The 144,179-nt window shown below is 36.7% G+C and overlaps 8 protein-coding genes across 16 annotated transcripts in view; 4 read left to right on the plus strand and 4 right to left on the minus strand.

Moving 5' to 3' along the window:
• The first annotated feature begins 2,332 nt into the window (after positions 1 to 2,332).
• LOC105034993 (BTB/POZ and TAZ domain-containing protein 3) lies at positions 2,333 to 10,022 on the plus strand. Its single transcript, XM_010910392.3, is given in 7 exon segments — positions 2,333 to 2,515; positions 5,336 to 5,747; positions 6,724 to 6,781; positions 6,784 to 6,853; positions 8,068 to 8,374; positions 9,102 to 9,415; positions 9,532 to 10,022. Coding segments are annotated over 6 exon segments (1,221 nt in total). The 5' UTR covers positions 2,333 to 2,515; positions 5,336 to 5,405; the 3' UTR covers positions 9,662 to 10,022.
• Positions 10,023 to 12,496: 2,474 nt separating this feature from the next.
• Positions 12,497 to 39,073, plus strand: LOC105035012 (sister chromatid cohesion 1 protein 4). 5 transcript variants are annotated; one of them, XM_073260806.1, is made up of 18 exons: positions 12,773 to 13,031; positions 26,661 to 26,762; positions 26,858 to 27,116; positions 27,263 to 27,360; positions 27,462 to 27,511; positions 28,287 to 28,348; positions 28,935 to 29,716; positions 29,825 to 29,944; positions 30,034 to 30,474; positions 30,614 to 30,758; positions 31,617 to 31,753; positions 32,610 to 33,212; positions 33,293 to 33,435; positions 33,547 to 33,768; positions 34,075 to 34,108; positions 36,775 to 36,886; positions 36,987 to 37,116; positions 38,738 to 39,073. In XM_073260806.1, the coding sequence occupies exons 1-18, from the start codon at positions 12,908 to 12,910 to the stop codon at positions 38,834 to 38,836; spliced, it is 3,663 nt and encodes a 1,220-aa protein (XP_073116907.1). In that variant the 5' UTR covers positions 12,773 to 12,907; the 3' UTR covers positions 38,837 to 39,073. The 5 variants fall into 5 exon arrangements, with proteins under 5 accessions (XP_010908712.2, XP_073116784.1, XP_010908705.2 ...); XM_073260734.1 differs by having other exon boundaries at positions 28,935 to 29,944; XM_010910410.4 differs by lacking the exon at positions 26,661 to 26,762 and having other exon boundaries at positions 12,497 to 13,031; positions 28,935 to 29,944.
• Positions 39,074 to 42,928: 3,855 nt separating this feature from the next.
• On the plus strand, positions 42,929 to 55,892 carry LOC105035033 (acyl-coenzyme A thioesterase 2, chloroplastic). Its single transcript, XM_010910425.4, has 5 exons — positions 42,929 to 44,042; positions 54,334 to 54,511; positions 54,593 to 55,074; positions 55,355 to 55,483; positions 55,607 to 55,892. Exons 1-5 carry the CDS (start codon positions 43,020 to 43,022, stop codon positions 55,748 to 55,750), a joined length of 1,956 nt encoding a protein of 651 aa, XP_010908727.2. The 5' UTR covers positions 42,929 to 43,019; the 3' UTR covers positions 55,751 to 55,892.
• Positions 55,893 to 59,287: 3,395 nt separating this feature from the next.
• LOC105035041 (formin-like protein 1) lies at positions 59,288 to 66,578 on the minus strand. The gene is given in 5 exon segments (XM_010910433.4): positions 59,288 to 60,613; positions 62,366 to 62,610; positions 64,192 to 64,391; positions 64,494 to 64,843; positions 64,846 to 66,578. Coding segments are annotated over 5 exon segments (2,862 nt in total). The 5' UTR covers positions 66,097 to 66,578; the 3' UTR covers positions 59,288 to 59,797.
• A 19,957-nt stretch (positions 66,579 to 86,535) lies between these two features.
• Positions 86,536 to 108,417, minus strand: LOC105035046 (beta-glucosidase 4). 2 transcript variants are annotated; one of them, XM_010910442.3, is made up of 13 exons: positions 108,166 to 108,414; positions 104,592 to 104,658; positions 104,430 to 104,488; positions 101,413 to 101,488; positions 98,908 to 98,982; positions 98,751 to 98,838; positions 95,259 to 95,484; positions 94,713 to 94,828; positions 92,459 to 92,670; positions 90,634 to 90,668; positions 90,331 to 90,433; positions 88,288 to 88,396; positions 86,536 to 86,912 (listed from the first exon to the last, which is right to left on the minus strand). In XM_010910442.3, the coding sequence occupies exons 1-13, from the start codon at positions 108,265 to 108,267 to the stop codon at positions 86,714 to 86,716; spliced, it is 1,467 nt and encodes a 488-aa protein (XP_010908744.2). In that variant the 5' UTR covers positions 108,268 to 108,414; the 3' UTR covers positions 86,536 to 86,713. The 2 variants fall into 2 exon arrangements, with proteins under 2 accessions (XP_010908744.2, XP_010908751.2); XM_010910449.3 differs by lacking the exons at positions 90,331 to 90,433; positions 90,634 to 90,668 and having other exon boundaries at positions 108,166 to 108,417.
• Positions 108,418 to 120,440: 12,023 nt separating this feature from the next.
• LOC105035062 (ribonuclease 2) lies at positions 120,441 to 129,824 on the plus strand. The gene is made up of 9 exons (XM_010910461.2): positions 120,441 to 120,672; positions 123,133 to 123,161; positions 125,042 to 125,115; positions 125,237 to 125,338; positions 125,446 to 125,449; positions 126,434 to 126,525; positions 127,308 to 127,469; positions 129,185 to 129,284; positions 129,435 to 129,824. Exons 1-9 carry the CDS (start codon positions 120,482 to 120,484, stop codon positions 129,479 to 129,481), a joined length of 801 nt encoding a protein of 266 aa, XP_010908763.2. The 5' UTR covers positions 120,441 to 120,481; the 3' UTR covers positions 129,482 to 129,824.
• A 912-nt stretch (positions 129,825 to 130,736) lies between these two features.
• LOC105035071 (thioredoxin-like fold domain-containing protein MRL7 homolog, chloroplastic) lies at positions 130,737 to 134,137 on the minus strand. 4 transcript variants are annotated; one of them, XM_073261022.1, is made up of 5 exons: positions 133,322 to 134,136; positions 132,088 to 132,136; positions 131,748 to 131,859; positions 131,548 to 131,667; positions 130,737 to 131,321 (listed from the first exon to the last, which is right to left on the minus strand). In XM_073261022.1, the coding sequence occupies exons 1-4, from the start codon at positions 134,086 to 134,088 to the stop codon at positions 131,564 to 131,566; spliced, it is 1,032 nt and encodes a 343-aa protein (XP_073117123.1). In that variant the 5' UTR covers positions 134,089 to 134,136; the 3' UTR covers positions 130,737 to 131,321; positions 131,548 to 131,563. The 4 variants fall into 4 exon arrangements, 2 of the variants coding, with proteins under 2 accessions (XP_073117123.1, XP_073117087.1); XM_073260986.1 differs by having other exon boundaries at positions 132,052 to 132,136; positions 133,322 to 134,134; XR_003799629.2 differs by having other exon boundaries at positions 131,548 to 131,859; positions 133,322 to 134,137.
• Positions 134,138 to 134,799: 662 nt separating this feature from the next.
• LOC105035082 (uncharacterized) overlaps positions 134,800 to 144,179 on the minus strand; it is an 11,626-nt gene continuing 2,246 nt past the window's right edge. The window contains 7 exon segments of the mRNA XM_010910490.4: positions 134,800 to 135,149; positions 137,757 to 137,931; positions 137,934 to 138,024; positions 140,169 to 140,233; positions 140,514 to 140,730; positions 141,459 to 141,540; positions 144,114 to 144,179. The exon segment at positions 144,114 to 144,179 is cut by the window's right edge and continues 94 nt beyond it. Coding sequence (XP_010908792.2) covers positions 137,771 to 137,931; positions 137,934 to 138,024; positions 140,169 to 140,233; positions 140,514 to 140,730; positions 141,459 to 141,540; positions 144,114 to 144,179 — 682 coding nt within the window. The 3' untranslated portion in view covers positions 134,800 to 135,149; positions 137,757 to 137,770.

Here is a 144,179-nt window from a genome sequence, read left to right on the forward strand (position 1 = left end):
AATGAATAATTAGGTAAGATCTTTGGGTCCCATTAAAAGAATCACTGACTGTATAAAAGCCATAAAATAAGCATGGCGAAATCCTCTTCTCAAGACACTACACTTGTTAACCAAGGCAAAGTTTTGGTCTACCATGTAATGTGTCTTTGTTGTACTCAACCAAGGCATCTAAGTTTTCTAGGTGGAGTCAGGTTGCTGCATTTGCTTATGCGGCCAGACATGATGGCGTTTGGCACCATAATTCCGTTCAGACGTTTGGCTTTTCTCAATAGCTTTGGTAGCCAACAGCCATGCACAGAAAGTTGCTATCTGTACTGCCAAGTCCCCAAACCATGAAGTCATAATTCAGGAAACATTTTTTCTTGGAGGAGCAGTATTGTTGGTGTGACTCAAAAATCTCACTAGTTCCACCTTCCCATCTTTCGATCGCTTTATAAACCCCCTAAGAAAAACGCATCAGTTTAGCAACATCTTCAAGTATTTGAGCTACCTACAATCAAATTGACTATTTAATTTCATCACTCCACCAACATTGACCAAGGTATAAAGGTTTCTGATGCATGTGTCAAATATTTTAGTGCTGGATTACTATTTTGTCCATTTGGGAAGTTGTTCATTCTAGATGCTCTCTCTCTCTCTCTCTCTCTTCCCTAAGGAGCTACGCAGCTTATTTACCATGACTTTAATATGTCCCATAGAAATTTGAAGGTTAAATGTGCCTTGGAGTCAAGGTAGAGGACATTCTGAGCATGATCAGCCTCCCCATTAGCCACATACCTACCAAGTTTAGTTCCCCTCTATTTAGGATTAAACTGGAGAGGTCCATTTCCCAATCCCCAGCTTCTATGCAGTGAGGAACAACTAGTGATTGAGTGGTAACTTGGTAGCCCTGTTCAATCACTAGTCATTCTGCAAGACACAGAGGGCTAGTGATTATGTATCAGATCTCTCTAGTTCAATGTGAAACTTGATAGATTTCCAACTCTCATCTATCAAAAGTGGTCGTCAATTTCCAGATGACCTCAATGATTTCTGGGAGCATCCAGTGTTTCTCTTATCATATTGAGTGAAGTGGATCTTCTAAGCTTAAAAAATGACCTTAGAGTCTTACTTTCTCAATAATTGCTCTTTAGATGATACCTCCATGCCATGTCCCTGTTTGCAAGTAATTGGCATGGCGTACAATGCAGAGACCTTAGCATACACCAACCTGATATTTGTACTGGATTGATGCCACACTATCTTTTCTGTATTAGAATTGGTTTATTCTAAGCAAATTTTCATCGTTAAATTTCATTGATTTATATTCTTAATTTCTTAAAAAATATATTGCTATTGAGTTTTATTGGAGAAACTCTTAAAAAAACTGCATATTCTGGAAAAAAGAGAATGCACTGGAAGGCAAAATGTAGACTTGTAAAGTATCAAGCTTAGATGATAACAAGTGTCACCATATAAATGTTTTTGAGGGAAAAACATCAGTATAATACAGCACTGATTTTGCTAAATTATGATCACAACTAACTATATATATATACACATCCTCTTTTTATAATAGTTGCACTCATTTAATGCCTCTCCCTCCTTGTGTCCCACCATGGCATACAAATCACTAATTTATATCCAAATCTAATTCCAAAGTTTAATTTCTTACAAAATCTCAAAAATTAGCTAAATATTTCCGTTAAAAAAATGATGATTTGTTATCAAAAAACCCTTCTTGCCTAGATGAGCAACTCACCTTGAGGGCATGCCTCTTTATCACATGATTTCCAAACTCATAGATGCAATGCTCTAAACCAAGAGGTCTGTCGACTTGATTTCCATATCTCATTTTAGTAAACAAAACAAATCCATATTAAAAAAAAAAAAAAAAAAGCCCAGCATTAGCATACCATATATTAGGTATTTAGCAGTTAACCACCTTCTAATTATAAGAAGTTAGCTTAAGCGAGCAGCAGGAATGCTAGAGAGCAATAATTTACCAACAATATTGGACGCACAAAATTTAGGGATCGACTGACATCATAATCACAATTCACAATGTTGGTGGCCCCCACTAAACTTCCCTTCAAAACTGGACAAGGAACTTTCACTAGCGTGGGGCTTGGTTTCATTGGGGGCCCACACGTATGGTGGGATGCGGTGGGCACAGCTTGTGTCATTCTCTCGCAGGCAGATCCCGGACCCGGTTCCTTCCGTCCCACGACCGATCGCCCGTGCCGTGGCTTTATCTCCTTACGTGTCGCTCTCCGATTCCTTCGTCTGCTCTTCAGTACACGTGAAGGTCGGCCGTTTCCCACCCGGCCGCCCGCTTGTCTTCTACTGCCATTTTCTCCACCGCTTACTTTATGGCAAAAAACCGAAGCCTGAGCTCCCCTGCTCTCTTCGTCTCTCTCTGGTTCTTGTTTTTTTTTCCTCCTCTTCTTTTTTTTCTTGCTTCTCCCTTTCGCGTCAATAGAATCTTCTACCGCAACGAGTTCTGGCAAGGAAAATATTCTCGCATATGATCGAGGTAAGTCGGTTTTGATGGGAAGGATCGAGGTTTTGATACGATTTTAGAGGTTTTTGTTAGAGGTGTTGACTTTTTTGCTGGTTTGAACTGGAAGAAGCTTATTGTTGCAGGATTTGAGTGATCATGGAGACAAAAGTTGCTTTTATTTTTGACGTATAGATTGCTATTTGTTGCATATCTTGTTCAATTTTGCTATTCGAGAGAGATCTGAGATGATATGGTCTTGTATATGATCTTCCGATCATTGAGGTCTTGTGATTTTGATAGATGTGGATAGAAAGACCTTTGTTGAATCCTTATTATATTTAAATGCCTGTAAGTTTTCTTATGTATATCATGGTTGGTTCTGATTTCTGGTTGCTTATATTAATGTATGTAGGATTCGAAAGAATTATAAACTCTTGCGCATGTTTAGATTTCTTTTACCCCTAAAAAATTCATATCTATGGTAGCTATCGATATGAAAGCTACCTTAGCATAAATAAGCCGTGGTTACGTTTTTTTTACAATATTTATGATTTTTGAAACCAAGGAAATGATTGTTTTGGTAGCGCCCATAGATACTTTCAGTACAAGGGACAAGTAACGAGCTCGTCATGGAGAGATTGGGACGTTATTTTGGGCAACAGGCTTTGAGCTAGAGTCATAGTTTTAAATAACAGCGTTGTGAATGTTATAAGGGCCGTTATAAGAGTTTCGGCCAATTCCATTACGTTATTAAAATAAATAATATGGAAAAATATAAAAGTTATCATTTCATTATTTCCTGTTACGATGGACCTTTATAACACCAATAACGGCTGTTATTTTTCCTTGTACTTTTCTAATAAAATAATATTTATTTCAAATTTAATTTTTGTTAAAAATTCCCTCCAATGTTTATTGTGCGTCCAAAAGGTATGTTGTTTATCTAATAACAAACAAAGGAAAAGATAACACTTCAATATCTGCACTTGGAAACTCATAATGTCTAAGAACATAGTTTTTCTCTCAGGAAATTTCTCCTTTTTAACTCTCATTATTAGCAGCAAACATGAGAAGAATTCTTTGGTATGACTTTTCAAAAATTTTGAATTAAGAAAACAAAGAAATTTGATGAACTAATTAGTGATTTTCCATTTGTTGTTTTCTTGTTTGCAAGTAACACTCCGATTTTCTTGTATAATGTTTATAAAGGGAAAGATTCATGGAGATCTTGTTGTTTCATGCTTCAGCAAGTCATGTTGATTTATTCTGCAAAGAAGCATGAAATTTTATTGATCAAAGTTATTGCACCCTAGTCCCGCAACTGAATTTTAGGTCTACCAACAATAAATGCTTTATGATTGATGGGTTTCTTATTAAAAAAACTTCTAAGGTTTATGAACAATATTTTTTTTCTCTATGAAAAACATCTCAAAAAAAAAATCTATATACAAAACTTCACCATCTAGTTGCAAATTTGTGTAGCACCCATTCTACATGAATATATGATTATAAATCTTGATTCTTGATATTAAAAATCAAACAAACTGAAATCATCAACCTAGAGAATTCAAGTAGTGTGAAGCATGATATTCCATACTAATCCGAACCAGCCGGTACACCTGGTACCATACCGTACCGATAGAGAACCGACACAGTTCAAGCCATTTTTCGGTACATGGCCCGAACTAGACCGTACCGGTCGGTTCGGTAGGTACGGTCCCAAACCGCGCAAAACTAGACAGTTCGGTGCAGTACGGATCCAGTTCGATATGGTTCGTGGGTTTTTTTTTTTTTTAGTGGTGGTGGGTGAAAATTTTTTGATTTTTTTAATATTGGTATGGATTGATACAGTACAGTACATACCGTATCGAGCAGGAATCGATACAGATCTCGGTACCGGTTCCTGAAACCTATACTTGTGCTACAAAATCAGCATGAAAGAGAAAGTAAGCAGAGGAAAAGAACAAGCTACAGAATATACATGGTCCACTCATAATGGGGCTACACATGCAGTCGAGCCGAGGAGGATTTTTTTCATTTTAAAAACAATACACATATGGAATTTTATGTCTGAAAACCAAGTAATACTGGTCAAAGAGCCTGTCCTTTACTCCAGCAACAAATCTCGATAGTTGTTGCCTGGCATAGAAGCCTTTAGTATATAGTTAAATACTTAATCCCTATTAGAAGCTTTTATTGCAAGCTATTCCCTTCCTCTATGATATTGAAAATGGTTGTTTTGTTGTATATCATATAAGTAATGAAAAATGGATGTATAGAAATCATTCATTCTGCCACTTTTTACAAGTGAGCTGATGAATTTGATGGTAATTAAGAAAAACAAAAACTGCTCAGCTTGGGTTCAGCTGCCTGGATGCTATTTTGCCATTTCTTCCTTCCTAAAGCTAGGTCTTTAAAGTATAAATTTAGCTGTGTCTATATAATCTTCACATTCTTCATTGGTTTTTGTTTGGTCTCTGGTATTAATTTCTTAGAGTGTTGACTATCTGCGGCAGGCATTTGAATGCAAGCAAATATTTTTTGTTATTTTTATCAAATATATGTCATAAGATCTACACATATTTGTCTAAAAGCAAGATATTAAATTCGAGTGAAGAAAATCCTTTTACATTAGAAAAAGAGTGGCATTTCTGAACATGCACAGATAATAAAGGCATTCTCTTGACATGTTTTGCCATCTCTCAAGACTTTGATAAAATTGAAGGAAATCATATTATTAATGCAGATACTGTTTACTCTGATTCAGAAACTTGTATGTCAGCTTTTTTGTGAGAATTATAATATTTTAATTATTATTTTTCTATAAATAAAAGTACCCTTTTCTGGTTTCAGATTGCTTAAGATAGATTACATAATATCGTTCTGTGTTTCGTTGCCGCAAAGATTTGAGAAAAAGTGGTTGATGGCATGCCTTGAGCTGGATTCTCCACAACTTTTTTCAAATTGCCTATCATATGATGGTCCCTTCAACCTGCATCTAGACGGAAGCATTTCTGCTGAACTTTTAGCTGTGTCGGATGCTTGCACATCTTCTCAATCCCATTGTAGTAACATCCCGAAGCCACCTCCACTCCCAGGAGCATCCTATAGCAGAAACAAATTCTACAAAAAACTACAGGGTTACAGTTATGTTCCTGATGAAACGAAGCATGCATGGGACAGACTTTTTTATGATGGATATGAAGCTGACGTCCGTGTTCTTACAGATGACAAGGGCATAATTTTGGCACACTCAAGTGTTCTTGTAAGTATGTCGCAATCCTTGACATCAGTCATGTGCATGGTATGCCCTACTTCTTGATATCAGTGCACTGTGCATCACATGATTGTAGGCAATGGAATAATTGGGAATTTTATTGGAGCTGATATATGGCCATACAATGTCTTGGAAATGGCCAATCCTTTCTAACAAAGTCCTATATTGTCTTTTGATATTAGTTTTGAGTAAATATTTGTCCACATAATTTGTAGGTTACAAACCAATGTAGCCATCTAAAGAAGTCCTTCTTGTTATGAGATCTATAAAATTTCTACTGGAGATTGCTGAGGTAGTGCAACCTACATGTTCCAAATAGGTTAATGATTGTTCTGATGTTATGTGAAACATGGAAATTGCCTGTAAACTTGTAATTAGTAGCAGATAGTTCAAAGTATAAAGAGTGATGCATATGTTTTCTGTCATGTGTCCTTGGCATCTATAAAATGCTTTTAAAGATTGAATTTAGCAGGTGAGCTATCTCATGATTAAGGACCAATCAAAATATTGTCTTCAAAATTCTTGAAGTTTTTCTATTCTTTTCTGATGATTGGACTTTTACTAATTTCTGTTCCAGTGGTCTAGATATCTGCAAAGATTTCCAACATAGAAACCCACTCAAAGAGGCTATGATATTGTACATGGAAGTGATGTCATAAGCTAATTTGCTGAGTTTTTGTTAGTCCCTTTCTTTTATTTTGTTTTTATTTTTTTGTTTGGGTTGGAATCTGGGTATCTTCAACATTCCTCCAATAGCGCATATGCCAAAATGAGCTGAAGATACATGAACATCATTTATTCTTTTTTCCCTTTTCTATCCATTTTTGAAAAGGAAAAAAAGATCTTATAAAGGCTTGAATTATCCTTTGACTTACCTAGTGCACTTAATTCTCTGTAGTCTTGGAGCCCAACATCTACCAACGGATTTTCACTGAAGAATAAAATTTGGTATGTCTCTGAACAGGGTATTACATCTCCTGTGCTGAGGAATATGTTAGAACTAGCAAGAGAAAAAGAGGGATTCGATGTATTAAAATTCCTGGTGTGCCTTCAGAAGCTGCCCGTGCATTTATCCGATTTCTTTACTCTTCATGGTATGCCTGCATTTCCTCTTTTCTTTGCTGCAGTTTCTTGGAAACTTTTAAGTTACCAATAAGGTTTATGGTTTAATATTCACTGGTTCCATGGTCATCTGGAAGGCTTCGCGTAAATTTAAATCATGCATCGACAAAACTGAACATTGGGCATGGAAAAGCTGATATGACTCTATACAAGCACTATCTCTACCATTTTATGAGAGAAGCCTTGATGACTGGACTCTCTACTTTGCGTTGAGTTGCCCTAATGTAGCCTGACTTTTAGAGTGCCAACGCCACAAGTCTTCATAGATTTGCTATTTCAAAAGATCCCCACCTTTGCTCCATGTTTGGTAACTTAGACTTTCTGAAAATTTAATAAGAAAGACCTGTGCCCAGGTCTCCATGTTTCCTCTTTTCCCCCTCTTATTCATATGCATTACAGGTGTCCTTTGCTAGTAAAATTTAATGGACAATGAAATACTTGCTAAACATGTTTACATCCTGCCAAGGAATTCATTCACGTGAGAATTGGTTTTTCTAAGAGTTGTTTAATCCATGTGCACGAAGCTAGAGTCTTGGATATGAAGTTGCATAAGTTGATTTGACTTGAGGAAATAGGTAAGATAGCGTTGATGTATGATAGCATTAGTACATGGAGAACACAGACCAACATATCATGCATCATGCTCTAAAATTCATTTAGATAATCTTGCCTATAAATTGTGTACATGGCATCTTGTGTTGTTGCCAACAGTCCATGGGAGATGCAGGGGTTAGAAGTTTTAAATCCGAGATTCCAATTCAGCAATCCATGTTTTTGGTCCATCAGAAAATAGTCTGTTATTAAAGCCCACAGACTTCTCAACACTTGCAAAGGGCAGATGCAGAGCCCACCTAATTTTATTAGTATGTTGTCTAGACTCAACTAGAGGCAGCTAGTACCCAATTTCTAGTGACTTACCAACTCAGTTGTTTGGCATGTTCAAAGCTCAGAAACTTCTTACCTGGGATTCTTTCACTGAATATTTATCAAGCCATCACCCATTCAAGGCATGGACAACGGACTCATTTATTTGTTATGGTTGTGCAATTTGTTATGGTGATAAAAACATGATCTAATTGAATTGGCATTAGACACTAGGACTCAATTGGGTGATTTGTTGGGTAAGAGTTTATAAAAAGTTATATAGTTGAAGATGTATTGATCTTTCTTTCAGTTTCCAATGCAGCTATGAACCGGATGCAGTGAAGAAATTTGTTCTTCACTTGCTTGTCATGTCACACACATTTTCAGTCCCTTCACTGAAAAGGGCTTGCATCAAAGAACTGGAAACAACATTGCTGACCTTGGAGAATGTGGTTGATGTGCTTCAGTTAGCCAGACAGTGTGATGCACCGCGCCTTTCCCTTTTATGTACTCATTTGATCATTAAAGAGTTCAAGACCATCTCAGTGTCAGACGGGTGGAAAGTAATGAAGCAAGCCAACCCCTGTCTCGAGCAGGAGCTTCTCGAGACTCTGGTGGAGGCAGATTCTGTAAGTTCAGTTCTTCTCGGGTTACAACTTGCAAGGTTCTATTACAACTATTTATCTAATGTTTGCTTACTTTTCAGACATGTTATGTGAAATTTGCAGTAGCACTGAGTTTTATTTTCTATTGCAAACCATAATTATTTTTCCTATTGCATGTATCACTAGAAACACCCTTTTGTTGATTTGGTATGTACCACAATGCAGAACTACAGTAGCCCAATCCTTGTAAATTTGCTGCAGAGAGCTGTTTGAAACTCAGGATTTTCTACATAACTGAACAATGTGGGTAATGTAACATGCTTGTTCAATACATGCGTCCATACTTATTACCATTTGTGACTTTTCTGATTAACTAACTTTTACCTTTTTTTTCATCTTGTTTTTTTTTCCTTCCTTTTTTTCTTTTTTCTTTTAAAAAAAGCAGCCTACAATTCAAACCCTCAAGAGTACCTAAATTGGCTGTGTGTTCAAGATGCTTTATGATCTACAAATATTAATCTGCTAACATATTTGTGTTCCTTCTTTTTTTGCTCCCAAAATTTTGGAACTAATTATATTCTGTGAGAGGGAATGAGTGATAGGTACAATCCTAAATTTGCATATCTGCATCTATGGACACATGTTAAGAGGCAATAACTTACATCATCTATCCCTTATTCCTCGTTCTAATTTTTATTGTTGTACATGTAGTCATTGGACCTGATCGACATCAGTCTTGGCACTGATGCAGAAAAAGCAGGAAAGGGCAAAAAAGATGGAAGAAAGAAAGGTGTACATGCAGCTGTTTGAAGCAATGGAAGCTCTTTTGCACATCTGCAGAGATGGGTGTCGGTCCATTGGTCCTTGTGACAAGATGCTCAAAGACAACCAAGCTGCTTGCAACTTCTCAGCTTGCAAGGGACTGGAGTTACTGGTCCGCCATTTCTCAGTTTGCAAGACTCGTGTCCCAGGTGGTTGTGCACATTGCAAACGGATGTGGCAGCTTCTTGAGCTTCATTCCTGCATGTGTTCTGAAACACACTCTTGCAAGGTCCCCTTGTGCAGGTTTGTCATTCATTAGCTTGCTTTGATAACAAATTGGCATCAACTAGATGCTCTTTGCTGCAAGTTTAATGCTTTCTTCCTGTGATTTTGAAGACTTTCACCTTCCACTGTTGCAGGCATTTCAAGGATAAGATGCAGCACATAAGCAAGAAGGAAGAACTGAAATGGAACCTGTTGGTCAGCAAAGTGATGGCAGCGAAAGGAACTATCAGCTCCATCTCTGCCCGGAGAAACTTGGTAATATAAAACTCCATTGTGAGCAACAGAGGGGATCAGAAGTGTATCTTAACGAATAAGTGCTATGAGTACCGTCCATGTATCTATGTTAAAATAAGCATTGCCTGTACTCATCTAGGTTGCCAAAGCTTGTTGCACCGTGACGGTGCCACCGTATGTAAAGAAATTATATCACGACCTATGCAGAACTTGAGAGTAAATTTCAGTGCTAAATTATCATATGTCATTCTATCCATCTTTTCCCTGGGGTGGTCATGCATGGATCTTGTATTCTGGTGACTGTAACAATATGGTGGAATTGAACAAAATTTTGTATCACTGTACATTTTGTGCCTTCTCCTATAAATAATATGAACTCATGTTCTTTGGATGTGTCATGGTCTTATTAATTCTATTGGTGAAGAGAATTGGGCATCTCTTAATTTGATAGTGGTTGCATGAATTTTGTAGCTTGAGGATTGAGTTGGGAGAGAACAGATTAGGGTTATCACGACCATGGTTATGAATCGCTTTTGTGCTGGCTTCAAATCAATGATTGTTTGGCTTGAACCTATAGGTTGTTTCATCCATGCTCATCAAAGTCTTTCTCGATTGAGAATGTTCCATTTTCCTAGACAGGTAACCCCAGAGAATATCAATTGGTGAGCAAAAATGAGGTAACAACATCCTGCTACTCTGCATTTTGAGTTTCTACAATTGGCTCAAATTTACTGTCTGGTTTCATATTTTTAGATATTTAGCATTCAGTCTAAAGAAACACAAACATTCCGGCTGGTGTTTGTAGGATGATAGATCAACAAAAGCATGTGTGGAAGTCATGGGAGTGGCAAGAACGGCCAGTAGAGGAGTGTAAGAAGGCAGCGAGGGATCTTAAGCGGACCCCTTTTGAATGCAAGCATGTGAGCCTTCCTCTGAACTCCTAGGCTTGGTTCTTTGAACAAGCGTCCTTCGATGGGATAACTGCAGGTGAGGCCCAAACAACTAGACGGGTTGGTGCCATGGCAAATGATGAAGGTTGGGTAGAGGATTTATTTTGGTCCAATTCGTATGGATCGAAAATATAAATCGGGGGGAAGCACTAGTGCACAATCAATTTGGGTCAAATTAAGTTGACCATCTTTTTTTTTTTTTTTTAAGATCCTACAATCAAAAGTAGATCAGAAGACCCGACTTGCAGCTCCCATTTAGGGGAAATTAAACTTTATACCGCATACACCAATATGATCATGCACAACATGGATCATGATATCTTCTTTTTACGGCTCTATTCTCTACATTCATCTTAATAATTGATCCCAGAAAAAAATATGATGGTTGATAGTGTATGGTTATACAATAATATAGTATATTATATAATTTTTTTATTTTAAAATTTAATTAGAGTTTGAGATATTCATAATAAAAAAATATTTTAAAAATTAATTTTTACTAGTTGATATTATTAAAATTGTTGTGGGAATCAAAACTCATTATCTATGCAAAGAAACTTGTGCACCCGGCGTGTAGTTCAGTAGTATCGCCCGTGGTTATGGCTCGGGTGCAGGGTGGAGGGCAGTGCGAAATTTTTTTTTTTTCCGGCCTTTGTCTGAGCCAACCACCATCGGCCGCACCACCGCGGTGCACAAAGAGTCTCTCTATCTATGCATTTCACTAGCCATCCAAAAAAAAAAACTCAAAAGTATTCTGTATTTATGTGGGTCTGGATTCAACCCCGTCTTAGCCGTCTATGATTTTGTATGGGTACGTGAATTAAGGCTTATTGACTTGTTGTCCAAACCAATCCGCCGGAATTACCGGCTATGCATGGGGAGATCAAAAAGTATCGGGAATCCATTCTTAACACCTAAAAAAATTTAAAACAATGGTGTCGAGCTTGCGTGGGAAAAATACCAGAAAAGGAAACCCACCACCATTCCCGTCATTAGTAGTAGTTGCCATTGCCCGCGATTACACTGACACTTTGACTCTTCTTGTTCTTTCTCTCTTTTTTTTTTTATTTTGGCTCCCATCCTCTCGTTTTCAGAGCAGAAAATACGAGTCTTAAATCACTCCCTGACGCACTGTTCTAATCTCATTTATCATCAGGAAAAGACAAACAAAAAGGAAAATTAGGCAACAACAAAGAAGGGGAACGGAGCCAGGTAAGACACCATCAATAAGTAACTTGAAGCCAGGTAGGACACCATCAATAATCAGCTTGAAGCCAGGTGAGACACCATCTATAGGTTCTAGTTACTTAAAGAAGTATAGATCATATGTCACCAAAAAAGAAAAAAAAAGTATAGATCATATTTAATTTGAATATCTTAATTATTAATTTTGAACTTGGTGTCATCATTTTGTCTTTCTTCCTTTCATCTGATGGTTCCCAGCTATGCCATCCAGAGACTCACTCCCTGTTCGTACTCCATTTAACTCACCCGGCGTTCCAGTTTGTCACCCAGTTGCCATTTTACTCAAGTACGAGGGTATTCTTGGAACCAAACGAAATCCTTCACACGTTTACCTATCGTGGCATCGTCATATTGTATCCAAACGTTATCCTAAGGTTTTATTTTCTAAATTGACAAAACTATCCCCACTACCGAACAAAATCTAACACAGCACGAGAGATTTTACCATCCCACATCGCGGTATCGCGGAGCCCCAAAATTGGACGGTGGCCATTAGATCTCCACGGCATGAGAGCAACGTGATGAGAAACGAACGGTTGGATGTGGGTGAGACAGAATGGAGGGCCGACCTGAAAGTCGAAAATATGTACTTCTTTTTTCCCCTCAAAAAAAAAATCTCGCCTTTTTTCTTTTTTCTAATTCTCTTTGTTCCTCTTTCTCCCCCACTCCCGTCTTCCCCTCGAGTTCAATTCTTCCGACCTCGAGCTGTACGGATCTCTCGTTTCATCATTCGAATTCCACCATTTTAGGGTGTATAGGCGGTTCTAAATCGAGATTAGGGTTTCGGGCGTCTGGAATTTCGGTGGGTTCTCCGGCCGCCGCCGCCGCCTCTCGATGGGATCTGGTTTTCTGGAGCTGGCGCTTGATTCTGTCAGTGGAGTTGTTGAAAGGCGGCATTTTTGGTAGCCTGGGCGCTGAGTGAGTTGGGCTTGGAAAGTTTGGATCTTGGGTCTTGTTTCAGTGGGAAATTTGGAAGTTAGGGTTTTGGGGTGGTTGATTTGGGGCAAGTTTTGGTGGAGGAGGGGTGTCAGGGGTTTGGATGGGCTTCTAGGGTTTTCGGTGGTGCTGAGAAAGGAGTAAGATGTTCTACTCGCAGTTTATTTTGGCCAAGAAAGGGCCACTTGGAACGATATGGATCGCAGCTCACCTGGAGCGGAAGCTGAGAAAGAATCAGGTCGCGGATACTGATATTGGTGTCTCAGTAGGTTGGTATCCTGTAATTCATCAGCTATTCTAACCTTCTCCTTCTTCGCCTTCTTGTTTGTTGTGTTCGTCGTTTTCTTGCCCTGTTACAGTTTATTCGCAGAGTAACCCCCATTGTCATATATCCCACATGAGCTTAGTATGCTAAAGCTTTGATTAAATGCATTTCTTTTTAGCATCTGCTTTCAAAATGCCAGTCTTTTGGAATTGTAAATTTGATGTACCTGCGGCTTAGATGTGTCAAACTTTTAATTTGATCACTGTGCTCAGGTGTGTCAAATTTTCAATTTGATCACAGCAGCATTTTTGGTTTTTGGCTATAATACGATTTGACCATGCTTTCCCCATAGAGTTTGGTTCTAGTGATTCAATGAATTTAACTATTGGTGTAAAATTTTCTCCATATTTAATATTATGTAAATTTTTTCTTTTCCATCTATCCATCATAGGACTATAGCTGAGCGAAAGTTTTTACAATTGCATCTGTTGCTATCCATGTCTGATTTATGAAGCTCTACCACTTGTACTTAATGTTCTGTACACAGGGCTTCCTCCAATCCTCTTTACCTTTCCTTCTGAGCCTCTCACTCCGAGGTTCGCTGAACTGGTACTGGATAGCATACCAGCTAGCGATTGGTTTAGCATGGCATGGTTTTGTACCATGCTGTTCTGGGGTGTAGCAACAAAGGAAGAGCTGGAAGGGGGGGGGGGGTGTGTGCGCGCTTGGAAGCCCTAATCAAAACAGGATCCTCTATTTCATTTTGATTAGGGCTTTTGAGCCTGGAGAGCTCTCTCTCAACTTCCCTCCCCTCCTCTTCCTCCCCCGCTCGCTCCCTCACATCCTCCCTCTCCCTCCGATTGAGGCCATGAACTAATAACTGACCAGTCTGGTTTGGTCCGATTCAAACCAAGGCCATGAACTAATAACTGACCAGTCTGGTTTGGTACACCTCAAACCAACCGGTTCGGCACAGTTCAGTGAACGTTATTTCACTCCCTTTCTCCTCTTCACACAATGATTGATTGCGACCCTCTTCCTTAAAGTAATCATATTAAAATTTTCTGCACACTATCAGAAGGTTCTCCATCAATTTATCTCCGATTGGATTTCCTATTAGTTCCTTGTTCTCTCTAATTTTGTTTGTCCTAGTTTTAGGATCTTTTTGTTTATTTTGATTGGTGAGGATGGGGCATGATGGGGTCTTTTTTTTTTTTTTTTTGGTGGGAGAGGGGGGGGGGGTAGGTTATTGTACTGAGCTGAGTAAATAGGAGGAGTCTTTAGGTGAATGACTGGAGTTAGGGTTTATTGTATATATTAATATCTTTCAATCAATTGACTTCAAATTGCTTCAAACATCTAATAAGCATTATCACACTGATGTTATTTGAATTTGGAAAGGTTAATTTGTTTTACATATTCATAATTTGAGACTGCTTATTTATTGGTTCACCCAAAAGTATGATTATGTGACTAAGAACTGATTGTTCATTTTGTTTTAAAGAAGGCTTTGCATATGTAAAGTATATTAATATTGTGTTGTATGATAAATATCTTACTGTATGTTAACCTTTATCAAAGCAAACTCCTAAGGGGATAAAAGACATAATACCAAAATGTCTCGAAAATGAGACATAGATACTGTTTGACTTGATAAACCTGAACTGGATTAATCCAAACCTTTGTATTTCACATTGTTTATTAAAATCTTTATGAGTCTTGCCTTGTCTCTTAGTTTGAGGTGAGGCTGTTCAAACATGCCTAGGGGCTTTGGGGTGATGCTATGTACATTGAGACTTGAACATCACATGGAGAAGCCCATGTGAGATGATGACTTGCACATTAATTGATTTCTTTCATGTACATATTATTATTTATTATTTCCATTTCTTGTGGAATGAGATAGAGATCCTTTTTTAATTTTTTAATTGATATTCTTTGTGGCATAAACATTTAAACCATGGTTGTGAGATATGATGTGTGGTGGATCATGCATTCTAAGCTTTACATGAAAATCTTGGCAATTTTGAACTAAAGTAGGCCAATTTTTTTTTTTTTTTTTGTATGTTATCTTCAAGATTTTAACAATTAGAGTAATGTGCAAAAAGTCATGTAGTGGGCCAGTGCAAGCATGATATCATGTTCCAAGTGTTACTTTATCACATGATCTTCTTATTTTTCAAACATTCCTTTTAATATATAAAGCAAACCTTGAGAGTTTTTGTCTTATGCTTTGAGATGGACATCAAATCTTCTGGAGCCTATATGCATCATCTGAGGTTTCCACCTGTTACATATTTCATTTAAGTGATTAGAAAGGAACTTTTTTCCCAAAATCAGAACTATTAGTCATCAATTTAAGGAGAAAATTGCCTAAGCTCAATATGATGTAGGATAGACTACAATATTGAGACCGAATAAAGATTCGATCCACAAAAGTAGTTTTTTGTCTGTTGTGAGTTGTGATTGTAAATTACCGTCTTCCTTTTTTCGAAGTAATAAAAAGCATTCAAAAAGTGAAAAAAGTTTAGCACATTTATGAATCAATACCGAGATTATAGTAATATTGAAGTGGTCAAAGTCCTTAAATTAGTAAGTTTGAATTGAACACTTCAAATTTGTTCAAAATTTTTGAATTTTTTTTTTCTGTTTGAGCTAATGAATGATCAATAGTTACGGTAAACTATCAATTAATTTATAGATTTATAAATATGTTAATGATGCCACACAATGATCTGATGGTGGTTGGTAAAAACAATAAATAATGTTTTCTAAAATAAGAGTCTGCTTCAATTAAATTTGAAAGGTTGCTATTTTATTGTGCTTCTGCTATGTGCATTGGATGTCATATAGGAATTGTGGCCACAGATGGCTGTAAGTTGCTTACATTTCAGTAGCATAGGTGCGGAGTAGAAGTTCTGATTTGCAAAGCATGATAGCCTAATTCTGATTATCGGAACCCAACCGGTAGGCCTTGTGCCAAGTGTCGATATGGTATATCTTTTGGAAATTGGTTCCCTGTTGGTACGGCATGTCCCATATTAGATAGTATGGTCTGGTACCTAAAGCATTTGCTTCTGCATGTTTCATGATTATGCCCATGAATGCATCATTCTATCATTTAAGCACACATGTTTTTGTTAAATTTTTGAAAAATAAAAATATAAAGTAATAAAACTTTGTTTTATTTGTTTAGCCTTGATATTAGTGTATGCCATTGCTAGAGATATGTTCTTGTCACAAGTTTTGATATTGTTTCATTTAGTAAGGTTTTTGATCATTTCTATCAGCAAATATGCTTTATGCTATGGTACCTAGACTCTCTATTTTTAAGCTATGTAGGAGTGTCAACGCTTTTAAATACTTGGACATGGCATAACATGATGTGGCTAGATACTTCACTTTGAAGTGTCCTGTTAATATCATCCAAAAATGTTGGACATTTAACATATCTTTTTTCCCAGTGGAATGTAGGGGAACTCTTAGTTTTAAGTGCTGGATACCTTCAATTTGAATATAAAGTTTTCAAGGTTTTGTAGGCACTCCAAGCAAAGTGTCTTTATGCTATTATATAAAGTTTTCAAAATTTTATGGACACTTTAAACAAAGTATTATTATATTTTTTATATAAAGTTATAAGAATTAAAATTATAGTTTAAAATGCCATGGTTAATTATTGTGTTAAAGTATCTCAACACATCTTAAGTGACTTTAAAGGTACCTAGTGAATAAATATACAACTTGCAAAATCATGGATATTCATTTATTTGCTTGTTAGATAGCATCTACAACTCTCCTTCCCCTTTCTCTGTTTCTTTTTTTTTTTTTTTTTGGTGAATAAGCATCAAATGATACAAACACATGTTTGTACGACACACACACACACACACACACACACACACACGTATATAACATAGTATATAACATATATATATATATGTCTATACACGTGTATATATGCATACATAAATGCATGAATATGCATATGATTTATATGTGTACATCTGTTCTGTCCCCATGCCTAGATTTTTTAAGGCTACCATGTCTAGCATTGGAAGACACAAATAGGTGTCTAGGTCAAGGTCCATATTGGTTGGTGCTGTACTGGTTGATATCTTACCATGCTGACACTTAGTACGCCGAGCCTTACCGTACCATATGGTGTACCGACATCGTAACAGGATGGTACTGAGACAGTGAACCTTGGTGTAGGTAACATTGCCTTGTGTCTTTTTTTTTTTCTTATGGATACAAACATATAGATGCAGCTTTACATTGATCACATGAATCTTTGACGATATTACACATCCTAAAAAGGCAATTTTCTCACTAGGAGGATTTCACAGATGTGCTAATATAATTCCATACATTTGTGATATTGTTATGTTATTCTAAACGTGAAAAACTATCCTGCAAGCACAAACTGAATAACCAAAGACAAATAACTCGTTGTTGCCCATCATGCCCTAAATTAGAAGCCATGCTAAAGAACCTGGGAACTACGAGAACATGATTGGGGTGTTCTAGATGCTAAAAAGCAGGGAAAATTAAGACTAAGAAGAGGGACGTATCCTATGTTAATAGGCATCCAATTGTTTAGGAACTTTCTTTGTGCTCCTAGGATGGTGAGCCACTTCTTTATGGTGTATCTGAAGCTAGTGAACTGGTCTGTACATCTGTGGGCTTGCTTGAGTTTATGCTTGAGTTATGGATGTGAGAAGACTAATGTGATCTTTTTTAGTGCAACATCAGCCCTAACTCTCTGTTTGGTATAAAGAATGGATTGAATGAAGGATGGATGGAGGAGGAAGGATGGATGGATTTTCTATAGATCCTCTCATATATTTGGTGAGATATAGAAGGATGGACGGAAATGATTTCCTCCTTTGTTTGGTATAGGAAAAATGAGGAGAAGAATAGATGATATTTTTATAATATTTTTACTAAACTATTCTTTGATAAAAATATTATTATTATCCATTTATAATACTTATTTATACTAAAAAAGTAAACAACGTATAAACTTATAATCTTTATAATCTATAATTATATAAAAAAATTATATAAATATTAATTTAATACATGATTTTATAGATTAATTATTAATGAATTAATTATATAAATAAATAATTAATTTATAATTTAGTTAATTAATATTATACAAATAGTTAATGAAAATAGTAAATATAAATACAGAAATAGAAGATAATCTAATTATTTAATTATAATTATGAAAAGTATATACTAAAATTAAAATAATGACTCATAAAATTTAATAGTATAAATAAAAATATATATAAATAATATGAATAAAAAAGTGAAGAAGTATTATAGTTTTATCAAAAAAATTAATGAGGGGTGATTTTGTCAATGCAAAAGTCCATCCTTCAATGCTTCATCCATCCTTCATCCTTCCAATTTGGGAGGATGCAAATTGGTGGACCAGGGTGGATGGGCAATGCCTTCTTTTTCATCCATTCGTCCTATTATTTATTGAACCAAATGGTGGATGGAGGTCATCTATCCTTCCAATTTCATCCATAAATTTTCTAATGACTCCAACAAAACATAAGGTAATTTTCACCGTAAGAAACGAAGATCAGGTAAGGAGGAGACAATAGATTATGTTAAACTGGGAGAGCTACATTGTTGATTTAAACTAAAGCTAAAGATAATATTTTTAAAGGGGAACTAATGCATGGGTACACTTGATGGTGATGCCCATCACTTTTTAAAGTAATTAGTGACTTCTCCAAAATAGAAGCCCATTAACTAAAACAACTAATTAAATACTTCGATGGTTGTCTTTTGGATTCATTTAACAATGGGAGTGGCATAGGGGAATCTTAAAGTGACCTGATACTAGGGATTCAAGAGATATTTCAAAAAAGGAAACTCTTTACCATTGGCATATATGTTAATTTAACAACATATAATCTCCCTTTTGTGCATCGCACATGAGGGGGCTTTTGCTCTTATCTATTATTTCAATTCTTTGCTTTATTACTACTGGTTTTTATTCTCAAATATATTTTCTATTTTTTCTCTTTCTTTTGGGGAGGGCTGAAAATGGGTTGGATATTATATGATCAAATCTGTTTCTGTATCTAGTTCGGATCAGATTTGAATAGAGATCCTTATATCCGATAGAATGCTAATATGGATCCGGATATATACTTACAATTTTGCTGGATATCCGATATGGATATGGATATTAAGTTATTTTTCAGATTTGGATTTGAATATAGATATTAAGGTTTTTTTGGATCCAGATGCAGATAGGGATTTTAAGGTTTGTGATAGCATTGACTTTTAATATATAGTTATGGTTTATTAAATTTATTCAAAACTTAGTCACATTATAAAACATGGTCCTTTCAAATATATGTGATATTCATATTTTAATAATTATTTTTATAAAAAAATCAATGCTTTTTTTTTTTGATAGGGTGAAAGACTCATAGAACACGGGTATGAATACAATCCAAAATGTTAGAAAAAAATGTCCCTTGGAATGAAGGCAAAACAGAAGCATCAGTCCAGATGGTCCCTCCTGAGTGCTGGGCAACATGGCTAGCTACCTAGTTGGTAGCACTGTTCGCCTCTCGGTATATTTGTTTAATGTCGACAGTGTTGCATCCTCTTAGGAGCCTCCAACTGTCACGGATGAGAGGGTGTTGAGCCGCTCCACTAGTTTGGCTCCACATCCAGCCTACCACTGTGGTAGAATTCTCCTCAATCATCAATCAATTGGCCCTTAGGACCCCTTGCATGCGTGATGCCCCCCAGGCCTCCCGCAGCTCTGCTCTAGGCACGGTGGTCTCAAAAAGATGGGTCCCACTAGCCACAATCAATCTAGAATCTGGATCTCGGATCATGAACCTGGCTCTGCCATTGCTTCCAATAACACTACCGTCGAAGTTGACCTTTAGAAATCTGGGGGATGGGGGCTCCCAAGTGAGAAAACTCATCGAGACACTACATGAGCGTGAGGGGGGTCCTAGATGTCCCAAGTTATAAAGATCGAATCAGTGGATGATAGGTCAATGATCTCTACTGTTTGGATCATGGCCATCTCCAATACAAATCTTGCTGGCTGCCATCTTGCCTAAAAAATGTCGTTGTTCCGAGTTAGCCAGATATGGTAGACAATGTAAGCAATCTTGATACTGGCTGACCCAGAATCCTTGGCCATCGTACACTATTGTAATACCTCTATGAAATCCTGTATTGTCCCTATTGACTGGAGCACCCTAGGAAGAATAGTGGACAGCCGCTAGATGTGCGTAGCTCTCAAACAAGAAAATAATGTATGTTCTATCGTCTCATCCTCCAGACCACAACTAGGTTAGGATGTCGGGATGTCCATCCCCAAGCCCTCAGCAACACCCTCGTAGGACGATGGCTCCGGGCAACCTTCTAGAGAAGCAGACGCACACTAGGGTGAATCTCGAGCCTCCAGATCCAAGCACCATCCAATCTCTTGGTTAGCTCGCACTTGTATAAGTCATACAACTCTCTAGCTGCTACCCTTGGTATGCATGAAGACCACCATATCTTGGTGCCAGGGCCACTGTGGACAGGGATCGCTTGGGATAGAACTCGCTCAGCCAACTGGCCTCCAAAGTAATGATCACCAATGCCACATCCCATCCTCTCTCCTCCACTTGGTGATGGTCCCGAACTTGCATTGTCTCATCAACCTCAATACTAACAAAGGTCAGACACCAGCACAGCGGAAGGTCAACTACTCACGAGTCTCGGGTGATGTTGATCGAGAGCCCATCCCCCACCCACCAAGAAGTCAGGGCCAACACCTCAAGGGCACAGGAGTAGATCGCTTTTCACATGAAGGAACACCGCCGGTTGGCCTTAATATCCTCTACAGTAGTTTAGGATTCATATTTGGCACGCATCATCGTACTCCAGGGGTTGCTAAGTTGGAGCAAGAATCTCATAACATGCCAAGCGATCAGAGCCTTGTGCTGAACCACTAGGATCTTTATGCCTAGCTCTCCCTTATTGATCGGCTGACAAATAACCTTCCATGCTAGAAGATGTACCCCATTTCCTCCATGGTGCGAACCACATAGGAAGTTCTTGAAGAGTTGCTCCAGCTTCTAGAGAGAGGTTCTCGATACGACAATTTTGGATAGCAGATAGATGGAGATAGAGCTGAGGACCGACTTGATCAGAGTCACCCTAGCCATCATTGACAAGGCTTTGGCCTACCAACCATCAGCTCTTTCTTTTGATCAAAATTAGAAAAATAACTTTATTTATTCTTTATAATATTTTAAAAATCTTTTTATTTAAAATATTCAAAAATACCAATAATGTCAATATATTCCTAATTTGTATATATTTTGTAACATTTATTTAAAAATAGATGATTCATGATTCTTTTTATTTATGCTGCAATTAAAAAGTAATAATTGTATTTAATATAGAAAACTTTTAATACTGTTATTATATATTTCATTTAAATCGTTTTACTTTTTTATATATTTTAATATAAATCATGTGGGATTGGTGATTTGAACCCTTGGTCAAATCAGTCTCTTTGCAAGTTTAATGATTACATCTTAGACCATTGCCTAGTTACAATGCATTGCTTGTAATTTTGATATGGATTTCGTATCCATTCTTTATAATTGTGTGATCTATTTAGTTTCCATTATTGAATTCCACTCGACATTCAATTTATATCCAAATAATATCTAATTTATATCCATATTCAGATAGAGAAAATATGGATATAACTAATACCGGACTTGAATCCATATTTGTATTCATTAAAAAATAGGGATACAAATGTGGATATCCTAGTATTCGATCCAAATCCAATCCGTTTTCAGCCTACTTTGGAATTCTGTTCAGTCTCATGTTCAACAAAGCAACTTGGTGGAACAACCAACGAATATGTTGACGGTGACCCAGAATCCTCTTTATAATATAATAGATGGCCTGTTTTATTTGATCTCATTATGTTTTCCCTAAGTATGTTCTCTTCTCAGCTTTGACTTTTATATAGATGAATCACGTGCACTAGCTGTAATTGATGGGCCACTTCTCAATGGTAAATATCAGAACCTCGATTCTGTTTATGGATCAGAGACATGGTCATGATGGATAATACTGATTTTACGCAGCAGAAACAAATTCATGTAGTGGTGATCTGATCTCCATCATGATCCTATGAGTAACATAATTCGCTATATACTTAGTCTCTTTGAAATTTGTAAAACTACTGACTATGACTCCCCCTAATGTGTTCATAACCTTGTAAAAGCAACTTGCCAAGTAGGAAGCAAGTGGGCCATTGAACTAGAGGATCTAAAAAACTAGTTCATACTGCATTTATAGCTTGGACTGAACATCATGGAACCAAGGTTTTAAATCTCTTAGGACGAGACTGTTCCGATTTTTCCATGGAATGGGATGCGCCGCCGTCCCGTCCTGTCCTGATACTTGGAATAGAGGATGTCCCAAGATATCCCAATCGGGACATTGGGACGCTAGTGGGACACTGTATCCCAACACATGGGATGGTATCTTGTCTCGATGTCCTATGGGACATCCCGTTGGGACCTAAATCTTTGCATGAAATCTTGTTCCTACTTGGTTTCCACTAATATATAATTTGTTTCAATTCCATGCTCTTAACTAATATTCTAAATTTGGCAATTTTGCTAGTAAAAGTCATAATATTTTTTTCAGAGACATGTAAAATAAAAATTTTCTTTTGTCCACATTCAAATGCATTGACTGGTGGGAAACTATATATGAGATTTGGAACAGGTTTCAGGGGACTCTAACCTTTTGGATCATCTACTTTGCCTCATCAATAGATGATGCACCTCTTTGACACTTCATCTTGAAAAGATCTCAACTACTATGAGGAATGACCAACAGACTGATTATGAGGATTTGATGTTCATGCACCTTTGTTTTAAAGTTCTCTATCCACTATGTTGATAGAGTGGTGATCAAGCAACTAGAAAATAGAGCTGATTTGACAACATTGTTTGTTGTTGACTTTGCATGGTTCCAACATTTTTGGAGGTTACCAGCAAGGTTTTAAATCCCATGGGACGGTGTTCCTGTTTCTCCATAGGGCTAGAATTGGGTTCGGGCTGGCTCGAGGCCCATTGGGCTGGGCCAACTTTAGGTCGGGCTTCAAGCTAGGCCCGCAACAATTTTGGCGGTTCGGGCCTAAACATAGGGTCCGTTTGTCTTTCGGGCCGGCTCAAGCATATCTTTGGTCCAGCCCGGGCTCGGCTGGCTCGAGCCCAAGCTCGAATTCCAGCCCAATTTGGAGGATACTCGTGCCGTGCTTGGGAGAAGCCCTTGTGCTCTATCCAAAACCCTTCAATCTTGGATCTATGGAGTCTCTTCATTCCCCGACGGCGTGCAAACCCTTTGCTTCCCCTCCCACCGCCACCTCGTCATGCTTCCATCGTTGCCATTCCTCTCCCTCTCTTCCGGCGCCGCGCATGCCAAAGCATGTGCCGGGAGGACCAGAACCAGCATCTTTCTTCCCTATCTCGTTGCCGCCATGGTGTGTCCTTTCTTTCCTTTCGGCGCCTTGGATTCGATGAAAAATAGAAAGAAATCGATGTAGGAATGACTAAAATTCAAATTTTTTTTGTTGTTTTTGATATTAAATTGTGAAATCCACTCGAAAAGCAGTACATGTTTTGCTTTTTCTCACAGCCAAGGACCGTCGAACCAGAATCAGAGCTCGTGCTGGCCGGTCGGCGATACGATTCAGTATGGGTCTGTACTATTTTGTGCGGGGCCGAACTGATAGGGTAGAGAAGGGGAGAAGGAGAAGAAAGAGAGGAAGAGAGGGGGGAGAGCCAGAGAGGGCCTCCGGCAGGTGCTCTCAGTCCCTTGGCGTGGGCTCGTCGATCGTTGGAGACGTCATGGTGGCAGTGCCATCCATCCGGAGGCCTTCGACGGTCTCCAGACATCCAGTAAGACTCTTCCCCTCTCTCTCCTTCCCTTCCTCCACCCTTACCAAGCTCGACAAGAGCTCGGATGGCCTTTGGCAGCCCTCTCTTCCTCTCACTCTCCTCTCCCCTCCTCTCTCTCGTCCTCTATTTTCTTCTTCCTCTCTTGAGACAGTCGCTGTGTTGTTTTGTATGCTGGAATTGGACTAGTTTTTCGTTGGTATGGTTGAAGATGTTTCGGAGAACGGTGTTCATAGCTTTGAAGTTTTCTTCGAGCCCGAGTTCGAATTCTAGCCCATTAGGAGGATACTCATGTCGTGCTTAAGAGAAGCCCCTGTGCTCTATCCAAAGTCCTTCAATCTCGGAGCCATGGAGTCTTTTCGTTCCCTATAGGCGTGCAAACCCTCTTCTTCCCCTCCCATCGCCACCTCGCCATGCTCCTGCCGTCGTTGTTCTGCTCCCTCTCTTCTAGCCTCGCTCGTGCCAAAGCACGCACCGGGAGGACCAGAACCGGCATCTTTCTTCCCCACCTTGTTGCCGCCATGGTGTGCCCTTCCTTTCCTTTCCACACCTTGTATTCGGTGAAAAATGGAAAGAAATAGAGGCAGAGGGAGGGGGTTCAGGCCGGGTCTCGGGCCTTAAATTTTAAAATATTTTCGAACCTAAGCTCGCCTTGAAGTCTGAAAAAATATTTCGGACCGGGCTTGGGTGGGGGTGTGGTCCTATCCAATCCGACCTATTTCCAGCCCTATTTCTCCATGGAATAGGATGCCCCACTGTCCCATCTCATCCCAATAGCAATCTCAATCATGCATTCTGGTTGATATCTTCTATCTTCCCCCCTTCCCTTTTTTTCTTTCTTTTTTTTTCTTTTCTTCTATCTTCCTTTCTTTTTCTTCTCCCTTACTTTCTCTTTTCCATTTTTCATCTTCTATCATTTCATTGTTTCCTTTTTTTCATCTTTCCTTCATTTCCTTTTATCTTTTTTCTTTTTTCTCTCTTGATGGATGGATTTTGGAGTTCCGAACCCGTCCTGATCTCGTTTTCTCACAGGAACAAGACAGGACAGCTGGGACGCCCCTCGTCCTGCTGGGACGTCCCCTGTCCTGTTGGGATGTAAAATGTTGATTACTAGTAAACAACCGCTCTTTATTTTGGATTTTCAATGTGTTATTGCCTCTTAATACAATTTGGCTCACTAACGTGCATCACATGCTATATGTGCAGTATTACCCCCATTTGTTGTTGAAAATAAACTAATCTGAGAGGATTAGTAGAAAAGATATCATCTGTATGTTGTAGTGGATGGTAATGAAGCATGATCAATCACTTTTAAGATAAACTTCAAGAGGCTCGTTCAACTAAAGTAATTTTTGATAGCTGTGTAATCTAATGTTTGGTGTTTCTCTATATGGTCAACCACTGTCCAACACTTTGAAAGGGAAGTCCTTAAGAAGTCACTGAATTGAATTATGAATTCTTTATATGGAACCTTGATATTGTCTGCCTTTCCGTCATCTTTCTGACCATCAAATATCTTGTATTTACTAGAAAATTCTGATGTCGTTGTCACATTGACCCTTAGTCAACTTTAACAATTTTCATATAAAGATTGTATTGACAAGGGTAACAATCAATATCTAGTTTGTCTTCTATTGGTGACCAGTAAAATTTCTTCTACCAAGCTACACTACTAATACTCTCTCTCTCTCTCTCTCTCTCTCTGTCTCGCGGTCGCCGTTTCCCTCTTTCTCTTTCTCCCCCCTTTCCCTCTCTCTTTCCCTTCCATTTTGTCCATTTTTCTGACAAATAGCATGCAAGTCCTAACATGTCTATTTTCCAAACCATGAATCGGGTACCTTCAATTTGTACTTCTATGTGATCAATGAGGTGGATTCCTATGAGGTAGACTCCTCCAGCATTCTGTCTTTCTGAAAGCCTTCCTGTACATAAACTTAAAACCATAGTGGTGCACAACAAAACCAATATAATAGTTGTGCCTGTATTATTGATGCCTCAACTTAGTTTTTGTATGCTCATATTCCAGAAAATTATTCCTTTTTGTTTTTTGAGTTCCACATCAACACCATCGGATGTTACATATGCTATAGCTTTAGAGAAATATCAACATCTCTTATGGTGTCCCAAATCGCAAAAATCTAGTAGCTTCTTTAAGCTGAGCAAATCACATCTCTGTCCTGATACCAACTACCTCACTAGAACCAAAAGAACCTATTGGTTGGTGCTATTTCCTTGGGAATGGAATGGAATAATATATCTTCCTTTCACTTATGCAGGATTTTGTTAGTTCTGGACCATGCAAAGCTTTCATTAGGTTCTTTAGCAATTTTCGCTGCCGTCCTCTTTTCTTCTTTGTGATCTTTGAATCAGGTGACCAACATCATGTACATGGATCATGGAAAACAAGATCTACTGAAGATATGCATTAAATTAGCTATGAAAAACTCATTCAAACTGTTGCTTGATTACTCTTTAATGCATACCATGTCTAAATTTTCATACTATTCTTTGTAAATTTATTCGTGATTTTCCTTATATTGACTAACATATTGCACTCTTAATATTTTCCATTTCGGCATGTACAATTTTGTGTTGTCACTGGCAAGGTTCTAAATACTAGCCCTAATAGGACATGCCTTTACTGACATATGGTACAGTTCCAGTTGCACACAGCAGCTGTATCATGTGTCACTCTGGTGGTATACTGAACCCTGGTACCATACCAGCACTGTGCCGACTGGCATGCCCTGCACAGGCTGGTACATAAAACCATGATTATTAGCATTTGGAAGCTTAAGTAATTTAGTCCCTTTGTTGTCTTTCCTCTCACTTTTTTGATAATTTTTCAATGCAGATTCTATTCTTTTCCCTGAAGTTCCAATTGCACTGCGGTTGTCTAGCCATCTTCTGCTAGGTGTGGTGAGGATATATTCTCGGAAGGTGAATTATCTTTTCCATGACTGCAGTGAGGCTCTGCTGAAGATAAAACAGGCATTTCGGTCAACTGCAGTTGATCTCCCGCCAGAAGAATCTACCGCACCATATCACTCCATTACTCTTCCAGAGACCTTTCATCTGGATGATTTTGAGCTGCCCGATAGTGCATATGAGGGGTCAGTTTTGGATTCTTCCTCTCAGAGTTCATGCAATATATTATATCAATTTCTAATCATGCATTTCTACAGTAGTTTGCATGTATGAATGGGGATGTGGTGGTTTCATTCTGTTGTAACTGCCGAGCTTTATTCCTTAACTGCAGCGACTTTGTTGACCGCCATGTCAGTTCGAAAGAGCAGATCACACTTCAAGATACTTTGGATGGCACAGGATATTCGACATTGCAATTTGGACTGGATGGTTGGTGTTCAGTTATAAAGCATGATGCATTTAATGCAATTTGGTTAGTGATATCTTGTCCATGATAAATTAAATTGTGTATGCTGAATTTGTTTGTACAGAAAGATTTGGCGATGGAAATGCTTCGCAGATTGGCTTAGAACTTGATGAGGTAAATGCTAATGCATGTGTGCATGTACACATATGTGCATGTGCAGGCCTGTGCATAGTGTTCTTCCTTGCTTTTTGTCATGTACCATTTGGTGGAAATTCTTCATTTAGTTTTTTCCCATGATAATTTATTTCTGATTGTCAATGAATATATTGTGTCAGTGTTATTGATATGTCCATTTCCAGTTGCATTGATTACAATTTGGGTACCTTGAATTTGTGTTAGCATGGAAGTGAAGTCATGCAATTGATCCTTAAATTTCATAATAGATGTTGAAATTAAAAGGTCAAAAAGGTTTGCAAAATAGACTTTATAGGGTATATCCATGAGCTACGTCCTTGGTTGGTTGAAATTACATGAGAATTGGGTGATTTGAATATATCATATCTTGCCTTCAGTCATTATTGGTTAATGTGGGGCCGCATAAGCCTTCAGTCATTATTGGTTAATGCTAGGGCCGCATAATTGTTTCTGGGAGCTATGGTGGCCTAGTAAGCCTCACATTGTATGTTTTTTCTCCCTTTTTATATGGGCATTTGCAAGGTATGCCGTCTCGGTACGGAGACCTGTACTGGTGCCATACTGTTACTGTGTATTCACTTGTTCTAGAAACAAATGTTATGAACCCCAAGCTGATGCGCAAAACAAAAACAAAAAGGAAAAAAATTTCTTTCGGTGGGAGAGAGACAAATGAAGTTCACCTGTAAAGAGAAAAGATGGTATTATTATTGTTGTGAAATCTTATTTTTTATGTTTTTGATTTGACCACTGACAGGACTTATTCTTGGACAAGCATCCCTCTCAGCATGCATCAACTTCACTGGGCTCAGATAAGTGGTAAAGTCTTCTGTTTCATTCTTTGGCTTCCTTTAATGTTAATAAAAATCTCTTTTTTTTCGGTTTTTTAGTCGATTTGTTCCTTTTCCCTGAGTCTTTCTCTGATGTTCTGCCCTCCTTTATGCCCCTAAGTTTGATATTATTTGAGTAATAAGGATTATGCAAATCCTTTTCTCTCATAACAATTCATTTTTAATTCCAGCATTCAGTTAATGGTACCTTATGTTGATATATCATCTATTGTTGGCAACCCTAAGAAGCCTTTAGGGAGTTACTACTTAAGTCTTCTAGTTGACTGCAAGGCTCAACGTAGCTTGACTGTTTAATAAATTGCCATAATGGAGAATGTGTATTTATGCACGTTTACATGCATGACCAACAATGTTGTTTTGTTAAATATTCCAATCTTCCTTCTTCTTGTTATTTGAACTTCAGAATATCAAATTATACTCATTGCACTGTATTAAATTTTTCATTCCAGTATACCATGTAAGCTATTCCAGTTGGAACTTTGCCTTGTGTTGTTAACGACAACCTTAGGAACATCTGATGGTGTTGTTCGTAACTCTAATATGTTTTCCCTCAGTGCTATGCATCAGGGCCAGTCCTTGTTTTCTCTTGCTGACATGGAAATTGATGAAGGTGAAAGTGGGCTCAATAAGGATAAGAGTGTTGAAACTCCAAATGATTTGTCTGAACATTCTGATAATCCTGACAAGCATGTACTTCCAAGAAATGATGGCACCTCGCAGTGGCATGGGTACAATATTCAAACTCCTGATCTTAATGAAGCATTTTTTCCAAGGGATCATATCGAAGGCTCCACTGCAATACCCAGTCAAATTGATTTTATTAGCACTGCTGATGAAGTTGCATCCACAGAATTGATTGAATCTGCTCAGGCTCCATCTACTCCTGGTTTAATGGAAGAGACATTTTCAGCTGCTGCACAGGAAAGTCCTGTTCTGAGTCCACAAAGAAAAACTTCACCGGTAACTGGTGAAGAGGCCTTGAAGTCTGATAAACCTGGCTCACATTTTGAATGTCCAGATTCAACGACTGAAAGTGGTCATATACAAGCAGTAACAATGGACTGTGAGCCGGCTAATATTGTGCCACTGACCTCTTTGCCTACTTCAAGTGGGTTTGTAGCTGCAGCTGATGAACCTCATTCAGAATGTGGACAGAAGAGTGCAGATAATAATGTACAAAATGATATCGTTTGTGATGAAGTGGAAGATGTGATAGTTGCCAGTCAGATTCATGATGATGGCGATGCCATGCTTCCTGAAAATATACCGGAATCAAGTGTGACTTTAACTACCAAAAGCACCTCACGTGAGGGTAATGCTGAGCCATCAATTCTTGGTAAACAGGATTATAAAGAAGATATTGACCATTGTCCCAATAGCAATGCATCTGCACTTAATATTGATAGTAATTCGCAACTGAATCAAGCCAGTTCTCTGTCTGCAGAAGATGGAGTTTTAGTAGAAAGCATCCCTGAGTTTTCTCAACAAGACCTGGGAGGCTGTTCCGGAACTTCACTGAGAAAGGAGGCACTTTATGTTACTGAATCTTCTTTTGATTTGCAAGGTTTGTTTGACAACTTTGGATCTTTTTTACTTGCTATGACTGATTAGAAGGTAAAAAAGTGGATTTTTTAGCTTTTATTGCTTTTACAGGTGAAGACTTCAACATAGCTAATGCAACAAACACTGATGTCGAGATGCACCAGCAGTCAGGACATGCATTATTAGAATCTGTACCAGGTGTTAGCAAACCAAATGAACCATCAACTGGCCCTATTTCAAAAGATACGCAACTAGATCAGTTTAACTGTTCTTCAAGTTCTGAGTTTCCTGAACCTGAAAAAATGCTGTTAGCCCCAGCTGGCAATGTTGACCCGGCTAGCGAATTAGGACAGCTTACTGCAGAAAAGGGGGTAATAGAGTCTGATGGAAGTGTCAACAGGATCAGTAGCCTTTGCGGCAAAAAACGCCGATTAATGGAGAGCACACCAGTTTTGCAACATGGCACTTCCACAAAGATGTCTGGCAAATCACGAATTAGACGGAACACTGATTACATTCCTGATGACGATGATTTATTGGCATCAATTTTAGGTACGAAGTTATGTTGTGATGTTCTAAATGAGATTTGGCATATAAGGATTTCCTATATCATGAAAGGATAATAGCCTTGCATATAGATACTTCAATCTTCCTTATTATTTGAGTTTAACTAATTGCCTGATTGTGCCAGTTGGAAAAAGGACACCAGTCTTGAGGATAGGGCCGACACCGCCACCCCCCAAAGCAGCTTCTCTAAAACGCCCTAGGTTAACAACCAGACCAGGCATGCCCAAGAGGAAGGTTTTGCTGGATGATACTACAGTCTTACATGCTGAGTATGACCTGTTCCCCAATGTTTCTCTCTTCATATTCCCATTTACCTTGCATGCTGAGTATGACCTGTTCCCCAATTTTTCTTGCTCTTCATATTCCCGTTTGTATGACATCCATGTACCAGCTGTTATTGTAAAGCCTATCTGAATTTTGGGGACAAAATGTTCTGAATAATTTAAAATTTCTCTGATCAATCTTCATGATTTTCCTCAGATTTATCTGACAATTCTCCTTTTTTTTTAATGATTTTATGCATGTTATTTGGAATCGTTTTTGGCAAAAACAATTTAGCAATTCTTGTGATTCATCTTGAGAAAATTATTTCAATTTGATTTCCCCTGATGGAGGAAATGAGTGGGAAATGTTAAAAAGCATGAGGTATTAGTGATATCTTATTCTTATAACAAAGGAAATTAGAAAAATACTGAAAATTGAGTTTTGAATTGTCTGAAGTTCCTATCTTTCTGACAACTTTCTTTCATGTTTCTATTTTTGCTTCTCATCTCCCACCTGGGGGACTTTCTGGACCCTCCTCATTTATTTCTTTATCATTTTCCAAATCCATTTCTATGCTTTATTGAAATATCCTGTAGTTCTTTTGGCAATCATTTCATGAATTATTAGGAACATTCTTTTGTACAAATCTGTGCATTTATTAAGACGTTTCTGGATTTGGCATCATTTATTGTGAATCCAGACAAATTTTAACTTGCTAATTTTTTGATTGACGAGTATTCCTAGGCATAATTTATTGTGAATCCTGATTCTAGGACTATGGTCAGAAGTCATATATGTTACTTTTCCTTCTTTTAAACTCTTAACTGTGTTGTTTCAAATGGTTTATTTATTCCCCTTTGCAGTGCAATACGGCAACAACTGATAAATGCTGAAGATATACGCCGCATGCGTAAGAAGGCTCCATGTACTCGTCCTGAAATTTGGATGATTGAGAAAAGTTTATTAGAAGATGAAATTTTCAATGAATCTATAATTACTGGTGAGGGAATATAATTATTTTAAGATTCTTCTTTTCTTGCATATTGTGACAGATTTTCATGCTTTCATTATAAAATCAACATGGTGGTGAATTACCAAGTTCATTATTAACATGTTGATTGTCCTTTATGTTGATTTTAACATTTTCAAATGGCCAAAAGGTTTTATTATTTGTTAAGTTGAGAGTAGAATTTGTAAAATTAGGCATGTGTTGTCTTTTCATCTTGTATAAAGGAAATTTTGATGCCAAAGTCTATTAACTTGTTTGTGATTAGTTTGCTTTTTCATAAGAGAATCTACAAACGCGAAAGGGCAATGAAATACTCAGTTATTTGGAGAAAACCTCAAAAGGGACCTTGACTTCTTTACAATAATATGCATCACGTGGATTTCCACTTAGATCCTGTCAAGTGTAGATCGGACGACAGTAGTTTCATATCGATGATTTGAGCCATTGGATGTGATCTACTATCTCTATATTGCTTACACACCAAAAATCTTGTGATTTGGAGAGCTCTGATCTATGCATCAAATAGTCAAAAAATTAGACATTTTAAATGACATGAAACAATGCATGTTTTTTTGAATACTTGATGCATAGGCTGCGGGCCTTCAAATTATATGATTTTTTATGTGCAAACAATGTAAGAGCAATAGATCACACCACACACACACACACACACACATGTACGAGTTTTCACTTCTGTGTACACACATGCATACATATGTACATACATACACACCTACATATATTATGGTGTTTGAAGTTTATATGGAAAACAGTTTTATGACTTTGATGAGTTTGAAGTTCGACATTTCATGACCCTATAAGTTTTATGTGATTTGTTTTTGTTCAGGTGTATCAGTGGAGTTGAACACCTTACACAATCGAAGATATGATTCTGAAATTGATGAATCTCATTCCCGTGCTGACCCATCAAAAGAGGCTGAGCTTTCTAGAAGCTTAGAGTTTGTTAGAGAAACTAGTGGGAAAGAAATGGCCGAGTCCATTCCAGTTATGCCAAATAAAGTTGATGTTGAAACACAGGGACCATCAGGCACATCTGTAGCAGTTGAGGCACAGCTTGACAAAGGCTCCAGTGAATGTGATGCTCAAGAGCATTTAGGATCCCTAACTGATCTGCCTCAGCCAGATTTATCAAACAATATCCAAACATGTGATATTACAATGACGGAAAACAATATGCAGGACGAAAATGCTGAAGTTCACTTGTCTACACCTGCAACAGATTGTGGAGCTGAAGATATTGCAGTTCACAAGAATGAAGACATTGCTCCATCCTCTGAGAATGAAGATTTGTGCATGCATTCGGAGTGGCAAGCACTGCATGGGTCAGTACAACCTGCCAGTGAGCTCTCAGAGATGAACAATGAAGCATTACAGACGACTGAAATCACTTCTGTTATAGGCTTAGATCTTGCTGAGGATGAAACCAGAGGTAGGATGGTTGATGAAACTGCACTCTTTGTTGTAAATGATGATAATTTGTTCCACACTAACATGCCTGTATTGCTACAGATGCTTCCGTCGTGGCAGGAAATGGGGGCATAGCAGCTGCAGGAAACATAAACTGCCCACATGATACTCATGCTGATGTTGGTAAGATTGGACACACAGAGACATTAGTCTCTATACAAGATAGCAGTTTACTTGAAGTTGAGGTATGTTTACAAACAGACTCGACTACTATTAGACATTTGAACTCTACTATGCTAGATGTGGCCATGGAAGGTAGTGAAATAGCTGACCCTGTTGCTGTAACTTCTCATCAGACTGTGCAGGGAAAAGACAATGGTTTAGATGCTAGAGTAGAAGATGGATCTGTGATGCAGAAAAACTTGCAAAATGAAGTGAACTCATTTCAACCAAATACTGAAATCGAAAATGTTCCATCTGCAGTTGGAGAAAATTCTGGTTTGCAGGAACTTAATGCAGAGGGTGGTATGGATGTAGAAAGTGCTTCTGTGGATCTTGCTGCTGCAAAAGAATGTAGTGTAAGTTGTTGACTTATTTAATGCAAACATGTAAGAAGATGCCTGTTCAAAGATCATGTGTTAAATTGCAGATGTTAGTAAAGATTTATACTGCTACAGAGGTATATAGGTATATGTGCACATCCATCTATGCGATCCACACATGCCCATAAATTCATATCTTTGAATATTATTCTTACTGTAGGTCTGTGTGACAACTGCCACATTTTGAAGTTGGTCATATTGTTTATTTTCATTTGGCATAATTCACATCATCTAGATCTCTCTTTCATTCTCCACTAATAATTTTTTTTTACCATTGTGCAGGATTTTGGCAGTGCAGTTGGTGGCAATGATACAGGTAATCTTCTAGTCATGATCTAGATCTGCATCATTTCTCCATTTTTTTCTATGAAAGGATTGTTATCTGAGAGATGCCATAGACTTCAAAAGACCACACCTAGAGCTATAATACACTTGCACCAGTGTGCCAATGGTTTGTCTAAGCCTTATTTCAGCCGTAGTCAATTAATCATAACTAACCGTGTTCTTTCCCATTAGGCTAACGTGTCTTTATGGAACCTTTTAATATTCTTCTCTTTTAAGAATTACAATCCTTGTTGAAGCAAGTTCTATGAAGTTCATGCTCGCATCTTATTATCTATATACTTTCGAGTTGTCTGACCCTTCTATACTTTGGAAAAATCTAAACCCCTTATTTGTCCTTAAAGTTTTGTTGTACATGCACATGCTGCCCATTTTCCTTCATTTCTTCTTCAATTGGTTAAATTGTTATTCTTCTCCAATGTATTTTTTACCTTTGTGATGCCAGATCTTCTGCACATCCATCTAATTTTTCTGAGGGATGAATCATTTCTTAAGTTGTTGTAGGATCATAACCTATTATTTCTGAGACTAAAGTAATAAATATGTTTATTCTTTATTTTCTAGAGGAAAGGCATAACCAACTGTTTATTAATTTAGCCTTCTAAATTGAAGGCTTGAGAACTTGTGATGTTTATCTTTGTCTTTATACATGATTTTGTGTTCTTTTCCCTGTGTTATGAGTCATCTCTATCGATCAGAATTTGGTCCATCATAGTTTGAGAATTTGATCTAGTTTGATGTTACGTTGTTAACCCTTCATGAACTGGTGCCGATGTCTTGACCACGATAACTGTCGATGAGGGAGCTAGAACAGGGAACAAATTAGCATGAGGGGAAACCTGCCTCAGTTTTTGCATGAAAATTAGGGAACAGCCATCCGGCTTTTTCCAAGACTTGAGATCATATGGAGTATGGAATGGTTCAATATTTGGGGAACATTTGGCGCTGCGTCAACACTATTATTCCCTTTTGAAATTCTTTGGATGCCTTACTTGAGGACCTATCATCAGCATGATCGTTTCTTATATGGAATAAGTTCCGATCAGACACCACAAAAAAAGGGAAATAGTAGATATCTGATCTCAGATCGGCACTTGCATGGTAAGACCCTTATGCGAGAATGAGAAAAGAGAGTGGAAGACAGAGTGTCCATTCAATGGATTGGTGTTATAGGTGCTTTATTATTATGTTATGAGTCTAGGTTATCAACTAATGGCAATAGATTAAACGTGCATCCCTTTAAGGAAATTTTGGTCCACCATAATTCCTCTGCAATAGTCTGTGTCACAAAATCTCCTCAAGGGAAGGGTTTGTGGGATGGGTGAAAAAGAAAACAAAAGAACTTGAGGAATAAGAAGAGAGAATAAGAAACTATGGAAAGAAATGGAGCAAGAGGTAGAGTGTATGAACAGGCTTACCGGTCTTTATGCCCCTTGCTACAATAGAAGCCTGATTTGTGGGTGTTGCTTAAGTGAGGAAAATGATAAGTGTGCTTAAAAGAAGCCAAAATCCTGCACCTCAGACCTGATAATTGAATGGTAATCCAACTGATTGACGACTATATGTTCCTTAAGTTGGAAAAATAATAAGTGTACCACCAAAAGATGTTAGCTGGCTGCTTATTTAACCTCATGCATATTTGCACCCAACATGTGTTGAGTCTTAAAATTGTCTTATTGAGAATCAAATGACAACAGAAACAGCAATTTGACTTCTAAATTAACATTTCTGTTCGGTAAGTTCTCTATGTCACTGACCATTCATCTTGCTATCCTGTTTATGAAGTGCTCATCTGTTTACGAAGTACTCAATCTTTTATCCGAGCCATTGAATGTGGTCTACTATCTCTAAACTTCCCACACACCAAAAATCATTTGACTTGAAGACCTTTAGCCTATACATCAAGTAGTAAATTTTTTCACATTATTTAAACCAGACCAATTTTTGACTATTTGATGCATCAAGGTCTCCAAATCACGTAGTTTTCAGTGGAGAAGCAATTTAGAGATATTACATCACAACTAACGCTTGGATCTTGGATGTATGGCCCCTATCATCTAATTGAAAAAAGATGCAATTCTATAAAAGTTACAATAGCTATAATTTGAGCCCAAACCATATTTTATATATATATATATATATATATATATATATATATATATATATATATATATATATTCTTTTTTTTCTTTTTTTGTGGAAAAATGAACTAGTTTAACCATTTCCTTTATAACATCCCACCACGCAAAACTCTTAGTCAGCTATTTTCTTTCTGCTTCTGTCCATGTCAAAGGTCTTTTTGACAAAAAGAACCAGCTATTTATGGTCATCAAAGCATGCTCGTGATACTATTTTGTAGGCTCAAGGAACAAAGTGTTATAGGAGATTAGTTGCATCATAGTTACAATGTGAAAGTTAATTGAAAAGGCAATGCGATATTCACTGTGACCTAAAAGTGAGTTGGAGGATTCACATGGTAGATATAGGCATGTTTCAGCCTTTGGCAATTGATTGATTTAGCACTTGATTTTCATGTAAATGCTAGTTCTGTCTGTCTTTGCTTTGGCATCTATGCAAATATATGGGAAGTTTGTTTTCATTACTGACTTTCATAACCTTCTTCCCCATTTTGTGTATCAGAGTTTCTTAATGTAGATGATGAAGCCGACTATGATGATGCAGCAGATCATGACATGCCGAATCCTGAAGAGGCCCAGTCAGTTGAAAACAGCGGCTGGTCCTCCCGGACAAGGTAACCTCCTCAACTTGTTGTTTCATTTATGTCTATTATTTATTTCTTTTTGCCAGTGACTTTGTGAATGTACACTGAATTGTTTGTATCAATCTTATAGGGGCGTTGCAAGGTATTTGAAAATTTTGTTTGATGAAGAATCTGGACGTGGCAGAAAACTTGTTGCCATGGATCGCCTTTTAGCTGGTAAAACTCGCAAAGAAGCATCAAGAATGTTCTTTGAGACTTTGGTATGCCAATCTTCTCAGATTTTCTTTCTGGCTGTTTAAACTCAATCTGTCTTCTTTCAGTTAAATGTTCTTGCAAGCAACAAAAATGTTTTTGAGTTAAATATCTCATAATCATATGTTGTGTTATACTGACACAACAAAGTTATATCAAATACATATGTCATACATGCATGCACACATACATATGTATGGATACAAGATATAGGTTAGAAGACAAAATCCACATGTTTTACATGGGTATAGGTTGATGCACATGACACATTTTGATCTCCTTATCATTATAGTTATCTAATTTGCTTTGGTGAGGAAGGCCGACATGCTGCATTGTATATTAACTGTTACCAATGTGTAACATGGGATGGCTTTCATCTTCCTAAGGGTTGCAACTCCTCTTTCTAACCATATAATTTTTAGTTGGACTAGGTCCACCAGTGAGCTGGTGGATCAGTCCAACCATGAAGCAACATGCACGATCAGTCCAACCATGAAGCAACATGCACGGAAGCATGTGTATTGCGCTGTTTTCTGTTTTGTCTGTCCATGTGTGTGTTGCTCCACAGTTGGACTGGTCCCCCAATTGAGCAGTTGACCTGGTCCAACCAATAACCACTCCTTTCTAACCCACCCCTTAATCTTCCACTGCCACCTTTCTCGTTGATTATGCCTCAGCTTCTGCCACTACTTTTTGGGCTTCCTTAACCTAGCCCCCACATTCCTTGTTGCTTAGTCATCTCCACTTCCACAAATCTCTCCCTTTTCCCTGGATATATTTTCTAGAAGACCATGGATCAAATTTGCTACCATGTGTTGTCATAAATCAGGTTTCAGTATGACCCCTTTTTGTCACAAACTAATAGCTTCCGTAAAGAGCATCAACCAACTTAACACTTCCAAGCATAATTGTGTTCTACAAACATAAAGAATATACTTTTGAGTTTCATCAATTATTTCCTTGTGTTTCTACTATGGCATTCTTAACAATGGAATTTCTTGATGAGATGAAACACTCAGACACACATACACATGTCTGTCTGGAGAATAAAAATCTCAAGTCATGAAGTGTAAAATTAATTATAGAAGTTTATGATTGTGGATTTCAATGCTGATCATTATCTGCAATAATTTAAGTACCTAGAGATCTATAATTATATATTTTGGAGGTGTTTTATGCATTGAGCTGCCAACAAATGGAGAACACTAAAAGAACCAGCATGTGCTGGAATATGTTTTTCATATAGAATCTGCATGTCGATTATTGATCTGTACATTCTAGAATATGTATTTCGAGGCCTTTTTCATAGATTTGGTGTTTTTAAGCCATAATTCAAATCAAAGCATCATATCATGCTATTGAAATTGAACATTTTGTGATTATTGATGCGTAAGCAGGATATATAGGAATGTTCGATTTCCAGTTTCTAGGCATTTTAGATGCTTTATAGCACCTTCGTTGGTTTCAATCCTGCTATCAGGAATCTCTCTCTCTCTCACTCTATGCGTGTGCGCACGAGCTTTCATGATCTATTGTTCCTGTCATTATTTTTTTGAATATCAGCAAAATTCATATTTTCATCTGCCCCTCTCCTTTTTTTTTTTTGCATTGATTTGTACTCTTTTGCAGGTTCTGAAAACAAGGGATTACATTCATGTTGAACAGGACAACCCTTTAGAATGTATCAACATCAAGCCTACAATAAAGCTTCTGAAGTCAGAGTTCTAATCCAACAGGCACACAATAATATAAATAACCTTGTATTTCTAATTTATCGTGATGCTTGCTCCACCCTTTTCGTTGTTCACTCACCTCGTTTTGATTTCTACAAAGTTTTTATTTCCTTTTATTGTACTGATCTCGTAGCTTGGGGTGGAGTGGAGTTGGTGCATGTGTTTGTATACCAATTATATACTCTGTATATATATTTGTAAATTAAATCATTTAGTGTTGGTATTCTGTGAAGTTAACTGGTCTTCATGTTCCTTCAATCAGAAAGTTCTTTTGGACCTTTGGTAACTGTTTAACTGGTGGCTTAGGGATGCAAGTTGTATCTAGTTGATGATGATTTCAATACCCACAACAACCCCCCTGCAGCAATTGATGCAGCCTGGGTGTGGTTTGGATGTTAATAAATTAAGTTCTTGTCTATTCTTAAGGGTGGTGTGGATATGTTAAGTTAAGCTCTTGTCCATTCTTATGATTTTCCAGAACTAAACGGTTGAGCTAACCCAGTACAAGGATTTTGAAAAATGATAACCTAGCATGTTTTTTCAAAATTGATCAAAGTATCATGTAACACTAAAGGGATGGTAGGAATTTTTTAGGTCTATATTAGTTATTTAATCTATTGATTGATGGTTCTAATCAAGATTATTATTTTCAGCTTGACCAAGATGTGAGATTGAGCCAATTTTAGACAATTGGTGCTGCATTCTTGATGTGCATGTGTATATGTATGTATGTATCATCTCTTGCTTCTTATGTTTGATAGGCTGCTATAACTCAAAGTGAGACTTTTATTAGTTTGTTATCTTTGAGTTTTTAAGAGTAATGAGTAAAATGATTTCTACTCGTCTTATTTAGTATTCTGCAGGTAAGATGACTGCCACAAATTATTATCTTTGGTTCTCGAAAATATTCTCATCATTGTGTACGTTTGCGCTCCAAATCTAATGTCTGCACGTAAGATGCTTGATGGAATGCCAATAAAAAATGTATGTGTGTATCATCTCTGGCTTCTTAGGTTTAAGATAAATGAGGGCCCACGGGATGGATATCGGTGTCCATCTTGCTGCTTGGATGAGGAGACATTTGAGCATATTTTGTTTCTTCACCGGAGAGCAGCTCGAGTGTGGCGGTTGGCAAACTTTCATCCAGCATGGATTTCGAGGAATTGGTCGCCATTCTTGATTTTCTGTGTCGGAGTACGGGGTCTCAGAACTTGAAATCTGCTGGCATCATAGTTGTTTATGTTGTCCACTATATCTGGTTGGCTTGGAACACCGATCTTCTTAAGACGAGATGGCGGCCAAGCAGGATTATGCTAAAGAAGGCTCTATCTCAAACAGTCGAAATTGTGGTACTTTATAGTTGGGTTTGACCTTGAAAAATTGGGACACTTTGGGACTCCCTCTTCGCTCTTGCAGTGTCTTGTAAGGTTTAAATTACTTAGGAGCCTCCATCCTCAACTTATCTTAAAGTCAATTTTAATGGCAGTGTGACTAGTAGTGGTGGCAGTGCCGGCTTCATGATAAGAGATTCAGATTTTGAGTCCATTACGGTTGGTGGGGTCTATCTATTTAGGATTTCTGTTTTCGGTGTGGAGCTTTGAGTTATTTGGGAGGGCATTTCTTTTGCGTGCTTGGTGCTCAGAACTAATCGGCTGGTGGTGGAGGGCGACATGGCAACGATGGTCAACTAGATCCAAGGATGAAAGGAGGGCACAGCCACCTCCAATCCTCTGGTTCGGGACATGTGGAGCCTGATAATTTGGTGTGCTTCCGTAAATATCAAACTATCTATCAGGAGGCAAATTTTATGGCTGATTGGGTCCCGAGTTTTATAATTGATCATTCTGGAGAAATTAGATAGACTAATTTTTTTTTTATCGATGTCATTTCAGAACATCTATCATTTTAATTTTTTGGATTATGTTCATACTCAATATGCATGAATTCCGTCATCTTATCAAATAAAAATAAAAAAAAGATAAACCACACCTGAAAATGATATTTTTATTAGTTTCTTATATATGAGCTTTTAAGATTAATAAATAAAATGATTTCTGCTCATCTGCCTAATATTCTTTAGGCAAGATGACTGCCAAGAACTGGTATCTTTGGTATCACGTCACGTGCTGCAACTTAGCACTAGCTTGTATTCTTGCTGGAATGTCTCTCACAAATATATATTTTTTTTTCAAACTCTCCTCTAAATATAGGTGCTATTATGACCAATCTTCTGATTCATCTGTCGTTGGTGAAGAGCATCTGCAAATGAAATTCATACAGATCAAAATTGTATCCGACGAAGACCCTCTGATGTTTAAGTCAGTAGGGAATGATGAACAGCACATAAGAATATTTAAAATGGCAGGGTTTCAGTCCATAATTATCTTACTCATGCTGTTCATTTACCTCTTTTTTATAAATGATTCTGATGTAATCATCGAGCACGTGGTTCCATTTTTTATGACGCTAAATTATTGAACCATAATCATGGAGTTAATGGATTATTTATGCCCACTAATGACCGTGACACGTAGTCGATAACCGTTTATAACGGTTAGATGTATTGAGAAGATAAACCGACTATATGTCGATAATAATAGTAAGTTGGTAGTTCTGGATATCCGAATGAGTATCGGTCGATAATTCTGATATGTCGATAGTCTTCGGTCGAAAGTTAACCAAGTTGTTCGTTGTTGGTTGATAATAACCGACTGTCGGTCGGTCAATTGATTGTTAATCGAAGTAATATATTCATAAAGTTGATGTAGAGTTAGAGTCGGAGGTTGGTTGACGTATTCCGATATATGCTAAGCTTTTTTGTAAGCCAATTATTGTAATATAACTTGCAATACGGCTTGAGTTATAATACAACTTCAACTGTAATTTTTTTAAATGAAATATTTAAAATTGCATCTGCCACGTTCGGATGTATAGCATTTCCGAGGAAGGTAGATGTCCAAATCAATTCATATCCAAGTCAAATATGATAACTTTAATTATTACCCCTTCGTTGGGATCTCATAGATTTCGGTCAAATAAGGATGCTAAGCAGATATCAGCACGCTTAGACGAGCTAAAACCAGAGTTTGAGGATCCACTTATACGGACATGTCGGTAGCTCCCAGGTTATCTGATTGCATGTAGAATCGCAGCGGTTAGCTGCATTTGGTGAGCGAACAGCAAGTTGATGTCAGCGGCAAGAAACCCCCCTCTCGTTCTTTGGTTGCTGACAGGCATCATCAAAATTCGCCTACAATTCTAGAATTTTTTTTTTTTGAAAAAAAAAAAAGAGAGAGTTGGCGATGCCTAATCCAAAGCGTCGTTTAATCTTTTTTTAAGAGAGAAATTATTTTTCAGATTAATAATTTTATAGAAAAAACATACATATGTGTACTTTGTATTAGATAAATCTAACTTTATGTCCATCATGAATACCCATATTTTTTTCATAAAAAAATTGATTACTTTTAGGGTAATGGGAGACCAAGGCACTGAAATCAGCTCTCTTATATCGGTCTCCGTTTGAAGCCAGCATTTACTTTTGTAGTCATAATAAGAATCATTATTTCCTTAGTCCAATCTATAATGGGACTAGTTTGGAATAAAATACTGATTTTTATAATAATTGATGCTAGCAATTATAACACAAAACAGTCATGACAATAATAGAAAAACAAAAACACATGGTTTGAAATTTTTACTAATAAAAATATTTAAATTATAAGATATTATTTTATAGCATGAATAATAAAAACTAAAATACTAACAAATAACTCACTGAAACAAGATAAAATCCTTACATGTGCATGTACAATGTAACTGCCGTGGCTGAAACGGTGATGCTAATTATTATTTGAAATCATAACTTTTTTTTCTTTTTCCTAATAAAATGCAATAATGGATGCAAATAATCTTGTCATGTGGAACTGTTGTTATTGACCAGTTGGTCAATGATGGTGACAGCCCCAAGAAAGTAGCAACAAGTGGACGGTTGGATCACGCATCCTGACACCCAGTCCACAGAATACTCCTAAATATAAATGTAAAATGAGAGAGGGAAAAAAATCTGGAAGCATCGCCATCCATCCTCCATTCCACAACTCGTGGAGCTCAACTAACTCCGATACCAAACCCTCCAATGGTACCAAAATTAATATCCCCTTTCTCCCGTTGACAGCATGAAGCCACCGCCTCTTAAAAGCTCTTCCTCCCTCGCCTCCATCTCCCTCACCCCCACCAGACCCCTCCCTTCCCCAAATTCCCACCTGCAAACCCTCCCTCCAGAGCCAGGTCGTACCTTCTCTTCTCCGAATCCCACCATCCTCCCTCCATCTACGGCGTCCGAATCCCTACTTTTACCTCCGAAACCTCTCTCTTTCTCTCCTCTCACCCCCGAAAACTCTCATCAAACACCACCGAAACCCCGGCTTCTTTCCATTCTAATCCCTAAAACCGGATCCTCCTCCTCTTGCCCCCAAAACACACCTCGGAGACCGCCAGAATTCATCCCGAGATCGAATCTTTTCGCTCTGAAACCACCTCATTCCTCCTCCAAAATCAGACCTTTCTCCTCTTTTCGCCAAGAACTGCTGCAGAATCCACCGGAATTCATCAAAAGATCGAATCTTGTTGCTCCGAAGCCACCACATTTACCCACCCGAATCAGACCCTTCTCCTCTTTTAGCCGAGACCAACATCAGAAACCACCAGAATTCATTCAAAGATCGAATTTTTTGGCCTCAAAATCGCCCAATTTCTCCCCCGGAACCAGGCGCTTATCTTTCATTGGCCAAAAACCATCTGAGGAATCACCTCCGGACTCCATGGCTCCTGGCTCTTCTCCCATTCGAGTGGTTTCGACTTTTGCCTCACCATTTGATAGCTCTCCTCCGCACATCAATGCAAGCTCATCAATTAGGAAGCCACTCAGCTTGTGGCCCGGCATGTATCACTCCCCCGTGACCAATGCCCTCTGGGAGGCCCGGTCGAGCATTTTCGAAAGGCTGCTTGACCCTTCCAAGGACGGCCCTCCACAGACTGAATTGCTCACAAGGACGCCGTCGCAGAGCCGGACGAGCATTATATACAACTTTTCTAGTGATTATATCCTCAGGGAGCAGTACCGGGATCCATGGAATGAGGTCAGAATAGGGAAGCTGCTCGAGGATCTCGATGCGCTTGCTGGAACCATCGCTGTGAAGGTATCCCTGTGACTGCATTTTATTTCTGGAATATATGCTGCAATATGATTGATTGAATAGGCAATGTTTCTTTTGTGTGATTTGCTAAGGGTTCGGTAATTCAGTAAGTTGTAGGTCTCTAATTTGTTTTGTGATTTCAATTTGGCACCGCTGATGGGTTTAAGATATGTACATCCGGAACATATCTCCACTATGATGTGAAACCTTTTGTAAATTTTTTGTGCCTATGATTTCGGATGTGTATGACACATTCCTGAAAGTAAGTCATGCTGCCAACACTTACTGGGAAAAAGCTCTCAGTTAACAAAAACATTGGCTTCTGATTGGAAAAAAAAAAAGGAAATACAAGTAGATTTTCTTCAAAGGCTATATATAAACCGCTCCAGGTTACTCTAGATTCCAGACATAAGATTTGCCAGTCCTAGACTGGGTTTCTCTGGAGCCAGTCGTTTGATAGATTAACCATGTATTTGAAATATTTAGTACATTTTTCTGATATTCTGATGGGTCCAGAAAAATTCTTCTACTGGAAAAATCTATAACCATATTTCATTTCAATAGATTCTGACCTTTGTTTGACTGTGATGGCTACCATGAAAAAAGACAATTTTTAGAAGTCGCTGTTGTGTGCCTTGTCTCCTTGCAGATTTGTGGCATATTCCACTAAGACATGCTTTTGGAGGAGTCTTCAAAGATATTTAAATGCTATTTTGCACGTTTTCGGATGAAGAACATATTAATTCCTAAAGCACTTCCACCTATTTAAGTACAATGGGAAAACAACAGATGCATTTGGTGATAGAATCAAGAAGTACCAAAATAGCTTGTAAATATAAGGGAAGGGAAAGCGGAGATAAGCTTTTTTTGAGCAATGATTATAGATGTTTATAGATAGGGTATCTACAACAATGCTGTGGCATGTGTGTGTGTGTGTGTGTGTGTTTCTTTTTTGGTTTTATGTTGTGACAGGGGGGGGGGCGGGGGGTTTGGGGGAGAGGGTGAGGTGGCAGTTGGCAGTCTTGGGATAACCGTGATTGGTTAGTGAAATAATTTTATAAGTTGCCACCTCGAGGGATAACCTTATCCTTTTAATAGAATATACGTAACAAGTTCCCGTGTCTTATTAAGAAAGCTTGAAAGATCTTTTCAATGGAGAAAGTTAATAGGTTGTATGGAGTTTTGGTTGAATAGAAATATTACAGTCCGGATGAGTATCATGCATAATCATTTCTTCGAGTAGTTCTAATGACCTTTTGATTGGATGGAAGGACAGCCTATTACACCATTTTCTTTTGACATTTAAATTCTAGTTAAGTGGATGTCATCTTTCTTTTGACATATATGTTATAATTAAGATGATAATGTGTCACACCCCGAACCCAACACCTGGGTCAGATACGTGATGGCCGCACATTCTTTAGAGCAAACCCTAAAGAATATGCAAGGCCAACATAAATCATTACAATCTTAACATCCATAACAATTAATTTCAACAATAATTCGTAAAACCTTGCATAATTACAATTTAAATTTCTTCAATTCTCTGATCAGATACTATGACACTCTATTTATCCTTCTGCTTATCCGTAAATCCAAGCCATAGCCAATCATAAGCATCCTGTAACTCTGAGAAGAAAAAGAAAGATGAAAAGGTGTGAGCTTTACAGCCCCGTAAGAATTTCCATATCACACTGATATAATAATATAATCTAAAAATAAAGATAAACAATAAAATATAAAATCCGATGTTCAATGTCCAGAATAATGCAAATACCCATAAATTTTCTGTCTTGTTAAAATAGATGCATCATCATATGTTAACAGGTGAAACACTCTTATTCAACAATTATTTCATGTCTTATCTTTTATTTCTCCTATCATAATCATATGATTTTTAACATTTTCTTTTTGGCTCTGGACTAACCAAGTCTATACCTCAGTCATCATCCGGATCAAATCCACTTAAAAAGCCTTTCAAGACTGTCCCAGGATGAGCTCCTGGCCGGCTGTCCCACGTACGAAAGCCCGTGAGAGGCTGTCCCAGGCATAAACTCCTGGCGGGCTGTCCCAGGCATGAGCTCCTGATCGGCTGATCCACCTGTAAGCCAGTGGGGGCTGTCCCAGGCATAAGCTCCTGGCGACTGTTCCACATTACAAGGCTAGTCCATACCGTATATCTCTTTCCTTTCATTTAATCATTATGTGTTGATTTCATCCAATCAATTCCGACTTGCATTATGATCAATTCAGATATGTCATATCCATATAATCATGCCATCAATCTCTGATACATATATATTGACATAACATATTCATGCTCAAAATCAAATAACAATATCTCAGATATAATAAATTCATTGATCTCAAATCCAACGATGTAAAACCAATAATGCAAGACCAACAGTAAAATAGCATATATACAATAGTGATCATGTACAGGGATTCTTACCTTTACCGATGACTGATCGAAATACAGAAATAAATGTTCTTCTTTGATTTATGAATTTTTTTAACAAAATATTCCACTCGATATCATATGCAGACAATCATCTCTTCATGATCCTGATCAATATAAAAATCACATATTGAAAAATTATCGATAATCGATCCTAATAACACAAATCGAGGACCTCTCTTAGGATTAATTAAAATTAGGATTTATCTAAGTATCTGAATCCTCCACTGATCCATAAGACTTCTAGAGAAAGAAAATCCAAGAAGAGAGAGAAAATTCTAGAGAGAGAAAGTAGAGAGAGAAAGTGGAGAGAGAAACTTTCGTATCCTTCACATGAGGCAATCATGGTCGAGATCATTAGAGGTCCTATCAGAGTGACTCAATATGAATCAAGTGTTACAAATTTCGAATAGGATCGGACTAGGATCAGATCTACCGCATGAATTTTGGAGCAATCTCAAATCATCATATTTTTATTTCAAATTTATCCTAGGGTCTGTGATGCAATCAAAGAGAGAGTAGAAAGACCTTAGAGAGATAAAATCCATAAAGAGAGAAAAAGGTCTAGAGAGAGAATCTAGAGAGAGAAACTGGAGAGAAAAGGTAGAGAGAGGAGAGAGGAAAGAGGAAGAGAAAGGAGAGAGAGGAGAGAGAGAAAATTCTCTCTTTCTTTTTTTTTTCTATTTTTCTTTTTCTCTCTCTTTTTCTTTTTCTTTTCCTTCTTTTCTTTTTCTTCTTTCTTCTTCTTTTTCCTTTTCTTCCCGCAGCCTCCCTTGGGCCGAAACAGGAGAAGACCAGAGAGTGGCTTGGCTCCGACGAAGGCGGCAGCATGGCCGGAGATCCGACAGCGACGGCCGACAACAGAGAGCAAAGAAATCGCCGGCGGCAAGGCTTGACCAGCGGGAGAAGAGTTTTCGAAAAAACAAGAGACCCGTCCCTATTCTTTTTATTTTCCGGTCGTTGGCCGGTCACCGACGGTCAAGACCTTCAGGGAAGAGGGTTAGAGAGATGAGGGTCCGATCTCGGGGATGAGACGCCGCAACCGGTGGCGCCGGTGGCCGAAAAAGAGAGGAAAGGGTCCGGCCGAAACAGAGCAAAATAGGGGTTCACCTTGTTCATGGATTTTCCGACGATCCCGACGGCCGGTGAGGGTCTAAAGCCATGAGGAGAAAGAAAAGAGGGAGAGGAAGAAAATTTGGAGCCTTACCTGAGCTCCGGTGACCTCTTCGACCTTCGATTTCCAATGAACACGAGAAGAGGCTGCCGCTGCTTCCACGAAGAAAAGGGGAGGAATTAAGCTTGAAGATCGCCGGTGGAGATTCTTGAGAGAGGGAGAGGCTTATTTATAGAGGTCCCTAGAGCTCCGATGGTCCTAGGATTCCCTTTCCATCCGAGATTCACCAGAGAAGAAGACTCCCATCGGGAGTCTTCTTCCTGTTCTGTTTCTTTTTCTTTTTTTTTTTTTATATGGGTTTGGGTTTTGGGCTTGATTCTGGGCCCAATTGGGGTCGGGATGTTATATTCCCCCCCTTTCAAATAATTTCATCATCGAAATTAAGTTATGTCATTCGAGATATCTATTTCAAAGTATACATTCTTCATGTCATTCACAAGCTTACGATAATGTCATATATATATTATTTATTTCTCATGATCTTGTTATAACAAAAATTATTTGAAATTTCAAATTCATCTCCTCTTATTGATTTTTCAACTTTTTGAAGAACTGTAACATTTTGGACTTGTATTAATATACCACCGTTATTTGTCTAATACATTCCACTCGAAATTCATAATTATCTCAGACTACCTTGATGGAAAAATAAATAAAGGTCAAACATCGGACACTTCACAATCATCGATTTCTTTCTTCTCTTGACCTTCCAACAAATTTTATATGTAGACTCTCATCTTAAGAAAACCTCAATCTTCTATATCAGTCCAAGTAACAATATTAAATTTTAAAAAATATGAGATGTATGTCAGGACATTCTAAGTTTGAACTAATATCAGAACTATCAAGCTGTTAATAAACTTGAGATATCTAAAATTTCTTGGCATTATCTACAATGAAGTAACCTACTGACAAAAATTATCAGGCTATGATCAGATTAGATCAAAATTTATAGTATCCTTTCATTATCAATAAAATCCTTCCTTATTTGCAACTAATGTATTCCATCATAATATCTTTTGATTTAAAAGATTAATATTTCAAATCGATTTAATCCACCACGCTTTTGCTGCGCATTCTGATCTTAATTTATCAAATTATATAAGTCTATCAAAGATAAAAATATTCTCATATATTAGATCAATCCAGGATAGATCTAACCTTCAAATTTCATATAAGACTTAGGGCAAAATTTCAAGTTTCTTTATCTTTATTACCTTCAGGTATAGCATATAAAAATTAAATCTTGATCCACTTTCTATGTTTGAAATCATTGCATAAGTTTCATCACTCTTTAAGAATCCAACATGTCTAGAATCAATTGGAGTTAACCTTAGATTTACCTTACAATCATTTGGATAATTTCAAAATCAATCTTTATTTTTAAAAGAATTAATAAAAACTTGACAAACTAGAAGAACTCAAGCCAACATCCTTAAGTAAAATCAATTTGATTATTTCTTATAGAGCTTCCTTCATCACAACCCTTAATATTAATCAATAAATCCATACAAAATCTTGTCCCTTGTATAAGTCATTCAAAATTTAACACTAGCAAGATGTCTTAGTTCAATTTAAAAAAAATCCAAACTTTGACTTGAATAATTAATACACTTCACCATCTTCAACAATCACAAGAAAAATTTCAAAAAAATCTAATCCAAAGATAGTAATACGAATTATTAAAGATTTCATCATAACCTATATATCATACTCTGACAAAATAAATTTTCTTCTTTAAATTAACAACAATATCAAAATACTTTTGATCCACTTAGAAAAATAAATTTTTGACTTGAGATTCAATGCAACTTGAAAGATCAAGGAATCATATTCAGAATATGATATTTTGAGTAACCAAAGATTTCACCAAGATGTGTATCTCATATTCTCATAATAAAATTCAAGTATATTTTTCATCTAAGATTGAGTTTCATATATGACCTCTTATAAGTTCAGTGTTCAAAAACATTTCTCTCTCATATGATGTAATTTCTTTTTAGACCATATCCTAACTTCCTTCTGATAAATTTAAAATTTGTAATGCTTGGATAATTAACATCAAAATCAGAAAAGTTATCATGATTTTCTTCCATATAAGTTTAGCATTCTAAAATCATCGAGTATACTCAACATTACATATCAATACCTCCCACTTCATTCCAAGGTCAACTCTTTTCATACTTAGGTCAACCTTACTAGTTGAAATCTAAGATATAACTCGTCAATTCTATTATAGATATCATATGTCACTTATACATAAATTTCATCTTAATATCTATCGATTCGAAATCTAAATATTGAATCTTCTCTTTTATATCTATCATGTTCCTCATGATCATAATCTAAGTTTAAATTCACTAAAGTCATAATTTCAAATAATTATAATCTTAAGCTTAAATACCACTTAAATCATATTCTCTAATGATCATAACCTAAATTGTAATATCATTCTATTACATCCTTAATGATTATAACCTTAAACTCTAATATTATCTATCATACTTTATTGATTATAATCTCAAAATTTTGATATCACTTATATGACAATCCCTAATGACCTTAAACTTGGGCTCTAGTACTGTTCTGTCATATCCTAATCATTTGTATCATTGTCTCCAAATAAACGTAACCTAAGCTCTAAGCTCAAATGCCACTCTGTCACATCCTACTAATCTTACATAAAGTTTTAATATCTCTTTATAATCTCTGGTGATCTTAAACCTAAGCTCTGATACCATTCTGTCACGTTCCGAACCCAACACCTGGATCGGATACGTGATGGCCGCACACTCCTTAGAGCAAGCCCTAAAGAATATGCAAGGTCAAAATAAATCATTACAATCTTAACATCCATAACAATTAATTTCAACAATAATTCGTAAAATCTTGCATAATTACAATTTAAATTTCTTCAATTCTCTGATCAGATACTATGACACTCTATTTATCTTTCTGCTTACCCGTAAATCCAAACCATAGCCAATCATAAGCATCCTGTAACTCTGAGAAGAAAAAGAAAGATGAAGAGGTGTGAGCTTTACAGTCCAGTAAAAATTTTCATATCACACTGATATAATAATATAATCTAAAAATAAAGATAAACAATAAAATATAAAATCCGATGTTCAATGTCCAGAATAATGCAAATACCCATAAATTTTCTGTCTTGTTAAAATAGATGCATCATCATATGTTAACAGGTGAAACACTCTTATTCAACAATTATTTCATGTCTTATCTTTCATTTCTCCTTTCATAATCATATGATTTTTAACATTTTCTTTCTGGCTCTGGACTAACCAAGTCTATACCTCAGTCATCATCCGGATCGAATCCACTTAAAAAACCTTTCAAGACTGTCCCAAGATGAGCTCCTGACCAGCTGTCCCATGTACGAAAGTCCGTGAGAGGCTGTCCCAGGCATAAACTCCTGGAGGGCTGTACCAGGCATGAGCTCCTGACCGGCTGATCCACCTGTAAGCCAGTGGGGGCTGTCCCAGGCATAAGCTCCTGGCGACTGTTCCACATGACAAGGCTAGTCCATACCATATATCTCTTTCTTTTCATTTAATCATTATGTGTTGATTTCATCCAATCAATTCCGACTTGCATTATGATCAATTCAGATATGTCATATCCATATAATCATGCCATCAATCTCTGATACATATATATTGACATAACATACTCATGCTCAAAATCAAATAACAATATCTCAGATATAATAAATTCATCGATCTCAAATCCGATGATGCAAAACCAATAATGCAAGACCAACAGTAAAATAGCATATATACAATAGTGATTATGTACAGGGATTCTTACCTTTACTGATGACTGATCCAAACACAAAAATAAATGTTCTTTGATTTATAAATTTCTTTAATAAAATATTCTACTCGATATCATATGCAGACAATCATCTCTTCATGACCCTAATCAATATAAAAATCACATATAGAGAAATTACCGATAATCGATCCTAATAACACAAATCGAGGATCTTTCTTAGGATTAATCAAAATTAGGATTTATCTAAGTATCTGGATCCTCCACTGATCCATAAGACTTCTAGAGAAAGAAAATCCATGAAGAGAGAAAATTTTAGAGAGAGAAAGTAAAGAGAGAAAGTGGAGAGAGAAACCTTCGTATCCTTCAGATGAGGCAATTATGGTCGAAATCATCAGAGGTCCTATCAGGATGACTCAATATGAATCAAGTATTACAAATTTCGAATAGGATCGGACTAGGATCAGATCTACCGCACAAATTTTGGAGCAATCTCAAATCATCATATTTTTATTTCAAATTTATCCTAGGGTCTGTGATGCAATCAAAGAGAGAGTAGAAAGACCTTAGAGAGATAAAATCCATAAAGAGAGAGAAAAAGGTCTAAAGAGAGAATCTAGAGAGAGAAACTGGAGAGAGAAGGTAGAGAGAGGAGAGAGGAAAGAGGAAGAGAAAGGAGAGAGAGGAGAGAGAGAAAATTCTCTCTTTCTTTTTTTTCTATTTTTCTTTTTCTCTTTCTCTTTTTCTTTTCTTTTCTTTTTCTTTTTCTTTTCCTTCTTTTCTTTTTCTTCTTTCTTCTTCTTTCTTTTTTCTTTTCTTCCCGCAGCCTCCCTTGGGCCGAAATAGGAGAAGACCAGAGAGTGGCTTGGCTCCGACGAAGGCGGCAGCATGGCCGGAGATCCGACAGCGACGGCCGACAACAGAGAGCAAAGAAATCGCCGGCGGCAAGGCTTGACCAGCGGGAGAAGAGTTTTCGAAAAAACAGGAGACCCGTCCCTATTCTTTTTATTTTCCGGTCATTGGCCGGTCACCGGTGGCCAAGACCTTTAGGGAAGAGGGTTAGAGAGATGAGGGTCCGGTCTCGGGGATAAGACGCCGCAACCGGCGGCGCCGGTGGCCGGAAAAGAGAGGAAAGGGTCCGGCCGAAATAGAGCAAAATAGGGGTTCACCTTGTTTCTGGATTTTCCGACGATCTCGATGGCCGGTGAGGGTCTAAAGCCATGGGGAGAAAGAAAAGAGGGAGAGGAAGAAAATTTGGAGCCTTACCTGAGCTCCGGTGAACTCTTCGACCTTCGATTTCCGATGAACACGAGAAGAGGCTGCCGCTGCTTCCACGGAGAAAAGGGCAGGAATTAAGCTTGAAGATCGTCGGTGGAGGTTCTTGAGAGAGGGAGAGGCTTATTTATAGAGGTCCCTAGAGCTCCGATGGTCCTAGGATTCCCTTTCCATCCGAGATTCACCGGAGAAGAAGACTCCCATCGGGAGTCTTCTTCCAGTTCTGTTTCTTTTTCTTTTTTTTTTCTTTTTTTTTTTATATGGGTTTGGGTTTTGGGCTTGATTCTGGGCCCAATTGGGGCCGGGATGTTACATAATGTAAGTTGGTTGTGCAACTTTATTGCATCACTGAGATTCTGTTTTTCATGTGGACAATCATCTTAAACATAGTTGTTATTTATGATGACCTTAAAAATAAGATTCCCAAAGAATAAGAAAGGGCAGTAGGTTATATTTGGATGACTTACAGAGACTATGATTACTTCTTTAATTCCAGATAAGATATGACGTTAAAATTATATTTCATAAATTATTCTTGCTGGGTACAACTGCAGTTGCTCTCCCACGTCCTCTGTCCATGGGGTATAGCTATGCTAAATGGCAAAGTCTGCTTTTGCAGAATATCTTTCTTGGTTTTACTTTTTCAAATTTGTGGAATCTCGTCTGTAATTATCTTTTACGAATTCAGAGGTTGCAGATGCTGGAAAAAAAAAGATAAAAACATTATGGGAAGGGACTTGCAGGAAAAGGTTCATGAAGGAACCATTTTAAAATCTGTTAGTTTTGTCACCTCGTTTGTCATATGGTAGGTCTTCAATCAGTTGCATGGCAACTGGAAGATGAATGTGCCAGGTCCTAAACCATCATGCATGCCTGAGCTTATAGATCATCTTTTGGGAATCTGGAGTCTTAGCTTAAGTGACCAGGGTTGGCTGAACTCAGTCTGATATTCATTTTTTTCCTGGATTGAATCAGATGGATTTTTAAGTCTGATAACATACCAACAGCAAGATTGTTTGAGGAACTTTAAGAGTAAGCTTCCATAATCTCTAAAGTGATTTGGAGAATGAGTGTGCTAGTGTGGCAGCTCTTATGATTGATTTAGTGTCTATTTGACTATTAACTCTATATTCACTTCTCATGGTTGTGATTGTTGGACATGTCTCAATATCAATTTGGAGATCATTAGTGAAGTAATTACTCAACAACCGCCTACCTGCCTACGGTCAAATACTCAAATATATTATATGCTTACCCCCATTTGAATTGTTGATGATGTGATAAGCTACTAATTCTTAGTTATAAGATTGAATTGTACAATATGCTAGTGTATTATTTTTCTTAGAGGTGACATTAGTCATGCAAAAAAATTATCAAAATTCAAAAATGAGACTGAAATATTATATCATTTCATTTTTCACTTTTTTGGATGTTATAGAACTGATCAGAATGGCAGTAATATCTCTTTTACTGCCGTGCCATGTTTCCTCAATGTATGATTTTCTAGTCATAAATTGAAAGAAGTTTTCAGATATTAATGCATCATGTCTGATCATGAAGGAAGAGTTTGTGCTTATTTAGCCTTTCTTTGGCAGCACTGCTCCGATGATGATAGCACAACAAGACCTCTTTTATTGGTTACCGCTTCTGTAGACAAGATGGTTTTAAAGAAGCCATTGCGTGTAGACACGGATCTGAAAATAGAAGGTGCTGTTACATGGGTTGGTCGTTCATCCATTGAGATACAGATTGAAGTTACTCAGTCTCAACAAGGTATTCTGGGCAATATATGTGTTGTTTATAAATGAAATTTGAATTTATCTGACCGTTGAGGTTTTGTCCATTATGTGGCAGATAACTCGATACCATCAGAATCCATAGCTCTGACTGCAAATTTCACATTTGTTGCACGTGATTCAAAGACTGGTAAATCTGCTCCTGTAAACCGCCTGACACCGGAGACTGAATCAGAAAAGTTGCTTTACAAAGAAGCAGAAGCAAGGGATAAATGGAGGAAAAGGAAGAGAGAAGAACAGAGAAGAGAAACTGAGAATGGTGGGCACAGATTTCATGGCGAGAAACTAAAGATTTTGTTGGCAGAGGGGCGTGTCTTCTGTGATTTGCCTGCTTTAGCAGATAGAGACAGCATTCTGATGAGGGATACCAGCCTCGAGAATTCTCTGATTTGTCAACCTCAGCAGAGAAACCTCCATGGACGAATCTTTGGGGGCTTTTTGATGAACCTAGCATTTGAGCTAGCCTTTTCGACTGCATACGCCTTTGTTGGACAGATGCCTTGCTTTCTCGAAGTTGATCATGTTGATTTCCTAAAACCTGTGAGTAACCAACTCCTACTGCATTATCAGTGAAGTAATATCTGCTATTACTTCTAATTTGGTTTCTTTTTTCCCTCTTAAATAGACAAGAAAGCTTATTGGTTAACTGTAATCTACTTGAGGGCTGCTGGTTTTTATTAGAACCGAAGTTTGTTAGTTTGTTTTCCTGGTATCATCCTAGCTGATGGGGAGTAGGTTATATTGTCACCATATGTCTGGTATTTCTAGAGAATTTGAGTACAAATGTCAGGAGATGTAACCGTTCATTATACATTCTTAGGTGGATGTGGGAGACTTCTTACGTTTGAAGTCATGCGTTCTGTATACACAACTGGAGAATCCACAGGAGCCTCTGATCAATATTGAAGTTGTCGCTCATGTAACAAGGCCTGAGCTCCGAACCAGTGAGGTAAGCATTTGAAGGAAACCTGGAGGTAGAAGTTTACTATAAATTATTCAATTCACCATGGATGGTCATTGAATTAACCCATTAAATTTCATGGATAATTGTTCTCTTTTGGCCCATGAGCAGGTATCAAACACATTCTACTTCACCTTCACTGTCAATCCCAATGCCTTGAAGAATGGACTAAGAATTCGCAATGTTGTTCCAGCTACAGAAGAAGAAGCACGCCGGGTACTTGAGCGCATTGATGCTGAGACAATGTTTAGTTAATTCATAATCTAGCTATCTTCTTTAGTGAAAGGAAAAATGGAAGTTCCAGAAGTCGTGATGCTTAAATTTGAATAATGTAGCAGTAAATATGGAACACCATGTGCTTTGAGAAGTCAAAGAAGGATTCATCTTATCATTTCAACTAGATGCTAATGATGAGAAAGATTTAATGAAGCCTGTCATTTTAAATGTTACTACTAGCCTCTTTTATTTGTGCCCTTGCCCCTGGCTTCTGTTCTTCTCAGGGAAAGCATTGGTTAGTGACTGGATTCCATGCATTACCTGTGCCTAATCTGTTTGTCAACTAACTACAAAGTTGGACCAGGATTTATGACCTGACTCTGAGTTGGTTGCATGCAGTAAATCATTTTCCATGCAATCAAGCATATTTATGCTCCAGTACCCTGGTTGGCTTCTAAACACTCAAACAAGTATAATCACATGTTGATAGTTTTATGAAATGATTAATCTCAGAAATATAGTTTTAATGAATGGCAGAAGAAATTAATATTTTTCCAATATTAAGTAAACCATAAAAATAATAATAAAGCTTACAAGCAAAATCCTTTTTTTTCGTTGAGCCTCTATAGGAAATATTCCTGGCAAGGGCCTGATCCCTGGGATTGAACCTCCGACTTCTTGTATTGCTTGTCATGTTAAGATTACTTTGTATTGCTCAAGTACCTCCTGAATTCCTGCAGCCTTTAGGGTCCATTGAAAAAAATAATAAGAAAAAGGAAGATGAGGAAAAAGGTTGAGAAATCAAAGAAGGATTCATCTTATCATTTCAACTAGATGCTATACTAATTCTGATGAGAAAGATTTAATGAAGCCTGCCATTTTAAATGTTACTACTAACCTCTTTTATTTGTGCCCTTGACCCTGGCTTCTGTTCTTCTCAGGGAAAGCGTTGGTTGGTGACTGGATTCCATGCATTACCTGTGCCTAATCTGTGTGTGAACTAACTACAAAGTTGCACCAGGATTTATGGCCTGACTGTGAGTTGGTTGCATGCAGTAAATCATTTTCCATGCAATCAAGCATATTTATGCTCCAGTAGCCTGGTTGGCTTCTAAACACTCGAACAAGTATAATCACATTTTGATAGTTTTGTGTAATGATTAATCTCAATAATATAGTTTTAATAAATGATCGAAGAAATTGATATTTTTCCAATATTAAGTAAACCATAAAAATAATAATAAAGCTTACAAAAGCAAAATCCTTTCTTTTTCGTTGTGCCTTGATAGGAAATATTCCTGGAAAGGGCCGGATCCCTGCCTGGGATTGAACCTCCGACCTCTTGCCAATGGTACCATCCAAGCTATTGTTCAATGGTAAAAAATTTACTCGAACATAGGATAAGAAATTTCAAATGCCACTTTTGTGACCTCTATAAATATCATAATCTAATACATTCCAACTATACTGTTAGAACTCTTATTCATGACGTGCATCAAGTAGCTAATAACTTTATGCATAGCCATTATGATGTTGCACCCAAGTAGTTCACTGGAATTTCATTCTTTCTAAAAAATTAAAAATAATGATAATAAAAAAAAAGAACATTTTCAACTAATCTTGTGCATGTTAAGATCACTTTGTATTGCTCAAGTACCTCCTGTGTTCCTGCAGCCTTTAGGGTCCATTGAAAAAAACAATTAGAAAAAGGGAGATGAAGAAAAAGGTTGAAGTTAAAAACAGAGAGAAAGCAATCGGTTCTATTCATGTATCAAATTCATGAAAAATGAATTGGTCTCGTTCTAAATTATCTTCTCCATTACAATTTCTAGATATTTAGAAGCACCAAAACTACTTTCCTATTTTTTTGATTGAGAAGCACCTAAAGTTGCAGCCTTATACTTAGACATGGGTATCGGGCTAGGCCGCTCATGACATGATCCGGCCCAGTATAAATTGGGCCATGCCTGACATGGCACATATAAGGGGGCCGGACAAGGTTAGGATTTTGTGGCCCGCGGCCTTGGCCCAGCATAGCCCATAAGGGCCTGGGCTACATTGGCACGGTCTGGTCCGCATTTCAGCCCGGCCCTCTTAAGATGGCACGGCCTGTAATGATTTTTTTTTTGAATTTAAAAAAATATTTTTTTTTATAAATTAAAAAAAATTGAGAGTAAATATAAAAAAGATGATTTATCCTATGTCATTGACATTGGGCAGAATGATTTATCCGCTGCCTTCGGTGTGAAGTTACCCTATGATCAAGTCATCGAAAGGATCCCATCCATCATTTCTAAAATTAAAACTGTTATTAAGGCAAGTCTATCCTATATATCAAATTCATTGATAGTTCATAACCTCAAATTTGCAACTATTTGCATTAGAAATTTTATGGTTTAAGCATAGCAATAGCATGTCATAGTTATAATCAGATGGAAAATCTAAATCTACTTGTTAGCTTCTTTCTGACTATGCTCAAACTTTCACTATAGAGCCCCTTCATTAACTGATCTAATTAGTCAAGGATTGCTCAAATAATTCATTTTCTGCAAGAACTCTTTATGATAGTCTCTTTCATCCATAGTTGTTTTATAATGACTTGGGAGATTGTAGTTGTTTCAAGTCATCTTTAGACTGCTTTATCTATTATAATTAATGGCGATAAGGCCTTGCCTCTCTCGAATGCAGACTTTGTATGGTAGTGGTGGACCTCCATATAACTTTAATCAGAATGTAACAATTTTTTCTTAATTTTCTTTTTTTAAAATAAAGACCAGTATTCAAGGATCTTCTTTTCTAAAAAAATTAAAACAAACAGGCCCATCAAACCCGCTGGCATAACGGGCCAACGAGCCGTACCTAACACAGCCCACCATCCTTGGGCCTTGGATCGTGCCAGGCCAGGTTTTGTTTAAACGGGCCGTACCCATTTAGTCGCGCCCGGCACGGCCCATTGCGCGCGTTTGCTCATACTAGTCTTGTTTGTGTTTCTTAACATATTTTCGGTTTTCTAGAGAGCAAAGGCGATGATGAGTTGTGGTAACCTCGAAGAAACAATACTCATGCAAACCATGAAATGTTATATAGTTCGAATAAGTCTCGAGACTCCAAAGTTTATTCAAAAGAGTGCTCAATATTCTCCCCTTGATATATAAATATCTAGCACTCTAACAAGTTAATTTTTATATCATTGCATGTCCGGTCATGCAAAGGTCAAGCCTAAAAAGCAAGCCATACAGGAGCGTGCGGCCATTAGCTAAATTTTCAGTTCATCTTAGATCACCATATACTCACTTCTAAAGCTCATTACTTGTAGCTTCATTGATTTTTTATGTTTCCTTTTGAATCTTTTCTATGAGGCATGCTTTCTTTGTGCCTTGCAATTTGTTGCAGCCTCATAAACCATCCAATTCTACATCAGCCATAGCCAACCCAGACCCAGAAAACTCATGAAGTTTAGTTTCAAAGATCTTTAAATGATATAATTATAGAAAGAACATAATGTCCACCTCATAGGTTCATATCACCTATACTGTTAAGTTGACACTCTTAACAATGAGCTGCACAACTGAAACTTGTTCTGGATACCGCACATTGATCTTTTGAGAAGAAAAGCTTTCAATAGATATACATAATCTGAGTCAAAGAAGACAGTTTCCCAACATTTCTCTCATCTAGATTTCCTTTCTGTATATATATGGGCATAAAAATTCCAAGAACATAATGTCTGCCTCATAGGTTCATATCACCTATAATGTAAGTTGCCACTCATAACAATGAGCTGCACAACTGAAACTTGTTCCAAATTCTGCACATTGATCTTTTGAGAAAAGCTTTCAACAGATATACGTGATCTGAGTCAAAGAAGCCAGTTTCCCAACATTTTTCTCTAATCTAGATTTCCTTGTGTATATATATAGGCATAAAAATTCCAAGAATCTTTTACATCCATATTCTACAGGTACAAAAAATATATATATAAATAAGTGGCATTTTGATTCCATGTGGCACTGCACTTCTCAGCTGATAGCCAGCAAAACCTTCTACTCGAAAGAGGCATCAGCCAGGAGCACTAAGCGTTAAGCCTTATGATGACAATGAACTTTCCTCATCAGAGCTTTCAGGCCTCAATGCCTGGAACCTTGGGAATGCATGTGGTAGTGTTGGATTTACAGGTACTGGGAATTGGCGTGCTGAGCTGACAATGGTGCGATCATTTATCCTTCCAACCTCTTTGCAGACCTGATCAAGGATGGCTAGAAAATCCCTGACCACCATGAAAATTCTGAAAGGGTGAGCTTCTTCTTTGGCTGAGTTGCCATGGAAATACTCGGTTATTTCCTTGACCAAAGACAGTGCAACACTCTCATGTGCCTGGATTTTAATGATCTCGTCCTCTGCCTTCTTTAAGAACCCACTCATAGCATCATGAAATTGCTGGCTATTTTCCTTTGAATTCAAGGTTTCATTCAATCTTAAAACCTCAGTTATTTTCCCAATCCCACCAGCAAGTTTAGAGACATAGCTGCTGAGCACCTCAGAATCCATTGTGGCTGCTTTCTTCACATTGCTGAGCTCACACCCAAGGCCAGCGACAGCTTGGAGGCCAAGCTTTCTGCACTCAAGGTCATCTCGTAGAGTATTTGCCTGGGTTTTGGCAGCTGATGGGGTCACGGCAGAAAGGCGGGAGCCTTCAGATCTGATGATTTCCTGGACAACAAAATGCAGAAGAGTAGTCTTGCCATCGGTGCCTTTGACATCAACTAGCTTGAGTAGTGTGTCAAGCTTAAAGGCATGTGCATCACCACGGTTGGTACCAACATTCATGCGGTTCCCGGTCTTTAGAACGGCTTCTAGAAGCTTCAGAAACAATCTGCTGTTTCTCAGATCATCACAGGCTGCCTGTGCATTGCAATACAAGCAGTTTGTTAGTCCAAAGAATGGCTGCAACCCAAAGAGAACACAAAAATGACCATTGCCTATTACATAGGGCCTGTCTGATCTGTCCATTTACCTCTGACACTAGCTTCTTTGTACAAGTACTGATTGAATTTTAATGATGACAAATGCAAAATTCAACAGCACTGAACTTAAGTTTCCATGCAGTTTCATACACCCGGGAAACCAATTGATAATGAAGCAGTTCTTTCCTCAACATGGTGTAGAAATGGAATGTGTGGGTGAGACGAAAACTAGGAGGACATGGAAAGTTGGAAACATTAACTATAAAGTGAAAAACAAGTTCTAATTATAAGTGTTACATAATAACACAAACATAAGTTTGTTTGCAATTCAAATAGGATATTGTGAAATTTATTCTCATAATCAAGTGTAAAGTTGTTGATATTCTTTTTTACGTGGTGTGCATGAGCACAAGATGGAGAACTCTGAATTACTGGTAGGTACATTTAGTCACCAGATATATGCTCTCTTCTAGTTTGTTTTAGTGATGATGGGATGCATCCAGTTTGTGGTTCCCTAAATTTTCACATTTTCCACTCAATTTCAACATGATTAGATAAGGATATCAGTGTCAATGATTATCATGTATGAATTATGATTGAGAAAGATCTTTGTTTATGCAGATATATTGGCATAGTTTCTAAAAAAAAGATATCAAATCTCCTGCATATTTAGAAGACCACAATTCTGTTCATAAGTTTTTGAACTATCCATATTTGACAACTCAATTCTATAACAAACCAATACATGAAAAAGTATTGATCCATTCATAAGATAATGATTTCCTGCAGCGCATACCATTAGAAAGGCCAAACCTTAAGTGCCCTGCTTCAGCTGGGTAAGTACAAGATTTCATATTAAGATGCCAAATGGAATGCCTATTTGGCACACGAATTCATATTGAGCAGAGTATTATTGTACATACTAGTAGATAAGATAAATTAGAATGTTTGGCAGAGGAAGATAAGTTATTAAACTTTGGTTTAACTGGGGGCAAAGGGAAGGATCAAGAGATGAGGCAGTAGCAGCAAACTCTACATGAGAAAGATACTAACTTGAGATGAAAAACAATTGATGAGGCTATAATCATTGTATCAATTGCTAATCCCTTCAAGGTCAGAGTGTCAGACTATACTCAAATGTACTTGAACATTTTGTCGATTGTTCAAATTATGAAAGAAAGACTAAAAGTTTATATTGTTTTAAACAAGTTATGCTTCATGTATGGGAAAATAATCAGTGCAGAGGCTAACATGAGCATTATTTTGTTAATCTGAACTCTCAAGACTATCTCTTCTGTCTTTAGTAAATAAGCCATGAACGCTGCATGATATATGACATTACTTCAATGAAAATTTTGCTGGATGGCAAAAGAATCAAAAGCAGCAGGTCACATGGAAGAATTGCAAAGTACATACATAAATAAAAATTTGCCATAGTATCATAGCTTCTGGATGTTTTAGCTGCTCTGAACACAGTATTGCATGCAACCCTGATCATGGGTCCTGACTCACAGGTCACAACCTGATTACTAAAGCAGAAAAAGATCCTAATTTTGCTTACTACTAAACCAAACAAATTCTTTTAAACCACTACTTTATCTACTATTTTACTAGTGATTGACATGCGATAGTTCACTTTTTTCCTATCCAGAATAGAATTGACAAAAAACAATAAAAACATTAGATTTACCTCAAGAGTTTCAAACGATTTCTTAAGATAATTGACCTCTGAATCAAAATTAGCAATGTAAAGCATCGCATCCACTCTCTTAAAAGCAAACGGTATATCAAGCACTGCCTTGAGAAACTTTTCTGCAGGACCAAGCTTGATCGGGGAATCATCTTTGTACTCTTTCAATTTAAGCTCTTCTTCTTTGCTTGGAGCCATCTTTAGCAAAGTCTCCAATAGCTCAGTTCCTAAGCTATCTATATTACCTGCAATTACTCGGTAAAACATATATAAGTAAATAATCAACCACAAAAATACCAGTAAAAATAACTTCATTTGAGTTAAAATTGATATACAGAAGACTTCAACAACTGAATGGCTAAAACAAATGGTTCAGAAAATATTGGCAGTAAGATGTCCCTCTTACTGCATCAAATAAGGTGGGGAGTTGTAGTCCTTCTAGACAGGTAAAGGTCAACGAAGAGAACAAGAATAGCATCATCAAATTCATAAACATAGATACTTAAAAGGCAAACATGATACTTGATATTGCATTTCATTATGCATGACCAAAAAAAGAAAGATTAAACAGCTACAATTGATACATGACAGAAAAGTTTGAGCTTGATGCAGTCATCACTCTTCCCAGCCTGACTACAAATTTCAATTATCTTAATTAAATTAGTTTTGTTCATTTGTCAACTAACATGTAGGTTAAACAATATGATGCCAAGACGATGGAGCAAAGGATCAAATTGAAAGATCCAGAAGGTTTTAAATAAGTTGGATACATTATTGAAACAATTTGTGATACGCTGAGTTGACTTCCTGGCAATCATTATCAGCATATAGATTGCTACCGAACAGCTTTTTTATTTTACTATCATTTTGACTTACATTTCCAAACAGCTGTTGATCTCTTCATGAATGGTGAGCAGTGATGCCTACTGGAACTAGGTGTCATTCATGGGATTTACTTCAATAACTCATAGTGTTCCAGTAATTTGTAATTCCTATTGGCAATTATATGATTGAAGAGAAAGGTGTGTTTTGCAATGTAGGTGGAGCTGAATTAAGGGAAAACAATACATATTCGGGTTTTCTGCTTGGCATCTGTCAAGCTATGAGCATGCTGCCAAATACAGAAAAAGAAGCCTATTTAAAGGGGTGCTTTAATCACATGCCTCAAATCAGTGACACATCCAAACATTTATGCTCTTGACCCAAGAATGTGACATTATAACTGATAGTTTCCACAACAAAACTCTAGTTAATATCTTGCGGCCATTGGGATTAGGAAGCTCACCGAAACAAAAGAAGCAAACTGATGTTCTTTCACAATGATATAATCATTGAGGAAACATGATCGCGTAGGCCAACAAAGAAAGAACACCTAACCCTTGGCTAAAATATAGAACAATAACCTTTTTGGAGGCAAGTGGCAAAGGGGACAGATGGTTACATGTAAACTCCAAAGCACCATACCTCACCATCTTTTGATCAGCTCAGTCTTCTCTAAAAGCATCATGTTGTTCTTTTACTTTTTGCTTGCATTAGCAGCATGCAAATTTAAAATCAAGAAATTAGCTGATCTATTTTCCAACATACACCGAGATTGAGGGAGAGTTTATACGTGAATAGGTGGATGAAAAGTAAAATCTATAATTTTGAATAATACTTTTTTCAGTGCCTTCATATTCCAAATACTGGAAGAAAGTCTGGTACAAACAGTTCATAACGGTGATCAAATCTGATTAGGAAAAAATGAGCACTGGCGTAGAACATGTCGGCGCAATTAAATGCGAATGAGATTCAGAGCAAATGGCTAAAGAGGTTTAGTGTCTCACCTTCCAATAGGGCTTCACAGACTTCCTCCTTTGTCACATTCAGTGCCCTCAGGAGGATAGCAATATTCTGAGACTTCTTCGGATCAAGCACCCTGTTATCTTCATTTGGAATTGGAAGCACTTGTCGCTTGTTCGTCTCCTTTGGGGCTGTGTTTGTTGCATTGCAAACAAACAAAGTCTCAATCATCTCCTCATTTACTCTGTCAATAGATCAGGCGAGAGTTTCAAAAAAGGAAGCATTTTTATCACAATATTGGTAATAAAGTTCAAAAAGAGAAAGAGATCTAAAGTTAAAAACACACTGGAATGAGCTCGATTTCAGCTGATCCCACACCATTTCTCGATCAGAGCTCGCCCGGACCTTATCCCAGTGCAAAGGCTTCAACTTTGGGCGAGGGGTCTCCTCGCTCTTCTCCACTGCATCCGAATTCACCGGAGATTCTGCTGGGAAAGCCGCTGTGGAAGAATTCTTCATTCCAGTAGGTCTGGGAGGAGTGAGAACTGGAGGCTGGCTAGCCTGTGGCTTTCGGATCCGACTCTCCCAGTAACCAACCGGCGGCGGCGGTGGCGGAGGAGGTGGTGGTGGCGGTCGCGATGCAGCTGGCCTCGACGGTGCTGGCAGCGGAGGAGCTTGCCTCAGTGGCGGCGGCGGGAGCGGCGGGGCTTGCCTCTGCGGGGGCTAACAACAAATGGGTTCCTCGAGAAGTCCCCAATTCTCTGCGGCGATCGCAAGTTCGGACAGGAGAAGTCCGAGATCCTTGAGTTTCTTTCTTGATCCTTCTCCACCGGTGAAGAAGGTGGGGAGGGAGAAGGGGGTTTCCTCTTTGGAGGCGAAGGAGTCAGCGGCCCGAGCGGCAGGCGGGGCGGAGGAGGCGGCAGTGGCGGGACACCGAGGTCGACCAACTCAGCATTCTCGGATCTAGGTTTCAGAGATTTGACGCTGGACCGTGCCGGGCTCGATCCGATCGGCGGTGACGAAGCCGCCGGCGATGATGGACTCGGAGAAGACACCGAATTGGACGACGGATACGAAGGCGTGCTCAGCGTGGAGCTCCGGGACCCACATTTCTCCATCGGGGCAGCGACGGCCGGGAAAGTCCGCTGTGAGGTGGACATCCGGCCGCCGACGAGACCCCCGGAGCTCTCCTTCTCGCCGGAAGACCCTTTCGGGGAGTAAAATTCCTCCTCCGACGAGCACCCGCCGTCGGCATTCCCGTATTCGCGGCGAGCATGGCGAGATAAGGGGGGAAGAGGATGGAGCTCCGGCGAGCCCAGCTTTTGGTAGGGAGAGGTGTTGGGCCGGGGGACGGACGCGGCTGGGGAGGGATCGGCGGCGGCTGTGGCGGCGGCGGCGGCTGTGCAGGAGTTCACAAGGGTGCCGAGGTAGAGGAAGTCGGAGGTGGGGGGCTTAGGGGCGGCGGAGGCGGCGGAGCCGGGGGGGAAGAGGCGGATGCTGTCGGAACGGGCGTTCTTGTCGTCATGGGACGGGAGACGACGGCGGCGGCGGCGGACGAAGAAAGCGAGGGAGAAGGCGAGGAATCCGAGTGCGAGGAGGGGGAGGGCGACGGCGGGTACGAGCTTGGCGGCGGAGGGGCGGCGGGGAGGAGCAGAATGGGAATTGGGGAAGATGAGGGAGGAGATGTTGGCGGGGAGGGAGGAGCCGGTGGCGGGGGAGGAGGGAACGGAGGGGGGAGGCGTGGAGGGGTATAATGGGAAGAAGGGCTTCGGGTTGGAGGAGGAGGGGTATTTCGGGAAGGATGGGGATGGTGGCTGGGCCGGCGGTGGGGTGGCCACGGGAAAGAAGGGCAGGTGGAGGGCCCGCCGTGGAATGGGCGTGGTGGATGAGACCGCCGGAGTGGAGAATAACAGCAGGAAGAGAAGCAAGAAGAAGGAAGGGACTGGCATATTGTGCAAGAGACGAATGTGAGAGAGTGAGAGAGAGAGAGAGAGAGAGGTGGCTCTCTGTTTTCTTAATGGTCTAATAGGAGAGGAAGAGCAGAACAACGGTATGATCTTCTTTTCTTTTCTTCTCCATTTTCCCTTTTTTTTTTTTTTTTTGTTGCCTCCTCTACCTTGGCTTCAGTAGGAGGAAGGAAGGAGACGAGAAGATCATAGTAGCAGAGCAAGACTAAAACAATTAATTATTTTCTCACAAATATTTATTTATTTGGGAGGGTTGTGATGTCTAGGAGAGGTGTAGGTGTCTGTGAAATAAGATAGTGTGAGACGAATGAAAGGGGGGAGAGAGAGAGGAGAGGAGCATTGCTTGTAATTATTTGGGCATAAGCAGTGGGGACAGATGGGAACGGAGTAGAGGAGGGTAGGCTTGGTGGTGGGAGCGAGGTGTGAAGAAGGGGAGGTGAGAAGGAGAGTTGAGAAAGGGCAGATAAAAAGTACAGGCTCCGGAGCAATGCGGTAACTTTATACAGTAGGATGAAGTGAGAGTGAGAGTGAGAGCGAGAGCGAGATGCGGGGAAGGGTCTCGCATCCTTCCATCCTTTCTTTTGCGCTCTTTTCTAGGAGTGGAGAGTGAAAAGATGGGCTGAATTGGATGGACCTGTGGCATTTTTTTTGGAGTTGGAAAAAGAAAGACAGATACTGAGGCCGAAATTAAAACGAACGATTGATGTGGATGTGGATGTGGATGTGGTAGTGAGTAACAATCCATGGTGGAGAAAGAAACCTAGGAAGATGATTTATTGAGGACTCATGAACACACTACTTTGTCTTAGGTATGTTTATACAACAAAATATACCCATTTAACGTACTTAACGAAATGTAGACATTTAATGAATATAGTTTTTTATCTTAAGTACACTTTTCTTTCGTTATTAGATGTGAGGAACATGGGTGACTGCTCGATAGATTTTTAAATGATTTTGACAAAAAGATAGTGGGAGAGGTGGAGCATTAGAAAAATATTCGTAATTCTTGCTGGCATAGTCAATAACAGAGCTGGTCGTGGATCGAACCTTGGAGCTAAGTTTTTATTATTATCTTTGATCACAGTTATTAAAAATTTGATATTTTCTGTTTCCAAATCCAACTTATTATCAGCTTAGTCTGTGGAGAACAATTAGATGGACAGGGAAGTGGCAGTGGGGCGGTGCAATCTATTTAATTGGGAGCGTGTATTTATCAATATCCCACGAAGGACCACGTGGAGGGAGGGCCATGCAGTCTCGTGGAAATAAATAGTTTAACAGCATTTCTCTACTGGAAAAAGTTCTTTCAGAGATGGGGATGCCTGCTCCCCGATTTATACGGCGGAGGACGGCGATCTATTTGTTGGTTTTTTGTGGCTGTAGGCGACGCAGAAGCCGAATAATTCGAATAATTCGCCGAGCGGAATCTATGTTCGTAGCAGACCTGGCACCGAAAGAGACGTTAAAAGAAGAATAGTCATACATAAAAAAAGTAGAAGAACTATAAAGAGGCTCTCCATTTTTAGTATATGTACTCCAATCAAAAGTTTTTTTTATTGCCTACGCTCCTCCTAGTGCTCGTTATTACCTTGGGGAGAGAGAGAGAGACAGAGAGAGGAGTCACAGGGTTACGGAAGAAGGTTAAAAAAAAAAAAAAAAAGCTGAAGGAAGGGGTCAAAAACTTGCAGAGAAAAGGACGAGAAGGAATTTGGCTTCTGACAGGGACGATGTCATCGCCACGTCAAGAGCTTGGGATCCCAAAGTAGACGAGGACGCCTGGATGCGAGATAACGTGTTGGGAATACTATTTCTTGTTACCTTTTTTTTTTTTTTTGGTTTTTGGGCAAATTTTGATTACCTTTTCCACGTCTGTGAATTCTCCCAGATTGGTTCTACTGTTATAAGTTAGTACATAATGGGAGGATAACCGTTGCTTGCCTGGTGGGTTCTAGTAACTTACTTTTTAAGATAATTTTGGTTGCAAAAATTAAAGAAGAAAATTATGCATAATAAAGATCTGCTTCTGAATTAATTATCATTATGTTTAATTTATACTAATTAAAAATTCTACATCTGCTCATCGATTTTGATTATATCTTTATATTAGGTTCTTCACCTGTTTGTGAGTGTGCATGGAACAATGATAGTGGTGCAAAAAATTAATTATGTACAGCATAAATACCCAACCATCTGCAAGGATTACTGCATATAGGCTATAAACAAAAATGGCACTCAAACTATGGATAAGGTGGAAAGCTTATAGTACCATATTGTGGAAGATGGTGAAATTTATAAGTTGAATAAAGTCTTTTTTTTTTTTACTTTTTATAAGAATACACCGAAAAAGGTAGATCTAATTGGATTATTCATTACGTGAGTTATGACCTAGACAGTTGAGTTAGCTTGACAAAAGTTTAAGTCCCATTAAACTTTTGTTAATTTTGCAAGTTTACCAAAATATAGGACCCATCACCTTGGAGGATGTTCTCATGGTTCAGATGTACACATGAAGGTCCTTATATACATTTCTAGTTGATACAAAGAGAGTCCAAGTTAGCTTCATTCTATATTAGCTATTTTCCACTCATCCAGTCAAATACTTTCTTACCTATCTTTACACAAAAGTGGCTTAATTTTAATTTTAAATTTTAAAAATGTCTCTAATTAGATGATGCATTGAAACTTAAAATATTCTAATACTAACTATAACTAGATTTTTTTTATGCCTCAAATATACTTTTTTCTTTGTAAAATGCTAAAATTCTATATAAGAAGGTATTCTAAAAATTTTCGAAAGGATATTTAAGGATGTTTGAAATCTAAAAACTCTCGAGAAAGAATAAAGAGAGGTAATTATATGTTAATTATTTATAGTGATTTAATATTCAAATTTCATTTCTAAAAATATTCCTAATTAGATAACATCTTTAAAAATTCAAAACATTCTAATAATAACTATAATTAGACTTATTCAAGCCTTAAGTATATCAATTTCATAAACATATTAATTTTTTATAAAGCCCAAAACATACTAAAATTCTATAGAATAAGGGATTCTAAAAGTTTTTGAAATGGATATTTTAATATATTTGGACTCTTAAATAACTTTGAAGAAAGGAGGAATTGAGATACTTATGAAGTGAGACATAACGTGCATCAGGCAAAAAAGTTAATTGCAAGATATTTATTTTCACATCTTTTTAAAATTTAGGTTTATATAAATTATTCCAAAATTAAATTTATTTGTAGTCATCTGCATTATAACTAGTTTTGTAAAATGTAACTCTTTAGTCACTTACTATATATTACTTATTAAGCCAAGAGGTTGTATCAGACACCACATCATTCATCGACGTATACATGAAAAGAAAGTAGCACATCACCTCTATATATATAACTTTTCATAAGAATGAGATATTTGTGTTGACAGAGCATTTCTTATCAAACTATTTGTCTTAAGATTGGACGAGGATGTAAAATTGGTATTAGATTCAACAAGCTACAGAAACATATCGAACTATAAAATAGATCTTGATTTCCAAACAATGAAACTTTAATTGCTTGTTTTATGCAATGCATCCAAGGGAATATAGATTGTTACAAACCATAACAATATGATACAATATATAACGACCGAGCTGGTTGCACTAAGTAAGAAATATGACACAATATAATCTGAATATTTGAAAAATAAAACAATGGTTACTTATATTTGGAGCTGCCTCCAAATAGTAATAACAGCAACATGAGTCAAGAGTCAAGAGACAAGAGACGCTTCAGAGAGCTTGCTCCAACTTTATCGAGACTGTTGTCTTATCTCATTTTATAGTAGAATACGGTATGACTCCGTCATTAATGATGCAGATAACTGGAGAGTTGTCAAATCGTCGGAGACTGTCAAATCATCGGAGATTGTCAAGTCACTAGGATTAATCATGTCCTTCGCAGAACAATATCCCAGGACGGTCATACCGCATGTCCTTGACAGGACAACTGCCCATAGCGATCGTACGGTATTTGGATGGGCTGACCGATTTTATGTCGGTATTCGACCGTCGGGATGTCGGGTGATGATCCGGAGACACCGTAGACTGTCTGGTGCCTTACGAAAGTCGGACGTCGACTACCACCCCTGATAGTGAGTCGGTGATTTGGGCTCGATCGTTTGGTCGATCGGGGACAGTATAAGTCTTTCGACCGACATACTTTCAGCAGCCATTGTCATCGTCGGAGTCGTCGTCGGGATCGTCTGTCGATTCGATCGGTAGAGTCGGATATCGATCGGACCGATCTGAAGATAAATCGATGTATGAAAATCGATCGGTATATTTCAACAACAAGAATTATCTTCCAAACATGGATCTCAAGAACTCCGTTAGAAAAATTGGACCTAAAGAAAAAGCATGAAGATGATGCATAATTAGACAAGTTCAATAATGTGAAGGGTGTTTTGTAAGAGAGAAGACAGATAACAGCAATAGCACGACTCCTCCAAGACAGCAACCGGCGGAAGCTTTGTCCACCCAAGGAGGTAAAAAAATGGACGACACTCGCGTTGGGAAATGCCCACTGAAGGCCGAGAAAACATTGTCGGCCGGAGAGAACAAAAATGTGGCGGAGATTTTTTTTTTTTAAATGATTGGATCTGATGATGTCAGGATCATTTGTGCCTGTGAATATTATAAAATATTTTATTATTTAATTTTAAAATATATATTTTAAATATAAAAAAATATAAATATTATCCATCTGAATTTATTTTTGTATCTGAATTAATTCGAATATAGATAAAAATTTAAAAATCCAACTAATATATATATTCGTATTCATATCTATCAAAAAAAATATGGATAAACAACTATCCGATCTGTATCCGAATATCCAAATTTTCATGAAATCCTATATAATTTTATATAATACTTATTAATTTTTAAAAAAAATATACAATCATATAAATATATTATTAATTTATCATATATTTAGTAATATTTTTGATTGTATAGTCATAAAATTTAATTATCTAAATTATATCATAATTATATCCATACTTTCAATATCCAAATTATATCTATATCTATTTAAAATAAATATAAATATAAATTTTTCATTCAAATAATATATATCTGTATTTATATTAACCAAATAAATATATATAAATATAGATATATTGATATTTATTTCGTATTTGATCTATTTTTGATCTCAATGTACTTATTTTAAATTGGTACGAGCGGCTGTTTGTATAGAAGAAAAAAATTGGCGTTCATGTGGCTATAAAACGAATGTTTAAAAAAAAAAAAAAAAACCTCATCAACACTATTCCATCAGGAAAGAAAAACACTATTCCTTTTATATTATTTTTCTCTAAAAGAGCTGGGGAAAAAATACTTTTTAATTATTTTTTGGTAGCCTTTACCAAGTGGACCCCGCGTCTGGATCTCTGGGAAACGACAAGAGAAACGGGAAAGCGGAAGGAATTTGAACCTTAAAGTGCGTGAAACGGGAATCGCGGCGTGGAGTGGTTGCAGCATGTGCGCGCCCCAAGTAGGCCCATAAGTTAGGATTCTCCTGGGAGGTTCCAGGGGAGCGACGTCAGCGGGTCTGCGAGGCGCCGGTCACGAAGTGTGCACGTGACAAGAGCTGCAAATGGGCCAGCATTGAGTAAGTTGGGGACATTCGTTTTGTTTTCTTTCTGATGAAAACAAGTGCAAATACAGCACCGTCTAATTTTTAATTTATTATATGGTTTTTTACGAAAAAAACTATCAAACATGATGAAGTACTGCATGAAAAGGATTGACGTGCGCGACAAAACATCTGTACACTGAATTCTTTGGCAGTGGTTGGATAGATATCAAGTCCACCGACCAGTGAGATTTTTTTTTTTTTTTTTGGTTAGGAGACCAGTGAGATTAATTTCCATCCATTATCATATAATTACTGGAGAATTCTGCTGCTCGACTTTTTTTATGAGATGATACATGTTTATAGAAAAATTAATAATATTATTGATTGAATAGTAATATATATATGAGAAATCATATGAGAATTATATTGTAGGCTGCTGTAATTGATGTTTTTTTAAATTTTTATATATTTTATTTTTTAATTTTTATGGATGCATTTTCATTAGAACGGTATGAAAAGTTTGGCTTATCAAAAAAAATTATCAAGTATCATTCTATTCTTCTCTCTCTTGCTTGATCTGGTATAATACCCGATGAATGAATTAATCTCCGTATTGCATTTTGTGTCAAAACTTGACCATCAACTATGATCAAAAGTCGAGCATTGCATATTGGTACTATTTTCATATTACAATGATATTTCCAAGTAACGAGACCACATATTTTAACACATTTGAAGAAAAATTTACATTTAGAAGTTCCATGTTAAGATAATCGATGGCAATTCATGGCGTATGGCCTTAATTAAAATGAGTGTTCTCGCCCTAACAACCTCAATCAAAAAAGAAGTTGATAATAGTTAAGGTGAGTATATTTTTATTTTAGCAAATAACAGGATCTAAAAGAGATGTCTATACTCATGAGTAAGATGCATTTGATAGAAAAGCTCACTAGATATAAAAGACTTTAAACTTTCACAGAAATAGTTCTTTTTGGAACAGGCTTGGTCAGGCACCATAGCTTTAATAATTTCTACTCGCTTCTTGGTTTCAACAATTTTGTCTTGATCCCTTGTTAAAAATCCCACACAATGTGTGGGTCTTCTCCGTATCTGACAACGCAGTTGGTGGGAACAATTGTTATCTTTGAAATGCCCATGTGAAGTTCCCCTGTATCTCTTTGCAACGCAAGTCCTCTGAACCTTCTTGACCCTTAAACTGCACTTCTCGTGATGACTTTAGAATAGCTCTCAGCCCAAAGGTTTTTGTACCCCGGAAAAATGGTAGAACTCCATCCAGTTTCTTTTTGTATGTCGGTCTAATCTTCTTTCATTGTGGTAGTACCCATCACCAAGTAACTTCCTTGATTTTGCTAGGTGGTCTAAGATAATTAAAGGTCCCTTCAGGTATATATTGGTTGGGTGATTTACACACGATGAGCCATTTTTTAAGAGGAAGATTTACATAGGCTAACTTCGTATTCATATATAATTTAATAATCACTGAGGTGATAAATGCAGTATATATGAAGATCAATTGCGGTGATAGCACTTACATACAACATCTGCTGCTCCTCATACTGATATTCTTTTTCCCGTTGAATGCATGAAACTATTGGTTTTGAAAGTTTTTAAAATTCTATTAATAGTTGCATGAGATCAAAATCAGTTTGATCGGATTTGGATTCAGATCCGATCAAATCAAAATTTTATATAATAGAAATTTTATATCAATGATCCAAATTATTGAATACAATCTACCATCTCAAAATTACTTACACATAAAATATCATATGATCTAGAGTCTTCTGATCTATGTATCAAATAGTAAAAAATTGAGTAGTCTAAATAAAATTGAATTATATATATTTTTAGATTATGATAAGTTAGAGATTTTCAGATCATATGATTTTTGATATGTAAGTAGTTTTGAGACAGTAGGTTACATTCAATGACTTAAATCATTAATGATGAAGGTTCTCTGTTGTCTAATTTTGATCTGACTGAATTTGAATATAAATTTAATTAATTTAATTAATTTTTATTTTTTATTAATTTATAGAAAGTTAAAAATTTTCTGGCCAATTTATTTCTGTTTGTTGATTTTTTAAAATAAAAAATAATATGATCAGGTAGGTCTTAAATCTAAACATCACGTTGCTGTTAGATTCTAATTTAATGATCCAATCTTTTCTCTGGAGCTTCTTATTTTATTGCATGGAGTCGACCTCCAATCCCTATGCATGGGAATATTGATCACTCGACCGCACCAAGAGCACATCACTGACAGCACCAACCGCCATTAACAATGCAAGAAAGGTATCATTTTTATATTATTATTACTGGTCGTAATCTATTTGTTTGCATGTTTGTTTAATCTTTTATGGACCATCAATTCGAGCACGCAAAAGCACGTAGCTTCCGGGTCTGACGCAGTGCTCCTGGCTTGGGGAAGTGGTTCCAGTGCGAATATGTTTGAGTTTCTGGGGGACATTAATAATTATTATGATTATGTACGAGATCACGTGAGTAGGATGGAGAACGCTAACAAGTTTTGTTCTTCGTGCCATAAGTTATTAAAAGCATTGTTGTTCATGATGCAACATTTGACGAATGTCATCCACGCTGTTGTTCTCCGGTCAAAGTCCAGGAGCACTGGTGACGCCCAAGGCTCCAAGGCTCCTTCCTTTTGGACCTCCATCGCAAGTAGGGGCAGAAATAAGTCAGATCAGATCAGATTTAAGCTTAAACAGATCAGATCTATATTATAAAATATTAATTTGAATTAATTTATTAAATTAATTTAAATTAAAAATGAGACTCGATCTGATCTATTTTGTAAAATAAAAAAATCTGACCTAATCTGAAAGTCTATTTAAAAAGACTCTTTTATCTTCTTGATTCTCGAAAAGATCAAGATAATTGAATATTGATGAATAAAATCAATAATTAATTAATTATATATATTAATAAAATAATATTTTTTATTAAATTATATATATATATAATATACAGACCAGCCTGCAGACTTTCAGATCAGGCTTTAGAATTTTAGGCCTGACCTATTTATTTAAACAGATCTTTTTAAGAGTCTATACTTAACTTATTTAGATAAATAGATCAGATCAGGCCGTAGGCTCCTGACAGGCCATCTGGTCTATTTCCACCCCTAATCACAAGAGAGAAAGTCTCTGTACACCGTAATAAAGTTGACGTAAAACGTATCAAAGATTATAGTTATTATTTTTTTAATATATATTTATTATTTATAATTTTATTTTTTGTTTTAAAATTTTAAATAATAAAAAAATTTAAAAAAATAATGATGTATTATAATAATATTATGATATCCTGTAATCAAATTATAATTATATATATATAATTTTATATTTTTTTAAAAATTATATAAAAAATATATTTTTATTATTAATAATTTATAAAATTTTTAAATAATAAAATATTTTTTTATAATATTTTATATGCAGAAAGTCATAATTTAACTATAGGATGTCTGACAGCAAAATATTATAATTTTTTTAAAAAATATTTTTATCATTCAAAATTTCAATCGAAAAATAAATTTATAATTATTAAATATATATTAAAAAATAAAAAATATGTTATTCAATCAGATAGGCAACATATTTTTTTTATAGCAAATATGATGTACAAAAAATTATACTTTATCATAATAGTATCCCTCGCCTATATGTTCGGACGCTAAGTGGCGAAGATTTGAGAAAATTAAAAAAAAAATAATGGAGGATGGCAAATAAAAACTTCAAAAATCGCTACTACTAGAAGTATTTAGTGACAGCCAACGATAACCATCATGCCAGCTATTAAAAATCACATCACTATAATAATTATATAGATATCTAATAAAATTAAAAGAATAAATTAATATCATTATCATCTTTATCATTAGCTATTTAAGTAATATAAATAAAATTAATATATATAAAAATAAAATATTATCCTGTACGAGAGGAAGAAGAAAGAGAGGGAGGGATAGCATCCAGTCGTTGGAAGTGAAGTAGGGGACAGGGAATGGATGCTAGCAAAAGATCTCTTTCCTTCTGGAAAAATTAATCCACTTTCACACGTTTCATGTAGTGCTATCCAGTGATACATTAAAATTGATATCCATATCTCCCAAGTTACTACTCCTCTGTCTAAAATCATTTGCATATCATTTCCTTGTTCAATGCATATCATTTGCATTCGCTCCTCCAACATGATGCATGATTGCTAAATATAAGGTTTTTTTTTTTTAATCCCCAGCCAAACTATGCTAATCTTCATGCATGGAAACACTAAATAGAGTGCAATATATGCACAGAACTTATTTATTATGATTATTGGTAACGATATGTCAATAATAATAACCGCTGGTGGATGACAAAAAGGATTCCTTTCTATGGATTGTATATAAAAAGTGACCATGTTAAAATTGGGTTTATTTTCAGAACTCGCAAAAATTTCCATGAACTTAATTTTCTGAAGCGCTTACCATGATTTCTAATGATACATGCAAGCACACATGGTCACATACATGAATGCATGCGCATAGTCTAAGCAATTTATGTATAAAGTTAACCCTTCACGGTTGCTTGCGTTTTTTCTATGGGCAATAAATGCAGGTAGATGGGGATGCAGGGGTGGGGACAAAATATTATGATGTTGCAATGCTGTCATATCAATAAAAATATAGAATACTTTGATTCACACCGATTCAAAGCAATAAATAATAATAATAATAATAATGGAGTAATTAGCCGATGGGATTCCTTAAAAAAATAATAATATTTTTTTTGAAAAAAAAAGGCTTCAAGACAACCACAAATACATGCATTTGTCTGCTTGTAACCCTTGTCAATTCTGAATTTTTAATGATAACAGCTCAATCATGGGCTCCAAGAACAGAGAGTTGTGGTCCTCCAAACACACATGGGCTTCTAATATAAAAAGGAAATATGGTAGAATCTTATAGCTAAGGAGCTTTGCTGACAATCTAAGAAGAAGGTTGAGTAGTGATGGAAGGCAAAGGGCCCTGCAAATAGGCAAGAGTAATTTTATTCTAAACAGGTAAATAATTACAGATACACAAGGCCTAAAGAAGAACATTGATGGTTGCTGTATTGATAAGGAATGATTCAATACCAGATCCATCTGTCATTTGAGACCACAATGATGTCTGTTGTGATACCATGGCCTACCATCATGACCTCTTGGAAATGTGATGGAAACTAAACCTGCTGACCTACCACTAGCTGCAGTAGTATATTTATGGTTATCCCAGAATTTTCATGTTTGGGGAAAAAATTCTAGTACTGAAATTATCTAAACTAACTTTCCTAATGTTGCTTGTGTTGACAAAAGAAAAAAATGATCTTGGTTCTGGATTTGATTAATTAAATGTATGAGTAAATTATCTTACTTAAAACTAGTCTCTCTTGGAAAAGAAAAAAATCCTACTTAAATACATTAGGTTCTGGATTTGATGCCATCCAAGTCTGATTTTGTTAAGATGGAGCTGGCCATGAAGCCCAATTTATGCTTAAGGGCCTCCATATAGATATGTTGACAGATTGTTTTATGTGTTATCATATAACAAAAAGCCAACACATTTATTATTTACAAAGGAGAAAATATAGCTCAGCACCCGTTTTATATCTAACTAGTTTTGAGCCCGCGCATTGCGCATGGATTCTATGTCAGGTAATTGATCATTTGTTTAAGAAAAAAAAATTATGAATAGCAATATAATCACCATTTAAATTCCTGCTATCAGTAACAGAAGGCTTTATAACCTAATTTATACTTGTAAATGAGCTTCATTGCCATTCTTTAACCGTACAATGCTTTTATTTAATGCTTTAAAGTGAGCTTTAAAACTATCCTTTAATAACATAATGTTTTCGCTTTTAGCTAGTATGGTATTGTAGGTTGATTTTGATCTAAATGGTATTTATATGTGAGAATGTATTGTTTATGTAGATAACTTAACTTGCTAATGAATTTTTTTTTCAATTTTTACTTTCATATATATATATTAAATTATGTTGCCTGCTAAATCACTTATTAACATCTAATGCTGACATTTGAAAGGATCCATTGACAATTTATCATAAACAAGAAAATATCAGCAACCATTAAGAAAACAAATGCTAACAGTCAAATTATGGATTTCATATTTCATATTTCATGAGGCAGCTTGAAGTTTGCAAAGATCAGTACCGTTTGTTGCATGGAGTAAATCAATTATATCGGTCTATGATTTAAAATAAATATTAAATAAAAATATATTTATAGAGAATTATAAAAAAATAATTATAAAAAATATTAAAAAATATATAAATTTATTTAAAAAAAATAAAAAATTAAACCTTACAAAGATACCTCACAAAAGAATCTTCATACGCACAAATAATCTCTATTCTAATTTTCTTCTTATGTCTCTCGTACACTTTTACATCCAAAGAAAACTCTAATGATTCTTTTAAATAGAACATTATATAGATGAAAGTTTAACTCCTATTTTGATTAAAAAATTAAAAATTTATTAAAATATAAATTTTAATAATTTTTAGAAGGAAATAATTAAATGGAGTAACATTGGAAATAGAATCTTAAAGTTATTAAAACTAATCATCAACTAAAAATAAAATTCTAAATGAATTGAGACTTGTTGATGAATCTCGGCAATAATGTATTGTTATGGTGCTGGAAAATCTGAACCTAATTAGTGGTTAATATCTCAATTCAAATTTGGGTCTTAAGGTATTGAGCATTGGATGCCTTTATTCCTTGTTGGATCTACCCGAGGTCCAATCGTTTAAACCCATCATCATGCCTACCAAAAGCTTCTTCTTTGGGGACCTTTAGAGCCACAGGCATCATTTTTAATTTTTTTTAAGGGTAAGAACCCACAGGCATGTTTAAAGCGAAAGGATGCTACTGGAGATCGGGAAACACAGAAGAGTTCATGTTCATTTCTAAATTTCGACCGTTGCTGAGGGAATCATGTCCAACGTTTCGAACGTTGGCGCCTGCTTTATATTAAAGGTGCCTAAACATTCTGTTAGCAGTACAATGCAAGGTTTTGGGAAAGAAATTTCAATATTATAACACCAAATGGAGCAATCATGTTTAGTTGATGTATATATACAACAGTTGTTTTTTGATTTTTTCTTTTTTTTCTTTTCCTGACTTGAAAAATACAGAAGGAACGGAGGAAAATTAACCGAGTGGAGTAACATGAAATATTCTTAATTAGCATTCTTTTGTAGAAAATGGGCAATGACTGCTTCATGATGGAAAATGTGGCTGTTATTGATCCTTTTATTGTTCGCCAGATTGAGAAAGTATAATTTTAGATTTAAAATCTTCATGTCACTTAAAAATAATATTTACTTATATTTTTAGAGAGAAAAGTAATCAAACAAGCTTTATCATCAATTATTTTTTTTTCTAAAAATGACTAATAATTGATGGATTAGCCCAACTACGAAGCAGCATGCATAAAGTCGGACAAAATGAAAAAATATGTGACACACACATTTTTGTGCGTGCTGCTTTACGGATGGATTTGTCCGTCGGCTCAACAATGAATAATTAATATAGTCGAAGATTAGATTCGATCGATAACAGTTATTTTTTTATTACAATAATAAATAAAAAATTTATGATAAAATTATCATTAGAATCTACATGAATCTCTAGGCCCTTCAGCTGTTCATAACCATGCAAAAACTCCACTAATTAGCTCACATGAAAGCATCAAGATCCACATGTAGAGAAATAAACCTAGCTTTCCACACTGAGATTATATAAGAAAAATTGGAATTATATAAACTTGTACTATTAACTGGAATCATATTTAACAAAATCACACAGTTGCGAGGCCAACCTGATGATTGGACAGTAGATACGTAATTTGTACGCTTAATCTGACCCCAGAGATGATGGCCTTTGGCCACTTTGGCCCTTACAAAAGGGAAGTGTGACTTGCCTTTCCCTCTCCTTTTTCTTTACTCTTTAATAGGCTTCCATTTTATGCTGCCACCTTTCTTTGTTCTCACAAGTGAGGATAAGATTCCTGGGCCAGTGAATTATGAAGCTTTGCATGAACTATAAATGATCCTGTGCATTGGAGAAGAACGAATTCTTTGGCAATCTTACAAGCCTAGCCTTGAAAGTAGGCACATGAAGTAAAGACACCAAAAAGGGAAAAAAAAAAAGGCCTCTTGGTCCCATATGTCAAGAGCATCATGACATCCCATTCAGCATGGCATATCCCTCTAGCCATGCTACCTTTTCCCCCATGCATGTCCTACTGATGATTCAATCAAAAATAAGAACCAGCTAGCATCATCAGGTGAATAGACATGAGAGGAATAGCCACCTTTTTGCATGCATTGTGAGCAATGAATGGATCAAATAAATGGACCATTGATATCTACCCTGGAGAAAAATGAACAGGCTCCATGCACAAAGAATTACCTTATGGAGTGCATAAAGATCCAAGTTTTGAGAGAAAGAGCTGCATGTTTAGGTTGTTTTCCCTACAAAATAATAGAGAAGTGGCTGCATAGATGACCATTCCCTTGCTAAAACTTTTGGCACAAGTAGAAAAGCTCTAAAACCTCACATTCTCCCAAGATAATGAAGACTGGATCAGGAGATGCTGCAAGCTTGCCATGACAAGTTTTCAAAAATATAAGGTTCTGGACATAAACATTATGGCTCATAGCATTGACTTGCATAGCAGAAGCTAAGAGACACTAACAATAATTAAAACATGTGGCTACTCCATTGGTCTTCATTTTTCTTTTAAATGGTTGGTGCATTTTGAACTTATACAGAAATTTAAATTTGGAAATCCTTTATTAATCAAATGAATCATGAAAAAGTCTAGTAGCTCCTCTGCCTAATGTATAACGAATTTATAATAAAACAACAACTAAATTACAACTTAATTTAAATATTGGCCACATAAATGTATGTAAAATAGTGGGTAATATACAAAGAGAAATGGTGAGTTTCAGTTGCCTTTTTTTTTTTGGTAAATGCCAAAACAGTATTTGCTGATCATCATATCACCGAGAGTAGAATTTATTGGATCAATGAGAACTTTTCTAATGCAACGTCAAGAATCCAACCCTGCCGACACTAAAAGATCAACAGTCAAGACAACACCCTTCAATTATTAGTACTTTTATTCTACCAAAAAAAAATATATACTTTTAGTATAATTTGTGTTTTTTTAATAATATATGGCCGTCCCATCCAACTCCACTACGAACAGAACGCATGTTATGTGATGCTTGTCTCATGGGTCACTCTCCTTTTAGGGGGTCATTATCATGGGGATCCCATTAAACTGTTGGTCTAATTTGTGCCCCAACAAAGAAGGCACAATGATAAAATATAAGAAAAAGGTTGCTCCATTCAGCAATGCTTGAGAATTAAGATGCAAATAGGAAGGAAAAAAGATAGCACTTACATACTGCTCCATACTCCTTTTGTCCTAGAGGTGGGTCAATGTGGAATCCAGGAGGTTGGGGTGCTTGGTGTTATGTTTGTTTTGTGCTTGTCTTCAAAATGTAAGAAGAAAATAACTAGATTGAGCAAAAATTTTTTTTATGAAAAAAAATTGTAATATCTTTAATGTTTTCTGTGGCAAAGATCTATTGCATTCGGAAAAAAAAAAAAACAAAATTAAAAAAAAAAAGCAGAAATTTTATTCAAATGCTATTTTCATGATAAATAAAAAATAAAAAAAATAAAAAAACCATAACAATAATTGATAAATTATTATCATACTCTTGCTTTTGTTGTTATTATTGTTGGTGTTATTGTTGTTGATCATAGATAACAAAACACCAATTAAGAAGGCCATTTATCCATTTTTTGGCAGAACAAGATGTAGAGTTGTCCTCCAAGTGGTTGTTATGGTAGGCTCTCTAGAAGAGGTCCCCAGCATACCTAATCCCACAAGTTTGTTGCAATAATTTGTGATGAAAATATGGAGCCTTGTTGAGATGATGGAGGAAGTAACTGCAAGACCAAACAAAGGTTTATAAATCAAACTCAAACCATGTTAACCTTTGACCTACACCTATCATGAGATATCTTCTGCATCAAATTCCTGCTTTGAGTTCGAGAATCCCACTGGAGTTGTCCTTAAGATCCTCAGGCCCATACTTGACCTTAGCTCCATTGAGACCCATTTTGGACCCAAAAGGTTGTGGACCGACCATGGGTCCAAAATTTAGCCATCTGATTATTCTGGTCTAAGTCTTGTTCCTCCATAGTTTGATATAACATGTTATTTGTAATAACATGTTATAATAACCCCCTGCCAAAATCATTAATTATGGATTGTTACAATAGTTATAATAGTCATTATTTGTCTCAAATTGTAATTTTAATTTTTCTAGTGTAAATAATCACTGAAATGAGGATGGGCTTTGGTGCACGCATGTAATTTGGATGTCATGGGTTCGAAATACGTCAATGCTTCTCCATAGGAAAAGGTTACGTTCTTATATTTTTTTTCTTATGTTATCAAAAATTAAAATTATAAGTATTTTTAATTTATAAATTAATTTTTTAATAATTTAATCCTAATAAATAATGAATATTTTATATTTATTATAAGATATATTATAACTATATTATAATAATATCATTATTTAATATTATTTTAATGTAATATATGTTTCTATTTTAATAGAATATAAATATCAAAACAATATTCATGATAGTAACATAATGTCATTATAATATAATATAATATTTTTATATTATTATTATATTGTACTATTAAATTGTTATTTTAAAGTATTGCTAATTGGTAACTGTTTTTATGCTTTATTAATAATAGAATAATAGATTCAAAAACTTAAATACATGATTGTGGCATAAAAAATACCAATTGAAATGATTATGACCAAAAAAGTATTTTAAATTATTTTTCAAAAAATTCATTGTTAGGACTTGAACTACATCTCTTGGGTTTAGATATGGCAATGGGGTCGATACCGTATCCATCCCATAATTAAAAACTATATATATATATATAATATATATTATATCAGATTGGGTACCAAGCGGAATATACTATTATCCATATTCGATTTGAATCCACTTTGGATATTTTTTTTAGAACCTATATCCGTTCTAATCAAATCAGATAAAACTCATTCCATTCGAGTAGGATTAGATCGAATACTTGGTGGATTGGTTAAAATTACCGTTCTACTTAGATTAGCCTCTCCCCTTTCATTAGGAAAAAAGAAAGCTTGTTAATATGTCTCAAGTAAAGCTTTTGCTTGAAAACTTCAAATTAAAATTTTTCTCCCTATGATCTTTTCAACTTATGAAAGAGTCATAAAGCCATTTCAAAATTTTTACCAAATACATCAAATTAGGTGAAAAAGCTTTTGGTTCTTCAAAAATACTTTTTGATCCTCCAAAAATAATGCCAAACATAGCCTAGCTCAATAAGAGGATGGTTTGAGAGTGAGAACATCCGATCACATATTGAAACCCATATCTAATTTAGACTTGATAGTTCACCTAATATATAATATATACTCGCTCCTTTATATGTCTCTCATTTCTTATAAAACTTATAAATTATACTTCGAGGGTGTCTTATCAGCAAAATAATTTTGAGGGTATGAATCGAAAAATTCTAGGCTTAGACTGGAATTTGAGGACACAGATAACTTGAATTGTGGCATAATAGCACTTGCTTAATACATGGATCACCTAGATCTTGGCACCATGTGACACAATGACCATTAACCCCTCTCCAAGCCGTCACCTTCCTTGTCCTTTGAATGGATAACATAATTCACTGGGCTCAATCATTGTCCCCAAGACTACACTCCAAACTAATTGCACATGGTGCCATGGGTTTCTATCGAAGGAAAAGACTAAAAACTTTAAATGGGAGGAGTAACGGGAACATATTAAATAGTATTTTAGTACGGTTGGAACAATAAGACACTTCATGTACATCAGGACCATTTATTAATTTTAAAAAGAGCAAATATTTGATAATATGCAAGACAAACATGCATACATACATAGCGATGCATGTGGTAGGTAATTTGGTTATGTCCACCTACTTCATGCCAACTTTCTTTGGCGTATGAGGCTGCAATGATGTCTCTTGTGATGCCATGCCTCTGCCATACAATCTTTTAACTAAATGATGGGCAGCTGTCATGCTGCCCTACCACCACCGATAGCATTTAGGCCTCTCCCAAGAATCAGAAACTTTGGAGGGGGAACCAATTGCTCAAGCCAAGATTTGTTTGGCGGTATTGAAGGGCTAACCATCGGACTGCGAGTCGAATGTGTCATTGAAAAAATAATTCATCTTTTTTTCTTGATGTTACTGGTCGAATTGTGCAATAATTGCTTCGAGATCTATACAAATAGATGAAAAAAAAATTATGGTTGACGTCATAGGAGAAGATCGATCTTCTTTCGTACAAAAGATACAACCTAACGCCATCACGGTTTTTTGTTTTTATTTTTTTTTTAATTTGTCCTCTTCTTCCAAAGGAGGAACGGTAGGTGACCTCGTAAAAAATTAATAATGAGGAACGCACTGGCATTGAGTTAGAGATATAATTCATGAACTTCATCGAACCTGGCTCTGGATTCTTACATTTTTTCCGTTAGGACAGATATAATGGTTGTATGGTGGTTTCGGTTTTTATCACAAGAGGAAGGAATGAAAAGCAGTACTTTTGGATGTTATCCGCAGTTGCGAAGACAACATAAAATTGTCAAGTGTCAAGATTAAAGAAACTTTTAGACTATGATGAGCATCACCTCATGATGCCACTAAATCATAGATGTACCCATTAAAAACTTAGATTCCATTGCAAATTTTGTTTAACCTACAAAATCACATTTAGGAGGAAAAGCTAACCAATTAATTGAGATAAAGACATAGAGGACTTGTGAGAATTTGTATTTTGGTGCTAAATTAATTCTAGGAGGAAGTAATATGTGAGGATTTGTATTTTGGTGCTAAATTAGTTCTAGGAGGAAGTAATATGTAACGTATTTTATAAGAAAAAAAAATCAACCAGTAGATCACTCATTAACGTATATTGCATTCAAAATGGAGGGGAAAATCATCAATATACACATAAAGTGTTATGATCTCCATTTTTTTCGATAAAACTATGACACTTATTCACCGTCGACTTTATTAAGTTATCTCTAAAGTTATTTCAAGCAAAACAGGATTTCCAAATATTTTACAATTTAATATCATTGACGAAATTCAATCATTAGCCTCTTTAATTTGAGAGTTTGGGATCCACATTTGCCATAGAGTAATGGTACATGACTCCTGTTATGTGCATACATGGCAAGTGGAGATTCTTGTAACTTGGGAGACTTGTTGCCAAAACATGTAGCTTCAATTAATTATGTAGCTGTCAAATTAATAACGTAGACCTGATGAAGTTTTTGTGTGCCATATCAGGCATCCTGAAGCTTTAAACTCAAATAAATTGTGAATTGGATATAAAAAGGAAAAAAGAAAAAAGCTGGTTCACAATATGAGCCAATCTAATAAGAAAAGGTGAATGAATTAAAAGAATATATATATATATATGCAATAATTTATTTGGATAGTTCTTAGTTTTGCTATTTCTTCTTGAGTTTGTACCTCAACCGGAGAAGGCCGGTTCTCCAGGAACATACATGGGCCAGTGGATCAACAGGGCCCATTACGGTCGTGCCGATCACTCATAGACAGCGACTGCCCAAGAACCGGCCCTCTCCATTAGAGGTAGGATCCCAGCTCTTCTTCCAATGTTTGATGTGGATTTGAGACATGACTAAATAATGGATTCAAACTTGGTTTTAAAGTTGCATTTCTTGCTCAATGCAGCCTTCATATTGGCAATTGATTCTTTCATGGGCCAACCTGATTCCCCACCCAATGTTTAAACCAATTGTTGTGCCCTATTGATTCTTCTTTAATTAAAGCCCTAGGGCAGCTTTTACAAGCAAAAAGCTTCCAATAAATAAAGCACTAGAAAATAGCGGGCCCCAGGGATCAAAAAAGTGGTTCACTCCTGCTACCCACCAGTAATCTAGAGTCGAAGGATGCTTTATGGATCAAAGTCTCAACCAATGGGCTAGCACCAGCCACAGCAGTAGATAATGTCCCAAACTTTATACCCTTCAGCTGTTTGTAAATCCACTTGTTCAAATGGTTGCATTGAAGGAGTTCAATTCCACATGGAGCAAACCTCTAATAAGGATTGAGATTATCTTATTAAGAATGTCAAAGGACACAAAGATTCAATTAGATAAGAAGTGTGACTAATTCTTGGGGCCTTGATGCACAGAAAAGGTTCACCATCCTTTAGGAGGCCTATAAGGAGGCGCCATACATAAAGTCAAGTTCCATTTTCTGTGCTCTCCTAGGCTTGTGCAGTACAAGGAAGATTAAGAATCTGGGCCCTGCGAGGCATCAGATTTTTCTTGCATCCAACATCAACAGTATGAAGCAAAGGACTATGACAATGACAGTGGACACAGACTCTCATCTTTTCTTAAAGAAAACGCCATGGCGTGAAGGGCATCAGATCGTCTGCCTCTGCTCACTTGGCTGAAAAGATGAAGTGGGGCTATATTACCTTTTCCCACAAGAACTTTTTGGAAGGCTTTTGTTCAACTAGCTACCAAAGTTTTTCAGGTTACCAACATGTTCTCTTTGTTGATCCACCATTAGCTGTCTCACCATTGATATCCAACTTTTCTTCTTATGTTAGGCCATTGTTTCAGAGTACACAAATTTACACACAAGGGAGCAGAATGTAAGATAGAAAAAGCTAGAGATACATGATAGAAGAGTTTTATGAAACTTCATACAGATACAGATAGAAGCATTATTCTCCACAACCAAAGTGACAGATCAGAATTAGTTGACCTCGTTGCTGCTATCTTCCTTCCCACCTTTGAGGAATCTGGAAAACCAGATGGCTGATGATTTTGGATGCCTTGCAAGGCCATTCTTATAGTCAACATATATCAGCCCAAACCTCTTGGTGTATCCTTGTGCCCACTCAAAGTTATCCAACAATGACCATGCAAAATATCCACGAACATCAGCACCATCCCTGTCCCAAATACATTAGATTAGTTATTGTTCTGTGTTTTATTGTTCATTTCCTACCACAAATGCACAATTTTCATGAAACATTTATATGAAGATACGGCTGTCTAGGTACAACTGAGGTCACAAGGACAAGCATATGCAACAAACATATTATACAGAGAAAATGCAATGAACATAGGTCCACTGGCAAATAGGCCATCACACGACTATGGTAGGTAGGTCGAATTAGGAGATGTGTACAACAACAACAACAACTAGTCGGGCATTTAAGTATATGAGGGCACAGATAAGGTGCCAAACTTGATTCGAATGATTTGCAAGGTTTGAGATTGGATGAAAGGTTACCAGGAGACACCTTGGTCCCAAAATTCATGGCAAATCATCCAAATTACTATTCCAATGGGCTGCATCATTGCCATAAAACCAAGACAAAAAATGTTGCAGGACGTAGGTTACCAGCAGCAGCAGCAGCAGCAGCAGTAGCACAATAAATGATTAGGAAGCAGGTGCAACGACAAATTTCCAAAGATATTCTAAAGCAGATGAGCTACTCTTAAGTGGAGGACTACTGATGTTCTTTCAATTTACACAATTCCTTTGGAGACTTCAGTCAACAATGTGATATAAACATTGTAAATGAGATAATACATATGGCCTTTCATCATTTTGAGTATTTTCTGTCACCTAGTATATATTACAAGGATATGCAGACAACAGTACCATAGCAATGCATAGAAAAAATATAATCATCTTCATAAATTGTGATATGATGTACCATGATAGCATAAAAATATCAAGACAATATTAATTAGTTAGGCTGCGGTTGAAGGGTTTTAATTTTAAAATCATGATTTTGTCCCTTCTCTTGAGTCAAAATTTCTAATCCTTTAGGAGTTGAGATATCCAAAAAGACATGTTGCTCATCTTAAGGGTAAATTTTTAAAAGATTCACATAAAAGTAAAAGTTTCTAATTCCAGGATAATGGGTTTATGAATTTTCAAAATGCAATATAAAAAAATGCATTTTTATGTCATTACTAATAATCTAGAAAAGCATGCAACATGACAAAATATAAGGTTCTGCAATGCACTCAGCAACGAATATACTTCTCATGAACTCCTTGCTGAAAATTTTGCCTGTTATTACAGATCTCACACTCATAATGCTTCCATCAAGAGGCGTCAGTTTATCCTTCTCACATATTGGTGATTTGCAAGAGTTTATTTTTTATCTTCCTACCAGAACTAACTGTCACATAAGTAAAATGATTTAAAAGTTCAGAATCCAAAGCACACATTTATGTGGTGCTATCAATCTGAAACTAGTACAGGAAGTTAAAGCATACATGTTTAGAAAAACTACAGTTGTAATGTACCTGATTGCTTGCGCAACAGCAGCGATGTACCCCTTAAAATATCCAACTCTCTTTTGGTCATTTAAGGCCTCATTCAGTGCTGCTGTCTCAATGTCTTCATCATCCATACCTGCAGGTTATAGACAAGTAGCCCAATGAATACATATGTGACCATAAAAAGAATTCCTTTTTTTAATATTAACTGCACACAACATTTATAACACTTGAATCATTATTCAGCATGTATTTCAAGCAAAATAAATTAGATCCCTATTGCAAATGATTCATATCGCCTTAAAATTTTAAATTTTCACAAGAATACTAGACTTGGATTGTCTGCAGTCCTATTTGTGAGTGCATAATGAAATGATTTCCATTAAAATCGGAGACATCTTTTACGGCTTGGAAGAGTTTGGTGTCAATCCCTTTCAATAACGTCTGAAATTTGTAAATCTATCACCAACTTTAGAAAACATAGGGAAAAAATATCCCTGAAATCACCATTATTTCAAAGAATCCATCTAAGAGTTTGGACCATTTTAGCCGAGGTATGTTGAACCGGTACCGCCGGCCGTATCGGCCGGCCGGCGGTACAGTTTAGTATGATTTCGTACCGTACCGAACCGAGCCCGAATCGGAAGAAGAAAAAAGAGAGAAAGAGAGAGAAAGAGAAGGAAGAAGAAAGAAAAAGAGGGAGGGGAAGGAGCCGGCGGGGCCACCGGACAGCTTCCGACTGGCCGCCGGAGGGCGCAGTCCACGCGCGCGGCGCTGCGGATGTGAAACAGGGGTGTTGCCCCTGTTTCGCAAGTTTTTTTAAAAAACATAGTTTTAAGTGAAGCCGGAAAATAGCTTGCCGGCTTCACGATTTTTGTTTTTTTTTTTAAAATCCCTTAAGTCGGCAACTGGGTTGCCGACTTCATGAGTTTAAAATCAAAAAAAAAATCGAAACAGACGACCGTTTGTTTTGAAAAAGAAAAGGGGGTGGAGCCACGGAGGGGCTCTGCCCGCTCGATCGCCCTCAGGCCATCGGCGTCGGCTCGCCGGCCAACAGGGGCCTCGCGATGGAGGCGCCGTCCATCCGGTAGGTCCCTCCCCCCCGAGCGCTCTCTTTTTCTCTCTATTTCTCACACTCTTGAAAGCTCTATCGGGCGATACAGGGCTCGGAAGCCCTTCGGCGGCCGCAACCGGCCACCGTCGGCCTCCGACGGTTCCTACCTCCCTCTCCTCCTCTCTCTCTCTTTCTCACTTTTCATCTTTTTTTCTTTCGTACCACTGGTGTACCGAATTTACCGGCCGAATCGTGCCGGTTCTCCGTCGGTCCGGTACGATACGGCACGGTATGGCAAACCTTGAATTTTAGCATACAAGTGTTATTTGGTATAGAACTCGAGAGTGAAATTTTAGTACCCAATATCTCTTCCAAATGATTGCAAATTTGCCCACAACTTGCAAGAAAAAGTATTAGCAAATCTTTTCCCATCTTGATCGATTGGTAAGAATAAGCAAAACTGATAAAGAACTTATATGCATTTAAACCAAGAACCTCCCTCAAGATGCCTTCTGAAATCTGTTGCTTTCAGAAGCTACTGGGTTTCTCCATTCAATCCATTCCCAATCATGACAACAACATAACAAACATTAGTCCCGGAGTTCTAAGCCAGGACAATAGGGTAGAGGGTTGGTCAGGCTAAAAGCCAGTATAGAACAAAAGCAAACTGTAGAATGAATTCTACACCTAAGCTTAAGCTTTTATTTCTCTTTCTTGGGCTGCAGTATTAATGTCTACTAATCAAAGACAGATGCATTTGCTTGTGAATGCTGTTAGATGGGCTGCGAAACTTGAGTGGAGCCCAAAGGCTCCCGCTTTTTCTCCCCTCCAGCATTGGGAATTAAAGAGGATGGAGTCCAAGCATCATGGGCCGCATAGTGGAGGGAATTCCGGGGTGGACATGCACCCCCCAAGTTCCCATTACATACAAGTATAGACAAACTTATTAAAGATGAAGCAACACACAATGATTAAATGTACTCAGGATAAGGCCACTTGACATCATGGAGCATTACCATTCTCAGTAACATATATTGGGGGATTGCGATATTTTTTCGCTATATAGTTAAGAACTTTACGGATGCCCCAAGGAACTATGTAAAGCCACTCTGATGCAGCCTGCCATGATAGAAAATTTTCCAGTTAGTTTGATAATGTCAGATGCATTTTGAATGTTTGGTTTCATTGTCCAGAAAGCTTTCTTAGAGGATGCTTGTGCATGTGATGTAGACATGCATGCACATGTGCATGCTCCCACAGGCGCACACACAGGGAGGGGGGGGGGGTGTGGGGTTGTGTGGAGAGAGAGAGATTCTTACCCTATCACCAATTGCCTCACCTGCTTCCCAATTAGCTGTGCATAATACAATAAATAATACTGGTCAAACTGAAGCTTTATTGAAATAAATGCAAAAGTTACTGCGAGACTGGCAACTAATAATTTAATATAGGGATATTCAGAAAAAAAGGTGATTTGCAATTAAAGAAAAAATTTATAATGTTGTAGATGATCTCATTTCAGAGAATTAGTGATCAATCTGATACACATAAGATAACTTGGCAACATAGTGTTTCATTGAAGCATAAATGAATGATTTAGAGAATAAAGCCATAAAACAAGGTGATAAACTATTTTAAACTCACAAAATCATAGAAAATAGCATTTCAGGAACTAATTTATGGATGTACATAAGGCAGACGATTGATTCAATTCTAAACCTTGTGATCATTTTAGATGACTTGGATTAAAATAAAGGCAAGTGTGTGGTTGCAAACCATGCAAGTAATAATGAATCTGCCAAGTGAGGAGAACATGCAATTGGTAGCATAATAGCTTAAATATGAGTATCTTCAGATAAGAGGTAGCCCATATGCTACTGAGTTCACAACACTAGTTGATAAGTTTGATCAATTCACTAACACAGGGACATGAGCACAATAAAGCAACACTATCCTTAATGAACCAAATAGATAGAGCAAGCTGCAGAGAGCGAGATGGAACCGAAAGGAGTAACATGATGTCTGATCAGGGAAAATGCTTATCTTTGGGAGAGGATGCAAGTAGGTGCTCAACTAATGTTATCAAAGTTTCCAGGTCAATTGCCAACATCCGTTTGTGTGCATAAAACCGCAATGCAGAAAGAAAGCATATAGGTGAATTGGGTGCACCTGCATGTCCTCATGTGAAAGATATCATTGTCCAACAATAAAAGGATTCACATGGCAAAGTTTGAAAGATGTGTTACTTGAGCCATTTAATTTAGATTGTAGAACTTGATCTCACAAGGCAACTGTCCTGAACTCAAACCCAACCAAGAAAGAGCCTAGACCACTCAGATGAGTCAACCAGGCCTTGTAGCAAAAAATTAGATGCTGATGCTGCAAAACTAGTAAGAATTAGTGGAATTCAAGATAGTTAGTCTGCTTGATAGCGTCTTCAGGAAATCAAACTGGAGATCCATTCAGTTGCTAAGGATGAAACTTCTTTGACATTAAGTGCCATGTTATTTCCTAAAAAACATCAGCCTCATGTTCTGCCCACAAAATATATAACCCAAATAATAATGCCTAATGAACTTGTGCATTTTCATTTGCTAGCCCTTTGGATGTTTCAATGTGAGAAATATGAAGTGATGAAATATATTAACTTATATAAAAGACATCAAGCCAGAAAGTGACAAGCCCGGATAGCTTGCTTCTCTTGCTACAACTGGATGAGAACTGTACCATTCCATTATTTCTTAGAGAAACCTTCAACTTCATGCTGCAAATAGGAAACGATGACTGAGGTTCTTTGGAGTTTAGAGTTGATTATTATCAGGTTTGTAGGTGAGTGCACATTGAAGAACTGCCTTTTTTTTTGTTGGCTTGCTGTGTCCTGAGGACAAATTTGTCAAACCAGTGGAGGTGGGTTGATGAGAACAAGGCATGATATTTTCATACATCAAACTTCTTGGGCTTACAAAGTATTCTCAAAATTCTATTGAAATTCTTTCATCACTTTCGTATACTGATCCAACACTACTAGATGAATCTAGCCTAAATAATAAAACAGATGTAGAGACATAAACAGGTATATAAATATATCAATGTTTCAATTTCAACCACAAAACAAAAAAGTTAGGAAGGTAAGCATATAAATACCTATCCTGTCCATCTCTTGTACTTGATAAAAGTGGATTTCTTTTGTATTTTGTGTATGAGCAATAAACCTTGTTGTGTAATGATTCAAACCCACAAAATCAAGCGAATTCCTTAGCAATTCTTTATGTGCATCTGAGAATTTTGGAAGTTTATCTCCTAGTCTCTCATGCATAACTGCAGGGTAGTTCCCGAAGAAAATTGGATCCAAAAACCTTCAAGAAAGGAAATTTTCAGATGTTAAAGAAGCACAAACCCTTGTTATATTGATAATTACACACCTCAATATTTAAACAAGGCACAGAATTCCTGTACATATAAAACCTTGAATCATCAAGATTCAAGATAACAGCTAGGTAAATAAAGTCTTAGAAATAGAATGAACATTTGTATCTTTTTCAAAATGAATATGTATATAAACATGAGAAGAAACATAATACATCTAAGATAAGATCAAATCTGATCTGAAAACAGAACAAAGGGATAAAAAATGATCACAACACCTACATACTGCTCTGGTCAATGGCTATCTAAAAGGTCTTAGGATTGCATCTTTAATAACTTCAATATAAAAATAAGGATATGTTCTAAAGATATAGGGTGAAAGCAATATTGACAAGCAGGCATGGTGCTATGTTTAATCAGGAATTAGAATTTTCACAGAATAAAAACTTTATAATGCAGTCTGGTCAACAAACAACATGAAGTCGAAACTCTTAAAGGGACCAAGAGATGAATCCAGGAATAACTTAAAGAACTTGAAAACTCATGGCTATTCTATCATTTCTTTATCGAATAGCACACGCACGCCCACATATTTCTTGTTTTTCGATAAGCATCGAAAAATTGGCTTCTGTTTATGTGAACTTATATTCTTTGGAGGCTGCCATATCTGACACTTCAGGAGTCGAGGACACTTGGATAGTTGGCATGTCATGCCAAAAGTGTCCAGGGAACACTAGTTCTGAGAATGGCAGTCCTTAATTGATGGCCTCATGAATCGAAGGTCATTTAAGACTTCTAGTTGCATTTATAGATGGATCCTGTTGCGCTTTCTTCTACAAGAAGACCCTCCAGTAGAGTTTGAGTCCTAGTAAATTACCTCTAGACAGTTGATCAGATTGCTTACTACAAACACAATCAGGCACACATAAAAACAAGCACATACAATACATGAAGAAAAAAAGAATCCTATGTGGACTAACATCATGAATTAAAATCTTCCTTAAATTAGAACTAAAGATTCTAGAGATGTTATTTCCTTATTAAAAGTAATTCTTGTCAAATTATCTGAAAACCTCGATATATAAAAATCTTGAAGTCTGGATGCCTTTGGATGCTCGGAGACAACACAACAACCCATGACACTTAGTCAGCAAAGTTTCCCTGCTTCTCCCTGAACCTTCCTACTTATCATCCCCCTTCACCAAGCTAACAAGAATTTTGCCAACTAGACAGCAAAATTTTCAAATTTGCATGTATCCCAAGAAATTGATTAATTGCAATTTATGGAATACTCTTCGAGGTAAGGAAAAATTGACAATGCTTATGAGGTTGCTGGTGAAAGAACCAATCTTCTTCAGTGGAAGTTATAAAGCCAATGCTTTCACAATCCACATAGTCAATGTTCAACATGTGTCAAACACCTTAGGTGAGAATATGTAGAGAGCAAAATAATGCTACCATGCTTGCCATTTTATTGTTTCTTTTGTGGGATGGAGAATGAGATTGCTGCACAATCTTCATCATGACTTCACAAGGAAAATCTGGTTGCATATTACTGAGATATTGTCATTTGAATCTGTTGGCAATATGCTGTTCTAGACTCCGAACAAAATTAGTAAAAACCTTATTTTGTTCTGCATCTGCAATTAAATTTTTAGCTTGGTTTCTAGGTCCTTATTGTTAAGCTATGTTACCTGTAACTTTTGCCCCTGATATTGGATTGTTTAAGTCACATGTTATGTTTGTCTTTCATGATATACAACAAGTCACAAAAAATAGCTGTTGAATAAGAACCACAACTATCATATAGAAAATGGTTTGTTAGGAGGAAAACTAGGATTTAGATGTCTCTGTTTCTACTCTTCCTTTAATCACAGAAACATGCTCTAATATGATTATTCTATGAGCTCTCTATTTCCTGAGATGTGCAGAAGGCATTAATACAAATACATAAACAAACTCTTACCAAGAAGCACAAGCAGAAGGAGAAGAAGAAGAAGAAGAAATAAAGTCAAGACTCAAGAGTATATACCAGCCAAGTTGAAAATCCAGCCGTCTCTCTGCAGCTATCTTATCTTGCAATTTATCAGAAAATGCCTCTGCCCATTCACAATCGAGAACTAATCCAACTTGGCCACCTTGAGTAGCCTAAAATAAAGCAAGTAAAGCTACTAAGCCATAATATGAGTAGAATAACATAAAAGCTGGTTCAAGTTCAAATGGGATGTTTCTAATATTTAGTAAACCATCCTAATTCCCATTGATTATGCAATTTAAATTCAAATTTTGAAGAATTAAAAAACATGGAATATTTTTCATTCATTTACTAATATGAATGCAGATTTTATGCAGATAGCTAAACAATGGATATGAGTGTTTAATGACCAATAAAGAGATATTTCTACATAATGACTACAATACTCCATAGGAAACTTAAGCCAAACCAAACCAATATACGCAGAGAAAATAAAGTGCTTAATGACTAAAAGGTGAAAGTAAGTCTCCACAACGACTGCAATGCAACATAAGAAACAAGCAAAACCTATATACATAAGATAAAATATATCAAAGAACATGCCTTAAATTTCTTCTTGTACACAGCAGCTGCTGCTGCATGGGCTAAGAGTTGGTGATGTGCAGCCAAGTAGGGTTCAAAAGATGAATTCTCATATCTTCCAGGAGCAAATACCCCAACACCATAACCATTCACAGCTGTTTGAAGTGGTTCATTGATTGTTATCCAGTGCTTCACTCTATCTCCGAACTTCGCAAAACAAGTTTCTGCATATAGTGCAAAATATTCCCTGGACATTGTGCAAAATCAAGTAACAAAAAATCTTTAGAACACAAAATGCAATGGAACAATATCTGGTCATATTTTGCGTCAAAAAATGTTCTTAAATTTGTGCAAGAAACATGTCACATTTTCAAAAGGGAAAAAGAAAGAAAGAAACGTGCTAGTATGAATTTTAACAAGATGCTCCATAATAGTCATGAAATGATACATAAAACAAATGCATATATGCATACATAGAATGCCAACATGTCCCTATCATCAAATCACCCGAGGATCTAAATGCTGCTGGTGCAGGGATTTGCCAGCATGGCACGTACTGTGTGATGCATTGACATACAACATGCACCATCATGAAGTGGGCCCACTAGAACAGTGGAATTGGCATGCATATTATGTTGTGGGCACAAGATTTTTCCAGGTTTTATTTTTTTTTAACTTTGACATTTGAACTTCGTCCTAGTCCAGTTAAGAGTTGCTCACAAAATTAAAACAATATTTAGCTCCACATTTTAAAAAACTCCTATGCAGTACGATCAACATCTTGGCATATATGCATGCTGGAGTTCTATGAAATATCTTTTTTAAAGTAAAATGACATCCTAACAATGCATTAATATTAATTAATAATAATCCTTGATTAAAAACAGACAATTATAAATCATATAACTCTGGATGGGAAATGATTGGAGACCATATAATGATGAAGGCTGAAGTGCTCTGCTCTAATTAGCAACAAATCAGATTAAAAGACACTTAGACACCAAAAATTGAAACTTTCTCACCAGATCTTTGGGTCGAGCAATGTTTAGATCAAGGTTCACAATGTCAGTACTGACCCCACATAGCTACCATCTTGGTATAATGTTGGTACACCCAATACAGGAGTTGATTCGGCAATACCGGTATTTGGCATGCCCCCTGTACCACTTCAAAGTTTGGTACAGCACACTCGGTAATGCACTGGTACAGCATACCATGGTTTAGACGTCAAAGTTTGTGATGTTTTAAGATCTAAGAAGTTTCCTAGCATTGAAAACTTGCCAGTTTGATCAGATCCCTAACATCGGGAATCTATTCGAGTTGGCAAGTTAAACTTATTTTGATGAAACTTGAAACGTTGACCATTTCTATCAAGCTAAAACAGAGAATGCTTCCCTTGTTTAATGTAGTATGCTAAGTAAATGGCAATAAAAAAGAATAAGGATGCATTTTCTTGAATAATGTTCCTTGTATGAGCTGTTCCCAACCAGCAAACCTCTGACTCCCCTAAGGCAATTAAATGGTGAAAAAAGAAGTGAACCTTTCTAGCTTAGAATTAGGTCGTACTAACCTATCTCGAACCAGCATGGCTCAGTGCAGGTCAGCAGTGCTCCCTATCGAGCAGCTTGCATAGTATGCCACCCCAACCTAGTGTCAGATACCTGAACTAGCCCATCACTTATTGGCATAGTCAGATGCTGGAACACTTGATATCAACTCTTCTAAAAAGTATTTTGAATATAGGAAAAGCAACTTATCAATAACAAGCATAAGAGGAAAGAAGTTCTAACGATAAATAACAAGCATAAAAATACGCTATCAATAGGAAAACCAACTTATCATTATAACTCCTCTTATAGGATGTTCAAGGAAAATCTATTTTTCAAACTCATCATATGATAAGGTTGATTGATCACATGACCATACCATGCCTCAGTCAAATTCTTTTCTCAAGGGCTTGCCTATATGATGGTAGTTGTTTGTTTGCAGCAAATATAGCAATTTATTCTTTGGTCTGAACTAGAGAAGTGGAACCCAGATCAGTGTCACCAAAAGAATGTCAGTTCAAAATTTGTGCAGGCAGATACTTAGTCTCTTACCCCAAATTTATCCAGCATAGTTGTTTCCCAAAAAGAATCATATCAAAGTAGCAAACTAGCAATAAATAGAACGCTATAAAGCAACAAATGTTCTTCAATTTATCTTATAATCTAGTTTTTGGTCGACAATATAGAGCATTTGTATATAACAATATTGAACCATGTAACAAGGCAGACACGTAAAGAGTGGGCCTTGGTGCAACAATTTGGTTGCTTCATTATGACATGGGTGTCACAGGTTCGAAGCACAGAGACAGCCCCTCTACATGCAGGGGTAAGGTTGTGTACAACTGACCCTCTTCAGAGCCTGCAACAGTGGGAGCTTTATGCAATGGAATGCCCTTTTTAGACACATAGAATAAGAAAAGTAAACTAAAGGCAAACCACACTTATCTCTATCTAAACTTAATCATGAGTAACAAGCATAAACTCTTAGTCTTTATGAAATATCCAGTCAAGGAGTATACAATTTTTGAACAAAAATTGATCCAAAAATTACCTCTGTGACATGTAATACTAAATCAGGAATCACCTAACCCCAATGTTGAAGCACGATAACATGTGCAACTCTCATCATAATTCAGAATTTCATTCCAAGACTTGACAAAGGCATATAAGCAACATATTAATGTATATATTCCCTCTATGTATGATGTAAATATGCATTGTAAAGGTACTACCAAATGCAACACTTGTCTATTCATCTTAAGATAAAGAATCAACAGTTAGAAGTTGTATTTTAAAAGCAGAATTTGCTAATAAACATTTTGGTGTTCTGTTCTTTTTATTTTAAACATGTAATCAGTATGAATAGATTATCACAAAATCTGAAGTTTTAATGAACAAAAAATAAATTTCTATACAATAGCTATCTATAAGGATGGATTATCCAAATCAAATGAAAAGGAAAAGGAAAGTGCACCCAAGATTTCTCGCTAGCAAAAAATAAAGGAACAGGTCATTGTCATGTTATTTGTCAGAGTTATGATGAAACATGGAAAATGTAGCTAAAATTTAGATTTCATTGCTGGTACATGCAATCAACTGCTAACATTCATAACAATCTAAATTGCCAAAAGGAGTTTGAGAATGTAGCAGGACTAGGAATACATATCCCCACTCTTTAGTATAGTTGTTCATTGTAGCATATTCAGTTACCTAATGTGTACTTTTAAAAGCACAGGAAACACATGAACATAATTGCGACATGCAACCAAGAAATTCTTTCCATGCCTGTTTCTTAGTGAATGCTTAACTGTAGTCAGAAAGTTCAGGCAATCTATTTGAAGCTTATCACTAACTATTCATGTATTCAACAGAAAATGCTTAATTATATAAAACACTGTAGGCATTTTGTAATATTATATATATTATTCAAGAAATTCTCAGCACTTTGATAAGTATGGAAACTTACACAATCTTCTCAGATAGCCATCCTCCCATGGACTCATGAAGATTATATGGAAGATCCCAATGATACAGTGTCACATAAGGCTGAACACCTGCAATCAGAACACGTAAATGTAGGTTTTCTGGATATATTTGAAGGCACCAAGCATATGGTTAACAACCTTTCTCTAGCAGGAAATCAATGAGATTGTTGTAGTAAGCAATCCCATCCTCATTGATCTTTGTTCCTAATCCATCTGCAAAAATGATAAAAGTACATAACTAATTCCACCACAGACCATTATATCACCATCTAAATGCATATATCATTCAAATGACTACAAAGATCTAGTAAAATTGAACTTAATGTTGCTCTCAAAACAGTATTCCTCATGCAACATATACATATACATAATACATATATAGATACAGACACATATGTGTATGTATGCAGACATACATATATCATTATATGAATATATGCATGTATGGAGTTACAATACTTTCAGAGAGAGACTATGAGAGAAGAATTTCTTGCAAGAAGTCGAGCACAACATCATGAAGATATGTTGAAGGAGAAAGAGGCACCTCAATTTCTTAGGGACTTGGACCATAGATGTTCCTCATCACATGCAAGTCATATTGATCTAGCTTTCAAATTTCAAAAGTGCATTTTTAGAGCACCTACTTAAATGATGAGATATGCATAGAAATATTACATAAGATCGGATAACTCCTGCAACTATTTTCAATCATCCTCGTCCAATCTTTGTGATAATTTTAGAACACTTAGGCCTTGTTTGGTACAGCTTTTTGGGAAAACAAAAACCACTTTTTGGCCCTGCAAAAGTATTTTTGGATGGTATAGCGGTATTTGGTAAAAAAAATGCAAATAATGTTTTAATATGTAATATTACATCATACTATACTCTACTGTACAATACCATGTAATATTCCTTTTCGTCATTTTGTTATATCAAAAGCACTTTATCAATTTGGTTACCAAACACATGTCAAAGTTCCACAACACTTAAAAAATGGTAACCAAATGGCAAACGACTTTATGTAAAAGCTCTACTTCTCACAAGCCTTTCAAGCCCTAAAAGCTCTACTATCAACAGCAATTCCAAACAGGACCTTATTCCTTAATCTACCCGTCTTCCCGTCATATTTTTCAACTTGTTCCCATGATTCCAACCATTGTACCTCTTCATGGTGTCCTCTAGTCTATGTTGGCATGGCTGCATCATTTCAACCATATTTGTACCATCTTATCTATTATATATGTGATTCCCAAATCCCAATTATTTCTTTATATTCTTATTTTTCAACTTCCCAAGTCCTAGTATCTCTACATATTTACCTTAATCTTCTCATTAACACCCTCATCTTATGAGCTAAGCTACCCTAATCGGTTTAATATATGTTAACCAAACTTCATTATGAAAATTTCCATTAAGCGAATACATACAGCACTGAAAGGAAATAACAAAGGAAACACATCTCCGCATCACCAAAACAGCTCTAAGTTTTCAACAAAAGTGGGGAAGGAAAGCCTTTTGTCTCTCTCCACCCTGTATGATAGATTTAAGATTTAAAAATAGCTTTATGGCAAATCATTTGGTTATTGATTGTAATTTGGCTTATTTTATTCAATTCTGGTTAAAGCTGCATTTCAGTATTCCAATTCTAACTCATTGGACAATTAATCATGCAATTCATTCAAAAATTTACTATTCTCAATACACTGCAACTGCCATAATGGAACTTCTAATTTAAACCCATATTGTTTAAAAGATCTACATACTCAATTAGCATTTGAGGCTTTGAGCACTTGCTTACCTTGCCGATTAACATTACATCACCAATAAAATGGGAGTCTTCCAAGGTTCCAGGCTTTGGTATTATAATGCTTAGCAATCATGAAGATAAGAACATCTAGATATTCTAGTTTCATTTAAACAGAACATGGTGTATAATCAAAGAAGATGGTGAAAGACAATTTTTTATCTTGTGATCAGTAAATTAAAAATTGGAAAGCTCAGTGAAAATAATATATCTAATATATTTAGATATACAAAATGTCATAAATGTCTAAGCATGATCATTAATACCATATCAATTACATTATTTAAGATAAGGGATAAAATAGCCAAATTATTTGCATATATGACAGTATATCACGGTATTCTTTCAATTTTCAGCAGACTAATTATCACTAATACATCATCCAATCATTCATATGTCCATCCATTTTTCTTTTCAGCTATTTTTAATATATTTTTCTTTTCTTTCTTCTTCTTTGTTTGCTTACAGTTCTTTGGAAAGCATAGATTTGATATAAAAGCTAAATTAACCAACCAAATGCAATAATTGTAACCAATTGGTGTCAACATACTTATAGGATACAAGCACTAAAACAAGCTACTTCCACCACATGTCACAAACCAGCCTTAGATCTTTTGTGCTTTAAAATAGGAAAAAAAAAACACAATTTTCAAAGTATGTAAACCTTCAGTTTGACCTAGGTGCGACTGGGTAAAGAGCCTATATATGGAAATAAACCTCTCAAAAAGTACAGTATTTGGAAAAGTAATAAACTATCAAAAAGTACAACATGCCAACTATGAAGCTGCAAATATGATATATAGTGTTTTAGATAATGATTACAAGATATCATAGTGTACCGGGGAATATACGAGGCCAAGATATGGAAAAACGATAAGCTCCAAAACCTAGGTTGGCAATGAGTTCCACATCTTCCTGCATTTCAATAAATGAAGTATCATGGAATTAAAACAATGTTACAACCAAGTTCGAGATGATAAAGGAATAGAGAAATGAAAACACATTTGCAATGACTGCTAATGGTATAAACACTTGGATTCACAAAAGGCTAAAAGACTTTGGTCATACATTGTCCAAGATGGAAATGGGATATCAAATGATGCTACATGCCAATATTTGGCAACTGGGACTTGAGAACTTATTTAGCTTATGCTTCAGCATGTTGATAAATCTCGTACTGAGACATTTTCAAGTATTTCTTCAATAAGATTGTCAAAATGACTAGATAGTACACATTAACAGTTCTATGCATGCATACAGATTATTTAATAGCTAAGCAGTTAATGCATGATACCATATGTTAAAAATAAGCATTTATAAAATAATAACTAAAATTTTGAACTATTGTATGTAATGTCTCACATAGTTGAATTTGTTTGCCAACCAATAAACGCACAACCCCATTAAAAAGTGGAGAAAAAGTGGTGGTCCTGGTGGTAGCAGAAGAAGCAAGACAGGCAAAAAAAAAAAAACTTGAAATGGCTGAAAATAAAGAACAATCTTATATGTGAATAGGTATTTTGAATAACAAAGAGAAATTCTCCACCTTGGTTAGGATTTCCAAGAAACCAAATTGTTTAGTTTACTCTGTCAGCAGTAACCCTAAAATGGTAGCTCAATTGATAAGAAACCCAACTGAAACTGGGGTTCCAATTGCTCAAAATTATTTTCCTAATACAAAATAGAATTGTTCTTTCTTTTCCATTTCCTCTTTTAATGTCATTGATGACCATCTCCAGCTTTTGATTTAACTATCAATTCCATACTTGCTTCAGCATATAGTTAATAAGGTATGTGAAACAAAAAAAATTAGTCAAAGAGAACAACTCAAAGCAATTTGATGCAGTTTAGGATTAGGGAAATGTACAATTTGAGAATATAATTTGAATATTTTTATTTTTAGATCTAATGACAACCATAACTAATCTAGACCATAACTTAAAATACCCATATGACAAACGGTTAAGGATTCCAATGCCAAACAAATCTGTTGATATGTTAGAGGCAACAAATGGGTCTATTTACACCGAATTATCATGGCCTGAATGTATAGTGTGGAGATAAAGAATGTAAAAATGATCCTCTTTTATTTTTTTCGTTATCAGTCTAGCTCAAGCGTTAAGTTCCATTTTTTTAAAAAAAATACTTTAGATTAAATAAAGATTTTTGAGGATTGAAGTCATTATGGCCAGCACATGGAAGGAAAGGCCATTCCCAAGAGAATGAAGAATATTTAAGAAAATTCCAGTCACGTTCTCAGTTCTCCCTTTCTCTGTTGCACATTGAATTCCATGTCTACAGTCAGTCTTTCCAGGCTCAAGGATTTGCTACAAATGTGTATTCTGTGAAATATATCTCTTCTTTCTGTTTTCTCGAGACATGGTCTAAAAATCAGATCAATGCTTCTTGTAAATCCACCACCACAGTTTTGAAGTTCATGGGTGAAAAAACATCACAACATTCATCTGCCTCAGTTAGTATTACAACCTCGAATGTCCAAAATGGAGCATCATAATGTTCGACCTGATGACAACTGTACCAATATGAGAAGGTCCCACAGAGTGAAGAATGATTGAAGTCATCAACCAAGCTGTCAAACATTTAAATGGGTAATTTTCCAGCTTGGAGAAGTAGGTGGAAGATCTCATGGTGCACTTCAAGGAATTCATGGCTCCCACCAGGGAAAAGGATGCACGAGTAGCAGATGAAGTCCATAAACCAGAAAGATTTGTCATCTGAAACTGTGGTTAAAGCTTACCAAGTTAAGAATCTACACGCTAACCTTCAGTTAAAAATTCAGAATGCCTTAATCATTTAAGAACCAAACTCTACAGTCCTAAAGCACCATTACAAGATTGGCAGTCGGCTAAAATCAATAATCCAGATTGAACAAAGGCTTGATGATGTGTTTGATTGCAACTGAAGTATTTCATTATCAACTTCATCTAATGGAAGATTGAGGGCATTATGATCAGTGATGAAATTATATTAGAGTATCTACCTGTAACAAGCCCAAAGTAGACCAAAACACGCACCATTACAAGATTTGGCGGTTGGTACAAAATCGATAATCTGGATTTAGCAAGGGCTCAATGATCTCTTTGATTGTGATTGGAAGTATTTCATGATCAACTCCATCTAATTGAGGGTCGGGGGTGTTAGGATCACTGATTGAGTTATATGAGAGCATTTATCTCATGTTTTGGCTGTAAAAAAGCCCAAAATAGAGGATACCATTATACATGTAGAAGAAGGTTGCCTCGAAGGATTGGATCAGATAAAGTCTACAGTATTCTTTGCTTTTGCATAATGGGCTCGGTGCATAGATATATTACTTTCAATGAATAGATATAATGAAATGAAATGAAGCTGCATGGATGGAAAGTGATGAAGAGGTACATGACGAGTTACATCAGATGGAAAATAATTGAGATTTACAGTATCTAAATGAGAGTGACATGCTATGACTACCATGTAATTAGATGAATAACATGAATTTTGTAATATCTGAAAAAAAGATGGTGTTGGATGTGAAGACCTTAAACATGGAGGATTTGAGTTTTATTGTCAAAATTACTCCAAGAGTTGCAAGGTAATTCAGCCTTCACAAAAACTATGATGCATATCATACACATGAGGTTTAGCATGGATGCTACAAGGTATCCTTTTGATATATGAAAATGTAACATGCGACTCACAGGCATTAATCCCTGATATGGTGGTTCCATATAAAATTACTAGCCCACAAATAAAATTTTAATGGCATGATTTGCCCCACAGGTATATATTCTTAAAGAATTACATGACAGTCATTAATAGACTTTGATTTAGCAGTCCACAAGAAACAGCAGTTAACCTTGTAGCGGTGATATTGATCAACTGCAACATCTCCGTTACTTCCGTCCATGATATTTTCTGATGATATAAACAATCAATAATCAATGCAAGCAAGTCAGAATTACATGCAGACAAGATGAAGTGTAATAGTTTTTTTTCCTTTTTTTTTAAAAAAAAAGACCTTTCTTTTCTGAAAAAAAGTCCCAGATACTATCCCCCTTGCCCCCCTCTTTTCTTGCTCCTTCAACCTGCAAGAAACAAAAACTGATTATCAGTCAGAATCTTATAAAATTCTAGCACTAATCATCTGAGAAATGACAATGCACCTAAAATCAAAAAAATCCAGGAAGTAAATTACCAATTAGTTTGATAGGCATGAAATAGTAAAAGAGATATGGGGAGATGGTGAGATCCTAATGATGAACAGACATTTATGAAGCACTTATAAAGAGCATTTTTCTAACACATACAATGTAGAGCAACTTGAATAGAAATGTTAATGTAATAGATGCTCGAAGAACACAAGTTTTTGTGAGAATAAATGATATTGAAGACATGAGGTGATGCCCCTCCTTTTTACTTACTGCAATCTATGAATCCCCTAAACAAATCTTATCCTACAATGGTATTTAAAAACCTGATAGTCACAACAAAGTGCAGCAAGGTCAATCATAAAAACCAAAGTCCCACAAAATCAGCTACCTCTCCAAGCAAGATTTCCTGGCTTCAGGAGAAATGACAATTTCATTCTTACAGAATAGCAACATATTGATATATTTAAAGATTTTTAGTTTCCATTACTTGATATTGCATCGAACGGTCCAGAAATCAATCTTTAAGATTAATCTCTTGTTTCCGATATGCAAAAAGAATATTCTCAGCCTTTCAAATGCCTATGCACTGTTCAATTTGCACTGTTCAATTTGAAGTTATTTTGCATTCATATCCAATCTGAACAATAAAGTTCCATTTGTTGCCAATGTAGATATACCCATGAGGGTCAAACAAGCATAAGTGCATCAGACATTTTTCTATATAAACCATCCAAGGCTCCAAGCAATAGTTATAATCAAGGATTGCCGATTCAGAACCGGACCTCGTGCCAACTGGCTGGTAGTACAAGATGGTACGACCCCATATTGGATCAGACCGTGTTCGAACCGGCATGGAAACAAGAGATGAACCGGAGAGGAAAAAAAAAAGATGAATCGGAGAGGAAAAGAAAGAGAGAGAGAGGGGAGAGGGAGAGAGAGAGAGGGAAGGAAAGAGAGGCTGGTGGAGACACCAGCAGTGGCCATCGAAAGGCCGTCGAGGTTGCCGAAGGGCAGTCAAGGCCTCCCAGGCTCCACGGTCCTCAGTGAGAGAAAATGCGAGGAGAGAACCTCTGCCTGCTTCACCGTGTATCATATTTTTTTAAAAAATATGATAAAATAGAGACAAACCCCTATTTCGAACCATCGGTAGCTGCGGGATTATTTTGGACCGTCTGGCGGCCTCCTTGCTGCCTTTTGCTCTCTATCTCTCTCTCTTCTCACATCTCGCGAAGGACTAAGAGTCCTAGAGGCCTTAGTGGCTACCGCTGGCAATTGTCAGCCTTTTCCTTCCCCCTCCTCTCTCTCTCTCCCTCTCTTTCCTTCTCCCTCACTCTGTCTTCGCCGGCATTCCAAATCGGACATTCAAACCGCATTGGTTAGCCATTGATATGGTTCGGCACGCCCTAAACCATCCGATTCAGGGTGGTTCAGTGAGCCCTGATTATAATCATTTCTTTTTCTATTTAGTGTCTCTTGCATATGCTATCATACCAAAAAACTACTTATCTTTGCTGTTCCACCTCAAACTACTACACCAGCAATATCAAGCTTAGGCTCCAATATCACATTTTATAAAGATTACCACAACATGATAGAGTGTCATTTTTATAATTTGAACATTTTCTACTTAACTGGAGTTCAATAAAATTCGGTGCTAAAGAACTAGCAAAATCAGAAGTAAAACCTCAAAAAGACACTGAACTTTCCATCCTTCAAGCAAGGTAACATCTGTCCTACTAATACTAAGAGATTTTTCTGAACAGAACAAATAAACCATCACTCCTTTTTGAAGATTACCACTTCAGTAAAACATAAGAATCATCGATCATAGTCACAAAAAACTAAAATAAAATCATCAGTTGTACTAGGAGATATGGTTTTAAGTCCCGACAGTATGGGGCGTGTCACTGCTCTCCCGTCTTATTTCCATGAGAAAATGGGATGGGTATAGGGGACGGGACTCTGAAATCCATCGGAGAAAAAAAAGAACGAGGACAGGAATAGAGGAATGAAAGAAGAAGAAAAGGAAAGAATACATAAAAGGAAAATAAGAAGGGAAGGAAGAAGAAAAAGAAAGAAAGGAAGAAAACAATAAACAAATGAAAGAGAAACAACAAGAAAAGGAAAGAAGAAAAAGTTAAAAGGGATAAGAAAAGAAAGAAAGTAAGGAGGAAAGAAGGAACAAGGGAAAAAAGAAAAAGGAGGAAAGAAAGGAAGGGAAAAGAAATAGAAATAAACGAAAGAATGGAGAAAGGAAGGAAAAAAAAAAAAAAAGAAAGCGTTAAAGAGATGGAGGGTACCTATGGGACAGGATAGAATAGCGGGGCATCCTATTCCATAGAAAAACCAAGACAGCCTAATCTCACGGGACTTATAATCTTGATACAAGATATAACTAATGAAGAAAACTTTTCTGAATGGACCTGCACGAGAACATTCTTATTCTAACTTTTACTCCACAGTGCTCTCTCAAAGATATCCCATCTAAACATAGGCAAATTTGTAATATTTAAGCTTCGCTCGATTTTATTCCTATTTTCGTTTTTGCATCCTCTCTTCTCAAACTCGCCAAAAGAGTTATTCTACTAGATAAGCCAGCTTTCTTTCTTTATACGGAATCAACTTATAGATATTAGTATTTAAGTTAAAAATTATTAACTCCAACATACTCATTGGGGAACCCAAAAGATCACAAGTGAGAGAGAGAGAGTCAACATTAAATTCCAGCATTTCCATTTTTTCAAAGAAAGGTATCAGCTTTAAAGGATTTTTCTATAAATGTGTCCGACTGTCCGCTGATCATCGGCACAGAGACCTCCGCAATCAGATAAAAAAGCAATCTCCAAAAAAGAGAGCAGAACCAGTTTTTCCGATCAAATATGATAAAAAGCCATGACCCTCTCTGAAAACCTATAAGAATTCCACTTAAATGCGCCAAGAAAAATCAAAATGAGCAGCGGATGTGGATGGAGTTCTCAGCGCTGGTCTTCATCTATACAAGGATTGAAGCTGTATTGGAAGCTCTAAATCCCAGAACGAGCACCGGGTATTGTCAAGCATTTTTTGGAGTCTCTTGCCCAGAGTTCATCTTCTTCTTCTGTATTCCTTTTTCTTATCTCTTCTCTTACTTTCAACTGGTAAATGCTTCTTCTTTTATTAAATTGGGTGGGTTTCTATTCAAAAACAAATTCCTTCCAAAAAATCGTCACAAACGCAATCCCCGAAATGCCAACTCCAGAACTCACCCTTCGTCCCACATTCAAGCCCCAAAACTATTAAAATTTATATTTAAAAAAAAGAAAAAACGACAATCATTTAAGATGCATCCAGAGTTTCGCTTCAAGAATGAAAATTTCCACGAAACAAAACAGGAAACAGATCGGAAAGAGTCATCGACAGAGAAGTAAGAGTAGAAGAGGCCATTCTCCTCCTCTGTTTCACCTGGTAAGCCGAAGTGGCGACTCCGAAGACAAAGCCCTCCGGGAAATCGCTCCGCGAAACCTCTTCCGGAACTCCATCGCATATACCAATCCTTGCGGCCATTGGAGAGCAAAGTAGCAGAGAAAAACCAGACGGTACAGCGCGATCCTCCTCCCGCCGCGGGTAGTTGGACCCGGAGATCTTGGACGCTCGTCGCCACGAGGCCACTCTTAAATAGACGGAGCGGACGAGTGTGAGGCCAATGTGAGGCCGCTGCGCGGATGCCAATTCGATCATTATTCATTGGTTAGTAATGAACGGTTTCGGTTTCGGTTTCGGTTTCGGCTTTGGTTTCGGATGTTGCTCGTTAGGTGTCCCGTATTTCTGCCGGGACCACCAATATTTGTGACGCGTGTATGACAGGTGGATTGACAGGTAGATTGGTCCGTTTCTGGAGTGCGCTTGTCGAGTTCTCCGAAGTTTTACTTCTGCGGCAGAACTGACGCGATGGCTGACACAAGGACCCCAAGGTGGACTGGTTGGTAAGGAATCTGCCGGTACTTTACCAAATAAAAAAATGGAAATCTGCCGGTTAGCTGCCTTTGTTTATCTTTCCCTCTAAAATATATATATATTTTTTGTTTAGAGATCAAGCATGGTGCCAAAAATACGAGGTTCATTATCATGGAAACTAATTAAACCTCCTACTATTAAAATTTATTATATTATCAAATCATATTTTAAAAATAAGTGGATAAGAAAAAAAATTATACCTTATATATTGCAAGAGGCCAATATTAATGATATTGATATTAATAATTAAAATTTCTATATTGAGATTTAATTTGTACAGAATTCTTCATTTGTAATACAAACATCGATATTAATGATAAATATTTTTATTTAATATTATATTATTAAAAAAAATTACCAAAAATATAATAAAATTTTTTAAATATTAATATTTTTTAATTATTATAATTTATTATATTATTATATTGTATTTTATTAATGATTAAAAATTACAAAACTAGTATTAGAAAGCTTGATGCATCAAAGATAACGTATTGGAATTCAATTGACATCAATATCATGCAATAAAATATATATTATATTATTTGATATATAATTAAAAAATATTTGATGGACCTCTTTTCTTAGATCATACAAGATAGCTAACCTAACCTACTATTTTTTATCACTATAGCATCAATTGGATCCCGTAACTTTCAACAAATAAAGCGAACAATATATTGGTGAAAATGATATGAGATTGTTAGTTGCCCATTACAGTTGGTCTTGGAATTGAACCAAATTCTTTTATATCATATAAAAAAATTTATGATCTGACCAACATTGATTATATAGGATATGATCCTATTTTTAACAATACAATCCATTTAAGTGGGTTCTACTCTTTCTTCATAACTCACAAACATTCGTGACCCAAGATCTTCTAAGATGCATGGCTTGCACTATAAAATACCGTGCAATACTCGATGGCCACCATAAAGAGATAGATGGCTATCAAAAAAGTTGCACCATGGCACATAAGGTTATTTTGTTTGATACGCATCCATTTTTTTGATGATAGCCACTGGGTATTGCGCAATACTCAGCGGTGCAACATATGAACCGTAGAGGATTGGGCCCAAGAGTCGCATAGAGTTCATGGGTCCCGGGGATTAAATGCATCCTATGTCTACCACCTATTAATAGTACTTTTTTTTTACCAAAAAAAAAAACCATTATTACTTTTCCCAACATTATCAACATTTCACTTAAAGATAAGAAGCAATGTTGGTATTGAAAGTGATCAATGAACTACCAAATCATGACTCTATTTCTGCATTTCAAGAGAGGAAATGAGAGGATTAGATGTTCATTAAGTCCACCCAACTTTGCTCCTAGACATGCAATAGATGATTGACATGCTAATTTAGCGTTATATATAGGTTACACAACATGGTGTGTTTGTAGGCTTTACCTATGAAAGGTGCATACAATGTTGATTTGAAGCATACATATTTTGGGATCATGGTGTTTGTGGGGGCTTTACCTATCAAAGCTACATCCCATGTTGATTTTAAGCATACATGGTTTGGCATTATATGTTACACATCACAGTGTTTGTGTAAACTTTTTACCTATCAAAGCTGAATGCTATGTTAATTTTAAGCATGCGTATTTTGTCATTATATGTTAGTGTACACTTTACATATCAAAGCTACCTACTCTGTTGATTGTATGCATACTTACAAACTTAACCTGTTTCTAATTTTATTGAGATAATAAAAAATTAAACCTTATCAGCTAGTATGCATTATATGTTACATATCATGGTGTTTGTGTGAGCTTTTACCCATCAAAGCTGCATGCCATGTTGACTTTAAGCTTGTATATTTTGCCATTATATGTTAGTGTGCGCTTTACTATAAAGCTACCTACTATGTTGACTCTATGCATACTTACAAACTCGATCTTTTTTTATTTTTATGAAGAAAATAAAAAAAATAAGTATGTGGTTAGCATTAATTTTAAAAGTTAACCTTATTAGCTAGTGCGCATGTTATGTTATATATCGTAGTGTTTGTGTGATCTTTTTACCCATCAAAGCAGCATGCCATATTGATTTTAAGCTTGCATATTTTGTCATTATATGTTAGTATGCACTTTACATATCAAAGTTAACTATTATGTGGATTTTATGCATACTCCTTAGCTCAACTTTTTTCTATTTTTATTAAAAAAAATTTAAAAAAAGTAAGTATGTGATTAGCATTGATTTTAGAAGTCAACCTTATCAGCAAGTATGCAATGATTTGATTTTTGGATGGTTCATCTATGACATTATAGTACCAAGTCTTCCACTTTTTCTCTCCTTCAAGAATTACTTGGCTAGTTAAAGAAACTACAATTTTATTGACCAAAAGAGAAACTAGAATTTTCAAATATTGCCTGAAAGTTAAAAATAATAAAAACTATTATACTTGTGTATAAGGTTCATCGAGTTGGTATTGAAAATCATATCTGCAGTGATTGGTTCGGTGTAGTATAGATCCATATTGTGTCATTCCAGGATAAATCATAAAAAGAAGAGCCAAAAGAAAAAAAGGAAGAGGGAGAAGAAGAGAGATGAAAAGAAAGATAGGAGTGAAGAGGGAGAGGATGGAAGGAGAGAGAGAGAGGTGGGAGAGAGGGGTTAATTTGAGCCTTGTAAAGGAACTTCAAGAAACTCCGAATTTGACAAGAGAGAGAGAGGGGCGAAAGAGGTCATGAGGGAGGGGGGAGAGAGAGAGAAATTCATGCACTACAAAATATTCATGTATTAGAGATGACTATTAGCGACGGCAAAAAAACCGTCACTAATAGCACTATTCACCGACAATATATTACGATAAAAAATCTTTCGATCGTTAAAAATTGATAAATTATTAGCAACAGCTTAATTGGTTAATAGTGATTGAAAAACCGTCGCTAATAAACTATTGACGACGGCTTTAGCAACAGAGGGCATGCTGTCACTAATAAATTAATAAGTTTTTAAAAATTTGACTGTAATCTTAGTAGCGATGAATAATTTTATGAGTGATGGTGTTTTGCTGTTGTTAATAATATCAGCGACGGTAATTTTACCAGCACTAATACTACCCCTATTTCACCCCTCATCCAATTTCTGACTTTTCACTTTTTCTCTTCCCCCCTCTTTTTCCTGCCTCCGGTCCCCCCGTCACCCCTCTCTTTACCACGTCTCTGGTCCCCCTCTTTCTCCCATTGTCGAATCCCACCACCCCGAGCCTCCGACCGTCGGATCTCGTTTTCTCGAGCCCCCGATCGTTGATCCCATCTTTCAGAGCCCCCAACCACCTCCCACCTCTTCGAGCCCTCGACCGTTGGATCCCGCCTTCTAGAGCCTCTGGCCACCTCCTGCCTCTCTGAGCCCTCGATCGAGAGCCCCTGGCCTCCCGCCTCCCCAAGCCCCCGACCACTTCCCTGAGCCCCCGGCCACCTTCTGCCTCCCCAAGCCCCTGGTCACCTCCCGCCTCCCTGAGCCCTTGATCGAGAGCCCTTGACCACGAGCCCCCGACCGCCTCTTGCCTCTCCAAGCCCTCGACTGCCTCTTGCCTCTTCGATCCCTCGACCGCCTCTCCAAGCCCCCGATCGAGATCTCCCAACCTTCTCCCACCTCTTCGAGCCCTCGATCGAGAGCCCCCGACCTTCTCCTGCCTCTCTGAGCCCCCGATCGCCTCCTCGAGCCCCCAGCCCACCTCCTTCTGACTGCCTTCGATCCCCTTCTTTCCCCTGCTATCAGATCTAGCTTCCCATAGCCGTCGACCACCTCCCCTCTGCCCCTCCTCGAGCCCCCAGCTCGCCTCCCTCATTTTTCCCCCGCGCCTTCCTCTTTCCCCCTTCTTCTTCTCCTACCGTGCAGTGTCGTCTCCTGCTGCACAGCACCACCTCCATGCTGCATCGCCGCCTCCATACCGCAGTGCCATCTTTATGGGTTAGGTGAGTACTAGCAACGGCGACATAGCAGTCACCAAATATCATTGTTTTAATTTTTTAAATATTTTTTAATTAATATTTATAAGATTTAGTTAAATTAGATTTAATATTTAAATTAAATTAATAATATTTAATTAAATTTAGTTAAATTAGTTTTAAATTAATAATATTTAATTAATTTAAATTAATAATATTATTAATTTTAATATTATTTTTGAAAGGTGGAACCACTCCGGGAAGCTCTCCAGCGAGCCTGGACCAGGACATGGTTTGGGCCTAATTTTTTTTAAAAGCATCGGGCTTAAGCCCGCTCCGAAGCTCGAAAAAAATTTTCAGGCTGGGCTCGAATAGGGGTGGGAGGCTCGGAGAGGCGATGGGGCTCGGGGAGGCTATGATAATTGCCTGTGCGAGATGCACCTAAAGAGTCTAAAGAGAGATCGATAGAGGTGATGCATTTCTGTTCTTGTTGTTGTAGTTACAGAGCAAGCTTGGATAGTCTGTTACATCGTAGACAACCATTTGCAGCCATCTCATAGTTAAAAGTGCAAAGAAACTTGCAATGCCTTATTGTTCAATGGCAGATCTGAGTCTTCTTCTTTTCCTCTTTTTCTTATTTATTTTATTGGTCTCTGATTTAAGTACTATTTTTAAGTTTTTATTTTATTTTTAAAAAAATTTCACTCCTTGTTTGCAGCCTTCTTACTTTGCAGCCACCTCATGGTTCAAACACGTCTCAATGGGTTCGGGCTGGGCTCGGGCCTGGGCCTGAGCATGATTCGGGCCTGATTTTTTCTAAAATCATTGGACCTAAGCCCGCCTCAAAGCTTGAAAAAAAAATTTGGACGGGGCTCAAGGAGGTGCCGGAGACTCGAGGAAGCTATGATGACTGCCTATATGAGATGCACCTAAAGAGTCTAGAGAGAGATCGATGGAGATGATATATTTCTATTCTTATTGTTGTAGTTGCATGACAAGCTTGGATAGTCTATTACATCACGGACAACCGCTTGCAGCCACCTTATAGTTAAAGGTGCAGAGGAACTTGCAATGCCTTATTTTCCAATGGCAGATTTGAGCCTTTTTCTTTTCCTCTTTCTCTTGTTTATTTTGTTGGTCTCTAATTTAAGTACTATTTTTAAGTTTTTATTTTATTTTTTAAAAAAATTTTCAATGGATTCGGGTCAAGCTTGCATCTCCTAGAGTCATGATACTTTATCTGAAGCATTTGAAAGATGTGATTTTAAATTATTGTAGGTAAACTACTTTCAAGTTAACATGATGAATACAAGTGTAACATACCTCTGGAGGTGGCAAGATCGGACATCAACTACAGCAAGTTGATTTCTAACCATGATTCCAAACTCTTTTGCATACTTATCATGAAAAAACTTGTAATATTTGGACTCGAGATGTACACTTGAAAGGTAGGATCAAGTCAAGAAACAAAAATGATTCAAACCTCTAGGATATTGTGCTCTCTATCTTGAGGGCGTTCGCATGTAAAGGTCAATATTTTAGTTACTTGTCGCTCGTTTAGCTGAGCTCATTGTCACAACCATCACAGTAGGTAAGTTAAGTAGCTGAGCTCGTTGTCGCTCATTCAGCTTTAAATTTTTATATTTAGAAGCTTCACATAATTAGGTTTAAGTCAGAAGAAGGAGATATAGAGGTCAAAATCAATCTTCCTATTTGATGGATGGGATAGAGGTATAGATATATCCGTATTATTAAATGGACATATAGGAACAATCCATTCGAAAAATGAAAGAATATATTAAAATATACTCCTCCATTTCAGTTTAGACTTGAGATAGAAGGGATGGGTACAAGGGGGTCAAAATTTAATTTAATCATCCGATGGATGGCTCGGAAGGTACCAAATATCTGAAGGATACCAAACATCCGATTTATGCTCCTCCACTTACGATGAACTTTTGGATCTTTGACTCATTTTAAATACTTGTCTTGCATTGCCAATCATCTGAAGGGTACCAAATATCCGAAGGGTACCAAACATCTAAATACTCAAATTAACTTTTATACCTCTATATTCTTATAGTTACCTTACTATTTTTCATGATGATGATCCAAACTAAATGGATATTGAAGGGATTGACTCTATAGATTTCTATGATCTCTTTTTTTTTCTATCCATATGATGTCTTAAAGCTAACAAATGTCGAAGATTAGATTTTATGAACATATATACTTGACTTTGTTCAACTTTATTTATATATACTCGATTAGATTTTACGAACATATATTACTTCTTTAACGTTATCCTTGATCTGCGGCAGATGGCTTTTCGAGGCCAGAGTCGTCCCAGTTAGAGTTGTCAAAATGGGCCGGCCCAACCCAGCCCTAGCCCATGTGGGTTGTGATTATGGGGGCCAGGCTGGGCTTGACCCACTTGTTAAAATGGGTTGTAAAAATATAGTCCGCCCTAGTCCACATGGGCTGTGGGTTTGGGCCAGGCCAGCCCACTTGTTTTTTCTTTTTTTTCTTTTCTAGGGCATGGTTCAAGTCATCGGGGATGAAGGCAATGTCGAGGAGGATGATGTCGGGGTTGATAGGGAGGTTAACGGGCTCCCACTCAAAAAGGGCAGGCTCGCCAACCTCGCCGACGGCAGCTGGGGGCCGATGAGGGGGGCCAGCGTGAGGGGGATGGAGGTGGTCTGGGCTGTGAAAAGGACGGGCTCATCCGACCTCATTTGCACCGGCTGGGGGCCGATGAGGGGCCTAGCATGAGGGGGATGGAGGTGGTCTGGGGGTGAATAGGGCCGGCTCATCGGACCTCGTCGATGGTGGCTGGGGGCCGATGAGGGGGGCTAGCGCGAGGGGGACAAAGGTGGTTGGGCTGTGAACTGGCGACGAGTCTTGAAAGTAGGGGAGGGGAGAAAGGCATGGGGGAGGAGACGGTGGCTGCACCATTTCAAATTGGACTAGGAGGAGGAGGAGGAGGAGGAAGACAAAAGGGAGGATTTGAGAAAGAGGAGGTTTGAATCGGTGAGGTGAAGCCGAAGGAGAAGCCGAGAAGAAAAGGAAAAAAAAAGTGGGTTGGCCCACAGGCTGACCCAGCCTTAACCCGATTCAGCCCATGGGCTATGGGGGTAGGGCCAAAAAGCTCACTTGCAAATATGGGCCAGAATATCTCAGCTCAGCTCGGCTCATTTTTAGGGCTACATGGGTTGGCCCATTGGCGCTAGCCCATTTTGATAGCTCTAGTCACAATCGAGGAGAGAGCTCTCAAGCTGCCAACTCGCATTCTTCTGCACTATACGTATTACGCAGCAAATTCTGATACTTTAAATATTTTTTTAATATTATTTTATTCTTTATTATCTAATATAATATTTTTTATATTCGGATGATGTGGAGTCACCAGTGACCCCACAGTCACACAAAGCCGCATCCGACTCTCAGAGTCAGATGCATGGTAGAGGATCTGTCCGGCTCGCGGCACCTTCAACTCGATCGGAGGATAAACAGCTCGTCCACATTCAGAGCCGCACATAAGTACTATATATCTTCACTGAATATATTTAATTTTAGTCACTTTAAAGTCTAACATTTATTGTTCAAAATAAATTTTGCAGCGCATTTACAGAGCCTGGGGTGCCTCGTATGGTTACCAATATCATCCGACGATTGATGCCAGAGCTAGTGAATGAGTTCTCCAGTTAGCCATTGGGGGCTCGTGATGCAGCCTTAGAGATATTCCTGATAAATCAAAAATATTTAATTTTTAAATTCATGGTAGGTTTGTATTCTATTTATTAATATACAGTTGCTTCTGCTTACAGAGGTACTATCGATTCAAGACTCCTCAAGATGAGGAAGCTGACCGTCGGATCTTCAAGGAGGTGGCCACGTAGAGGTTTCGGGATGGACTGTACAACCTTTAATAGTCTGCTATAGAATACTTCAGTTTTGAGTTACCATCGGACTGAAAATCTTACACAGATCATTGGATGCAGACGGATATATGGGAGGCCTTTTGCGATCAGTAAAGTACTGAGGAGTACTCTGGTAGGTAGCAAAGGGCACAGCAGAATCGGTCCATCCAATAGCATCCAATTCTGCATACTGGCGGCTCCATTGGCATACATGTTATGGTCGATAGATTGATAAAAATTCTATCCTTAAATTAATTTTATATTGAATTAATCATATATATATATTAATTAATTTAATTTTATTATTTATTTATTGTAGACACTGTAATTGAATCGTGTACCAGGACAGCTACAGATATGGGAGGCCACACATCAGTTTAAAAGAATTGTGATTACTTAGATCCTCATTCTCGACAGATCGTGATAACAACTTAAAATATTATTTATTAAGTTTTTATATATACTGATATATCTAGACTAATGAATATCTAAACTATATAGATAGATTATACAGAGTATCTCGTATTACTGCACGGCAAGGATCCGTCCTCTCAGTCCTTCTTTGACCTCGAGGGATGGCTCGGGGCCACCGGAGGGGTGAGTAGGAGTTGGTCCTTCTTTGACCTCGAGGGATGGCTCAGGGCCACCGGAGGGGTGAGTAGGAGTTGGATCATAGGATTCGACCATAGCTGAGACCCTCCATCAACTCGAGGATCTTCATCGACGTCCTCCTCTCAGAGCTCAATGATCCAGACGTGGGTTGAGGCACATGATGGCAGTAGCGACAAAATCATCGTCGCTAATAATTTTTTAATAATTTAATTAAGAAAAAAAATTAAAATTATTAATGATAAATTTTTGTCGCTAATACCGTCGCTAATTATCTTTATTAGCGACTGTATTTTTACCGTCGCTAATAATGATAATTATCGACGAGGTTATTTCTGTCGGATTTTTAGCAACGGCAAATCGACTATTAGCGATAGTAATTAGCCATCGCTAATAGTCTTTTTTCTTATAGTGATTTCATCATGGATGAGCTTTTAGAGCTCCGATCCTGTGATGCTAACCTTACACGGGAGATAAAGAAAGAGATAAGAAGAGAAAGAGAGAGAGACTTACAAGGTTAGGGACCTCGTCGTCATCGTCATCAACTTAACGAGAACAAGGATTAGGGTCTTGAAACCAAGCAAAGCTAAGAGGAAATAATTCAAATATAGAAAGAGTGGAGACAATACATAATAAATAGAGAGCATGAACCATTCTAATAACTAACTAGTCTGATTTTGGTACACTCCGAATTGGCCAGTTTGACGTAATTCGACTAACCTTGCTTATGTATGCAAGAAAAAACTACTTACCAGCTGCAAATGCAAATTTTTAAACTATGTAGAAATGATATATGAATATTATAAAATAATGAATTGTTAAAAAATTTATGAGCTAGATATATAAAATTTTGAAATTGTTTGTTGTGACAATTAATGAGCATTGCTTTGGTTACAATCAAATAGAAATCTCTATTGATAATTTGGTTCATCAATTACAACAATGACCTCATAAGTAACATTCCAATAAAAGAATACTAAGAAAAAGTTTCATGCCTTATATGATTTCAGCATTTATTTCTTGCTCTTCTAACAACACTTACCCTCCTATGCAATAACCATAGAATATGTGCCATATATGCCATCATCATGTTTGTTTTAGCATTGATATTCAGAAACCATGACATGCCTATTTATGACAGCATAAGGAATAGGAAGATGCATTTAAGATGAAGGAAGAGCAAACTTTAATCGTCTTATAAGATATATAACGAATAAATTAGTACATATATTATTTTTTATTTATTTGTCGAGGTAAATATATACATCACATTTTCTATTAAGAAGCTATGCAGAATAGTAATATTTTATTTTGAAATTATTTAAGGTTCTTTAGAACCTTCATCTAATAATTAAATTAAGACCTGCACTCTTTGATTGTCACATTATTATTGCTTTATTATAGTACGACTGCTTAACTGGCTACAAACAAAATCTTTCTCTAGGTTCAATAGTTTCACTATTTAACTACCAAGAAATTAGCTTTCTTTAAAAAAAAAATTGGGTGAAAAAATTAGCTTGTCTCCCTTATGTATCTATAATTTTGCATATCATCCTTAAAATAGCTAAAATCTTTTATGCTCGTGGGATGTGAACATGTAGAGAATAATTTATGAGTCTGAATATACAAAAAATAATTATTTGAGTTAGTGCCAATAAGATTCACTATTACTTTTTCCTGTACTACAAAACCTAGGGATCAACAATGATTGCACCCATTCATTTTTTTTTATTTTTATATTTTTAAGTAATTATTATCATTTTTTGTGGTCAATTAATTGATTCAAAATCATGCTCTCTCCTTATTTTTCTATAAACTAAGAATATCTCCATGCCGATAGACCATTCCTTAAATATGAATTAGAAAAATCTTTATACCGCCGTAGAAAAGATATGCTTCCAATTAAGAAACTCTTATCATGAATGGGCATAATGAAATTCAAAATTTTATCCAAATTAATGCTGTAGGATTTGTAATTGATATCAACATATTTAGTTTATCTTCATATCGTATCAACATAGACAAAATGCTAATAAATGTAGTTATGATTGGTGGATAGAATGTTGATTGTATGTATTTGATGTGTATAATATTGAAATTCATATTTTAGATAAATTACTATATTCCAAAAAGATGCAAAAATATCTACGTACATACACAACAAATATATATATATATATATATATATATATGTGTGTGTGTACATACATTCATATATACATACATGCATGCATACATACATATACATATACATATATGTACATACATACATACATACGTATGTGTGTATGTATGTAAGTGGTATTTTTTTTTTCTCCTTTTATTCATCAAACCTCTCTCTTTATACCCGTTTTCATGTCAATAAATATACAAATATTTTAAAAAAATTATTCTTTATTTTTGTTATTCTTTAGTTTCTCTCTCTCTCTCTTCTTTTTTTATTTTTTTGCATTTTTCAAACTTCAACAAACTGTTCCTCAAATCTGAACTTTTGACTATAGCCTTATATTAGTACAAAGAAAAAAAATATAGGCAGTTAATATATAGGTACGATCACAATAATCCAAATAAAGTCGATTCTGATCGGACCAAGTCCTGACCATACAATACTATATTAAGATGGCTTTTTCTAATCACAAATATTGGTATATCTCATGAAAAAGATTAAAAAGAAAAATAAAAATTTGGTAGATGATTGAATTGTATGGATGCCAGGGCGCTGGCAATACAACTTGTTTGATAATTTTTAAACAACCTATCCATCTATGATGCTTTAATGCCGGCTGCTACAACCTCCACCAATGGTAGTTCTTAAAGCTTGGAAGTTCAATGATCCTCCTCAGGGCTAATCAAGGTGGGAAACGTACACACGCTTCATTCCATCTCATCACTCATATATTAATCATGGACTTGCTCGATTGCAAGTTCATGCATTATGCTTAACTTGAAATTATACAATTTTAAGTAGTCGCACCCATGTTTTCACCCTTTTTTATGGCTCTACCCACGTATTTTCCGGATCCTGCGATGCGAAAGTATATTCCCTCGCATGAGTCCACGGCTCACCATGTTAACTCCATCTCCGGGTTTCCAGACCGCACCAGAATAACCGGAACCGAAAGTTCCACCTAGCGTCCGCATACAACTTGTATGCGCTCTCTCCAGAGTCCGTTTGCTTTTCCCACGCCGTGCCGCTTAGACGGTAGATGTGGCATCCCGCATAACAATTTATATGAAACCACCTGGCTGCAATCATTACTCCCCTTCCCCGACAATTATAAGATTCCCGAGTTGGAAAGGGGAAAGGAGAGAGAGAGAGACGAGCCATGGCGACTTCCACCGTCCCGAGGCTCCTCTCCCTCCTGCTCCTGCTCTCGGCCCTTTCCCTTTCCGTGGGGTCGTCCTCCATGGAGACGGTGGGGCAGAGGGAGTGCGATTACTTCATGCTGTGCCTCCAATGGCCTGGCACCATCTGCAAGAGTACCCACCATTGCTGCTCCTCCAATGGCTGCTGCCGGTACTCCTTTCTGTCTCCGATCCCCTCCCTTTTCTTCTGGCGTTCTTTTGATTCTCTTGGTGCTTTTTGTTGGATCTAATTCGGTCCGATTTGGAATTCTATCTGGAATTCTAATGAATCCAAGAATTGAGGTTCTTTGGTTTAAGCAGGATTAGGTTTAGTTTTGTTTGATGTGGTTCAGTAGGAAATTTCTTTTGTATTGGAATAAATTGAATCTTGGACGGTCGATGTGGTTGCTTCGATCCTTTGTCGAGATCATTTGATTTGCTATAATGGGGTTTAAATTGTTAATCATGCGATTTCTGAAATGTCGTAATCCGGGTTCTTTGCTCCCGATTGTCTGATTTTTGAAGGATTTATATGCAGTTTGGGTGCTTAATTCGTTCTTGACATGAAGCTTTATGATGGCCTTTTTCTTCATTTTTTTTTTAAAAAAAAAAGATATTGCAATGGATACTCATTCTTGTTTTTATTTTCTTGTAATTTCTTGATATTTGTAGATTACTTGTTTTTCTTATATGTTCTATTTCGTGTAATTTGGAGGAAGGAGGGGAAGACAGGAGGTGACAACCATGGAGGTTTTTAAGAAAAAAATGGAATTAAAAAAAAAAAATTGCAACAACAATAGAATTATGCTTCGGGTTTGTTTGGTTGGGGTATGTCAGATTACGAGGTAATCTGATGATTTCTGAAAATTATTTATCCGGAAAAATTATTGTGGAAAATAAAATTTACCACATTTGGATGGTGGAATACTAGCTCTGAAAAATGGCATTGGAAAAAGATTGTGTTTTATTGGAGGTAATCTTATATCGAAATATTGTCAAATTTTCAATAATACCTGTAAATGGATAATTCAAGGAATAGCATTTTTCTCAATCCATTTGTGGGACATGTATGGCCCATTTACATTCAATATTGGCTATTTTGAATATTGAAATATATTTACATGAGCTATATATATAGTTACATATACACTGTTTAATTTAATTTTTTTATAAATTAATTATACATATATTAGAGAATATATTGTATTATAAATAAATTTTAGTATGCTTTATTATAAATAAATTTCAGTATGCTTTGTAATATAAATAAATATATTAATTATCAATAAATCCTATGTTAGAATTATTGATAATTAATAATTATTTGTTAATTATTTACTAATAATTAATATTTATGTATAAATATATTAATATGTTAAATATATTATTATTTATATAATTATTAATCAATATTTAATGTATTTATAATATTAATATAATCAATATTAATTAAATCATCTAATTAATATAATGTTAATATAATATAAGGGTATTTCTATCAGGGAATGATATTTTCAGATGACCTCCACTCGATGATTCAGCGAGAGAAAACAAATACCACCCTTAGGGTGGTATTTGTTTTACCTTCTCTAGCAAGATAATAGATATGGGATCCATGATTTATTTTACTCTCTCTCTCTCATCTACCTTTCATACCAAACATGGTAATTCAATATGGGATTTATTTTCCCATAATAGATTACCCCCAACCAAAGGTACCCCAAGTAGAGGAATAATTAGCGAATAAGGATTCATAAAGCTATTGTTTTATAGTTGGCACAAGGCTCGATGTTTATTTATGATCATGGTTCCTTTTCTTCTCGTTCTATGTTATGCCTTAACCCTGACCCATGTTGGAGTCAAACATCGGACTTTATGAACTGAATTATTTTTTTTTTTAAATTTCCCCTTTTCCACTAATTGAATAAGTTTTTCCCTTTTCCCCCACTTCTCCTACCTGAATGACTTGTTTGATAGTTGATTGGTTCACTGTTATGGCCTTTCTTTTTTCTTTTATTTAATTATTTGGTTTGTTATTGTTTGCAATAAATTAAGTTTGAATTGCTTTATATGGTTTTCTTAAGATTGTGTTAAGAAGGCCAATCTATAGTTCTCTTCTTACTCTGTGGTTTATATGCAGTCTTGTGGTTGGTTTATTCTTTATCTGGAATTTTTACCCTGTTTTTTTAATGCTTATTCTGTTGGAGTAGATATTGTTATTTTTGTATGTGTGGCTCTTCCCTAATTTTGTTTCATTAGATTACCCTTGATCAGCGGCTTACATTCATTATAGGTAAATGAGGAATTGTTGTCACGACTATTTTCTAATTAATTTTGTATTTACCTTTTTGCCCTCGACTTATTATTGTTTGTTCTTCTTGTTTAAACCTCCTTTTATGTTCTTTCTCAACTTATTATTGTTTGTTCTTCTTGTTTAAACCTCCTTTTATGTTCTTTCTTTTTATTTCATCAATTGTAAGGATGCATCTTGTTTATGGATAAATTACTTATCCTGCAGTGCTGCGATTTTGTACCTTTTACTTCTTGCAAATTCATTGTTGTTGTGATTTTAAATATTACTTGTGTTATGAAGGCGATATGCCCGGATCTTATCTTCTTAGTGCTTTTGCAGATCACAACCTCTGACACACTTTACAATTCGTAAGTGCTATGCTCTTGAGTGGTATTTTAATTTTTTTTTGCGCAGTTGAGAAATTTGTGTTATGTGACCATGCTACGTTTGTGATATCATTATATGTTGTGAATCTTCATTCTTGTCATTATATGTTGTGACAAATGAAATCCATGTTATTCATGTATAATTTATCGGAAATCATATCACAAAGTTTCTCCCAACTGCTGATTATTTCAAGAGAATTAGTGGGATAAAGTTCAAGAGTTTGAGGAGTGGCAGCAACATGCTGATTTATAGCATTTATCAGGGGGGAAAATTCATGTGTGATCTATCGCATTGTACCTCCATCCGAGCGATATGAACAAGAACTGCTAGTCTGTTAGTCTCTTCCTTGTCAAAGACATATTGGGGTTGCATATGGATTTCTGAAAACATGCTTTATTTTTTTGTTAACCATGCAATTCTTCAGATCACTTATGAATGTTCATTTCAAGTTTCAAAATAATATTTGTACTTATAGCTAGCAAAAAGATTTGAATATGAATGTAAATATCCGCTCTTGAATATCTACCAGGAATCATTCTATGAATTGAATTCTTTAACTGAATTGAACATTGCTGGATTCTCCTTTCATGCTTGTTAGAGAACTCCTAACCTGATTAGGAGTTGTTCCAATTTACTGGACCGCCATATTTCCCTCATCTTGGACCAGGTCCCCATTTGTTTACAAGGCAGGTTTCCTAGTCAAAGTCAGAATCATTGGAGTTGTTGAATAAACAGAGAAGGAGAAAACCTGCCTCTTTATCTCTTATTTCTTTACCCGTTTTCCTTTATTTCTTTTCTTTCATCTGGCTTGATGTTATTGTCTTTTGCACTACAAGACAAGTAAACAACAAAAAATGTAGCCTATGTGTGGTGTTCATCATATTGACATGTTCAATCTCAACAAGCTTGATATTTTTTTTTTTTAAAGTTCTTATGAATTGCTTGAATGTGTTCCACAAAATTATTAAAACAAACTCATCTGCCATTGGATTTAATTGAGAAATGAATGGGAACATTTTGCTTCTCTAGCCAGAAAAATACAGTCTGCTGCTGAGTAGGTACAAAGAAATTAGACTTGTAACAAGGAGCTGAGGGCAGGTGTCGTCGGAAGTATATAACTTGGAACCTAGTAGGATGAGGATGACACTTCAAGTTCACCTAAATTGAAAAAGAAATCATATTGTTCTAATCTCTAAATTATGGAGATAGCATCTTAGAAATATGAGACAATTTGAACCATAGTCTGCTGTACCGCCCCAAACCATCCGGTACAAAGCGCACTGTACCATATCGATATGCCGTATTGCTTCGTACCGACACTACTGTACCATATTGAACCATGTACCGACACTACGACAGAATTTTATGAGTATAGGGTCTGGGACCGAGATGGCGAACCTTGATTTGAACCATTTATCTAATATAATCAATCCTTTTTTCAAAAAAAAAAACAGATGTACAATAGGAAAAAAGGGGAAAAACCTTCTTTAATATCCCACACTCCTATTCCATCCTGTGCTCAGACGCTGATATTATTTTTTTGATCATAAAAACTAAATCAGAAGTTCCATTTAGATTTTTGTGGGGCTTGAAATGGGTGGTCTCATGCCTTGGATGGTATGTGCATCTAAAATAGGCAACAGAATTAGGAGACATGAACTTACCAATTTTCTTGGCTCTGCATAGAAAAAGTTCTCTCTTTCTTAATGTCCTGATGGAACCCAAAGATGTTCAGAGAAGTGAACCCCATCTAAACTTATGTTCTAACACAGATGATCATTACATTGTTACTTTTGATTAATAAAGTTTTAGTGTCTTGATACTCTGGACTTAATACTCCATTGTCTACCTTTTATAACAGATGGTCTCTGGCCAAATTACGATGATGGAAGCTGGCCAGCGTGCTGCAGTCACTCTGATTTTGATATAAAAAAGGTGCAGAAATCACTGTTTCACAGCAATATATGTACAATCTTAATATCTTTTCCCTTGTTGACAAATTAAATCAAATAAGTTTCTTTCTGACTTTTTGGTGTTTGAGTATATCTGCATGCAGGTTTCATCTTTAGTACCAGAACTTGAGAAGTATTGGCCATCCTTGTACTGCAGCTCTCCCTCTCTTTGCTTTGGTGGAAAAGGACTATTTTGGGCACATGAGGTAGCAACAAATTTCCAAATTACTTCCAAATATATTCACTACAATACATATAACTTACAAACTTCTGTTGTTTTGGTGCATGTGTTGATTGGTTTGGACCTGGACAGTGGGGTAACATCTCTTCTTAACTTATACGGTGGAGTAGAATACTATCTTTTAAAATAAATTTTGCATTATTTTGTTTAGAAGAAATCAGTAAAGTTCCTGGAATATTTTGTCATTTATAAGTTCATGAAAATATAACTAAATTCAGAGGGTTTTGATATCCTTTCCTATTTCTTACAAGGTTTCAAATGCTGGCCTCACATACCATGCTGAGACAGTGCTGACACCTAGCATGGGTTAGCATGGCACCAATTCATTCATTAATCAAAAAGAGCACTGTATTCTTTTTAATTAAGTTTTCAGTTCAGCATGGTGCCACAATATGTCCAGTGTGGCTAGCATATCCTCCAGCACTGGCACTAAAATCTTTGATTTCTTATCCACCAAAAAATATAAAATTGTAATCACAATATATAATTAACTACTCATTAGAAAAAGAAAAGAAAGGAAACGATGTGTAGAAAATGAAAGAAATCTACCTTCGATGGTACATTTGAAACAGTGGTTTATCCATCCAGGTTTCAAATACTGGTCATACACATAAAAGAGAAGCCATGATGCAGAATTCCTTTTCAGGCATCTCCAATCTGTGATTTACTGCTGTTGGCCATTGCCTGTCCTTTAAAAAATAATAGTTATGTTTTAAATCTGTAGTAAGGATTGGTTTAAAGGAAAAAGAAATTGAAACCTACAGTTCATTTTCAAAAATTATAGGTGTCCAGTTTTGATTACCAGAACAAGGAATGTTCGGTCCATATATATGGACAGAAAAGCACCAGAAAGAAAAAAGGAAAGAAAAAAAACCAGGTACATGCATGGAACATGTTTTGGGTTTCCATTGGACTTATGCCCTTAGATCTAGTAAATATTTCTTTTCCATTTAATACTTAAAAGCTAAACCAGTATCGTGGGGATCAATTGTTAGTTGTTATAGTTGCTTTTTTCTATGATATACACGCATTCATTCTTCACCGTGTTTGTTGCTTGCAGAAAAGCATGGGACATGTTCTTTCCCAGTAATACAGGATGAATATGACTACTTCTCCACGGTCCTTGATCTGTACTCCAAATACAATGTTACGGTTAGTGTTGGAAGCTTTTGCCCATTATACCTACTTTAATAGATCTCCTAATGTTTCCTTTTCATTTCTACTACTGCCTTGCTCATTGTAAGTCTATGATCATGTTAGTCACCTTTTCCTCAATTTCAGATTTTTCTACACTAAAAAATGACGAAACTCAACTTCCTGCCTAACAAGTAAATATACGGGTCATATTCTGTCATCTGATAGTGGAAAGCAATTGCATTCAAATTTTTTCAAGAAATTAATTATGCGGTGCCTGTTATGTTTTCTAATATTTATGAAACCTTTCCTATTTTGGCCAGATCTTTTCAAGATAGCTTGAGTTAGGAAATCTCAATTTTTATGTCCAAGGAAAGTTGGAATGTTGAATGTTGGAAACCCCATCTTGTACTGAACAAGCAGTATTCCATGCAAGAAAATATTGAATACAAGAAGATTTGAAATGCATTTCTCACTACAAGTCAACAAATCATAGCATTCACCAGGTTTCAATATTTCTGCAGTGCTCTTTGTGCATTACAAATCACAGGAAATGGTAGAACAAGCAGTTTGTTATAGTAATAATAGGCATATTATGGAACCACAATGCTAGAAGCAGATCTTACTGACCAAATAAGGTGCATTATAGAACCAAGTGGAAGCAAAGCTTATAATTAATAATTAACTACACTATCCTTTAATGCATCCATTTTAGAGTATTAAGAAAGTCACTCTGCATGGTATCTGTAAACTTGAGTTATCAAGCTTCCATTTTGCTTAACAGTTTGCTGTGCTTGCAGAGAATTTTGAGCAGTGCAGGTATCTTAGCTAGTAATGGTGACAGATATCCATTGGGCGATGTTATTTCCACCATTAAGAATGCCTTTGGGGCATCACCCATAGTGGTTTGCAGACATGGTTCTGTGGAGGAACTTAGGTTGTGCTTCTCCAAGGATTTTAAGGTCAGCCATGACTTTCCACCCACAAATTCGTTCCAGTTGCCTCACTATGCAGGAATATCTTGTTCATACAACTCACCCATGATACACACATTTATCTGTCTACAGACAGATGTTTGGGTTATTCACTTATTATTTGTGATTCTAGAATTTAGCTTGCTAGTCAAGGCCGGCTGTTTGCTATATTGTTATTTTTGCCAAAAAATCTCACATAGCATATTCAGAAATTTGCATGGACAGAAACTACATCCAAATTCCTCTAAAGTTGAAGGTAATCGGGAAAGCTGTAAATTTAGAGACTCAGGTCATGTTCTAATTGCAACTTGCAAGGCACTATCACAAGTCACAACTGATTAGTATTTTTAGCATACATCATAAAATGAAAATGCAAATGTTACAATAAGGATACATACCGGCCATTTTTTTGCTTATAGACAGACCAGATCAAACAACTTTAGTACACGGATAAGCAGTTGTTCCTAGTTGATATGGGCAGGTACCTACTAAAGGTATTACTATTTTAGTAATGTAATTCAAATGCCCTACTCTTCAATTTTTGTCCATCTAGGTCCTGTCACCATCATCATGACCACTATCCTCTCCTCACCGTGTCTCTATCTATCCTCCATTTCTCTCTGGTGTCAGCTTCAGCTACCATCGCTACCTTTGTAGTTGCTCTGCCCCCTTAATGACAACCCAGCTTTGTTCTTGTCATTCTTCTGTTGGGCTGTGGCTGGCAGTAGGATCTTTGTCTGCTCCATTTGTGGTCACTGTTCCCTCTTCTTCACATCTCTCTATCTTCCATCTTTCTTAGCTGCCACTTGACTCCACCCCACTATTGCAGTTGGTCTGCTTTTAATCTCCCAACTGATCTCCTTTGCATCTTTGGCCTTATTGTTCCCTGGCACTGTTTTCTGTTAAGACTCTGACCTGCGGCCGCTTCTTCCACCATTTGCCAATGGTCCATCTTTCGCCCCCACACATCTTTGGGAATGTTTGGCATTGCTTAAAAAAGTGCCTGTGCGGCTTTTAAAGCTAAAAAGCACTTCTGCAACAAAAAATAAGTACTGGCCAACATTATATCGAAAGTGCTTCTACAAGAAGAAAAAGTCAACAAAACGCTTTTAGGAGTAGCTGGAAAACTTATCTTCTGACTTCTCTTTTTATAAAGCAGAAGCAACACCAAATTCGTCTATTAGTAATGGGAGAAGAAGATCCTTACTATTTGAACAGTACTGAGTTTATTTTTACTTATTAAAGTGAATTTTAATTGAGAGACAAACATTTGATAACCCATGTATGTTCAAAAATACCTTTTCTGAGCCCTTAGTTTGCTTCCAATTTCCATATGCAATTTGCTTTTCTTAGCCTGGCAACTGAGGTTCCCACCTTTTTGTGGAAGGTGATTGTCTGAGACATTTGTTTTTTGTCTTTTTTTTTTGGGGGGGTACAAAATCATTCTTTTCTCTTTAACAAATTTATTGAGATGCCTTATTGGGTGGTTTAAGTCAGATTTGTGATCTTCGGACATAAAATTTACTTTAGAGGCTACCTTCAGTATTTTGATATTAGCTTTTGAAATCAGCAAGGATTCTAGCAAATTAGGTGTTTGGGATTGCATTATCCAAATCATATATAGCATAGATTTTGCTCAATATGAATGTATGATCCTGCATGTATACAAGGCCTTAATTGCACTGTGTCTGCTTTTTTTTCAGCCTCGTGATTGCACGATGGGATCTGACATCATAGATGATGCATCATACTTGAGAAGCTCTTGTCCTAGATATGTCAGTTTACCTACATATGCACCGCTCGGTGAGTTTTTCGTTTTATACATCTTTAAATCAGTTTAGTCACCCCTCCCAATCATGCTTACCGTGGATGGTCAGGTTACTTTCTTGTCAATATAGCGCTAGATTTACAGCTTGTACTCACTCTGTGCTATTTTTTTTTTGGCAATGTCAGTGCTTGGTGATGTCAGTGGAGCAACCTCTTGGTCAACTGATCATTAAGACGACGAGGCCTCTTAGGGATAATCATGTTGCAAGATCCTTGTACGAAATTGAAGCCGAGTAAAATATCGTGATAGCAGTGAAACATTGTCAACCTAAGTAGTTAGCCATCCTAAAATTCCATACGGCTGGTTATCTTCATCGTGTAAATTGCAAACATTTCATTCAAATATGCGAATGTAATATATATATATCCATGCATGGTCCTGATACTATGAGGTTATTTTCCTTTCCAGTTATAGCGGTTTTAGAGGTTGGTTGTGATAACTGATCATCCATCCGTACCAACTGGCTTGTTAACTAAGATTTTTATGAATAATTTGTCAGTTGTATCGTTTTAAAATCCTTATTAGTTGGGAATTGGTAAAATGCAAAACGTTCAGCCTTTGAAGCTCAGGGAAAAGTTCTCTACGATGACTTGAAGCTGAGGTGAAGGAATTGAAACTCTGCAGCGTTGCAGAGTGCAAGATGTGCTTATCCACATGTTACCCGGCGACAGAACGGAAGTTACAAGAATGGGGAAGTTAGCTGATTTCCCAATCCCTAGAATTTAGCACGGTAGAAACCGCCCGCATTTCAAAGATTTTCCGTATCTGTGATATGGGGGTTGGATGCTGCCAAATACAGTACCACCTCTTTTCATTTTAGGATTGGGCAAATAATCGAGACTTAAAAAAATTTATATAATCTAATCTAATAAATATCGACCAGCATGAATAGAATGAAATTAAATTAAAATTTATAAAAAATTAATTATTTATAATCAAATTTGATTTTTACATTATTAATTTATATAAAATCGAATCAAATCGATATAATATTTCATAAATTTATTTTTATTTTTAAAATATTATTATTTAAATTTCAATACTTCATTTTTGACAAACACCTCATTATCCATTTAAATTCATAAAAATATTAATATTAAATTATTAATAAAACTATATTAATTTTAAATAATTTTTAAATAAAAAATATTAAATTAATAAAAAATAAATAAATTTAAATAAATTAATATTAAATCGACATTAAAACTCAAACTAACACAATAACTAACCCAACCTATCCAAATCCGCTGTAAATCGTTTATTTTAATTTTAAATAATTTATATATAATAAATAATTAATAACAGACTAAATTTATTTTATTCGATTAGATAAAAATTTTTCGACCTGATCAAATCAAACTCATGCTCAGCCCTACTCCATATCCAACTTTTCTCTCCGAAGATACACACCGACCGATGGACCATGATTAGGCTGTCCGAACAGGCCAAACAGCAGCTAGCTGCAGCATTCAGTTCCTTTTATATACAATTTTAGCAGTAATTATGGACACGATTAGACATGTACAAGCATAAAACGAGCAATTTAGCTGTGTAATGTCAACTGTGTTCTCTCTCCAAGCCCCTTCCCGTACAATCTGCGCGAACAAACAGAATTGTTTGAAGAATTTTTTTCTTCCCATAATTCTTGCAAATGCACACGCTTGCTAGAAATACACGAACATTGCTTTCAATCTGGAAGTATGCCAATCTCAGTTATTTATAATACGGTCAAATAATTGTTTAATCTTATCGATGGACTTGCTGATGAGACCGCGTCTGTGAATGTCATGCAATCTAAATCCATACGTTTGACTGCCTCTTTATATGCATACCTCCTGTTTGACAAGTTTCTCGACTACCTGATGACATGAAATCTTTATTTCGATGCATGGATGCAGGATCAGTTGATGACAGAATCTTGACATGTTTCTCCTGCACGATAACTTTGAGTGATCGAAAGCTGGTTCCTTTCTATTAATGGAGGTCTCATGAACCATGATAGCTGTATATCCCTGTGAACAAATTGAACATGGGAAAATGACAATTATATTATTCTGTGGTGCTTATCACAAAGACATGGAGAAATGAATAAATATAGAAACACATCACATATGAATTCGTGCATGTGTGCATGCGTGTTTCATCCTGTGAAACAACTGACTCGTGCCAAGCCTCCTGCTTTTATAGGACGAATGGATTTTGCCCAACTTCTGTGCAATCTTGATAAGCAAGAAATACCTGAATCACGAACAAATCAAAATGGAGGAGCAACTTCTGCAGGATCAATCCATGATGGTCTCTTTGCGTTATAGTAGAAATGTGCAATCATTTGCACCAATTCATCTGCCGTTCTGAGTTCTGCATGCCCAAAAGCCAAACAATGGATAAGGGTCGCAGCATTTTTTCAGCTAAGATGGTTTCCAATAACATGTTCACACCTTTCTCCCTGTACAAAATCCTGTTACCCTTTAGGAATAATAGTTGTGGGCATTCTTTCACTTTAAGAGCATAAGCTAAGTCTGTCTCGACATTAATATCAATCTTGACTGTCTGCAGCACATAACCCAAGACATCATGATTTGTCAGAATTAAACATGATAATGTCAGGAAAGCGTACAGTCAACTCAAATTTCAGAAATAGGAGGATTGTGTACGCATCCCAGAAACTCCGACGAAAATAAAGAACACTCAAGGAATCATAGGATTAACAATTCAGAAACATTAAAGGAAAAAGTGGCATACTCTAGGAGGCAGTCGATCTTTAGCATTCCAATATACCTTAGCTGCCTTCTCCAGCTCCTTCAAAAGCCTCCAGTTATCAGCTGCCCTGTGATCGAGCAGAAAAATTCACAAGAAAGTGGAATTCATTTAGCTAGTTCTGTAAGTAATTAAATAGCAAACTTAAGGCAAATATCCTCAATGTTGTTTCCCATGTTTAACATTAATCACTTAAAATTTCACATGGATCGCAACTTGGAATTTGAAAAAGTATAGAATGTGGAGGTTAATTTACCTATAAGGTCAGCTAGTCTGGTTATTTATTTGTAGTTTTTAAATGACCTATTTCTGGAAGCATCTTTTCTTTTAGTTGCTCTAACACACATCCTTGGTATGTAATGTTGTACAACTTGAAATAATTGCAATATTATTCAACTTGGAACTCCATTCTTATGTTTCATAAAGTTATACAAGATTGCCAAGCTATTAGATTTCAGAAGTTGGTAAATATCAATTGCCACAAACGATCAAAACATACAGTGCTTCATTTCCAATTAAACTCATTTTACTATAACACAGGAGAACTTGGCAATCTGAAGGTATGAAATGGATCTGACCATCTTTGAGGTTTGCTTCACCCTGTTTGTGGTTTCCACATTAATTCTTGGGCGGCATCCATTGTACATTCATTTTTTTCTTTTGCGCACAATCCCCTGCTAGAATTCTGCGTAATATTTGATAAGTTCTTATAAGTTCGACTTTTTGCATGCATAAGCTAATAGTTGCATTAACCCAAAAAAAAAAAAAAAAACCACTAAAAAGAAATTTATGATTCAAACAATACCCACAGTTCATAAAGATCCTCCATTTAGCAAGGGCTTAGATCTTCATCAAACACGCCCAATACACATCAGTTTATTCTGTCCCAACTGACCCAGACACCTCAACAACTTGATGCAGATACAATCAATGACCTTATATTCTCTCATAACAATTTCACTGCCATCTCAACAGATTGAAATAATCACACACCATAAAGGTAGGCTTGCACCTCATCCACCCTCTTTCCATTTATATCTTGTCTTATTTATATTCTGATCATAATTTTGTAACATGTCACCTACCTTCATCGTCGCCTAATCATAATTTTTCTTTCTTACACATCATAACATTTATCTAATAGTTCGCAATACTTTCTTATCCATCCCAAATATAATTGTATTCCAATGATATAACAGGCCATTAGTGAAGTGAATTAAAACTCACATGAAGAAGAAATGTACGGATCCAATACCTTCTGTAGCGCTCAAAGACTAGAACCACGAGAGGGCTGGGATGGAAGGCAAAGGTCTCCCACTCCAAGCAGTTGATCTCTTTCACCCACCCCTCATCCATCTCTCCCTCCCAGTCGATCTCCACCCCATCGACGACCACATTCTTGATTGGATGCTTCTCAAAGTATTCCGATGCCCTGATCCCCCACCCGATATCCGCATCCAAAGGCCAGTCTGGATCCTCCTCTTCCACCACCTCCTTCCCCCCACCCTCCGAGCTCTCCTCCTCCTCCTCCTCTTCCAAAGTCCTCTGCTTTAAGACCTCCTCTTTCCCCTCCAAAACCCCGGCGTTCTGCTCCCGGATAGAGGCGAAGGTCAGGTCGAGCCGGTCCCGAACGAAGTCCTCCACCGCCGCCGTCTCACTCCGCCGGCCGCGCCGCGGCTTCCGTGGGATCGTGGACGGGAAGGCGTCGCCGGAGTCCACGGTGGCGGTTCCTCCCGCCGGGGACTTGGGCTTCGGACGCCGACCTTTTGGCTTCGTCGGGTTATGGCTAGGTCTGGGGTCGGGACCGGAGTTCGAGTTAGGGCTCGGGTCGGGAGTGGCTGACGCTTTTAAGGGGACGAACGGTTTTGGGCGGCGGCGAGGGTTTCTCCGATAGAGGGAGGAGGTAAAGGAGGAAGAGTTAGGGCATCGGGAGTGAAAGAAGAGTGGGAAGAAGGGGGAGTTGGCGGCGAAGAAATGGGAGAAGGGTTTGGGGAAGAATGTATGGATTTGGAGCGATGACATTTTCGCCCTCCCGGTCCCGTAGGAAGAGGACGACGGTGCACTCAGTAAGCGTGGATAAGGTATTTAAATAAAACTTTGCGTATGTACCGCTAAAAAAAAAAAAAAAAAAAATATATATATATATATATATATATATATATATATATATATATATAAAGAAAATCTTCAGCACTTTTATCGAGTAATTACATGGAATGAGACATTCGCAGCTCAATTGCACAAATTTCGTTCCAACTAACACATGGAGGTAGAGTTTATGTTACACAACTCTCATCCCTACACCATTCCCTCCCATCAAACAAGATAAAGTTTTTTTTAATAAAAATTAAAATAAAAGTTCTTTTGCCACCCATGTATCATGCAATCTGATGCCACTTTGAGATGTACCCTCTACACCAGCATTGCTACTTTTTTTTCCTCAATTTGAGCAGCAGGCAGCTCTAGTAGCGAAGGTTCCTTGGCTTGGCTGATAGCCACGTTAGCCATACAAAGTTCCAAATATTTGCATCTGTTGAACATTCTATCAGTCTTACATACTAACATATTGTAAGAAGTGGTATAAACACAGCAGCTACCGCACTAATATAAAAGATAGAAGACGAATTATAATTGGGTGAAAACACGATTCTAGTTTTCCCTGCTGCTTCATAGCCAGAAGGATATTCCTGGCAGTAGAAAAGAGACCATATGTGCAACTCAAGTCATTATGAATTCTAAAAAATATTTGCTAAAATTTTATTTAATCACTAAAGCAGCAGGACATATAAATTAAAATGTAAATAATAACAATCCGTCCAGTAATTCAATTACATCCCTTTAAACACAAAGATCAGACTTGAGATGCACTATATATAGGTCCGGCCATAAAAAATAACCAAATTTCCCACGAGTCTTGTGAAACGCTATGCTCTCTTCACACTAAAGCAGCCTCTGAAGCATAAGAGAGGTGCAACAAATAACTCATGCAAAAGCGAGGAGTTTTGAGTCCTCCAACAGAACGAGCGTGAGTAGCTTGGCAATCTTGTTCAACTTGAAATCTTTCCTGAAATAACAGCTTCCAACTGGAGTTTTCCCCCATCCCAGAACATGAATCAAACACAACTATGTTAGAAAATGAATAAAGAGCTATTTGTTTAGTATGAGCTCTGAGTCACACAGGTTATTTGCATTATAAAAACACACACTAGCTTATACAGAATTAGATAAGTCCACTGGTCTAACAAACTAACCATGGGATTCAGAGGTGCAATACCAGGAACATGAGTGGCACAATAACACTAGGTACAACCAGGTTATATGTTAAAGCCTAAAGGCCCTGAACTGCTAAGCAGGCACAAGCACAGGAGACTGCATTGATGGCGTTACTAGGTGGTGCAATCAGGAGTATTGCTAATTGACTTAGCTCAGAAACCTTTAAATCCCCTGGTAAAGTTGCTGGGTAACAAGTCATTTGATTTAACATGGATATAATCGGCCTAGCAAACAGCCAAACACCATCTCCATGGAGATACAACAGAGATGGACTGTTTTGATGTATATTTCCCGAGGCATGAAAAAACCTGTTGCCAGGAAAACTGTCTTGCCATTGCATCCTTCAAATATTTCACAGTGATTGCACCAAAGTTAAAAACTTTGAAATGGCAAGCAACAAGCATACACAAATTAGCTCCACCGGTCAGCGAGATTAAATATTCATGCTGGCCATAAATGAAAAAACATGTTACGTTAAGGTACCAGTTGAAGGGACATGCTCCAAGAAAATAGTGTACACCAAGTGCGTATTTGTGATTATTTTACCCGATATTCGAACCAAGCACCTCCAAATACCTCTGAAACTTGCCATATTCCCTCCACCTCTCACCATCTTGTCATTAACCATATTCCCTCCGACAAAACTGCCACATTTATAAGGCCCATAAACTGCCATCCATGGGACTGCTCTGGCAACTCTTCACATGTGGTGCCTTTCTCGGTCTTGATCTCCTCAGTGACTTTGCACCATTCTCCAACCACTTTTCCCATCCTTCAACACCACTCACTCCACTTGCAATGATTCAGGCACCCAATATCCAACAGCTCCAACCCATAAGCAAGCTCCGACAGCCAATAAGCTCTTCCTCCACACCCTGTATCTTAACCATCTCTACACAAACTAACAAGTATCAGGTAAGTTTCTCTATGTTAAGTTATTTATAACAAAAAGCCCTTCTTTGCCTGTATATATTGTCAAAATAATGGAGTTGATTTTTGAGAGAGGTGGGACCACTGCCCCTAAGGTCGATATGAACATAACTATGACACTAAAAGTAACGAGTATCATATAATCATTTGATAATATGTTGATTTTATCTTCAGAGGTGGCCATTGAAGGACTTTGTGAACATATTCAGCAATAATCATGTATATCACCTCTACATCAATTTCCCTCATTTTGAGTACCTTATTGGTATGATATGCTTCTTAATTTTGCACGAAGGTTACATCCTTGGTCTAACTACATGGTTTTTGTGCTGATGATGCTTTTTATGACTAAACATTGATTATGCTCTAATGAGTAAATACAAATGTCATACTAACTTCAATTGAAGATGATATATTGTTTGAAACTCAGAAGCTTATTTTTCTCTGATGCTCATGAATTATGAAAATGATAAAGGATTCGACATCCAAAAAATCATTATAATATAGAAAAGTAGAGTGTTGTTTCGAGGTTTCACCAATGAATTCTGTCAACAGAAAAGATTGTTCTTACAAGATTAACAAAAAAATAAATAGGTGAAGTTTGACAAATTGGATAAAAAATCCGGTTGCTAGCAGACCTGCAGAAAGGCATAACCATGACCTTGTATATGGAAAAAAAAAATGTATGTCGTGCTTACACATGAAAATGCAATGTACTCATATTGCTAAAAAGGAAGGGATAACCCCAAAAGCTGCCCTTAACCTGATGGCTCGAAAAGCTGGTAGCCATGCCAATCTCTAATTTAACTTTTGTGATCAGAAAAATTATTTAGAGTAACATGTCATTATTCATGAAGTTGAGATTCAGAGCATTTATGCACAACCTTGCAGAAAGGCATGATGCTAACTGAGGTTTCCATAATGCTGCAGAAAGACAGGTGCAAAGAGATAGGCGGATCACAATGATAAGTTTTATTTGACACAACTATAATTTTTGGCTCCTAATTCTTTTTTAACAAACCAGTCGCATTCAAGTGATTGTCTGTACACAAGATGAGAAAGCAACCGAAAATTAACTCGACAAACAAATATGCAGCAACATGTAATGCTATAGCCATTGTGTGTCAAGGAACTAGTCCGTTTTTCTTTGTGCCACTTATATGAAGGGAATTTTTTTTAAAAAAAGTCACATTACTGTAGGTGCAAAATCATTGGAGCCAATTCTGTGAATATGAGAATGAGAAAGAATTCATATTGGCATGGTAAAAGATAGTGGAAGATCATTTTATCTAATGGGTAATGTTTAGCAGCCTAAGGATAATTGCTTGTGATATTCACAGTGATAAAAGGTGCAAAAAAAATCTTAGATTGGCACTGGTTTTGTAAGCTATGTTGATAGACACTACATGTCCAAAATGCGATTGGAAAGGGAAAGGTATTTTGTTTTTTGTTAGAAAAAGCTTAACATAATTTAACAAAAAACTTACCATAAATTTATGTTCTACCATGTAAAAGCTGGTAAAACATAAGATGGATGGGCATCATATTTACAAGCCAGAGACCGAACTGTATCAGTGCTAGCAACTTCCCCAAGGCCACTAAGTCCAAGTTCAGTAGCATGAATCCCACCAGTAACAAATGCTGATGCAATTCCAGCTGCTTTGCACCCTTTATGTCATGGTGGAGAGAATCTCCCACAGTGATACAGTCACAAGCATTTACACCAGCCATGGCCATAGCTGATGTATAGATCACCTGACAAAAATTTGATATGTTACACTCCTGAACCACAAATAAATTAAAATATGTTCACCTAAAAAGAGAGAAGGAAAAAGTATTTCTTCTGCTTTATACATTTAAAAAAAAAAAAATACAGAGATGAACAACTAACATGGCAACTCCAAACCAAACATTATAAACAATGCTAATAGATGAAAAGTCTAAGTTGACTGGTGAAATATAATCAAAACATTATACACGTGAATGTCAACATATACCGATCCAATTAAAAAAAAAAAAAATCAAAACTAGAAAAGAGACCTAGTTCTACTAGCCTGCTCAACTGCAGATACCCAGATGTCAACCCACACAAAGCATGAACTCACATTTTCTTCATAGTAGAGTTAATGGTGCAAACAAAATGACCACCATTCAAACAAAAGATCTATATTGTTGATCATTATCTACAACTAAAACTGTTCAAATCCAAAATTATACGTTTTGACGGTCTGCTTATGCATCAAGTGAATGCTAAATGGACAATATTGATAGCATAATGTCATGCTTTGCTATGATCCACTGGTAGAATATGGGATAATCCAACAATATGATCAATCGACCGTCTAAATTTGAAGTACAACTAGACACAATGATTCTTAGGAAATTAAATATATTGTTCATTTTTGCAGTATTAGCATGGTTTCAATTTTCAAGTGAGACGATATAAAGGCTTATTCACAAATCTTCCATTCTTCATATAAAATGCATTAAGACTGTCATAGGCAGGGTCAAATTTGGAATTGTCACATGATAGTTTTGGAATGTTTTCTGTGAAAATGAAGCGTCAAGTTGTATACCAAACTCATGATTGATCTAAATAAAACATCAACAAAATACATGAAACCAAACCATTTCTTAAAATTCATTCACTAAAAAGGAAGGTTGGAAAAGAGTTAGTAGTAATGAACTAATTTTGAAAATCAGTTTGTAAAACTAAAGCACAGAACGGCACCAGGAACCCATAGAAGAGCTAACGAGGGCAGTCCTAACCAAGTGACCAGGGGCTTGGGCACCGACCATACGAACCTTTGAATCTGATTGTCTATCTCCAATCTGCTTCAAAAATCGTATGATTTGGAGATCCCTACCTATACATTGCCTGACAAAAAATGGATAATTTAAAAAACAAGAAAGAACAAATATTTTTTGATCATTGAATGCATAGGCTAGGGATCTCAAAATCAAATGATGTATTCATAGCAAGCATATTAGAGATAGTAGATCACATACAATAGCTCAAATCGTTGGTGTCGGGCCCCTCCTCATCTGCTTAGGACCAACCTTATTAGGACTCATGTGAGTGCCCACTTATTAGCATTATTCTGGAAACAGCCTTAGCAGTAAATATCTATAAGAGGAGGTGTACTGGGAACATGAAACGCAAGAAGAGTAGAAACAACTTGCTTTTTAGGGATTCCCCTATTGAAATAGCAAGAATGAAGAAGATACAAAGATGATAAAAAAATGAGGAGAAAAAGAAACAGCCTGGGCTGTTAAGAAATATCGATCTTCCTCCTCTTCTTATCTTGTTATTCATTTTTCTTTTTTGCTGAATCTTTTTCCTCCATATATTCCTCCAGCACCACTATTCTTCTTCCAACCCACTCAAAAAGAGGACTTAGAAATAGGTGGGATGCGTAGAATATTGGGTGCCAATCTGTAAGGACCTCAAACCAACTACTGTCTGGTAAGCAGCAGGGAATTGTTTATCTAATCGTCAACCATCCATACAGGTATTAGACCATGATTAGTTAACAAATTTCTTGCAGTTTAGTCAAAAAAGCAACCCACATCCATATGTGGAATCCACAAAGCGACTGTATAAGAAATTGCAGGGATAGCCTATAAGTGACTATCCATATTCGTCAACTTCTGCTATATCCTGGGGAGGCCCCAAATTCAGGGGATTGTCAATGGCTTCTGTCTAGTAATCTGACTAGTTCAGAACTAAAAAACCTAATTACATGATTAATTTCGGAACCTATGAAAATTCCTATATTTCTGCACAAAAGTTTCCTGACTGAAAAATAAAGTATGATTGAAGGAGAAATTTTATCGCTGGGAGATAGAGAGAGGTTTGAAAAGCTACAACAACCACTAAAACAAAATTAACCCATTACCTTATCAGGTTTACCCATCCATTTGACTTCACCACCAAGCTTTTCATACTTAGCTCCTAGAGTTCCTAGAAGGAGGAAAAAAATTAATGTCCCACTCATCACAAGTATTTAATTTCATCTTTCAAACTGAATGATTGTACATGACTGAAAATAAGGAAAATTCATTCAGGATTAAAGACTAAAAGCATGTTTCCAGTTCAAACTACTCAAAGCAAAAGTTGCTCTCTCCCCTGCCCCCTCTAGATGACATTTACTACTTAAATAATTAAAGTCACTGTTTTATAAACTTCAAGTTCTGTCAATCATAGGTAAATCAAGATCAATGAGATATATGACCAACCATACCAGGCATAACATGCAAAGCTCGAGCTTCAACAGTCACATAATCGGGATTTGCGATCACCATAGGAATTTTTTTCTTGGCACACAGCTCCAAGATTTGTTCAAGAGCCTCAAGATTCATAGGGAGCACATCACCAGAAGGAAGACCAAGTGCTTCAGTTCCATGAGCCAGTATGAATTCTGCATCATCCACATTGCTCACAACTTGCAAGCCTAAGCCCTGAAAAGTTACAGATATTGAGATGAGTTAGTTGTCTACTAAAAATGTATAATTTTATTAGAAAAGAATAATGAAACAGGTAAATCACTGTTTCTGCTGTTGAACCATCCAAGTATTTAAAAGGAACAATCATCAATGGTAATTTAAGCCCAACAATTTGAATGAAATAATTACATTTTTTGGTTTCCTGAGTGAAAGGTAAAATAAAACATCTTTATTTTTTGGCCTCAGTTTCCTGTGCTTTTTTGCACTTCCTGCTCACATTATCCTCAGGTCCTAGCCAACTTCCTTAGGGCTGTTAGATAAATTTCAATAAAACGACCCCTTTAGGTTAAGGTGACAACATATCCATGGTTCAACAAAAATAAAACATTTGGCAGAATATACATAGTCCAATTCCGGTACTTTAAAAGAAACTAAAAGGAAATACAGAAAAAGGGAAGTTCATGATAAGCTTAGATTCACAAACCACAGACGATCATAAACTCAAGCTCATCTATGAGCCTAATTTTGATAGAAGTAAATTGTCAACTGCAAATACTGGAAATTGACATTGTAAGGCCCTTGAGTAAAACATTTGCTTAAGAAAATTCATGTAGCAATTATCCCAAATCACTCGAAACTCCAAAGATTCGAGTATGTCATTTCAAAATTATGCTTATAACTAGCCACTAATTCACGCAAATATCAGAAGGGAAGACTAAAGAAAATCAAAGATGTGAACATACCTCGAGAGATATTGCACCACGATCACTCCAAGTCATGTGAATGCAAGATCTTCCTAGTGCTGCAAACCATGAATCATCCCTCCTATTTACATCAAATCATAAGCAACACTCAACACCATTTCATGTGAATACAAGATCTTCCTAATATTTAATCATAAAAAGCTGCTTAAATAGCCACTAAATGTTTATTGCAGTGTTCCGATCAGTCTTCTTACCATTTACATGCATATTCAGATTCTCAAATGGGCACATTATCTACTAAACTTCTGAATAATGACTTGGTGGCTGATTGAAAATTTATGGTCTTCTACGCTTGATATAATAATGGAAAGTGATATCTAATAGATTATTAAACATTTCCCTAACTACAATCTTTTTTTTGATTTTTCATGATATCAGTTCCTTTCACCAAATGTTTTCTACTTGAAAATGAAGAACCATAAGGTTTAATTGATCCCTTGGGATGGAAAAACCATGCGAAAAGATGAGAAGATGTGATTCTGGTATTCTGATACTTTTGCCGACAAGCAAATGTATTATGAAGAAAAGCTCCATGGAGCATGATTTGTAACGACAGATAACGAAGACACTTTGAGGTCTAGCCTTCATAAGAAAAGCAAAAAGACAAAGCAAGAGAAAGGCTAATAGCATAAAGTGGCTCACAAAGGAAACCCTAAAAAAACCCTAAATGTAGCAGCCCAATGGGCAAATAACTGGTAATTAGGTATAATAGCAAGCTGCAAAAAAGCAACTTGATATTCCAATCAAATGACATCAAACTTTGCAAACAAATGATCATAGTGAGATGTACGATTAATTGACATCGTATAGCATGGGAAACGGTAGCTAACTTTCATAACAATATCTCAACTTGCTAAAGTGGATAGATTAGATAGGGCACTAGAGTGAAACATTTCATATGAAAACACAAGACTCATAAAACTGAGGATCACATCGTAGAGAAAACAAGATGAGGCCAACCACCTAGTGCATCTGATGAAAGAAAAAATGGCAACAACTGACATCCAACAAGTTTATTGGGTGTGCGAAGCAAGGTCAACCTGAGTACAAATATCAAGTATGAAGAACCAAAGAGCAATAAGTGACAAAAAAGGGAGTTAGATGGCATGGGAAAAGTGAATAATTCATGTGCCCAGCAAATAAGCTGAACAAAAGGTTATAAAGGATAACACTAAGGTATGACAAACAATGACTGTGGCTGCATATGGAGTGCAGATACACACACACACACACGAATGCAGGCATGCAAAATGCTCCACATCATCTGTTAAAAGAAACTTGGAGTATCATCAAGCTACAGTGTGTCAGGAGTTGAAAGCAGACGATAGGGAAAAAGTAAAAAAAAAAAAAAAAAAGCTACTAGAAATAAAAGTGGTACATGACTCAAGAGGTTAGAAAAATAATTGGCCAATATAATGCATCTAATAGCAGTAAAAATGATGCAAACAGAACAGCACTTCAAGTATCAAACCCAAGGAAGTTGAAGGATTGGTCATTCCCAAAATAGACCATGATAGCAAGGAGACAACTGAGAAATACAAGGAAAACCTCAATCCAAATAAACAGGATCTGAAGCCAAAGGGAATCTTAAAAACAGATAAAAGCAAGGGAAGGAAAATATGTAATCAAGAAATGGGAGGATAAGTCGAAAGACCTTAAAAAAAATAAAGCTGAATATTTCTGAAAGAATTGTTAGAGAGAGAAGGGGGAGAGACCCACCTGCACTATATTATCCACGTTCCAGTTTTTGGGAATTCACTGCAAAAGAATTGAACCCAGAACCTCTAGTAGCAATGCAAAGGGATGTCACCACTAGGGCAAAGCCCAAGTCACACCCATTGGCAAAGAATTAGAATTCAGAGAAGAACCCTTAAACAAAAATACTGGGGTAGCTTGCCTTAAGGCTAAGTATAGAGAACAAACATGCACTAGAGCAAACAAGTCTGACTGAGGGCCAAGAGTATAGAAGCAATTGTTATATAAGAAAGAAATTAAGAAAACCAAATGGATTTAGCAAATATAAGATATCATAAAAGAAAGCATTGAAGGTCTGAAGGTTACTAGAGAACAATAGCACAAATGGTTACTACCTGGACGAAGTATAATGTAGAGAATCAAACAGTACCTAGTAGTCAAAAATCACCATGACCACCCCCCCACTCAAAAAAAAACAAAAAAACAAAAAAAAACCCAACACCAAAAAATAAAATGAAATGAAATAAAATATAAACTTTATGATGTTAAGGACCCAAAAATTGAAGATTAGAATTGAGATGAGATGAAGCATGGAAACCCAAACTGAATTCATTTTACTTTGTTCAGATGGCTGGTGATAAGTAAAGATGAGAATAATCTGAAATTATACTTCAGGTATTCCAACCAGGTCCATGAAACTTTTGAAACTACCAATAATTTTTGTCAATTTAAGTGATTTTTTTCCAATAATTTTGTTTAGATTATTGGAAGCAGTATTCTTATGCATACAATTACTTCATGTACATCTACTAGCATACTTATCTTACAATTTTAAGAAATTTAAGAGTATGTAGTAAAGTTAGGATCTGCATAGTTCTGAAACTAGAGTCAATAATATGAAGCATATCTTGAACATATTCTAATTAAGAAAAGACTGACCTTTCAAGGCTTCTATGCGTTAATTCTCCACTAGTGATTGCCCCGATAAAAATAGAAGGATCAAAG

Source organism: Elaeis guineensis, chromosome 1, assembly GCF_000442705.2.
Source record: "Elaeis guineensis isolate ETL-2024a chromosome 1, EG11, whole genome shotgun sequence".
NCBI lineage: Eukaryota > Viridiplantae > Streptophyta > Magnoliopsida > Arecales > Arecaceae > Elaeis > Elaeis guineensis.

Excerpts from the sequence above, each read along its gene's own strand:
- LOC105035033 (XM_010910425.4), top strand. The coding sequence starts at position 43,020 with ATGAAGCCACCGCCTCTTAAAAGCTCTTCCTCCCTCGCCTCCATCTCC. Across the intron at positions 54,512-54,592 it reads AGTTACTCAGTCTCAACAAG|ATAACTCGATACCATCAGAA; the intron begins GTATTCTGGGCA and ends ATTATGTGGCAG. Across the intron at positions 55,484-55,606 it reads CTGAGCTCCGAACCAGTGAG|GTATCAAACACATTCTACTT; the intron begins GTAAGCATTTGA and ends GCCCATGAGCAG.
- LOC105035046 (XM_010910442.3), bottom strand. The coding sequence starts at position 108,267 with ATGGCCGCAAGGATTGGTATATGCGATGGAGTTCCGGAAGAGGTTTCG. Across the intron at positions 104,489-104,591 it reads CTTTTTTTCAGAAAAGAAAG|AAAATATCATGGACGGAAGT; the intron begins GTCTTTTTTTTT and ends TTATATCATCAG. Across the intron at positions 101,489-104,429 it reads ATCAATATCACCGCTACAAG|GAAGATGTGGAACTCATTGC; the intron begins GTTAACTGCTGT and ends ATTGAAATGCAG.
- LOC105035012 (XM_073260683.1), top strand. The coding sequence starts at position 12,908 with ATGTTCTACTCGCAGTTTATTTTGGCCAAGAAAGGGCCACTTGGAACG. Across the intron at positions 28,349-28,934 it reads TCACTGGGCTCAGATAAGTG|TGCTATGCATCAGGGCCAGT; the intron begins GTAAAGTCTTCT and ends GTTTTCCCTCAG. Across the intron at positions 29,945-30,033 it reads ATCTTCTTTTGATTTGCAAG|GTGAAGACTTCAACATAGCT; the intron begins GTTTGTTTGACA and ends TTGCTTTTACAG.
- LOC105035071 (XM_073260986.1), bottom strand. The coding sequence starts at position 134,088 with ATGTCATCGCTCCAAATCCATACATTCTTCCCCAAACCCTTCTCCCAT. Across the intron at positions 132,137-133,321 it reads GTCTTTGAGCGCTACAGAAG|GGCAGCTGATAACTGGAGGC; the intron begins GTATTGGATCCG and ends GCTCGATCACAG. Across the intron at positions 131,668-131,747 it reads GATTTTGTACAGGGAGAAAG|AACTCAGAACGGCAGATGAA; the intron begins GTGTGAACATGT and ends TTGGGCATGCAG.
- LOC105035062 (XM_010910461.2), top strand. The coding sequence starts at position 120,482 with ATGGCGACTTCCACCGTCCCGAGGCTCCTCTCCCTCCTGCTCCTGCTC. Across the intron at positions 120,673-123,132 it reads TCCTCCAATGGCTGCTGCCG|ATCACAACCTCTGACACACT; the intron begins GTACTCCTTTCT and ends GTGCTTTTGCAG. Across the intron at positions 129,285-129,434 it reads ACCTACATATGCACCGCTCG|TGCTTGGTGATGTCAGTGGA; the intron begins GTGAGTTTTTCG and ends TGGCAATGTCAG.